This window comes from Pristiophorus japonicus, chromosome 1 (assembly GCF_044704955.1).
Source record: "Pristiophorus japonicus isolate sPriJap1 chromosome 1, sPriJap1.hap1, whole genome shotgun sequence".
NCBI lineage: Eukaryota > Metazoa > Chordata > Chondrichthyes > Pristiophoridae > Pristiophorus > Pristiophorus japonicus.
The window spans coordinates 22,108,142-22,252,320 of record NC_091977.1 but is presented as its reverse complement, the minus strand read 5'-3'; the positions used below and the strand labels follow the sequence as shown (position 1 = coordinate 22,252,320).

At 47.7% G+C, this 144,179-nt stretch overlaps 1 long non-coding RNA gene across 1 annotated transcript; it reads right to left on the bottom strand.

Annotated features, from left to right (window-relative positions):
* Positions 1 to 85,824: 85,824 nt before the first annotated feature.
* On the bottom strand, positions 85,825 to 131,598 carry LOC139277265 (uncharacterized). The gene is made up of 3 exons (XR_011596066.1): positions 131,120 to 131,598; positions 86,166 to 86,329; positions 85,825 to 85,933 (listed from the first exon to the last, which is right to left on the bottom strand). It is a non-coding gene; the product is annotated as an uncharacterized lncRNA (long non-coding RNA).
* Positions 131,599 to 144,179: the final 12,581 nt, after the last annotated feature.

Below are 144,179 nucleotides of genomic sequence, written 5' to 3'. Positions count from 1 at the left end.
TCCAGGTTCGACTTGTGTCCCGACTTGTAACCGAGATGTCATCCTGGAAGACCACGGTGCGCGGAACCGACTTCAGCAAGCTTTCCATGTTCCTCTGGAATATCTCCGTGGCTGATCGAATCCCAAATGGGCATCTGCTGTAAATGAAGAGAACTTTGTGCATGTTGATGCAGTTGAGGCCTTTCGATGACTCCTCCAGCTCCTGCGTCATGTAGGCCGAGGTCAAGTCCAGCTTCGTTTTCCCTCCCGCAAATAGGTCGTCTGCCTTTGGTAGCGGGTATTGACCCTGCAGTGAGAAATAATTGTTAATTACTATGTAATCACCACAGATTCTAACAGTGCCGTCTCCCTTGAGGACTGGAACAATCGGACTAGCCCACTCATTGAATTCGATCGGCGAAATGATGCCCTCTCGTTGCAGTCTGTCCAGCTCGATCTCCACCCTCTCTCTCATCATGTAAGGTACCGCTCTCGCCTTGTGATGGATGGGTCACGCCCCGGAATCAAATGGATCTGCACTTTTGCTCCTTGGAACATCCCGATGCCTGGTTCGAACAGCGAGGGGAACTTGATTAGGACCTTGGCACATGAGGTGTCGTCGACGGACGAAAGCGCTCAGACATCGTCCCAGTTTCAGCATGTCTTTCCCAGCCAGCTCCTGCCGAACAGCATGGGGTCATCGCCCGGTACCACCCAGAGTGGTAATTCATGCACCGATTCATCGTAGGAGACCTTTACGGTAGCACTGCCAATTACAGGAATCGGTTCCTTTGTGTACGTTCTTAGTTTAGTACGAATGGGAGCCAGGACTGGCCTTAAGGCCTTGCTGCACCATAATTTATCGAAAGTTTTTTCGTTCATTATGGACTGGCTTGCGCCCGTGTCCAACTCCATGAACACTGGGAGTCCATTTAATTCAACCTTCAGTATTATCGGGGTGAATGTGTGCACCCCATGTACCTCTGCCTCCTCGGTCTGAAGCTCTGGTTCATCGCGATCCACCATGAATCTGTCCTCTGCAACATGGTGGTTTGCAGGATTAGCAGGGTTTGCAGCTCGTCTGCACATGCATTGGAGGTGTCCCATTGTTTCACAGCCCTTGCAAACGTATCCTTTGAAGCGGCATGAATGGAAATGATGATCACCCCCGCATCACCAACAAGGTGTTAATGGCTTTGTGTTCAGCACCCTTGATGGTGGACTCTGAGTCATCTGCGGACGTGCAGCTGAAGGTGTGCAAGTCTTGCCCTGTATATTTCGATTCGAAAACAACTTTACTTTGTTCACAGTACTTGCAGCAGCACTCGTGTGCTGAGAAATTTGTTTTCTTATTGTCACTGGTGGTGATAAACTATCGCTATGGCTTTACTCAAGGTTGGGGTCTCTACAGTCAAAAGTTTGCGAAGTATTACTTCATGGCTAATGCCAAGTACAAAGAAGTCCCTGAGCATGTGCTCCAAGTGTCCTTCAAATTCGCAATGTCCTGCAAGGTGCCTTAGCTCGGCGACGTAGCTCGCCACTTCCTGGCCTTCAAACCACTTGTACAGTGTAGAACCGATACCTCGCCATCAGAATGCTTTCCTTCGGGTTTAGATGCTCCCGGACCAGTGTGCACAACTCATCGTATGACTTGTCTGTGGGTTTCGCTGGAGCGAGCAGATTTTTCACGAGGCCATACGTTGGTGCCCCGCAAACGGTGAGGAGGATTGCCCTTCGTTTCGCAGCGTTCACTTCTCCTTCCAGCTCGTTGGCCATGAAATATTGGTCGAGTCGTTCCATGAAGGTTTTCCAATCATCTCCTTCCGAAAATTTCTCCAGGATGCCCATGGTTCTCTGCATTGTTGCAGTGGGGTTCGTCATCTGTATCTCGTCGCTAGTTGTTAAGTCTTGAATAAAGAGTCAGACTAGATGCTGCAAACTCAAAGTAATGTGTGACTGCAGTCCATTATTTCAGATCTCAGAGTGCCTCTCCTGCCTATGAGACCTCCTTATGTACAGGTACACCCAAGGGATTGTGGGATCCCTTGGGACTCCAAGGGATAAGCCCTCTGGTGGTTAGACATGGTATTTACAAGTTTAAATACATAACAGTTTTCACCATCAACAAGGCACAAGTCAGGAGTGTGATGGAATACTCTCCACTTGCCTGGATGCGTGCAGCTCCAACAACACTCATGAAGCTCGACACCAACCAGGACAAATCAGCCTGCTTGATTGGCACACATCCATCACCTTAAACATTCACTCCCTCCACCACCGGCGTACCGTGGCTGCAATGTGTACCATCCACAAGATGTACTGCAGCAACTCGCCAAGGCTCCTTCAGCAGCACCTCCAAAACCCACGACCTCTACCATCTAGAAGGACAAGGGAAACAGAGGCATAGGATCACCACCACCTCCAAGGTCTCCTCCAAGTAACACACCGTCCCAATTTGGAAGTTCCTTGATTGTCATTCGGTCAAAATCCTGGAACTCCCTCTGTAACAGCACTGTGGGAGTACATTCACCACACGGACTGCAGCGGTTCAAGAAAGCGCTCACCACCACCTTCTCAAGGGCAATTAGGGATGGGCAATAAATGCTGGCCTTGCCAGCGACACCCACATCCCAGGAAGAAATTTTAAAAAAGCAAGGTCCCACAAACAGCATTGAGTTAAATGATTTTTTGGTGTTAGTTGATGGATAAATATTGCCCAGGACACAAGGGGAGAACTCCCATGCTCTTCTTCAAATAGTGCAACGGGATCTTTGGACATCCACCTAAGAGAGCAGACAGGGCCTTGGATTAGCATCTCATCCAAAAGATGGCACCTCCAACAGTGCAGCACTCCCTCAGCACAGCAGTGTAGCCTCAACCTAGATTCAAATCTCTGGAGCGGGACTTGAACCCACAACACTCTGACTCAGAAGCAAGAATGCTAGCCGCTGATCCACGGACAGTGCCTACTTTAGCCGTTTTGGTGTTGTCAAGCCATGGCCTTTTGCAAAAGCTCAAGCTGCGAGCCATTTTCTTCGGGTTTGAGTCGTGTGATCTTCAAATGCTCGTGTAGCTTTGCTGCGAGTTAAGGTAAGCTGAGTGATTAACGATGACGCGTCATCTTTATTTCCCTCTGCGGTCACCGAGGTTCCAATGCCTGCTTGAGCGATCTCATCATTTTCTGGTATATCTGAAATGCAGGATTTGAATCCATCACCATTCCCCAACTCGTGCACTTTCAATCTGTGCAAGTACATGGAGAAGCTCAGTCACAGTGCCGTCCCTGCTTTTGGCCATGAACTGGGCACTTGGGTTGCCTGCTGGCTATCAGATGTCAAAGTTCATCACAGGGGCTCTATACTCAGTTGCTTTTCCACAATCCAATTCTCCTTGCAGCAGATTAAACAGAGTCTTTTATTGTTAAGGTTTTTATTTTGCAAATTTGATGACAGTGATGATATAATTTTCATTGTTCACTTTTGCAGGAAATCGGCGCAGTTCCGGCCTGCAAGACCATCAGCAGGCCGGGGCCATTAGAGGGAGCAACATGCGGCGGCCTGGTCACTGCCGGGAGCAAAGCGGGCGACGGCTGCGAAGAGGGCGACTGGATTTGATGTCACCCTAATCCAGGTCACTAATTGCAGTGCAGGCACGTACAGCAGGAGCGGCGAGGTCGGGGCAAAGCAGCGGCGAGAGTTCATAGAGGAATGTGATCGGGGCCCAGGAGAGCCGAGGGCCTAGGGGCAGCACGGGCCAGCCCACACTGCGATATGTGTGCACACTAGGCCCGTGCAGCAGAGCAGGTCTCCAGTCGTCTTGGTTAAACCTTGCCACTGGACCAAGACCTAGCTCTGTTAAGCCCATGTGGTGGCTGGTGTGCAACGGTCACCACACGTTAAAAAAATCCACCCACAGGTATCTTCCACCCTTCAGGATGTCGTTCGGGACCTGGAATATTAGGTCCTTCATTGAAACACCTGTGAACTCATCCCTTTTTGGCGTGGAAGCAAGTCATCCTTGATATGAGGGACTGCCTATGATGATGATGATGATGATGTTCACTTTTTCAACTGTAGCCTCCTGTTGGAACACTTCCAGGAATATGAAAAGATAGAAAGAGCTTGCATTGCATTTATATAGCGCCTTTCACGACCTAAGGATGTCCCAAAGTGCTTTACATCCCATAAAGTACATTCAAAGTGCAGTCACCGTTGTAAAGTAGTGAAACGCGGCAGCCAATTTGCACACAGCAAGCTCCCACAAACAGAAAACATCATAGTCACTGGGAAATCTGCTATTTGATCTGTTGATTGAGGGACAAATATTGGCCCCAGGTCAGCGGGAGGGACCTCCCCTACTCTTCTTCGAAATAGTGCCAGGGGAATCTTTGAACCTTGAGAGGATATCTCAATCCATTGACTGCATGTCTGCATTTGGAGAAAGTGGAGAGACAGAGAGGATAATGTTTGATGGACGGAAACTGAACTTCCGTCGCGCGCAGTAATGAGTGGCCAGCAATACAACATTGTCATTGTTCAAACATTGCAAAGTCGCAGCCAACAAAAAGTCCATTTCAATTTATGCTCCCCGAAGACGCCAGCAAAAAATCTGACAATGTCACTCTGCTCTTGCTGTCTTCAAATCTTTCAGCTCTGTGCTCATCGCGTGCAGCTGGTATGTCTCGGAGGCAAGCACTTCCAAAGCAATCTGGTCTCGTCGCAGTCTTATACCTGATGTCTCCTTCAATCTTCCCTGGCAGTGATTTCTCCAATGTCTTGATGAATGTAGGAACAGGAGTAGGCCATTCAGCCCCTCGAGCCTGTTCTGTCGTTCAATTAGATCAGGGCTGATCTGTATCTCAACTCCATCTACACCGCCTTGGTTCCACATCCATTAGTACCCTTACCTAACGAAATCCACAGGTTGCATAAACTTGGCTTATATTCCCATGAGTGTAAGAGATTGGGAGGTGATCTATCTGAGGTGTTTAAAAGGTTAAAAGAATTTAATATGGTAGATACAGAGAACATAAGAACATAAGAATTAGGAGCAGGAGTAGGCCAATTGGCACCTTGAGCCTCCTCCACTATTCAATAAGATCGTGACAGATCTTCTACCTCAACTCCACTTTCCTGCACTATCCCCATATCCCTTGATTCCCTTGGTATCCAAAAATCTATCGAACTCTGTCTTGAATATATTCATTGATTGAGCTTCCACAGCTCTTTGGAGTAGAGAATTACCCTCTGAGTGAAGAAATTTCTCCTCACCTCAGTCCTAAATGGCTAACCTCTTATTCTAAGACTGTGACCCCTGGTTCTAGATTCCCCAACCAGGGGAAACATTCTCCCTGCATCTACCCTTCAAGCCCCTTAAGAATGTTGTACGTTTCAATGAGATCACCTCTCGTTCTTCTAAACCCTAGAGAATATAGGCCTAGTCTACTCAATCCTCAAAGGACAATCCCCCCCGCCATCCCAGGAATCAGTCTAGTAAAAATTTGTTGCACTCCTTTTAAGGCAAGTATATCATTCCTTCGGTAAGGAGACTGTGATATATTCACAGAGCACAGCACACACAGCTCCTAACATGGCAGGCAGCTCTGTCGGAAGCCTCCGGAACAGCCTGGTTCTGTTTATTATTAACTCTGCAGTTGCAGTACACAATACGTCCACATCCACAGTGTGGAGCTACAAACATTACAAGCTTACAGACATTACACTTCTCCCTCCTTAATGATGAAGAAGTTATTACAACAAACATCATATATAACTTTAATTTTTATACATAACACAGAATATAGACTTTATTTTACAAATTTAACTTTACCACTTGTTTTCTGTTTCGAAGAGGATACCTTTGCTCTCGAACAGAATCTTCCAAACATGGTGTCGATTTCACATTCATTCGAGGCTCATCCTGAGGAACGTTTTCCTCCACGGAATTTCCTTGATTTTCATTTGAACTCACTCTAACTTCAGGCTATCAAAACTATCTGAAAAGTCAGAAATAATTGAATCATTCCCACGTTCAACTCCTTCCATGTCTGTAGGTAAAATATGATCAATATGAACAAACCTAACCTGTCCATTATCAAACATCTTTACCAAATATGTGCGAGGACCACATATCTTCACCACTCTTCCTAGTAATCACTTTAACCATTTATGGTGATGGTTCCTCACTCTCACCTTCTGGTTTAATTTCACATTTCTCTCTTTTACTCTACCTCTATCATCATTCTCTTTCTTTCTTAATTGTGTCTCTTCTACGGATTGTGCCAAAGTTGGTTTTAACAACAAGAATCTGGTTCGTGGCTGTCGTTTGAGAAACAACTCTGCTGGTGTTCTACCAGTAGTTGTATGAGGAGTATTAAAATATGTAATCAAAAATTTAGCCAATTTGTGATCCAATGACAAACTGTCGTTTCCTTGGATTTGGAACTAACATTTATTTTATGAGGGCATGTTTTACAATTTGTACAGTGCGCTCTGCTGCACCATTCGAAGCAGGGTGATATGGTGGAACCTTGGTATGTTTTACATCATTTTTGCTTGTGAATTGTGCAAATTCTTCTGAACGAAATTGTGGTCCATTATCCAAAACAATTTCTTCAGGAGGCCAAATGAAGAAAATAGTCTTCGTAAAATGTCCAATGTTTTACTTGTTGTTATTTTCCACATTGGGAACATCTCAACCCACTTCGAATGGCTATCAATCACAATGAACAATTGTTGTCCTTCTAACTCAGCAAAATTAATATGTAGCCTTTGCCACACCCTGGGAGGCCATTTCCATGGCTGTAATGGTACTGATTGTAGTTGCTTGCTTAACGATTGACATGTCGTACACTGACTCACGATGAACTCTATATCTTTATCAAACCCGACCACCATAAATAATTGCGTGCAAAACTCTTGGTCAAGCACATTCCCAGGTGCTGGTCATGGAGGTCTCTTAATAATTTGGACCTGAATTTATTTGGTATAACCACTCTTGCACCCCACAGGATACAATCTTTATCGACTAATTCATTCCTACAAATGAAGAGTGGATGTGTATCTTTGTCTGTTACCTGGTTTGGCCATCCATTTGCAATATACTCATACACCTTTGACATCACTGGGTCACGTTTGGTTGCTCTACCAATCTCTTCAGCTGTGACTGGCAGTTCATCAATGTATGAAAAATAAAACACTTCTTCCCTATCGGGTGTAACTTGTGATGGGGAAGGCAATCTAGACATTGCATCAGCATTACTGTGATCAGCTGATCATCTGTATTCAATATCATATGTATATGCTGACAAAATCAAAGCCCATAATAAGACCATAAGAATATAAGAATTAGGAACAGGAGTAGGCCATCTAGCCCCTCAAGCCTGCTCCGCCATTCAATAAGATCATGGCTGATCTGGTCGTGGACTCAGCTCCACTTACCTGCCCGCTCCCCATAACCCTTAATTCCCTTATTGGTTAAAAATCTATCTATCTTTGACTTGAAAACATTCAATGAGCTAGCCTCAACTGCTTCCTTGGGCAGAGAATTCCACAGATTCACAACCCTCTGGGAGAAGAAATTCTTTCTCAACTCGGTTTTAAATTGGCTCCTCCGTATTTTGAGGCTGTGCCCCCGAGTTCTAGTCTCCCCCACCAATGGAAACAACCTCTGCCTCTTTCTTGTCTATCCCTTTCATGATTTTAAATGTTTCTATAAGATCACCCCTCATCCTTCTGAACTCCAACGAGTAAAGACCCAGTCTACTCAATCTATCATCATAAGGTAACCCCCTCATTTCTGGAATCAGCCTAGTGAATCGTCTCTGTACCCCAAAGCTAGTATATCCTTCCTTAAGTAAGGTGATCAAAACTGCATGCAGTACTCCAGGTGCAGCCTTACCAATACCTTACACAGTTGCAGCAAGACCTCCCTGCTTTTGTACTCCATCCCTCTCGCAATGCAGGCCAACATTCCATTCGACATCCTGATTACCTGCTGCACCTGCAAACTAACCTTTTTGGATTCATGCACAAGGACCCCCAGGTCCCTCTGCACCACAGCATGTTGTAATTTCTCCCCATTCAAATAATATTCCCTTTTACTGTTTTTTTTCCCCAAGGTGGTTGACCTCACACTTTCCGACATTGTATTCCATCTGCCAAACCTTAGCCCATTCGCTTAACCTATCCAAATCTCCTTGCAGCCTCTCTGAGTCCTCTACACAACCGGCTTTCCCACTAATCTTAGTGTCATCTGCAAATTTTGTTGCACTACACTCTGTCCCCTCTTCTAGGTCATCTATGTATATTGTAAACAGTTGTGGTCCCAACATTGATCCCTGTGGCACACCACTAACCACTGATTTCCAACCGGAAAAGGACCCATTTATCCCGACGCTCTGCTTTCTGTTCGCCAGCCAATTCTCTATCCATGCTAATACATTTCCTCTGATTCCACATACCTTTATCTTCTGCAGTAACCTTTTGTGTGGCACCTTATCGAATGCCTTTTGGAAATCTAAATACACCACATCCATCGGTACACCTCTATCCACCATGCTCGTTATATCCTCAAAGAATTCCAGTAAGTTAGTTAAACATGATTTCCCTTTCATGAATCCATGCTGCGTCTGCTTGATTGCACTATTCCTATCTCGATGTCCCGCTATTTCTTCCTTAATGATAGTTTCAAGCATTTTCCCCACTACAGATGTTAAATTAACCGGCCTATAGTTACCTGCCTTTTGCCTGCCCCCTTTTTTAAACAGAGGCGTTACATTAGCTGCTTTCCAATCCGCTGGTACCTCCCCATAGTCCAGAGAATTTTGGTAGATTATAACGAATGCATCTGCTATAACTTCCGCCATCTCTTTTAATACCCTGGGATGCATTTCATCAGGACCAGGGGACTTGTCTACCTTTAGTCCCATTAGCCTGTCCAGCACTAACTACCTAGTGATCGTGATTGTCTCAAGGTCCTCCCTTCCCACATTCCTGTGGCCTGCAAATTTTGGCATGGTTATTGTGTCCACTGTGAAGACGGAAGCAAAATAATTGTTTAAGGTCTCAGCCATTTCCACATTTCCCATTATTAAATCCACCTTTTCATCTTCTAAGGGACTAACATTTACTTTAGTCACTCTTTTCCATTTTATATATCTGTAAAAGCTTTTACTATCTGTTTTTATGTTTTGCGCAAGTTTACCCTCGTAATCTATCTTCCCTTTCTTTATTGCTTTTTTAGTTATTCTTTGCTGTTGCTTAAAATTTTCCCAATCCTCTAGTTTTCCACTAACCTTGGCCACCTTATATGCATTGGTCTTTGATTTGATACTTTCCTTTATTTCCTTGGTTATCCACAGCTGGTTATCCCTTCTCTTGTCGTCCTTCTTTTTCACTGAAATATATTTTTGTTGCGCACTATGAAAGAGCTCCTTAAAAGCCCTCCACTGTTCCTCAATTGTGCCACCGTTTAGTCCTCGTTTCCAGTCTACTTTAGCCAACTCTGCCCTCATCCCACTGTAGTTCCCTTTGTTTAAGCATGGTACGCTCGTTTCTGACACAACTTCCTCATCCTCAATCTGTATTACAAATTCAACCATATTGTGATCACTCATTCCGAGAGGATCTTTTACTAGGAGATCGTTTATTTTTCCTGTCTCATTACACAGGACCAGATCTAAGATGGCTTGCTCCCTTGTACGTTCTGTTACATACTGTTCTAAGAAACAATCCCGTATGCATTCTATGAATTCCTTCTCCAGGCTACCCCGTGCGATTTGATTTGACCAATCAATATGTAGGTTAAAATCCCCTATGATTACTGCCGTTCCTTTTTCACATACCTCCATTACTCCCTTGATTATTTTCCGCCCCACCGTGAAGTTATTATTTGGGGGCCTATAAACTACGCCGACCAGTGACTTTTTCCCCTTACTATCTCTAATCTCCACCCACAATGATTCAACATTTTGTTCATTGGAGCCAATATCATCCCTCACAACTGCCCTGATATCATCCCTTATTAACAGAGCTACCCCACCTACTTTCCCTTCTTGCCTATCTTTCTGAATCGTCAGATACCCCTGTATGTTTAATTCCCAGTCTTGGCCACCCTGCAACCATGTTTCTGTAATCGCCACCAAATCATACCCATTTGTAATGATTTGTGCCGTCAACTCATTTACTTTATTTCGAATGCTGCGTGCATTTAGGTAGAGTGTTTTCATCCTAGTTTTTAAACCATGATTTTTAGTTTTGACCCCTCCTGCAGCCCTTTTATATTCAGTGGCCCTTTTTGTTTCTTGCCTTTGGTTTCTCTGCCCTCCACTTTTACTCATCTCTTTTCTGTCTTTTGTTTTTGTCTCCTTTTTGTTTCCCTCTGTCTCCCTGTATTGGTTCCCATCCCCCTGCCATATTAGTTTTTAAATAAGTCACACTTACGAGCAGACACTCGTACCCTGTGCTTCTCTAGCCGTTTGAGGACTTCATTCAATATGTTATTATGAATTTGTCTATTAGGTGCTGAAATTAGTATGTCATCCAAATAACATACTACCCCTTCAATACCTTGCAAAATCTGGTTCATCACCCCTTGGAATATGGCAGGGGCGGAAGACACTCCAAATGGTAGCCTATTAAATTGATGTAGGCCTAGATGAGTATTTATAGTCAAACATGACTTGGACTCCTCATCTAGTTCAAGCTGTAAGTAGGCATTCGTAAGATCCAGTTTTGAGAAGATCTGACCACCTGTGAGTGTTGTGAACACATCTTCTATATTTGGCAATGTATTTGGGACATTACCCTCCAGAACCTGGTTTATGGTTACTTTATAATCACCGCACAATCTTACCTTACCATCGGACTTAGGTACAACAACAATGGGTGTAGCCCAATTACATCGAACTATCTTACAAATAATGTTCTCAGTCTCTAGTCTTTTGAGTTCTTGTTCAACTTTCTCCTTGAGTGCATATGGCACGGAATGTTGCTTGTAGTAAACCGATCTAGCATCCTTCTGTACTCTGACTTTCGCCTTGAAGCTTTGGATCGGACTGCCCGTTTCGCAGAACACCTTCGGATACTTCTTGATAACCTCATACATTGATGAAAATCTCGCTTCCACACTGAAAATCTCACTCCAATCCGGCTTCAGTGATCCCAACCAATTTCTTCCGAGTAAGGCAGGCTTGTCTCCTTTCACTACTATTAGAGGCAAGTTCTGAAATTGATCTTTATATTTCACCGGTATGGTGATATGACCTACCACAAGAATTTTCTCTCCCGAGTAGCCTCGCAGCTCTATCTTGGATTTCTCCAGTTGGAAATCACGCAATTTGTTGAGGTACAGTGACTCCGGTACTACACTTACAGATGCACCCATGTCAATTTTCATTGGTATCTTGAATTCCACAACATCAATGTGGATTTTGATGCTTTCCGAATCACTGACCATTAACCTCGTGCTCCTGATGACGTGTAACTCTAACATCTCCTCGTCCTGTTGTTGTTCTTCCATGCTATGTAGTCTCTTGGGATTTCTACTCATAGCTTTGAACGCTGGACTCATAGCTTTGGAAGCTGGTTTACCCTTCAGTCGGCATGCCTTCGCAAGATGCCCAGTTTTTCTGCAGAAGAAACACTCTGCCTTCACGTATGGACAACTTTGAGCTAGGTGTTGTCCCAGGCACCTATAAGCACAACTTCGAGGCTCTGTTAGAATTTCCAGTTTCTGAGACTTTGAGCCCCCACCGTCTTTTACTTTGAACCTGCAGGTGATTTACCTCGGTTGACTGACGACCGTAATTATTATTAAATTCTCAGGAATATTGTTCGGCCATGCCCATCGACCTCGCTGTCTGACAAGCAATCTCAAAAGTCAAGTCATCCGTCATCAATAACTTCCTTCTGATCACATCATTTTTCACCCCACAAACAAAACGATCCTGTAATGCTCAGTTTTGAAAGTTTCCAAAATTACAGTGCATCGATAGCTTTTTTAATGCTACGATGTAATCACTGATACATTCATCAGACTTTTGATTCCGAATCCCGAAATGATAGCTTTCAGCAATTTCTAACAGTTTGGGGTTATAGTGCTGCTCCAGCTTCTTTGAGCATTGTGTCCTTTGGCTCGTCAGGCACAAGCAGATTTACAAGTGTTTTGTACAATGCGGGACCTGCCTCCGATAAGAAGATCACTCTCTTACGTTCCAACACAGACCGGTTCTGGACTGCATTGTCTGGAACTTCGATTATGTTATTTGCAGTGAAATACATTTCTAGCCGGTCCACATACACTTTAAAACGTTCCTGGTCGTGTCTATATTCACCCAAATGTCACATTACACGTGCCATTTTAATCTCTAGCTGTTCACACCATGTGCTGTATTTTACCTCGAATTTTGTAGCTTTTTCCGAAGACAGAGAAGCTCCCAAAGTCTCTCTGTCAGCTGGCTGAATCCAACAAAATTTAAGCTTTAAACCATCCGAAAAATCCCATCTCATCGCCAAATGTGATATATTCACAGAGCACAGCACACACAGCTCCTAACATGGCAGGCAGCTCTGTCGGAAGCCTCCAGAACAGCCTGGTTCTGGTTATTATTAACTCTGTCGTTGCAGTACAAAATACGTCCACATCCACAGTGTGGAGCTACAAACATTACAAGCTTACAGACAAAAGGGGCATAATCTTAAAATTAGAGCTCGGCTGTTCAGGAGCGCAATCGGGAAGCACTTTTTCAGACGAAGGGTGGTAGAAATGTGGAACTCGGTCCTCTGGGTTGGGACACGCTGCCTGTGCGGCATTAAGTCTGGGTTCAAATACGTTTACCCCATAGATCCTTTCAGTAACTGCCAAGACCCTTTAAGAACTTCAGCCAGCCACAACGTCCTCGCCTCCCACTGACAGCGAGTGTCCATCCAATCCAAGTTGGGAGCCGGTAATAAATATTTAATTCAGCCATCTGAGGAAATCACACAAAGCTGAACATGCACGATAAATGGCAGTGCAATATTTTTAAATCTATCCTTGTGAACTAGTGAGAGCTGATACAGTACATGTTCAATACAGTGTTGTTATATTCATCTGCCGTTCTAGCCAAGGGATTTAGGGGGAGAAATTGCGTGGCGCTCCATTTGGGGCATCAACTTTTGTGGAAGTGCAAAAGTATGGACAGGCGCTACGCAAGTGAAGCCTACGCGAACTTCCGGTTTCGTGCTCGAGGAAGGAAGTGGAGTGCTAAATCAAGCGCTACCACTTCCTTTGGAACACTAAAGCCGGCAAGAGGGGCGGTAGCGGTGCAGCACTGCCCAATGTTGAGGGCAGCGCTGCCAGGATAGGAGGCTCCTTCCTTCCCTTAAAGGGAAGGGCCATCGCTGCAGGCTCGGCATGAAGTCGATGTCCCCCCTTGCCGATGGCACCTGCGATCCACGACGAATCAGCCCCAAGCCCTCTAACAAGAGTGTAGGGCTGATCAATCACGGCACATCAAGAGGTTAAAAAAAACAACCAAAGGTGTGAAAGCCAATTTTTTATTGACACAAGCGACCTAACCTTTAAATACCGCTCCCCAAGCGCCCGGCCTCCCTAGCAACGCCTCCTGCACCTGTCGGTGTTGACGCCCGGCGTTGCAGGGGACGGAAACGAAGTTTGGAACCGGTGTGCTACCAGGGCGCTGTGCAGCCGGATGATGTCACGGTCTCCGGGTTGCAAGGGGTTACGGCCATCGCCAACCTCCACGGCAATTTCACGGGCGTCGGTACTCTCGTCGCATCCGGTCGCAGAGCCAGTAACACCCCATTATCGCCCCCCCCCCCCCACCCGTAGATTACTAGAAATTTACAGCACGGAAGGAGGCCATTTCGGCCCATCGTGTCCGCGCTGGCCAACCAAGAGCTATCCAGCCTAATCCCACTTTCCAGCTCTGGGTCCGTAGCCCTGTAGATTACAACTCTTTGGAGGGCTCAAAGGAAGCAAATTTTTAGCCATAATTAGAATTATATTATTGAAAGGTTTCTCTCGCTGTAAAATGTGATGAGTGCCTGCATTCCATTGGTTCAAAACAGTATATTTTTTATTCTATTTGTAGAATGGCCACAGGTCACATACCTTATTCATACCTTTCCATACCCCGGGAGCCTATTATCATCAAGGGCAGACATCAACGATGAGTTTCAACACCGCCTCCAGTGAGCCAGGGCCGCCTTCGGCCGCCTAAGGAAGAGAGTGTTCGAAGATCAAGACCACAAATCTGGCACCAAGCTTATGGTCTACAGGGCTGTAGTGATACCCGCCCTCCTGTATGGCTCAGAGACGTGGACCATATACAGTAGACACCGCAAATCGCTGGAGAAATTGTCCACGCAAGATCCTGCAAATCCCCCGGGAGAAAAGACGCACCAACGTTAGTGTCCTCGATCAGGCCAACATCCCCAGCATCGAAATACTGACCACATTCGACCAGCTCCATTGTGCGGGCCATATTGTTCACATGCCTGGCACAAGACTCCCAAAGCAAACTCTACTCAGAACTCCTACATGGGCAAAGGAAACGGTTCAAGGACACCCTCAAAGCCTGCTTAATAAAATTAAACATCCCCACCAACACCTGGGAGTTCCTGGCCAAAAGCCGGCCTAAGTGGAGGAAGCGCATCCGGGAGGGCGCTGAACACCTCGAGTCTCGGCGCCGAGAACATGCAGAAAACAAGCGCAGGCAGCGGAAGGAGCGTGCGGCAAACCAGACTCCCCACCCACCCTTTCCTTCCACCTGTGACAGAGACTGTAACTTCCATATTAGACTGTTCAGTCAACTGAGAACTCACTTTTAGAATGGAAGCAAGTCTTCCTCGATTTCGAGGGACATAGAAACAGAGACATAGAAAATAGGCGCAGGAGTAGGCCATTTGGCCCTTTGAGCCTGATTCAATAAGATCATGGCTGATCATCACCTCAGTACCCCTTCCTGCTTTCTCTCCATACAGCTTGATCCCTTTAGCTGTAAGGGTCATATCTAACTCCCTCTTGAATATCTCCAACGAACTGGCATCAACAATTCTCTGTGGTAGAGAATTCCACAGGTTAACAACTCTCTGAGTGAAGAAGTTTCTCCTCATCTCGGTCCTAAATGGCTTACCCCTTATCCTTTGACTGTGTCCCCTGAAACTGAACTTCCCCAACATCGGGAGCATTCTTCCTGCATATAACCTGTCCAGTTCCGTCATAGGACTGCCTATGATGATGATGATGATGATGACCTTATTCAATCTTACCTTTTATATGTAAAATAACAAGAGGTCACCAATATCTACAGCCTTTTGGGGGTGAGAGTTCCACATTTACTTGATCCTACGTGTGGAAAAACTGCTTCCTGATATCACTCTTAAATGGTCTGGCTCCAATTTAAAACTGATTTCTCCCACCAGAGGAAACAGTTTGTCTGTGTCTACCCTATCGAATAATGTTCTCATTTTAAAGATCACAGTTACATCACCACTCAACCTTCTAAACTCAAGTGAATACAAACCAACTTTATGCGACATGTCCTCATAGGTTAACCCTTTAAGCCCCGGTATAATTCTGGTGAATCTGCGGCTGTACCCTCTCCATGACCAATATATCCTTCCTGGGATGCGGTGCCTGAAAATGTACGCAGTGCTCCAGACACGGTCTGATCAAGGCTCTATACAACTGAAGCATAACTTCCTCACTGTCATTTTCCAAGCTCCTTGAGATAACATATGTCCATGAGTTTAGAAGTTTGAGGACTGATCTAATTAAAATTTTCTTTCTGACGTTTTATGGTCCCGAAACCAAAAGATTGGCGTTTAGAAAAAGGAAGGCATAGATGGTATTTGTTATGTATGTAAACATTACCAATGTGTTAGACTTGCCACCAGGGGGCGCACTTGTGGGAGGCCCAAGGGTCACCTGCACACCCTGGGCAAGCGGGTATAAAAGGCAGTCTACCATGCTGCTTCCTCACTCTGGAGTTACATTAAAGAGACCAAGGTCACAACAGTTTGACCTTACAATACACAGTCTTGTGGAGTTATTCTGAACATAACAGTATTATTATGATTAGTTGCATCCACATTGTGAAGAATGCTGTATAAATGTACAAAGACTGAAATGAGCCAATGTTCTGTAATTGGTTTGCGCAATATGACTCGGTGAAGCAGGGATTAGCACCCGCCATTCTGTTAGACAAATAGTTAACTGTTGTGATTTACAGACCTGCTGGACTTCAGTGCTGCTGGACTTCAGTAATTGGGAAATCAATTGGAATGTTAGCATTTCTATATCTCGGATTATTTTAAAAGGTGAGTTTGAAGGGGACAGGACCAGATGCAAGGAAAATGGGTATGGAACTTCCTGTGTAGCTGAAATGGAACTTCCTATTTTTACAAAAAACACGTTACAAAACAAGCCAGGGCCGATTCCGCCTGCCCACCACTCTGTTTTCCAGTGTGAAGCATTGCTGTGAGCAATAGTAAAATAGTAAAAGCAAATTGCCAAATGACTGCTGGAGGCTCACTCATTGCAATCTTTGGTCTCAAGTTTGGTAGTTGGCACTCCTGCCCAATACCGTGCCGGGCCCAAATTTGTATACTTAAAAAAAAATTAACTTACAGCGTGTTAGCCTCACTCGCATGGCGAGCATCTATTGCCAACCCCCTAGTTGCACTGAAAAAGTGGTGTTATGTCTTCAACTTGACACAATTGAATGACATACTAGGCCCCTTCAGAGTCAACCATGTTGGTATAGTGTGCACACTAGGTCCGTGCAGCAGAGCAGGTCTCTAGTCGTCTTGGTTAATCCTTGCTACTGGACCAAGACCTAGCTCTGTCAAGCCCGTGTGATGGCTGGTGTGCAACGGTCACCACACGTTAAAAAAATCCAAGCATTGGTATCTTCCACCCTTCAATATTTAGTTCAGACCTGGAATTTTAGGTCCATCATTTAAACATCTGTGAACTTTTTGACGTGGAAGCAAGTCATCCTCGATTCGAGGGACTGCCTATAATGATGATGATGAGGGGACCACAGTCACATATAGGCTAGACCGTGTAAGGACGGCAAGTTTACTGAAGAAGTGCTGCACTGTCAGAGCTGCCGTCTTTCAGATGTTACGTTAAACCAAGGCCCTCTCAGGTGGATGTAAAAGATCCCATGGAACTCTTTGGAAGAAGAGCAAAAGAAAGAAAAAAAGTCTTGGATTTATATAGCGCCTTTCACGACCACCGGACGTCGCAAAGCGCTTTACAGCCAATGAAGTACTTTTGAAATGAAGTCACTGTTGTAATGTAGGAAACGTGGCAGCCAATTTACGCACAGCAAGCTCCCACAAACAGCAATATGATAATGACCAGATAATATGTTTTTTTTTGTTATGTTGATTGAGGGATAAATATTGGCCAGGGCACCGGGGATAACTCTCATGCTCTTATTGAAAATAGTGCCTTGAGATCTTTTATGACCACTTGAGAGAGCAGATGGGAACTCGGTTTAAAGTCTCATTCGAAAGACGGCACCTCCGACAGTGCAGCACTCCCTCAATATTGCACTGGAATGTCAGCTTAAATTTTTTGTGCTACAATTTCCTGGAGTGGGACTTGAACCCAAAACCTTCTGAAATCAGAGGCGAGAGTGCTACCCACTGAGCCACAGCTAGGGAGTTACCCCTGGTATCCTGGCCAATATTTAGCTCTCAACCAACTTCACTTAAAAAAACTAAAAAATGTAGTCACTTTGTAATGTACAACAGTGACTACACTTCCAAAAGTACTTCATTGGCTGTAAAGCGCTTTGAGACGTCTGATAGTCATGAAAGGCGCTATATAAATGCAAGTCTTTCTTTCTGTTCCCCCAAACGACATTAGTGAACTAGTCCGGTTCTTATCGCAATCCAACAGCTTCATGGTCACTTTTTTTGTGGTGGGTTTTGAACTCAAATTCTCTGGATTACTCGTCCAAGGCCTCTTGAGTTATTAGTCCAGTAACATAACCACTACACCAACCTGTTTTCTACATGCTATACCCATCACAAATCATGGGCAGTGTGATAGTTTCTTTACGCCATCATAAACACACAGACGACAGAAGATGGCTCTGCAGAAAACGGAGCAGGCTCGAGGGGCCGAATGGCTTTTTCTGCTCCTAATTCTTATGTTCTTATGGTAGCTCTCTCCCAGTGTTTCAAAGGCAATGTAGCCTGCACCTGCTTTTATTCCACTGCTTTAAAAGGAAGCATTTATAAAACGCCTTGCAAAACCATTTGAATTCTCAAAGCACTTTACAGCCAATGAAATACTTTTGAAATGTAGTCATTGTTTTATATGGGCAAAGGTGACAATCAATATGGACAACACAAGATCCCACAAAAAAACAATGAGACGATGACCAGGTCATCTGTTTTTAGGTGTTGGTTGAGGGATAAATATTAGCCAGGACACCGGGCAGAACTCCCCCTGTTCTTCTTCCGAATAGTGCCGCAGGATCTTTTACGTACACCTGAGAGAGGAGATGGGGCCTCGGTTTAAGAACATAAGAATATAAGAAATAGGAGCAGGAGTAGGCCATTTGGTTCCTCAAGCCTGCTCCGCCATTTAATAAGATCATGGCTGATCTGATCATAGACTCAGCTCCACGGTGGTACAGGCTCGAAGGGCCGAATGGCCTACTCCTGCACCTATTTTCTATGTTTTCCCTGCCCACTTCCCATAACTCTTTATTCCTTTATTGCTCAAAAATCTGTCTATCTCCGCCTTAAATATATTCATTGATCCAGCTTCCACAGCTCTCTGGGGCAGATAATTCCATAGATTTACAACCCTCTGAGAGAATAAATTCCTCTTCATGTCAGTTTTAAATGGGTGGCCCTTTAATCTGAGACTATGTCTCCTAGTTTTAGTATCCCCTATGAGTGGAAATATCCTCTCTGCATCCACCTTGTCGAGCCCCCTCATTATCTTATATAATTATTATCCTTCAGCACTGCACAAATAACATTCGAAGTGTCAAAGTTTAATGGGAAAATTCCGAATGGAACGTCATTAGCCCAAGCAGCGTCCCTAATTAGTGTGGTGTACTCATCATATTCATAAAACGTCCCAGCATTATTGCGGCATAAAAGATTAGGAAGCACCAATTGGGCAGCTTCGGTGCAGGGAAAGGTGAGACAATATTGGCTGTCAAAAATTACGAAGCAAATTAAAATGATAAAGGCACAAATGGTATAGGTAACCTTACACTTAGTGCTAATTCAGGTTTGACATCTCCCACTGTGAATTGACCGCACATTCCCTGGCTACTGTGAGCAATTTCAAAAGTCTCACTTTCGATGTGGCAACACTGCCACCTAATGAAATAAAGCCTTCAGTTGGCATTGTATTCGTGCCGCGTCCATCTTTTAGATATTTATGCAGTAGATATTCTGGAGACGGGCAGGGAGAGGGAGGGGGTGGGGGGAACTAAATTCCCCAGCTCCTCAAACCGGGCCCAATGCCGACGGCGCGGCAGGAACGGAGAGGCGAGCTTCGGCCGTCAATTGGCTCGCCTGTCGGGGCCTTACTCATTTTGCCCACGCTGAGGTCCAGAGGGAAGTCCGAGGGGGCGGGGTGGAGGGAGTGGGGGAAGAGACAATCAGCAGGAGTAAGCAATGGCGGGCAGGCAGAGGATGGCACTTGTTTTTGCGGACCCACGAGGCATACTCCTTGTTGTGTATGTATAACATAAGTATATACCCTGTACACTCAATGTACAGTTACTTAAGACTACTGGATGTATCTTCACACTGTATACACTATGCCTGTACCACCAGAGGGTGCAACTGGTGGAGACCTAGGGGTCACCTGTACACTACAGGTAACCAGGTATAAAAGAGAGCTCACCATCCTGTACCCTCACTCAGGAGCTGTAATAAATGGACTAAGGTCACCACAGTTCAAGTACAATACCTTACCTCGTAGAGTCATTACGAGAGTGCTTACAGACACAATACTCCTGTTCCTTTTGACTCCACAAAATGCCAAAGATTCTCAAGTTTTTTGGGGGGGTCCTTTTGGTAAGGAGCCTCCAGTGGACCCTTTAAAGACCTCTGGTGGGAAAACTCAAGGGTCAGAAATACCATTACTGGGCAACTGCACTTAGGATTCCAGGTCCTTTCATAATCTTAAAGACTTCTATCAGGTCACACCCCTCAGCCTTCTCGTTTCTGGAGAAAAGAGCCCCAGCCCGTTCAGTCTTTCCTGGTGGATATAACCTCTCAGTTCTGAGTTCATTAGAGTAAATCTTTCTTGCAGCCTCTCCAGTGCCTCTATATCCTTTTTATAATATGGAGACCAGAACTGTTCGCAGTACTCTGTGTGTTCTAACCAAGGTGCTATTTGTTCAACATATTGGGCCCAAGTTTCCACATGATTTGCGCCTGATTTTTAGGAGCAACTGGTGGAGAACGGACTATCTTACAAATCGTAATTCTCCACATTTTTTTTTCTGCAGTTCTAGTCAGGTAGAACAGTTCTACTTTGGAACAGAATTTTTTCTTCAAAAGGGGACGTGTCCGGCCACTGACGCCTGATTTGAAAGTTTCCACAGTGAAAACGTACTCCAAACTAAAGTAGAATGGAGCAAGTGAAGATTTTTGTAGAACTGAAAAAACCTGTTCTACACATTAAAAAATCAGGTGCAGGTTACAAATTAGGCGTCCAGAACGAGGTGGGGGGGGAAGGGAAGTAATTCAATTCTATAATAAATCCTTATTTATACTTATACAAATATTATACAAATAAATCCAACCTGAATAAACATTTATAAGCAAAGAAAAGATTAAATAAACCATCTTCCTACCTGTGTGAAAGTGCTTCAGGCAGGCCTTTCGGGACCGAAGGCTAAACGGGCCGGCCCGAGACTTCGGGCAGGGCCCGTCCCCAGCACCAGATTTACAGGTAGGCGGCATTGGGTTGGGTCGGATCGGTTCGGGTCGGGGGGGAGGGAGAGAGAGGGAGAGGGAGAGGGAGAGGGAGACGGAGATGGAGACGGAGAGGGAGAGGGAGAGGGAGAGAGAGAGGGAGAGAGAGAGGGAGAGGGAGAGGGGAAAGGGATGTCAGGTCGGATCCAGTCCGGGAGCGGGAGTCGGGTCGGGTCGGGTCCAGTGGCGGGGGGGTCGGGTCCAGTGGAGGGGGGGTCGGGTCGGGTCGGGGGGGCGGGAGCGCGGGTCGGGTCGGGTCCAGTCGGGGAGGCAGGGAGCGGGAGCAGGAGCGCGGGTCGGGTCGGGTCGGGTCCAGTCGGGGGGGCGGGGAGCGGGAACAGGAGCGCGGGTCGGGTCGGGTCCAGTCGGGGGGGCGGGGAGCGGGAACAGGAGCGCGGGTCGGGTCGCGTCCAGTCGGGGAGGCGGGGAGCGGGAACAGGAGCGCGGGTCGGGTCGGGTCAGTCAGGGGTGAGGGGGGAGTGGGTGTCGGGTCTGGTCCGGAGGCGGGGGGCGGGGAGCGGGTGTCGGGTCTGGTCCGGAGGCAGGGGGCGGGTGGGGAGCGAGTGTCGGGTCTGGTCGGGTCGGGTGGAAGCAGGAGCTGGCCGTGGAAGGAGCCTTATTCACGCAGCCCCAGTGAGGCCATTCGGCCAGGGCTAGGGGCTGCGTGCTTCGGGCCCCTCCCACACAGTTTGGCGCCTGGAGCTACTGCACTTGCGTGCCCACTGTAGCGCGCATGTGCAGAGGTCCCGGCACTGTTTTCAGCGCAGAGACCTGGCTCCGCCCCCCCCCACAGCTCGTGCTGACTGCGCCGAGGGCCAGAGGACCTGCAGGGAGGTGGAGAATGCCAAGGATTTTTTTTAGGCGCACTTTGTGACGTGAAAAACGAGCGTCCAGGTTGGGACTGCGCCGTTCTAGGCGCGTGTGGAAACTTGGGCCCAATGTCTCGGCTTTTCAATTCTATCCCTCCAGAAATGAACCCCATTGCTTGGTTTGCTTGGGTGTCAGCTTCATTGACACGATCATATTTATTGTCCAACCCTAAATGCTGACAAGGTGGCTAGAGGTGTACATGAGAGTAAAGGGAATAGAAAAATCTTCTGAAAGCCGGAGATGAGGTAGATAGAATGGGACGAGACTGGTGAGGAGTATGAACACCAGCAGAGACTAGTTGGGCCGAATTAGTTGTGCTGCAGTACAGAGGGACCTGGAGGTCCTGGTGCAGGAAACACAAAAAGTTAGTATGCAGGTACAGCAAGTAATCAAGAAGGCAAATGGAATGTTGGCCTTCATTGCAAGGGGGATAGAGTATAAAAGCAGGGAAGTCCTGCTACACCTGTACAGGGTATTGGTGAGGCCACACCTGGAGTACTGGGTACAGTTTTGCTCTCCGTATTTAAGAAAGGATATACTTGCATTGGAGGCTGTTCAGAGAAGGTTCACTAGGTTGATTCCGGAGATGAGGGGGTTGACTTATGAGGATAGGTTGAGTAGGTTGGGCTTCTACTCATTGGAATTCAGAAGAATGAGAGGTGATCTTATTGAAACTTAGAAAATAATAAGGGGGCTCGACAAGGTGGATACAGAGAGGATATTTCCACTCATAGAGGAAACTGAAATTAGGGGACATAGGGCTAAATTTTACACTTTTTTTGCATGCATAACGCCCACTTAACGTCCATTTTACCGCTGAAATGACGCATAACGCCCAGATATCGGCCATTTAGCCACAAAATGGAAACTGACGCCCATTTTTCGGACACTTATTGCCGAGTGTTACTTTCCCCATGTGCATAACGCTGGGGAAAAATAATAACGCCCACCCACTTTTTTGGGGCGGAATCATCAGATTGGGCAATACCAACGTCCATAATATCGCCCAGCATTACTTTCCGCACGTAATTAATGTCGAGATTCAATAATACAGACAGCCTAATTTTTTTTGTCATAAAGATCACATTTGCCGAAACTAATGCCCAGGAGATCGCCCAGCATCACTTTCACCAGCTCGCACGTATATCGCCCACAATAACGCTCGCCCAAAACACCGCTCAGAAAAAGTGGAACTGTTCTGAACTAATCACAATGGTGTGGACGCCATTTTTCAAATCGCAGGTCGCTTCATTTAAAAGGCGGCTTCAACTTCAGGGGAGTTTGGATTGACTAGAGTTCTTCTCAGGTGAAGTGACCATCTCAGCAGACATATTTGCAGACTCTGGACTATTGGGGGTTTACTCTAGGTGTATTTTAGTGAGGAAATTATTACTTCTGATCAATCGCTATTATACTTTCATTGCAATGGGGCCAGCCATTTCTCAGCTGCATCGATTAATACGCAGATGCTGCAGAGTGCAGATGGCTCAATGCTGATGAACATTATTATGTGCCCAATTTAAGACGTGCAAGAATGAGGAGGAGGTCCAGACCATACACACCAACGCACTTACAGGGAGAAGAGGTCTTACCTCGACGTGTCCTAGCACACCTGCCTTCAGAGACTGCGCTTCCACAAGGTGGTGATCAATGAAATATGTGAGCTCATCAGGTCACATATAGAGCCTGCAATCAGGACATCAGTGTCGGTCGAGGTCAAGGTCACCGCGGCACTGTCTTTCTGCACGTCCGGTTCCTTTCGGTCCTCCACGGTCGAGATTTCCCCTCTGTCTCATCATGCCATCACTGCATTAGCCAATGTAACCCCACTTTTTAAAAAAGGAGGGAGAGAGAAAACAGGGAATTACAGACCGGTCAGCCTGACATCGGTAGTGGGTAAAATGATGGAATCAATTATTAAGGATGTCATCGCAGTGCATTTGGAAAGAGGTAATATGATAGGTCAAAGTCAGCATGGATTTGTGAAAGGGAAATCATGCTTGACAAATCTTCTGGAATTTTTTGAGGATGTTTCCAGTAGAGTGGACAAGGGAGAACCAGTCGATGTGGTATATTTGGACTTTCAGAAGGCTTTCGACAAGGTCCCACACAAGAGATTAATGTGCAAAGTTAAAGCACATGGGATTGGGGGTAGTGTGCTGACATGGATTGAGAACTGGTTGTCAGACAGGAAGCAAAGAGTAGGAGTAAATGGGGACTTTTCAGAATGGCAGGCAGTGACTAGTGGGGTACCGCAAGGTTCTGTGCTGGGGCCCCAGCTGTTTACACTGTACATTAATGATTTAGACGAGGGGATTAAATGTAGTATCTCCAAATTTGCGGATGACACTAAGTTGGGTGGCAGTGTGAGCTGCAAGGAGGATGCTATGAGGCTGCAGAGTGACTTGGATAGGTTAGGTGAGTGGGCAAATGCATGGCAGATGAAGTATAATGTGGATAAATGTGAGGTTATCCACTTTGGTGGTAAAAACAGAGAGACAGACTATTATCTGAATGGTGACAGATTAGGAAAAGGGGAGGTGCAAAGAGACCTGGGTGTCATGGTACATCAGTCATTGAAGGTTGGCATGCAGGTACAGCAGGCGGTTAAGAAAGCAAATGGCATGTTGGCCTTCATAGCGAGGGGATTTGAGTACAAGGGCAGGGAGGTGTTGCTACAGTTGTACAGGGCCTTGGTGAGGCCACATCTGGAGTATTGTGTATAGTTTTGGTCTCCTAACTTGAGGAAGGACATTCTTGCTATTGAGGGAGTGCAGCGAAGGTTCACCAGACTGATTCCCGGGATTGTGGGACTGACCTATCAAGAAAGACTGGATCAACTGGGCTTGTATTCACTGGAGTTCAGAAGAATGAGAGGGGACCTCATAGAAACGTTTAAAATTCTGACGGGGTTAGACAGGTTAGATGCAGGAAGAATGTTCCCAATGTTGGGGAAGTCCAGAACCAGGGGACACAGTCTAAGGATAAGGGGGAAGCCATTTAGGACCGAGATGAGGAGGAATTTCTTCACCCAGAGAGTGGTGAACCTGTGGAATTCTCTACCACAGAAAGTTGTTGAGGCCAATTCACTAAATATATTCAAAAAGGAGTTAGATGAAGTCCTTACTACTAGGGGAATCAAGGGGTATGGTGAGAAAGCAGGAATGGGGTACTGAAGTTGCATGTTCAGCCATGAACTCATTGAATGGCGGTGCAGGCTAGAAGGGCCGAATGGCCTACTCCTGCACCTATTTTCTATGTTTCTATGTTTCTATAGACAGGTCACAAAGGCCCTGTATGCACATATTGTTGTGCATGCATACTTGATTACTGTGTGATGTCTGTAACACTGTATGCAACATTGAATGTACCCTTGTACTGTACACACCTTACCGGTACACTAGACGGTGCTGTTGCTGGAGACCCAGGGGTTGCCTGCACACGGCAGGTAACCCAGTATAAAAGGGAACACACAGCTTGTTGTTGGCACTCAGGAGCTGCTAATAAAGGACTGCAAGTCTGCAGAGTTTAAGCACCATACCCTGTCTCGTGGAGTCATTACCAAAGGTGCCTGCATACACTACAACTGGCGACGAGCATGGGATCACGAACTACACGCTCAACATGTCTAACCTCAGCAACATCACCCTCTAGTGTACCGGTAAGGTGAGTACAGTTCAATGGTACATTCAATGTTGCATACAGTGTTACAGACATCACACAGTAAACAGGTATGCATACACAACAATACTCCCCCCTGAGCATTTTTCATATCCTAGTTGTCATGACATGGGGAGGTGATCAGTGGTGGGCTATGGGAGGTTGTGGTGAGGGTTGTGTGGTTGCCAGGTGTGACCCCTGTGCTTGAGGCTGGCCCAGTACGTTTCCCCTCCAGCAACTTTCAGCAATTTACAGAGGGGGAGGATTGGGACGTTTTTTTGGAAAGATTGGAACATTTCTTTATAGCCAACGACCCTGGACGGAGACACACCGGCCACACTACCGAACAAACGCAGGGCCATCCTGCTTAGCAGTTGTGGGCCCACCATCTACGGTCTCGTCAGGGACTTACTAGCCCCGGAGAAGGCAACCACCAAGTGCTATGAGGAACTTGCAACAATCATACAGGAACAACTAAAACCGAAAGAAAGCATCCTCACAGCCAGGCACCGGTTCTACACTTACCGGCGACCTGAGGGCCAAGAAATTGCCAAGTATGCTGCACACTTAAGAAGACTAGCTGCACCGTGTGAGTTTGGCGACCACCTCAATGAAGCACTAAGGGACATATTTGTCATCGGAATCGGCCACGAAGGCCTACTACACAAATTGCTCTCGGCCGACATCACGGTCACCCTGCAGAAAGCAATTCAAGTGAGCCAGGCCTACATGGTTTCAGCCAGCGAGTCCAGGCGAATACTGACCCAGGACTCTAAACCGGCGAGCGCAGTGCACCGCATGGACACTTGTAAAGACAGAAATGCTGCCCGACTCCCGCAACCCTGAGTCTGCCACATGAAGCAAACCGGATGGCCCCGTGCTGGCGCTATGGAAGAAACCACAGGGCCCACCAGTGCTGCTACAAAGACTATGCATGCAAAGGCTGCAAAAAAAAAAGGGCACCTTCAGAGAATGTGCAGAAAAGGCTGTACTTACAGTGTCTCTGGTTGGCTAATCACCGGAGCTCCGACACAGATGAAGATGTAGCTGCTCTCACCCTGGGAGAGGAGTATGGAATCTTTACCTGCTCCACTGGAAGTTCTCCGTGGATGATGGAAGTGGACATCGACGGGGTCCCAGTCTCCATGGAGATCGACACAGGGGAGAGCCAGTCTGTGATGAGCCAAAAGACCTTTGAAAAAATTTGGAGGAATCCTGCCCTCGACCAAAACTGTCTCCTGTCCAGGCAAAGCTGCTCACCTACACCAAAGGTAAAATCCAAATCGTTGGCAGTGTAGACGTCCAGGTCTCCCAGGGCGGCGTGTTGCACAAACACCCGCTGTGGATTGTAGCCGGCGACGGTCCCATACTGCTGGGCAGGAATTGGATGAACCGGGTCCACATCAGGCGAAGTGGTGCTGTGGAAGAAAAGACCACCACAGCCTGCCTGCAGCAAGACCACAGAATGGCTGCAGCACCACAAGCATGTGGAAGAAAAGACCACCACAAGAACGTGGAAGAAAGGAGCATCACAAAATGGCTGCTGCTTGGTGAGCAGCAGAACTGCATTCAAAATGCGAGTCAACATGGAGGAGCATCATGTGACATCGAGCGGCCAATCGGATTTGAAAGCTCCTTTAAAGGAGACCGGTAACCAAAAATATTTAAAGGGGAAGTTCCAACTATTTGAGTACACAGACTTTAAAGCTAAAGATGCAATTAAAGGGTGCAAGTATGAAAATGTATGCAATGTAACCATGAATTGTGATGCTGCTTTAACTAATGTGACTAATGAGATGAATGCAGGTGTCAGTAAGGTTAAGAACAAGTTTATTATGCTTAACAATAATGATAGAGATTGTGAAATGCCGAATGTAACCATGTCTGTTGAAACCAGGACACCCAAAAGTGATGCAAGTGCTAGAATGTGTAATGCAGGCTCGACTAAGTGTGATCAGAGCCAAGGTGTCATGTATACTGGTAGGACACTGCCAAAGGACATTGGGTCCTACAGGGACCATGCTAATGCCAATGGAAGCCCCCTGTGGGAGGCCCCCATGTCCAGCAGGCTACCTGACCATGTAGCCTGGACCTTTGGAACAAATGTGATGCCCCTTGCAGGACACACACACAGGCAGTGGGAGCAGACCCACTACAGGGACAATGGTCAATGGGCAGCCCTGCCACCACCAATGGCAACCGGCACCAGACCAGCCCCTGGCCACCAGGGCCAACACCAGGAGCATGAAGCCAATACTGTCCAGCTTCCCTGGCAAAACCTGGGATGACCTGACCCTCATCCCATTGGTGGACAAGGAGCCCACCCAGTCTTGTGGCCCTGCCCACCACCCCACAACTACCCACATCACAGTGTATACACACCACCCACTGCTACCGTGGCTACCTCCCTGTGGGATCCCACAACAGTGACACCCACTTGGTTTGTGTGTGAGGGAGGGGAAACATACTGGGCCAGGCTCAAGCACAGGCATCACACCTGGCAACCACACAACCCTCACCACAACCTCCCATATCCCACCACTGATCACCTCCCCTGGTCATGACAACTAGGATATGAAAAATGCTCAGGGGGGAGTATTGTTGTATAGGCATGTCTGTTCACTGTGTGATGTCTGTAACACTGTATGCAACATTGAATGTACCCTTGTACTGTACACACCTTACCGGTACACTAGAGGGTGCAATTGCTGGAGACCCAGGGGTTTCCTGCACATGGCAGGTAACCCAGTATAAAAAGGAACACACAGCTTGTTGTTGGCACTCAGGAGCTGCTAATAAAGGACTGCAAGTCTGCAGAGTTTAAGCACCATATCCTGCCTCGTGGAGCCATTGCTAAAGGTGTCTACATACACTACACATAGGATGGACTTTATCAGCTTCTTCATGACCATGAGGCTCAGACTGACAGGGTTGGAGCATTCCACCGCATTGCTAAGTTCCCCAGGGTGCAGGGAGCAATACAGTACACTCACATCGCCATCTTCTCAGGACCCAGAGCTTTTTCATAACAGAAAAGGATTTCACTCCCTGAAGGTCCAACTAGTTGTCAACCATAACCAGGTCATAATGGCAGTGAATGCCAAATGTCCGGGCACCTTCGATGAGGCTCACATCCTGCGTGAGAGCACTGTCTCTGACATGTTTAAGAATCAGTCACAAGGGCAATGCTGAATGCTTGCTGACAACCGATATGCCCGAGCCACCTGGCTGGTGACACCGCTGCGCGACACCCACACTGAGGCCGAGAAGCGATACAACCAGAGCCACAGAGAGACACACGCAATGTGGTCCACAAAACAATAACTGTGCTTAAGCAGCACTTTAGATGCCTGGACCACTCAGGAGGGGAGCTACAATACAACCCTGAGCAAGTAGGTAAATTCATGATCGTGTGCTCCATGCTAAACAATCTGGCAATCAGGAGGGGACAAGAATTGCCAGAAGAGACTGATGCTCCACCTCAGGAGAGAGAGGAAGAGGAGGACAAGGGGCTGGACGCTGACCTAGGGCCAAACTATGCAACCATGCCCACGCCCCCCTCCAGACCGCAGGAAAGGACCCGTGGTGGCTACATAGCTGCAAGACTCTTACGTCAGAAACATAGAAACATAGAAAATAGGTGCAGGAGTCGGCCATTTGGCCCTTCGAGCCTGAACCACCATTCAATAAGATCGTGGCTGATCATTCACCTCAGTACCCCTTTCCTGCTTTTTCTCCATACCCCTTGATCCCTTTAGCCTTAAGGGCCATATCTAACTCCCCCTTGAATATATCCAATGAACTAGCATCAACAACTCTCTGTGGTAGGGAATTCCACAGTTTAAAAACTCTCTGAGTGAAGAAGGTTCTCCTCATCTCAATCCTAAATGGCTTACCCCTTATCCTTAGACTGTGTCCCCTGGTTCTGGACTTCCCCAACATCGGGAACATTCTTCCTACATCCAACCTGTCCAGTCCCGTCAGAATTTGATATGTTTCTATGAGATCCCTTCTCATCCTTCTAAACTCCAGTGAATACGGCCCAGTTGATCCAGTCTCTCCTCATATGTTAGTCCTGCCATCCCGGGAGTCAGTCTGGTGAACCTTCGCTGCACTCACTCAATAGCAAGAATGTCCTTCCTCAGATTAGGAGTTCAAAACTGTACACAATCTTCCAGGTGAAGCCTCACCAAGGCCCTGTACAACTGCAGTAAGACCTCCCTGCTCCTGTACTCAAATCCCCTAGCTATGAAGGCCAACATACCGTTAGCCTTCTTCACCACCTGCTGAACCTGCATGCCAACTTTCAATGACTGATGTACCATGACACAGGTCTCGCTGCACCTCCCCTTTTCCTAATCTGCTGCCATTCAGATAATATTCTGCCTTCGTGTTTTTGCCACCAAAGTGGATAACTTCACATTTATCCAGATTATACTGCATCTGCCATGCGTTTGCCCATTCACCTAACCTGTCCAAGTCATCCTGCAGCCTTTTAGCGACCTCCTCACAGCTCACACTGCTACCCAGCTCTGCAAACTTGGAGATATTACACTCAATTCCCTCATCCAAATCATTGATGTATATTGTAAAGAGCTGGGGTCCCAGCACTGAGCCCTGCAGCACTCCACTAGTCACTGCCTGCCATTCTGAAAAGGACCCATTTATCCCGACTCTCTGCTTCCTGTCTGTCAACCAGTTCTCTATCCACGTCAGTACATTACCCCCAGTACCATGTGCTTTAATTTTGCACACCAATCTCTTGTGTGGGACCTTGTCAAAAGCCTTTTGAAAGTCCAAATACACCACATCCACTGGTTCTCCCTTGTCCACTCTACCAGTTACATCCTCAAAAAATTCTAGAAGATTTGTCAAGCATGATTTCCCTTTTATAAATCCATGCCGACTTGGGCCGATCCCGTCACTGCTTTCTAAATGTGCTGCTATTTCATCTTTAATGATTGATTCCAACATTTTCCCCACTACTTATGTCGGGCTAACCCGTGTATAATTTCTTAAAAGTGGTGCTGCATTAGCTACCCTCCAGTCCATAGGAACCGATCCAGAGTCGATAGTCTGTTGGAAAATGATCACCAATGCATCCACTATTTCTAGGGCTACTTCCTTAAGTACTTCCTGCAGATTATTAGGCCCCGGGGATTTATCGGCCTTCAATCCCATCAATTTCCCTAACACCATTTCCTGCCTAATAAGGATTTCCTTCAGTTCCTCCTTCTCACTAGTCAGGAGCTGATAACTGAATGATTTACCTGAAAGAACGTTGCTGTGAGTGACAACGCTGACACACTGCTGTGTGTGTGAAGCTCAGACATCAATGGTGCCAGTTAAAGTTTAAGTTGATTGAAGTTAAGTTTTATTTAATCCTTTCATGTTAAGGAATCACCAGTGTGTAACGGTCCAGCTATCTGAGACAATGCACAACAAGATTATGTTGAATACATTTTTTTTTATACCAGCATTGGTCTGAAATCATAATTAAAACCACCCCACCCCTTCCCACACCCCACTTTTTCGACCACTGACCTCAATCAAATGGTCAACATGTCCAGCAACACAGAATACAAATGCAAAGCTGGAAGGTGGCCCCCTCCCCCCATACATTACAACAAATTGCATACACCCAGATGGAGATATAATACAGCCATCACCTGCGGACATGCACCTCACTTTCCTTCCTCCCTCCCCTTCTTCTCCCCACCTCTACCCCTTCCACTCCTCACTCCATGGCGCGTGGCCGAAGGGCTCCTCAGGCGGTGCCTCATTGGGGGGGGGGGAATGAAGGCAGAGGCGGTGGTTGGATGGGTACGGCAGTGGCGGGTGCTGAGGGGGAACATTCTCTGATCCAGAAGCAGGATCTTGGTCCTGCCTTTCATCTGTCGTTCACAGTGGTGGTGTGGAATCTAGAGGTGGAGTGCCGCGCTCCGGGACCAATGGAAGGCGTGTGCCAGCAGTGTTCCTGACTATCGCATCCAGGGCCTCCTCTATCCGGGGAACGTACTCAGTCATGGTGGCCAGCTGTCGGGATATGCCCCCCAATGCATCGAGGATCTGGTCACTAATGTCTACAGGCCTCCTGGACAACTGTACCATCTCTCCGCTCTCATCTGGCGCTCGTGGAGCAGACCTGCCATGTCCACGAAACCTCCGTGGGGTCGGCGCCGTCCTGGGGATAAATGGGATGCCCTGTGGTGAGGTGCTAGGGTTCTATACCTCTCGACTGGAGGCGGGAATGACCGGAGGAGCCCTAGATGGTCTTGGGGTGGAATGGCTTCTGGAGCGTGGCGATGCAGCTTCCTCGAAGTCCGCGCTCTCATCCGTAGAGAACAGACCCAGCGGATTGACGGGTGAGAATCGGAGCTCCTCAGCACCAGATGTAGGATCGCCCGGTGAGTCCGGCCCCACGCCCCCACCTTCTGGCCTCTGTGGTCTTGCCTGGGGCCGCGCTGCTGGCTGAGCTGCAAAACACAAATTAGGTTATTAGAGGAGAAGGGATGCTAGGGTAACAAGGTGATTCCAGCATATGCACGACAAAAGCACCACCGCTATCAAAATCATCACAGAAATCACATTTCATGACCATCAACACTTTCTGCATTGCAATGATTTTCATTAGGACAGCATTATTTAAAGGACAATTTTAGAAATCATCTATCATATATGATTATTCGGATATGAGTGGGTCTGATATTTATTGACTTTACATCACACAATGGTGTAAGCTTTACTCATGTGGCATCACTTCAGGGTCTGCAGATGCTTCCATGGCTGTCCGGGGGTGCTTCCCCACGAGTGTGAGCACCCGCTCCTCCATGTCAGTGATGTCGCTGATGACTGGTGGCCACCCACCCGTTCACCTCTGCACGGACCTCATCTGTAAAAGGTAACAGGATGACATGGCATGACTTTATTACATGATATCATTGCTAGGTACTGTCACAGAGACTAACACAACACATAACCGACAGACGTAATCATGATTATTATGATAATTATCATTCTTTACCTAAAGACGTACACCGTGACCATAGGCTTTGACTACAACTTTCCCACTGAAAGTGAAAGACCTCACATCTGCTGATAGTCACTCATGACTGTTACAAATCAAATTATATAAATACATAGGTACATGTAAATCAATGTAATACTTACTCTTGCGGATCCCACAAGGTCATTCCATCGTTTGCGGCATTGGTTGCCCTCACGCATCTCGTTAGTTGCTGACAAGACCACCTCTGCTATCTCAGCCCATATCTTCTGGTAGGCCTTTGGGGTGGGCCTCCCACGCCCTCCCTGGGTCAAGTCACCCCAGCGTGACTCGACCTCCTGCAGGAGGGAGGCATTTTCCTTGTCCGAGAACCTCCTCGCTCTTTTGAACCCTCCAATGTGCTCCTCTCCCACCTCACTGCTCTCGCCAGCATCAGTCTCCACAGCATGCTGTAACGCCTCCTCCTCTCCCTTGCATTATAGGCCAAATTTGGGTAAATACCTGGCTGGTAACAGCTAATATTTGTTTCCCTATTTGCTCTAAAGCTCTAAACTCTCCCTCCTTCCTCCCAAAGCAGCCATTACCACACTCGCACACGCCTTCACCCCTTCTCAGCTCCCTCGCTATCTGTCTCCTCTTCTGCGTATGTCATGATGACACTTGACTTCCTGAATCGTGCGAATCGAGCGTTGCCACGCCGTTGCTAAGGACGGTGATACTCTATGACAGAAGGTCAGAGAGATTTAACGCTACCGCCCATGTCATATCGCTCACGGTAACGCCCAATTTCAAAAATGGAGACTAAGGGCTTTGAGAATGGGTGACAAGCTGGTGATCTGAAAACCCATTTTTACCGCCCATGCCAGAAATAACACCCATTTTTGGGCGATCTGCACAAAAGTGTAAAATCTAGCCCTTTGTCTTAGAATAATGAGGCCACCCATTTAAAACTAAGATGAGAAATTTGTTTTCCCAGAGGGTTGTAAATCTATGGAATTCTCTGCCCCAGAGAGCTGTGGAGGCTGGGCCATTGAATATATTTAAAGCAGAGATCAACAGATTTTTGAGCAATAAGGGAGTAAAGGGTTACAGGGAGCAGGCCTGAGTCCATGATCTTATTGAATGGCAGAGCAGGCTCGAGGGGCCAAATGGCCTACTTCTGCTCTTATGGTGGGATTTGAACTTTTATCACCAGATCAATAGCACAGGCCTTTGGCTTACTAATCCAGTAACATAACCACTATGCTACCGTTCCCTTTACTGTTGATGTAGTGAAATGCCCCAAGGTGCTTCACATGAGTGTTATCAAACAAAATTTGACACCGAGCCACATAAGGAGATATTAGGACAGGTGACCAAAAGCTTGGTCAAAGAGCGAGATTTAAAGGAGAGAAAGGTGGAGAGGTGGAGAGGTTTAGGGAGGGAATTCCAGATTTTAGGGCCCAGGCAACTGAAAACACGGCCACTAATGGCGGAACAAAGGAAATTGGTGTTGTGCAGGTGTGCCAGAATTGGAGGAACGTAGAGCTGTTTCAGGGTTGTAGGGTTGGGGGAGGTTACAGAGATAGGGAAATGCGAGGCATAGAGGGAATTGAACAGAAGGATTAGAATTTTAAAATCAAGGTATTGCCAGACTGGGAGCCAATGTAAGTCAGTGATTGGGTGAACGGGACTTGGTGCAAGTTAGGATCTGAGCATCAGAGTTTCAGATAAGTTCATATTTACATAAGTTGGACGATGGGAGGCTGGCCAGGAGAGCATTAGAATAGTCGAGCCTGGAGGTAATCGAGGGTTTCAGCAGCAGCTTGAGACTTTGAGGGATTGGGAACCAATGTAGGTCAGCAAAGAAAGGAGTATTAGGTGAGCAGGACCTGGGGTGGAACAGTTTACGGTCATCAGAGTTTTAGGTGAACTGAAGTTTACAGAGGGTGAAAAATGGGAACCCGGTTGGGAGAGTGTTGGAATAGTCAAGTCTGGAGGTGTGAATGGCATGGGTGAGAGTTTCAGCACCAGATGGGCTGAGGCAGGGGCAGAGTCAGGCGATGTTACAGAGGTGGAAGTAGGTGTTTCTTGTGATGGAGAGGCTATTTGGTTGGAAGCTCAGTTCAGGGTCAAGCAGGAGTTACCGAACTGTTTCTCAAATAAAATGTTGCTTTTTATTCGTTCTGGGATGTGGGTGTCATTGGTAAGGTCGGCATTTATTGCTCATCCCTAACTGCCTCTGAGAAGGTGGTGGTGAGCCGCCTTCTTGAACCACTGCAGTTTTTTTGTTAAAGTACTCCCATAATGCTGTTAGGGAGGGAGTTCCAGGATTTTGACCCAGTGGCGATGAAGGAACGGCGATATACTTCCAAGTCAGGATGGTGTGTAACTTGGAGGGAACTTGGAGGTGGTGGTGTTCCCATGCGCCGGTTGCCCTTGCCCTTCTAGGTGGTAGAGGTCGTGGATTTGGCAGGATATGGAGAAAGAGTAGGTGAATCATCGTAGGCAGTCAATAAGTGGATACCATCACCATAGGCAGCGCCTCAAATTGAGGATGACTTGCTTCCACACCAAAAAGGGATGAGTTCACAGGTGTTTCAATGAAGGACCTAATATTCTGGATCCCGAACAACATCTTGAAGGGTGGAAGATGCCTGTGCGTGGATTTCTTTAATGTGTGGTGGCCGTTGCACACCAGCCACTACACGGGCTTGACAGAGCTAGGTCTTGGTCCAGTAGCAGGGATTAACCAAGATGACTGGAGACCAGCTCCGCTGCACGGGCCGAGTGCGCACACATATCACAGTGTGGGCTGGCCCGTGCTGCCCCTGGGCCCTCGCCTCTTCTGGGCTCCAAACTCATGCCTCTCCTGGGCCCCGATCACGTGGTTCTACGAACTCTCGTCACACCTTTGCCCCGACCTCACTGCTCTTCCGCCCCGACCGCACACTCCTGCTGTGTCAGCCACAACACGGGTTTGACAGAGCTAGGTCTTGGTCCAGTGGCATCAACGACCTGGATTTGGGTGATGTCATATCCAATCGCCCCTGTCACAGCCATCGCCCTCCTGCAGCAGCACGTCCTGTATCTTGTAGTGGCACGCCTTCACACTCTTTTAAGGCCTCGACCTGCCTCTGGAGTTCCTCACAGGTTGCTGTCAGGGAACTGACACAGATGTGATGGGCTGATTGGCCTCCTTCGGCACTACAATGAATCTAAGTTGGAATTAAAGTTACTTCCCTCAGATTCTATAGGTGAAGGTTGTGGAATTCTACTCCCAAAGGATTTCTTGCTGCAGCGAAATGGAAATCTAAAGACACACAGTAACTCAAAGTGGAATAATTGGGGAGGAAAGAGGTGCCAATTAAAAAAAAATGTATTCATTCACGGATTGTGGGCATCGTTGGCAAGGCCAGCATTTATTGCCCATCCCTAATTGCTCTTGAGAAGGTGAAGGCCTTCTTGAACCGCTGCAGTCCATTTGGTGAAGGATTTCACTTTTTGTGTAGCAGTTTAGTACAACTGAGTGTCTTGCGAGGCCTTTTCAGAAGGGCAGTTGAGAGTCAACCACATTGCTGTGGGTCTGGAGTCACATATAGGTCAGACCGGGTAAGGACGGCAGATTTCCTTCCCTAAAGGGCATTAGTGAACCAGATGAGTTTTTACGACAATTTGATAGTTTCATGGTCACCATTTTCATACTAACTTTTTTTAAATTCCAAACTTAAAACATCATCAGGGATGCTAGCAGCTTTCTGTTCTGGTCCTTTTACAATTATCAAATGAGTTATAGATAATTACTACTAAATTTATTCACCCTAACCTATGAAGCAAAGAGCTCCTGAATAGCCTGCAGGAATATAACTTGACTCAAACACTGATTAACTGTCTGAGGTCAAACACCAAAATACATTTCGCATAACTATCCTGTCATTAGTAAAGATTTCCACTATTCTCCAGACTCTAGACTTTAAACGCCTTTTTAACTTTATGCCCCGACACTGAAAACTGCATTTATCTTACAAATATAAATTATCGGAGGGGTGGGAGTGGAGAAGAATTGGTATGGTTGCTTGAGGAATCAAAATTACTTTCATCTGCGGCAGTTTTTTTTAATTAATTTCAATTAGTAAAAAATCTAGAGAAGACTGTGACAGAGTTGTCCTAATCGTTTGCAGTCACTTAGGCAGAAGCTCTGTAGAAACCCTCAGATCAACTATGTACAACACCAGTTGTGTAATGCAGCTGTCAAGCATATAATCATAGAATGATACAGCACAGAACATTGAGAAGTATAGAGGAACAAAGAGACCTTGGAGTGCATGTCCACAGATCCCTGAAGGTAACAGGCCAGGTGAAAAGGTGGTTAAGTAGGCAAAAGGAATGGCTTGACTTTATTAGCCGAGGCATAGAATATAAGAGCATAAGAACATAAGAAATAGGAACAGGAGTAGGCCATACGGCCCCTCGAGCCTGCTCCGCCATTCAACAAGATCATGGCTGAGCTGATCATGGACTCAGCTCCACTTCCCCGCCCGCTCCCCATAACCCCTTATCCCCTTATTGTTTATGAAACTGTCAATTTCTGTCTTAAATATATTCAATGTCCCAGCTTCCACAGCTCTCTGAGGCAGCGGATTCCACAGATTTACAACCCTCTGAGAGAAGAAATTTCTCCTCATCTCAGTTTTAAATGGGCGGCCCCTTATTCTAAGATCGTGCCCTCTAGTTCTAGTCTCCCCCATCAGTGGAAACATCCTCTCTGCATCCACCTTGTCAAGCCCCCTCATAATCTTATACGTTTCGATAAGATCACCTCTCATTCTTCTGAATTCCAATGAGTAGAGGCCCAACCTACTCAACCTTTCCTCATAAATCAACCCCCTCATCCCCGGAATCAACCTAGTGAACCTTCTCTGAAATGCCTCCAAAGCAAGTATATCCTTTCGTAAATATGGAAACCAAAACTGCACGCAGTATTCCAAGTGTGACCTCACCAATATCTTATATAGCTGTAGCAAGACTTCCCTGCTTTTATACTCCATCCCCTTTGCAATAAAGGCCAAGATACCATTGGCCTTCCTGATCACTTGCTGTACCTGCATACTATCCTTTTGTGTTTCATGCACAAGTACCCCCAGGTCCCGCTGTACTGCGGCACTTTGCAATCTTTCTCCATTTAAATAATAACTTGCTCTTTGATTTTTTCTGCCAAAGTGCATGACCTCACACTTTCCAACATTATACTCCATCTGCCAAATTTTTGCCCACTCACTTAGCCTGTCTATGTCCTTTTGCAGATTTTGTGTGTCCTCCTCACACATTGCTTTTCCTCCCATCTTTGTATCGTCAGCAAACTTGGTTACGTTACATTCAGTCCCTTCTTGCAAGTCGTTACTATAGATTGTAAATAGTTGGGGGTCCCAGCACTGATCCCTGCGGCACCCCACTAGTTACTGATTGCCAACCAGAGAATGAACCATTTATCCCGACTCTCTGTTCTCTGTTAGTTAGCCAATCCTCTATCCATGCTAATATATTACCCCCAACCCCGTGAACTTTTATTTTGTGCAATAACCTTTTATGTGGCACCTTGTCAAATGCCTTCTGGAAGTCCAAATACACCACAGCCACTGGTTCCCCTTTATCCACCCTGTTCGTTACATCCTCAAAGATCTCCAGCAAATTTGTCAAACATGACTTCCCCTTCATAAATCCATGCCGACTCTGCCTGAATGAATTATGGTTTTCCAAATGTCCTGCTACGGCTTCTTTAATAATGGACTCCAACATTTTCCCAACCACAGATGTTAGCCTAACTGGTCTATAGTTTCCTGCTTTTTGTCTGCCTCCTTTTTTAAAACAGGTGCGTTATGCTTGAACTGTTTAAAACACTGGTTAGGCCACAGCTGGAGTACTGCGTGCAGTTCTGGTCACCGCATTACAGGAAGGATGTGATTGCACTGGAGAGGGTACAGAGGAGATTTACGAAGATGCTGCCTGGAATGGAGAATTTTAGCTATGAGGACAGATTGGATGGGCTGGGTTTGTTTTCGTTGGAACAGAGCAGGCTGAGGGGAGACCTCATTGAGGTGTATAAAATTATGAGGGGCCAAGATATAGTGGATATAAAGGGCCTATTTCCCTGAGCAGAGGGGTCAACAACCAGGGGCCATAGATTTAAGGTAATTGGTAGAAGGTTTAGAGGGGATTTGAGGGGAAATTTCTTCATCCAGATGGTGGTGGTTGAACTCACTGTCTGAAAGGTTGGTAGAGGCAGAAACCCTCACCACATTTAAAAAGTACTTGGATGTGCACTTGAAGTGCCGTAACCTACAGGGCTACGGACCGAGAGCTGAAAAGTGGGATTAGGCTGGATAGCCTCTTGTTGGCCGACGTGGAAACGATGGGCCAAAATGGCCTCCTTCCGTGCTGTAAACTTCTATGAATCTATGATTCTATGATTCTATGAGAAGGTGGACCAAATGGCCACTTTTCCTTCGCTGTTCGAACCAGGCATCGGGAAATTCCAAAGAGCAAAATTGCAGATCCACCTAATTCCAGGGGCGTGACCCATCCATCACAAGGCGAGAGCAGTACCGTACATGCTGGAGAAAGGGTAGAGATCGAGCTAGACCGGCTGCAAAGAGAGGGCAACATTTGCCTGATCGAGTTCAACGAGTGGGCCAGTCCTCTCGTCCCAGTCCTCAAGGGAGACGGTACTGTCAGAATCTGTGGCGATTACAAAGTAATTATCAATCGTTTCTCCCTGCAGGACCAATACCCACTATCAAAGGCCAACGACCTCTTTGCAACGCTGGCGGGAGGAAAGATGTTCACGAAGCTGGATCTGACTTCAACATACATGATGCAGGAACTGGAGAAATCATCAAAGGCCCTCAGATGCATCAACCCGCACAAAGATCTTTTTGTTTATAACAGATGCCCGTTTTGAATCTGATCAGCGGCGGCGATATTCCAGAGAAACATGGAAAGCTTACTGAAGTCGGTCCCGCACACCGTGGTCTTCCAGGATGACATCTTGGTCACAGGTCGGAACACAGTTGAGCATCTGCAGAACCTGGAGGAGGTTCTTAGTCGACTCAACCGCGTGGGGCTCAGGTTAAAACGCTCGAAGTGCGCTTCCCTGGCGCCTGAAGTGGAATTCCTGGGAAGGAGGATTGCGGCGGACGGCATCAGTCCCACCAACGTGAAGATGGAGGCAATCGAGAATGCACCGAGGCCACAGAACATGACGGAGCTGCGGTCGGTTCTGGGACTCCTGAACTATTTTGGTAACTTCTTACTGGGTCTCAGTACACTGTTAGAACCGTTGCATGTCTTACTACAAAAAGGGGACGAATGGGTTTGGGGCAAAAGCCAAGAAATTGCTTTTGTAAAAGTGAGAAAATTTTTATGCTCAAACAAATTGCTTGTGTTGTATGCTCCATGTAAACGTTTGGTACTAGCATGTGATGCGTCGTCATATGGCGTCGGGTGTGTATTGCAACAAGCTAATGATTTCGGGAAACTGCAACCGGTTGCTTATGCATCCAGGAGTCTGTCTAAGGCTGATAGAGCCTACAGCATGATTGAGAAAGAAGCGTTAGCGTGTGTCTATGGGGTAAAGAAAATGCATCAATACCTAATTGGGCTAAAATTCGAATTGGACACTGACCATAAGCCACTTATATCCCTGTTCTCTGAGAGTATAGGGATAAATACCAATGCATCAGCCCGCATCCAGAGATGGGCGCTCACGTTTTCCGCATACGCCACAGGCCAGGCACAAAAAACTACGTCGATGCTCTCAGTAGGCTGCCATTGCCCATCACGGGGGTGGAAATGGCGCAGCCCACAGATCTAGCCATGGTTATGGAAGCATTTCAGAGTGAGCAATCACCTGTCACTGCCCGGCAGATCAAAACCTGGACAAGCCAGGACCCCTTATTATCTCGAGTCAAAAGCTGTGTGCTTCACTGGAGCTGGTCCAGTGTCCCAGTGGAAATGCAGGAAGAGATAAAGCCGTTCCAGCGGCGCAAAGATGAAATGTCTGTACAGGCAGACTGCCTTCTGTGGGGCAATCGAGTAGTGGTCCCCAAGAAGGGCAGAGACACCTTCATCAATGACCTCCACAGTACCCACCCAGGCATCGTAATGATGAAAGCGATAGCCAGATCCCATGTGTGGTGGCCCGGCATCGATGCGGACTTAGAGTCCTGCGTTCACGGATGTAATACATGTTCGCTGTTAAGCAATGTACTCAGGGAGGCGCCGCTAAGTTTATGGTCTTAGCCCTCCAAACCGTGGTCTAGGGTACACATCGACTAATCAGGCCCGATCTTGGGTAAAATGTTCCTTGTGGTTGTAGACGCGTAGTCCAAGTGGATTGAATGTGAGATAATGTCGGCTAGCACGTCCGCTGCCACTACTGAAAGCCTGCGGGCCATGTTTGCCACACACGGCCTATGCAATCTCCTGGTGAGTGACAATGGGCCATGTTTTACCAGTGCTGAGTTCAAAGAATTCATGACCCGTAACAGGATCAAACATGTCACATCTGCCCCGTTTAAACCAGCATCCAATGGTCAGGCAGAGAGAGCAGTGCAAACCATCAAGCAAGGCTTGAAGAGGGTAACTGAAGGCTCACTGCAGACTCGCCTATCCCGAGTCCTACTTAGCTACCGCACAAGACCCCACTCATTCACTGGGATCCCACCTGCTGAACTGCTCATGAAAAGAGCACTTAAGACAAGGCTCTCATTTGTTCACCCTGATCTACATGAACAGGTAGAGAGCAGGCAGCTTCAACAAAGTACATACCATGATACCGCAAATGTGTCACATGAGATTGAAATCAATGATCCTGTATTTGTATTAAATTATGGACAAGGTCCCACGTGGCTTCCCGGCACTGTTGTAGCCAAAGAGGGGAGCAGGGTGTTTCGGGTCAAACTTTCAAATGGACTCATTCATCGGAATCACTTGGACTAAATCAAACTCAGATTCACGGACTATCCTGAGCAACCCACTTTGGACCCTACCTTTTTTGATCCCCCAACATACACACCAGTGGCAACCGGCACCACGGTTGACCACGAAGTAGAACCCATCATCCACAGCAGCCCAGCAGGGCCCAACACACCAGGCAGCCCAGCAAGGCCAGCTGCACAGCAGCCCAGCAAGGACCCAACAAATGATTCAACACCAGCTTTCACACCGAGACATTCAACCAGGGCAAGAAGGGCCCCAGATCGACTCACATTGTAAATAGTTACACTATTGACTTTAGGGAAGAGTGTTGTTATATATGTATACTTGTATTTACTCTGTACAGCCACCAGAGGGCTCATCCCCTGGAGTCACAAGGGATCCAATAATCCCTTGGGGGCACAGGTATTTAAGGAGGCTTCACAGGTTGGAGAGGCACTCTGGGGACCTGCAATAAAAGACTAAGGTCACACTTTACTTTTAGCTCACTGTGTTCAATCTGACACTTTCTCCATACACAACATCTATTTCCTTCTTGTATATATTCAGTGACTTGGACTCCACAGCCTTCTGTGGTAGAGAATTCCACAGGTTCACCACCCTCTGAGTGAAAAGATTTCTCCTCATCTTGGTCCTAAATTTCGTACCCCGTATCCTGAGACTGTGACCCCTTGTTCTAGACTTCCCAGCCAGGGGAAACATCCTCCCCGCATCCTGTCTGTCCAACTCCGTCAGAATTTTATATATTTCAATGAGATCCCCTCTCATTCTTCTAAACTGTAGTGAATACATATCTGAGGAGCAGTGTGTGAGAAGGCTGCAGTTACGAAAGGAGGGTGTGACAGAGCTATGTCACCTCCTGCAGCCAGACCTGCAGGCTGACATCAGAACCAGGACTGTGCTGCCCGTCGCAGTGAAGGTCACAGAGGCGGTCATCTTCTATGTCTCCGGCTCCTTCCAGGCTCCATCAGGGGATATCTGCAGTGTCTCTCCATTTGTTGCGCATTGCTGCACATCTGCAAGGTTACAGAGACTCTGTACCGCAGGAGAATGGAGTGCATAACGTTCCCCGTGACCAGGGAGAAACAGGAGGGGCGGTCGTGTGTGTTCGCCAGGATAGAGGGCTTTCCGATGGTTCAGGGAGCCACTGACTGCACCCACGTGGCATTGCAAGCAACACACCAGAATGCCCAAGGTGTTCCACAACCAAAAGGGCTCCCGCTCTCTCGATGTACAGTTGGTGAGCGACCACACGCAGCGCATCCTCGCTCTAAATGCCCGCTATCCTGGCTGCGTATTCATCCTGCGGGAAAGCACTGTGCCACGACTCCTCGAGCCACCACATGAAGTTCGCGGCTGGCTGCTCGGTGACAAGGCTAACCACCTGGCTGATAACACCCCTCCGCCACCCGACCACCCGTGCTGAGCACCCGAACAACGACAGCCATGCTGCCACCCGTGACATAATTGAACAGACAATCGGGGTGCTAAATCAGCGTTTCCTATGCCAGGACCGCACTGGAGGCAGCTTTCAGTACTTCCCCTCATCAAGTCTCGCTGTTCACTGTGGTCTGCTGCATGCTGCACAATCTGGCCGTAATGAGGGCCCAGGCATTGCCACTGGGGATCGCAGCTCCACCTCAGGAGGAGGAGGAAGTGGAAGAGGAGCCTGGTGAGGCCCCGCATGGCCGGCCAGTTGAGGAGGAGGACCAGGAGCCATGGAGGAGGCACCGTGCCAATGCTACCGCTGCAAGGTCCACACATCAGCACCTGATCCTGCAATGCACATGAATCAAACAACATGATGACTGCAGCTGATAGACACCTCGCTGTGTGCCAGGCTCATGGTACAGTTCCGTGAAATTCTACATTAATACACATGACAGCAATGCAAACAGTCAAATGAACATTTTATTAACTCCAAAAAAATATGGCCTCAAGCAGCACACCAATAGCCACTCACCAGCAACTAATAACGTAACAAATGCCCCTTGAACAGCATAACACACAATCAACTTCAGCAATGTATATACATGTGCCCCTCCCATCTGAAATCCCACACCAGCTTCCATGAACCATACAAGGTCAAGAGCCTTCCACAATAACAGGCATCAAACAACAGCAACGAGATATGTAGAATTATATTTACAGTATGTGGACATCTGTCAATGGTTAGCAAAGTCCTTATTTCAACTTGCTCTGTGATTTCACACCCCTTCCCTTAACCCCCCCTCCCACACCTACTGCTCCTCCTTAATGTGGCCTCAGTGCCTGCAGCAAGGCTGCTTGAAGGCTGCTGTGCCTGTGAGATAGAGACTGCAGATGGTCTAGAAGGATGCCCTGGATCAACTCTAGGCCTGGAAGGCCCAGCTGCAGACTGCACCACCTCAGCATGGGTGGCAAGAGACTCGGATAGGGGTGTAGACCGCGGCAGGTGCAAAGGCGGAGTGGCAGTGGTGGGAGCCGGAATACTGTCACCTTGAGAGAGGAAAGAACCTTCCATTTCCAGCAGCTCACTGCTACTCCCCCAGGGCAGAGCCTCAGCATCCAGAGCAATTTGTTCCAGCACAGATTGCTGGCCTACTTCGGTACTAGCAGTTCCCGGTTGGACTGTGGGGAACATTATCATCAACATCATCTTAGGCAGTCCCTCGAAATCGAGGAAGACTTGCTTCCACTCTAAAAATGAGTTCTTAGGTGATTGAACAGTCCAATATGGATATTACAACCTGTGTCACAGGTGGGGCAGATAGTGGTTGGAGGAAAGGGTGGGTGGGGAGTCTGGTTTGCCGCACGCTCCTTCTGCTGCCTGCGCTTGTTTCCTGCATGTTCTCGGCGACGAAACTCGAGGTGCTCAGTGCCCTCCCGGATGCTTTTCCTCCACTTAGGGTGGTCTTGGGCCAGGGACTCCCAGGTGCTGGTGGGGAAGTTGCATTTTTCCAAGGAGGCTTTGAGGGTGTCCTTGAAATGTTTCCTCTGCCCACCTGGGGCTCACTTGCTGTATAGGAGTTCCGAGTCGAGCGCTTGCTTTGGGAGTCTTGTGTCAGGCATGAGAACAATGTGGCCCACCCAACGGAACTGGTCGAGTGTGGTCAGTGTTTCAATGCTGGGGATGTTGGCCTGATCGAGAACTCTAACGTTGGTGCGTCTGTCATCGCAGGGGATTTGCAGGATCTTGCGGAGACCTCATTGGTAGTATTTCTCCAGCGATTTGAGGTGTCTATTATATATGGTCCACGTCTCTGAGCCATACAGGAGGGCGGGTATCACTATAGCCTTGTAGACCATGAGCTTGGTGGCAGATTTGAGGGCCTGATCTTTGAACACTCCCTTCCTCAGGCAGCCAAAGGCTGCGCTGGCGCACTGGAGGCGGTGTTGAACCTGGTTGTCGATGTCTGCCCTTGCTGATAACAGGCTCCCGAGTATGGAACGTGGTCCACATTGTCCAGGGCCACGCCGTGGATCTTGATGATTGGGGGGCAGTGCTGTGTGGCGGGGTCATATTGGTGGTGGACCTTTGTCTTACGGATGTTTAGTGTAAGATCCATGCTTTTGTGCACCTCAGTGAATACCTTGACTATGACTTGGAGTTCAGTCTCTGAATGTGCGCAAACGCAAGCGTCGTCCACATACTGTAGTTCGACGACAGAAGTTGGGACAGTCTTGGATCTGGCCTGGAGATGACGCAGGTTGAACAGATCAAGGCCACCAAGGCCCAAGCACCCAAGGCCCCACCCCACTGCTGGCCAAGTATGAGGAGACACTCATTAAGGACACCGAGGCAGTCAGGACCCGCTGGAAGGAGCACTTCAAAGATCTCCTTAACCAAGACTCTGCCTTTGACTCTACCTGCACGAGGTAGAAAAGGCCATCCATCAGCTCAAGAACAACAAGGCAACGGGAGCAGATGGAATCCCCACTGAGGCACTAAAGTATGACGGGGAGGCACTATCGGCACGAATGCATGGCCTTATCTCCCTCACCTGGAGGGAGGAGAGCATGCCGGGAGATGCAGTAATTGTGACCATCTTTAAAAAAGAGGACAAGTGCGACTGCGGCAACTATAGAGGAATCTCCCTGTTATCGCTAGACTCTTTCTCAACCCTCTTTTCCCGGTGGTTGACGAGCTCTTCCCGGAGTCACAGTGCGGATTTCATCCCCTATGGGGCACAACGGACATGATCTTTGCAGCGCAACAGCTGCAGGAAAAATGCAAGGAACAGCACCAGCCCTTGTACATGGCCTTCTTTGACTTTACAAAGGCCTTTGACACTGTCAACCGCGAGGGACTATGGAGCATCCTCCTCCATTTCAGCTGCCCCCAAAAGTTTGTCACCATCCTCCACCTGCTCCATGACGACATGCAGGCCGTGATCCTGACCAACGGATCCATCACAGACCAAATCCACGTCTGGACCGGGGTCAAGCAGGGCTGCATCATCGCGCCAACCCTCTTCTCAATCTTCTTCGCTGCAATGCTCCACCTCACACTCAACAAGCTCCCCGCCGGAGTGGAACTAAACTAATTAGTTTAATGCCCTCTCTACAGCTCTAGTTATTTGATTCGCTAGGATCCTAGTCCCAGCATGGTGTAAGTGGAGCCCATCCCAACGGAACAGCTCCCTCTTATCCCAGTGCTGGTGCCATTGTCCCACGAGCCAAAACCCATTTCTCCCACACCAGTCTTTGAGCCATGTGTTTAACTCTCTGATCTTATTTACCCTATGCAAATTTTCTCGTGGCTCAGGTAGTAATCCAGAGATTATTACCTTTGTGGTTCTGCTTTTTAATTTGGATCCTAGCTGCTCATAATCCCTCAGCAGAATCTCTTGCTTTGTCCTATCTATGTCATTGGTACCCATGTGGACCACGACAACTGGATCTTTCCCCTCCCACTCCGTTCCTGTCCAGCCCTGAGGAGATGTCCTTAACCCTGATACCAGGCAGGCAATACAGCCTTTGGGACTCACACTCTCAGCTGCAGAGAACAGTATCTATTCCCCCTAATGATACTGTCCCCTACCACAATCACATTGCTTTTTGTTCCCTCCACTTGAATGGCCCCCTGTACCATGGTGCTGTGGTCAGTTTGCTCATCCTCTCTGCAGTCCCTGCTCTCATCCACACAAGGAGTAAAAGCCTCAAACCTGTTGGACAAAAACAAGGTCCGAGGCTCCTCCATCACTCCATCCTGAGTCCCCATACCTTCCTCACTCATAGTCACACCTTCCTGTTCCAGACCATGGATCGCATTTGAATTTATTACTCTAATTGGTGTGACTAGCTCCTGGATTGCGGAGTCCAGGAAACTCCCCCCCTCCCTGATGTGTCGTGGTGTCTGCAGCTCGGATTCCAGCTCTTCAACACGGAGCCGAAGTTCCTCGAGCTACAGACACTTGCTGCAGATGTGGTCGCGATGGACCTCAATGGGGTCAACCAGCTCCCACATGCAACAGCATGGTGGTAAATGGGTGGTAAATGGGTGGTAAACGGGTGGTAAATGATCGAAAAAAATGATAAAAATCCACCCCATATGTACCTCTTCCTGAAGTCTGTTACTATCCTTTTCACTGTTTACTGCATTTCCAAGTTTCGCGTCATCTGCAAACTTTGAAAATATGCCCTGTATACCCAAGACCAGCTCATTAATATACATCAAAAAGAGCTGCTCTTGGGTATACAGGGCCCCAACACCAACCCCTGGGGTCTGCTACTGACCAATGCACACTCCCCTCCAGTCTGGAAAATGACCGCTCACTGATAGTCTCTGTTTTCTGTCCCTTAACTAATTATGTATCCACACAGCCACTTTAATCCCATGGGCTTCCATTTCACTAACAAGTCTATTATGTGGTACTTTATCAAATGCCTTTGAAAGTTCATGTACACAACATCATCTGCGTGACCCTCTTTGTTCCCTCGTCGAAGAGCTGACAGAAGTTAGTCAACATGATTTACCTTTAACAAATCCATGCTGGCTTTCATTTATTAACGTGCGTTCATCGCAATTCCTCATTCCGCTCGTTTATCAGAGGGGGCCAGCCCAGTTATTTTGAACAGGTTAATGCCCCTGTTTAAATAGCAGAAAGAGGAATTTGATACGAGTGCACTCAGCATTCACATGATAAAGTCACCAACTGCGATTTGTACCCTCATGTATAGCGACAGTGTAAGTGCTTCCTCTGGTCGGTACATTCAGTGACATCGCAAGCGTGTACTAAAAGCAGGTGTTTACAATTCCGCTACATATAAAGTCATTGTGAACTCATGTCTAATGTCACCGTTCATAGCAGCCAAAGCAAGTCTTCCCCCTGGAAAGGGAATTGTGGTCCCTCCCTGATTATCAGTCTCTATGTAGGACAAGCCGATATAAACAGACACAAACAGACAGAGATCAGGGGCAGCAAGTAATTCTCACTAACCGCAGTGAATTTGGTCACCTCCCCCCCTCCTCTCCCCACCTCCCCTCCTCCCCCCATCCACATTCTCAGTGTTAATTAAACAACTTTGGCTCAATGTTTTTACGTAGCCTAACAGTGAACAAAAATACTTGTTCAACTATTGGTTTTCTAGTAGTTGAGTTCATTCAGTAAATTGAAAAATTGAACACAGCAAGTTTTTTACTTCATACAATGATGTGCTTCTCCACTAGATGTCCAACAACTTGCACTTGTATACTGCCTTCAACACAGCAAAGTGTCCCAAGTGTTGTGCATAGAAGAACTCTGCGAGGTTGAGTACTGTGAGCTAAACTTAGTGTGACCTTAGTCTTCTTTATTACAACTCCAGAGTGCCTAAACAACATGGCAGCCAACCTTTTATACTGGCCCTACACGTGTGTGCAGGTGACCATTAAGACTCCAACAGTCGTGCCCTCTGATGGCAAGTATTACATAGTTACATACATAACATCACACCCCTCCCCCCGCCCCCGCCCAAGTCTTCGGTACAAGTTATTTACAAGTTGAGGCAATCCGGAGACCTTCGCTCCCTGGTTGATCGTCTAAGTTCAAACCCTGGCGTGTGTGAGTTGATCTGACCATTGCTGCACTGCACCGCGGCTGGTCTGACCGGACTGTCAGGAATGGTGGGTTCATCCTCGTGATTGACTGCGAGGTCGATTGCTGGTTGGGTGTGTGTTGGTGGATCGTCGATGGTGATGTCCTCTTCAAGTCATTACTGGTTGTCAGTAAATTGCAATTTGGTCTCATCTAAATGTTTTCTGCATGTTTGACCATTTGGCAGTTTGATTATAAACACCCTATTCCCTTCCTTGCCCAAAACGGTGCCAGCAACCCACTTTGGACCATGACCGTAATTCAGAACAAACACAGGGTCGTTAACATCAATGTCACGTGAAACAGCCTCGCGATCGTGGTACATGTTCTGCCGGTGTCGCCTGGTTTCCACGTGATCATTAAGATCCGGGTGGACTAGGTTTTGATTACCCTATAAGAGACAATCCGAATGGATGGACATTTCATCTTTGCATCAGTGAAACGGCTTCATTTTGTTGTGTATGGATAAAGAGTCAGACTGAACACTGTAAGCTCAAAGTAAAGTGTGACCTTAGTATTTTATTGCAGGTCTCCAGAGTGCCTCTCCAAACTGTGAAGCCTCCTTAAATACCTGTGCTCCCAAGGAATTATGGGATCCCTTGGTAGAGCCCTCTGGTGGCTGTACAGAGTAAATACAAGTCCACATAGATAACAACATTCCACCCCAAAGTCAATAGTGTAACTATTTACAATGTGAGTCGATCTCGGGCCCTTCTTGCCCTGGTTGATCGTCTCGGTGTGAAAGCTGATGTTGTTGAATCATTTGTTGGGCCCTCGCTGGGCTGCTGTGCAGCTGGCCTTGCTGGGCTGCCTGGTGTGTTGGGCCCTGCTGGGCTGCTGTGGACGATGGGTTCTGCTTCGTGGTCAATCGTGGTGCTGGTTGGTAATGGTATGTTTGTTGGGATAATCAAAAAAGGTCGGGTCCAAGGTGAGGTGCTCAGAATAGTCCGTGAATCTAAGTTTGATTTGGTCCAATTGTTTCCGGTGAATGAGTCCATTTGAAAGTTTGACCCGAAACACCCTGCTCCCCTCTTTGGCCATGACAGTGACGGGAAGCCACTTAGGACCTTGTCCATAATTTAATACAAATACAAGATTTCAATCTTGTGTGACACATTTCCGCTCTCATGGTATGCACTTTGTTGAAGCCGCCTGCTCTCTACCTGTTCATGTAGATCAGGGTGAACTAACAAGTGCTCTTTGCATGAGCAGTTCAGCAGGGGATGGGATCCCAGTGAGTGAGTGGCAAACATGGCCCGCAGGCTTTCAGTAGTGGCAGCGGACGTGCTAGCCGACATTATCTCACATTCAATCCACTTGGAGTACGCGTCTACAACCACAAGGAACATTTTACCCAAGAATGGGCCTGCATAGTCGACGTGTACCCGAGACCACGGTTTGGAGGGCCAAGACCATAAACTTAGCGGCGCCTCCCTGGGTACATTGCTTAACTGCAAGCATGTATTACATCTGTGAATGCAGGACTCTAAGTCCGCATCGATACCGGGCCACCACACATGGGATCTGGCTATCGCTTTCATCATTACGATGCCTAGGTGGGTACTGTGGAGGTCATTGATGAAGGTGTCTCTGCCCTTCTTGGGACCACTACTCGATTGCCCCACAGAAGGCAGTCTGCCTGTATAGACATTTCATCTTTGAGTCGCTGGAACGGCTTTATCTCTTCCTGCATTTCCACTGGGACACTGGACCAGCTCCCGTGAAGCACACAGCTTTTGATTAGAGATAATAAGGGGCCCTGGCTTGTCCAGGTTTTGACCTGCCAGGCAGTGACAGGTGATTGCTCACTCTCAACTGCTTCCATAACCATGGCTAGATCTGCGGGCTGCGCCATTTCAACCCCTGTGGTGGGCAATGGCAGCCTACTGAGAGCATCGGCGCAGTTTTCTGTGCCTGGCCTGTGGCGGATGGCGTAGTTGGATGCGGACAACGTGAGCGCCCATCTCTGGATGCGAGCCGATGCATTGGTATTCATGCCTTTACTCTCAGAAAACAGGGAAATAAATGGCTTATGGTCAGTTTCCAGTTCGAATTTTAGCCCAAACAGATATTGATGCATTTTCTTTACCCCATAGACACACGCTAATGTTTCTTTTTCAATCATGCTGTAGGCTCTCTCAGCCTTAGACAGATGCATAAGCAACTGGTTGCAGTTTCCCGAAATCATTAGCTTGTTGTAATACACACCAGACGCCATATGGCTACGCATCACATGCTAGTACCAAACGCTTACATGGATCATACAACACAAGCAATTTGTTTGAGCATAACAATTTTCTCGCTTTTACAAAAGCATTTTCTTGGCTTTTGCCTCAAACCCATTTGCCCCCTTTTTGTAGTAAGCAGTGTGCTGAGACCCGGTAAGAAGTGTCGGCTAGGCGAGCGTGGGGAGGCCTATAAAGGCCCAATGTCAGCAGGAGGTGGGAGTCCAAGCAGCGTTAGAGAGGCAAGCGTGGGGAGGCCTATAAAGGCCCAACGTTGGAGAGGAAGCGGCAGTCTCAGCAGCGTCGGAGAGGCGAGCGTGGGGAGGCCGATGAAGGCCAGTCGGTGCAGCTGCAGCAGGGTGAGAAGGCATAAAAGAAGTAGAAAGAAATCGAAAGGTGACGTCACAGCCAAGGGGGTAAGTAATTGGCTGGTGATCGGTGAGTAGATTTTCTTTTTCTTTTCTTTAGCAGTAAGTAACCTTTAGCATTGTTGTTGCCAATTTAAGTTTATCTAAGGGTTAACATAGAAAATAGGTGCCGGAGTAGGCCATTCGGCCCTTCTAGCCTGCATCGCCATTCAATGAGTTCATGGCTGAACATTCAACTTCAGTACCCCATTCCTGCTTTCTCGCCATACCCCTTGATCCCCCTAGTAGTAAGGACCTCATCTAACTCCTTTTTGAATATATTGAGTGAATTGGCCTCAACAACTTTCTGTGGTAGAGAATTCCACAGGTTCACCACTCTCTGGGTGAAGAAGTTCCTCCGCATCTCGGTCCTAAATGGCTCACCCCTTATCCTTAGACTGTGACCTCTGGTTCTGGACTTCCCCAACATTGGGAACATTCTTCCTGCATCTAACCTGTCTAACCCCGTCACAATTTTAAATGTTTCTATGAGGTCCCCTCTCATTCTTCTGAACTCCAGTGAATACAAGCCCAGTTGATCCAGTCTTTCTTGATAGGTCAGTCCCGCCATCCCGGGAATCAGTCTGGTGAACCTTCGCTGCACTCCCTCAATAGCAAGAATGTCCTTCCTCAGGTTAGGAGACCAAAACTGTACACAATACTCCAGGTGTGGCCTCACCAATGCCCTGTACAACTGTAGCAACACCTCCCTGCCCCTGTACTCAAATCCCCTTGCTATGAAGGCCAACATGCCATTTGCTTTCTTAACCGCCTGCTGCACCTGCATGCCAACCTTCAATGACTGATGTACCATGACACCCAGGTCTCTTTGCACCTCCCCTTTTCCTAATCTGTCACCATTCAGATAATAGTCTGTCTCTCTGTTTTTACCACCAAAGTGGATAACCTCACATTTATCCACATTACACTTCATCTGCCATGCATTTGCCCACTCACCTAACCTATCCAAGTCGCTCTGCAGCCTCACAGCATCCTCCTCGCAGCTCACACTGCCACCCAACTTAGTGTCATCCGCAAATTTGGAGATACTACATTTAATCCCCTCATCTAAATCATTAATGTACAGTGTAAACAGCTGGGGCCCCAGCACAGAACCTTGCGGTACCCCACTAGTCACTGCCTGCCATTCTGAAAAGTACCCATTTACTCCTACTCTTTGCTTCCTGTCTGACAACCAGTTCTCAATCCATGTCAGTACACTACCCCCAATCCCATGTGCTCTAACTTTGCACATCAATCTCTTGTGTGGGACCTTGTCGAACGCCTTCTGAAAGTCCAAATATACCACATCAACTGGTTCTCCCTTGTTCACTTTATTGGAAACATCCTCAAAAAATTCCAGAAGATTTGTCAAGCATGATTTCCCTTTCACAAATCCATGCTGACTTGGACCTATCATGTCACCTCTTTCCAAATGCACTGCTATGACATCCTTAATAATTGATTCCATCATTTTACCCACTACCGATGTCAGGCTGACCGGTCTATAATTCCCTGTTTTCTCTCTCCCTCCTTTTTTAAAAAGTGGGGTTACATTGGCTACCCTCCACTCCATAGGAACTGATCCAGAGTCAATGGAATGTTGGAAAATGACTGTCAACGCATCCACTATTTCCAAGGCCACCTCCTTAAGTACTCTGGGATGCAGTCCATCAGGCCCTGGGGATTTATCGGCCTTCAATCCCATCAATTTCCCCAACACAATTTCCCGGCTAATAAGGATTTCCCTCAGTTCCTCCTCCTTGCTAGACCCCCCGACCCCTTTTATAACCGGAAGGTTGTTTGTGTCCTCCTTCGTGAATACCGAACCAAAGTACTTGTTCAAATTGGTCCGCCATTTCTTTGTTCCCCGTTATGACTTCCCCTGATTCTGACTGCAGGGGACCTACGTTTGTCTTTACTAACCTTTTTCTCTTTACATATCTATAGAAACTTTTGCAATCTGCCTTACTGTTCCCTGCAAGCTTCTTCTCATACTCCATTTTCCCTGCCCTAATCAAACCCTTTGTCCTCCTCTGCTGAGTTCTAAATGTCTCCCAGTCCCCAGGTCCGCTGCTATTTCTGGCCAATTTGTATGCCACTTCCATGGCTTTAATACTATCCCTGATTTCCCTTGATAGCCACGGTTGAGCCACCTTCCCTTTTTTATTTTTATGCCAGACAGGAATGTACAATTGTTGTAGTTCATCCATGCGGTCTCTAAATGTCTGCCATTGCCCATCCACAGTCAACCCCTTAAGTATCATTCGCCAATCCATCCCAGCCAATTCACGCCTCATACCTTCAAAGTTAGCCTTCTTTAAGTTCTGGACCATGGTCTCTGAATTAACTGTTTCATTCTCCATCCCAATGCAGAATTCCACCATATTATGGTCACTCTTCCCCAAGGGGCCTCGCACAACAAGATTGCTAATTAATCCTCTCTCATTACATAACACCCAGTCTAAGATGGCCTCCCCCCTAGTTGGTTCCTCGACATATTGGTCTAAAAAACCATCCCTTATGCACTCCAGGAAATCCTCCTCCACCGTATTGCTTCCAGTTTGGTTAGTCCAATCTATGTGCATATTAAAGTCACCCATTATAACTGCTGCACCTTTATTGCACGCACCCCTAATTTCATGTTTGATGCCCTCCCCAACATCACTACTACTGTTTGGAGGTCTGTACACAACTCCCACTAACGTTTTTTGCCCTTTGGTGTTCTGCAGCTCTACCCATATAGATTCTACATCATCCAAGCTAATGTCCTTCCTAACTATTGCCTTAATCTCCTCCTTAACCAGCAATGCTACCCCACCTCCTTTTCCTTTTATTCTATCCTTCCTGAATGTTGAATACCCCTGGATGTTGAGTTCCCAGCCCTGATCATCCTGGAGCCACGTCTCCGTAATCCCAATCACATCATATTTGTTAACATCTATTTGCACAGTTAATTCATCCACCTTATTGCGGATACTCCTTGCATTAAGACACAAAGCCTTTAGGCTTGTTTTTTTAACACCCTCTGTCCTTTTAGAATTTTGCTGTACAATGGCCCTTTTTGTTCTTTGCCTTGGGTTTCTCTGCCCTCCACTTTTCCTCATCTCCTTTCTGTCTTTTGCTTTTGCCTCATTTTTGTTTCCCTCTATCTCCCTGCATTGGTTCCCATCCCCCTGCCATATTAGTTTAACTCCTCCCCAACAGCACTAGCAAACACTCCCCTGAGGACATTGGTTCCGATTCTGCCCAGGTGCAGACCGTCCGGATTGTGCTGGTCCCACCTCCCCCAGAACCGGTTCCAATGCCCCAGGAATTTGAATCCCTCCCTGCTGCACCATTGCTCAAGCCACGTATTCATCTGAGCTATCCTGCGATTCCTACTCTGACTAGCACGTGGTACTGGTAGCAATCCCGAGATTACTACTTTTGAGGTCCTACTTTTTAATTTAGCTCCTAGCTCCTTAAATTCATTTTGTAGGACCTCATCCCTTTTTTTACCTATGTCGTTGGTACCAACGTGCACCACAACAACTGGCTGTTCTCCCTCCCTTTTTAGAATGTCCTGCACCCGCTCCGAGACATCCTTGACCCTTGCACCAGGGAGGCAACATACCATCCTGGAGTCTCGGTTGCGGCCGCAGAAACGCCTATCTATTCCCCTTACAATTGAATCCCCTATCACTATCGCTCGCCCACTCTTTTTCCTGCCCTCCTGTGCAACAGAGCCAGCCACGGTGCCATGAACTTGGCTGCTGCTGCCCTCTCCTGATGAGTCATCCCCCTCAACAGCACTCAAAGCAGTATATCTGTTTTGCAGTGGGATGACCACAGGGGACCCCTGCACTACCTTCCTTGCACTACTCTTCCTGCTGGTCTTCCATTCCCTTGCTGGCTGCGGACCCTTCTCCTGCGGTAAGACCAACTTGCTACACGTGATACTCACGTCATTCTCAGCATCGTGGATGCTCCAGAGTGAATCCACCCTCAGCTCCAACTCCGCAACGCGGAACGTCAGGAGCCGGAGGTGGACACACTTCCCGCACATGTAGTCGTCAGGGACACTGGTGTTGCCCCCATGTTCCCACATGGTACAGGAGGAGCATATCACGTGACCGAGCTGTCCTGCCATGACTTAACCCTTAGATACACTTAAATTGGCAACAACAATGTTAAAAGTTACTGACTAATAAAGAAAAAGAAAAACTACTCACCAATCAGCAGCCAATCACTTACCACGTTGGCTGTGAAGTCACCTTTTGATTTCTTTCTACTTCTTATTTGCCTTCTCTCTCAGCTGGAGCTGCACCGGTCCCCGGACTGCTGAGCCTTTTATAGGCCGCTGCCTCTCTCGACTCCCGCCTCTCTCGACGCTCCCCGGACTGCTGAGCCTTTTATAGGCCGCTGTCTCTCTCGACTCCCGCCTCTCTCGACGCTCCCCAGACTGCTGAGCCTTTTATAGGCCGCTGCCTCTCTCGACTCCCGCCTCTCTCGACGCTCCCCGGACTGCTGAGCCTTTTATAGGCCGCTGCCTCTCTCGACTCCCGCCTCTCTCGACGCTCCCCGGACTGCTGAGCCTTTTATAGGCCGCTGCCTCTCTCGACTCCCGCCTCTCTCGACGCTCCCCGGACTGCTGAGCCTTTTATAGGCCGCTGCCTCTCTCGACGCTCCCCGGGTTAAGTCATGGCAGGACAGCCCGGACACGTGTTATGCTCCTCCTGTACTATGTTGGAAGTCAGGGACGCTTTCGGTGTCCCTGACGACTACGTGTGCGGGAAGTGTATCCGACTGCAGCTCTTGACGGACCGCATTGCGGCACTAGAGCTGCAGGTGGATGAACCCTGGAGCATGCACGATGCTGAGAATGACGTGAGTAGCACGTTTAGTGAGTTGGTCTTACCGCAGATAAAGGGTACACAGCCAGATAGTAAATGGGTGACCAACAGGAAGAGCAGTGCAAGGAAGGTAGTGCGGGGGTCCCCTGCGGTCATCCCCCTGCAAAGCAGATACACCGCTTTGGGTACTGTTGAGGGGGATGACACATCATGGGAGGGCAGCAGCAGCCAAGTTAATGGCACCGTGGGTGGCTCTGCTGCACAGGTGGGCAGGAAAAAGAGTGGGATAGCTATAGTGATAGGGGATTCCATTATAAGGGGAATAGATAGACGTTTCAGCGGCCGCAACCAAGACTCCAGGATGGTATGTTGCCTCCCTGGTGCAAGGGTCAAGGATGTCTTGGAGCGGGTGCAGGACATTCTGAAAAGGGAGGGTGAACAGCCAGTTGTCGTGGTACATATAGGTATCAACAATATAGGTAAAAAACGGGATGAGGTCCGACAAGACGAATTTAGGGAGCTAGGAGCTAAATTAAAAAGTAGGATCTCAAAAGTAGTAATCTCAGGATTTCTACCAGTGCCATGTGCTAGTCAGAGTAGGAATCGCAGGATAGCTCAGATGAATACGTGGCTTGAGGAGTGGTGAACAAGGGGGGGATTCAAATTCCTGGGACATTGGAATCGGTTCTGGGGGAGTTGGGACCAGTACAAACCAGATAGTCTGCACCTGGGCAGGACCGGAACTAATGTCCTAGGGGCAGTGTTTGCTAGTGCTGTTGGGGAGGAGTTAAACTAATATGCAGGGGGATGGGAACCTATGCAGGGAGACAGAAGGAGACATGGCTCCAGGGTGACCAAGGCTGGGAACTCAACATCCAGGGGTATTCAACATTCAGGAAGGATAGACAGAAAGGGAAAGGAGGCGGGGTAGCGTTGCTGGTTAAAGAGGAAATTAATGCAATAGTAAGACAGGACATTAGCTTGGATGATGTGGAATTGATATGGGTGGAGCTACAGAATACCAAAGGGCAGAAAACGCTAGTGGGAGTTGTGTACAGACCATCAAACAGTAGTAGTAAGGTTGGGGACAGCATCAAACAAGAAATTAGGGATGCATGCAATAAAGGTACAGCAGTTATCATGGGTGACTTTAATCTACATATTGATTGGGCTAACCAAACTTGTAGCAATGCGGTGGAGGATGATTTCTTGGAGTGTATTAGGGATGGTTTTCCAGACCAATATGTCGAGGAACCAACTAGGGAGCAGGCCATCCTAGACTGGGTGATGTGTAATGAGAAAGGACTAATTAGCAATCTTGTTGTGCGAGGCCCCTTGGGGAAGAGTGACCATAATATGGTAGAATTCTTTATGAAGATGGAGAGTGACACAGTTAATTCAGAAACTAGGGTCCTGAACTTAAGGAAAGGTAACTTCGATGGTTTGAGGCATGAATTGGCTAGAATAGACTGGCAAATGATATTAAAGGGTTGACGGTGGATAGGCAATGGCAAACATTTAAAGATCACATGGATGAACTTCAGCAATTGTACATCCCTGTCTGGAGTAAAAATAAAACGGGGAAGGTGGCTCAACCGTGGCTAACAAGGGAAATTAAGGAAAACGTTAAATCCAAGGAAGAGGCATATAAATTGGCCAGAAAAGGCAACAAACCTGAGGACTGGGAGAAATTTAGAATTCAGCAGAGGAGGACAAAGGGTTTAATTAAGAGGAGGAAAATAGCATACGAGAAGAAGCTTGCCGGGAACATAAAAACTGACTGCAAAAGCTTCTATTGATATGTGAAGAGAAAAAGATTAGTGAAAACAAACATAGGTCCCTTGCAGTCGGATTCAGGTGAATTTATAATGGGGAACAAAGAAGTGGCAGACCAATTGAACAAATACTTTGGTTCTGTCTTCACGAAGGAAGACACAAATAACCTTCCAGAAGTACTATGGGACCGAGTGTCAAGTGAGAAGGAGAAACTGAAGGATTTCCTTATTAGGCGGGAAATTGTGTTAGGGAAATTGATGGGATTGAAGGCCGATAAATCCCTGGGGCCTGATAGTCTGCATCCCAGAGTACTTAAGGAAGTGGCCCTGGAAATAGTGGATGCACTGGTGATCATTTTCCAACAGTCTATCGACTCGGGATCAGTTCCTATGGACTGTAGGGTAGCAAATGTAACATCACTTTTTAAAAAGAGACGGAGAGAGAAAGTGGGTAATTATAGACCAGTTAGCCTGACATCAGTCGTGGGGAAAATGTTGGAATCAATTATTAAGGATGAAATAGCAGCGCATTTGGAAAGCAGTGACAGGATCGGTCCAAGTCAGCATGGATTTATGAAGGGGAAATCATGCTTGTCAAATCTTCTGGAATTTTTTGAGGATGTAACTAGTAGAGTGGACAAGGGAGAACCAGTGGATGTGGTGTATTTGGACTTTCAAAAGGCTTTTGACAACGGCCCACACAAGTGATAAGTGTGCAAAATCAAAGCACATGGTATTAACATAGAAACATAGAAACTTGCAGCCCAAGTTTCCACACGCGACAAAACAGGCGCCCCTCCGAGCTGGGCGCCCGTTTTTCGCGCCGAAAACGGCGGCTGAAAAAAAACGCGCTATTCTCGAGCGCTTTGCAGCTCTGGGGGGGCGGAGCCTACCACTCGCGCCGATTTTGTAAGTAGGAGGGGGCGGGTACCATTTAAATGATTTTTTTTCGTGCCGGCAACCCTGCGCATTCGCGTTGGAGCGTTCGCACATGCGCAGTGTGAAGGAAACATTGGCACTCGGCCATTTTAAAAAGTGCTGCAGAAAAAGTGAAAATTTGTTTATTGAACCCTTGCAAAGGCTTGTATTTTAATTTTCTTGATATTTCTGTGTGTGAGGGTGAGGGAGTGCATTCTGTAATTAAAGATAGACTGTGATAAACATGCACTTGTTTGAGACTATTCAAATTCTTTGTAGCTGTTCAATTTTTAACATTTTTTAATAAAACCACATTGCCCTTCCATGATCAGCACTGAGGCTTCTTGCAGCTTTCTCCCCCTGCTGTCGGTCGGGCCAGTCGGGAATGGCTGCCTCAACTTCTGAGGCTTCCTGCAGCCTTCTCACTGCCTCCCCCCCTGCCGTCGGGAAACCGCTGCCTGAAAGGCCTGCCTGAAGCACTTTCACACAGGTAGGAAGATGGTTTATTTAATCTTTTCTTTGCTTGTAAATTTTTATTCAGGTTGGATTTATTTGTATAATATTTGTATAAGTATAACTAAGGATTTATTGTAGAATTTAATGACTTCCCTCCCCTCCCCCCGCACCTCGTTCCCGACGCCTAATTTGTAACCTGCGCCTGATTTTTTAATGTGTAGACAAGGTTTTTTTAAGCCTACAAAAATCTTCACTTGCTCCATTCTAAGTTAGTTTGGAGTACGTTTTCACTGTGGAAACTTTCAAATCAGGCGTCAGTGGCCGGACACGCCCCCTTTTGAAAAAAAAATTCTGTTCAAAAGTGAAACTGTTCTACCTGACTAGAACTGCAGAAAACTTAAATGTGGAGAATTCCGATTTCTAAGATACTCCGTTCTCCACCAGTTGCTCCTAAAAATCAGGAGCAAATCATGTGGGAACTTGGGGCCATAGTGTGATGTATGTAGCACTCAAATCACTGACTCCACACGGTCTCGTGTTGTAGTAACTGCTATGACCTTAGTCCTTTATTGTGTAACTCCAGAGTGCCTCTCAGGTGTGGTGGGCAGCCTTTCATACTCTCTCTTGCAGGTACTTTCAGGTCTCCCACCACAGCGCCCTCTGTGGCGCACCATTGTACTTATACATTTAATGTACCTGGACAATACATAACATCTCACTGCCCCCGCAGTTCCAAAAGCCATTGCCGGTAACCTCGGCTTTGTTCGTCTTGGTTGGTTTGTGAGTGTGAGTCCATGACCATCCACTTCCCCCCCCCCACCCATGTAGAGATTATGTGGTATTTGTAGTCCTTACACGGGTGATGAAGTACACGAGAATAACCTCCAACAGAAAGCAGATATACATCGGCAGTGCATTTGTATGGTACATGTGATATATGGTACAGATGTTTTTAATCTTCCCACCTGCCCAGTTGGGAGTACTTCAGACCTCTTGTAATTTACGTATTCACGTTTTAGGGGCCGAGCATCAAGCTTAACAGCTCGTTCTTGTTCTGTTCACCAGATTCTTCCACCGTACTGGTAGAGCCGGCTGAGGATGGTGTGGAGTAGCCGCCCCTCGCACTCGCCTTCGCTGGGCCCGCTCTCGCTCATCGCACAACGCGCCGCGCCGGCACCGGCAATGTTCCGACGTCACAGGCGCACGTCCTGCAGTTGGCTGCCTCCGTAGCCTCCTCTGCCTCCGTAGCCTCCTCTGCCTCCATAGCCTCCGTAGCCGCTGTTGTCCCAGTAACTGCCGCCTCTCCTGCGGCCGCCGTAGCCGCCGCCACCGCCGCCCGACTTTTTCTCCGCACGGCCCCTCCCCGACTTGTCGGCCGTCGATGGGTTTGCCGTTCAATGCCTGCTCTTCCAGGGTCTGCTCGTCTGTGTGTGGCTTCGTTCTCCTCCAGCTCGATCAGTGCTGCTCTTTGGGAACCCGGGGGACAGCGGTCTGTGGAGGGTTGAAGTCTTCCCAGCTCCCACGGACCTTCTCCATCCATCTCCTGCCGAGTAGTGTCGGCCCATCGCCTGCAATGACCCACAAAGGTAAACCGTGCATCTCGCCCCCGTGAGATACCTGCACATCCACTCTGCCAAGAACAGGTATTAGTTCCCTGGTGTAGGTACGCAGCTTTGCCGTGACAGGGACCAGCTTGGGTCGTGCAGCTGGGTTAATCCACAGTTTATCAAAAGTTCTCTGACTCATCAACGATGGACCTGATCCAGTGTCCACTTCCATACTCACTGGGTTCCGTTAATCTTGACCTCCATAATCACTGGAGCCGAATCGTCGGTACACATATATAGTCCAAGCATCTCATCTTCTTCTGCCTGCTCCTCGCTGGATAGTAGATCATCCCCCATCTCTTCAGCCACACGGTGAGTCAGGTTTCTTTTGCACATACGCTGAAGGCGGCCTTTCGTGTGGCAGGTAGAGCACGTATACTCCGCAAACCTGCACCGGTGAGTCCCATGGCTTCCTCCGCAGCGCCAGCATGGTGCTACTCGATTAGCCCCCCTCGGCGGACTCTGAGTTCCAGGACCCCGAGATCCGTGCTTTCTGCCCTGGGCAGAGCCACGTTCTGCAGTTTTGTCCGTGGCGGACGCTATCCTGTTGACAGTGCCTGCCGGGTTCGAGATTGTGTGGATCATCTGCTTGGTGCTGTAAGTCGAGGTCATAAATGCCCGGCTGATGGCGATGGCTTGCTTCAGGGTGACTGTAGGTTCAGTGGATAGCAGCTTGTGAAGGAGGCCCTCGTGGCCGATCCCCATAACAAAAACGTCCCGCAACGCCTCGTCAAGGTGTGTGCCAAAATCACACGGCGCCGCGAGTCTCCTGAGGTCCGCAGCATATTTGGTGGCATCCTGGCCCTCAGGTCTGCAGTGATGGTAGAATTTGTGCCGGGCTGTGAGGATGCTCTCCTTCGGTTTCAGTTGGTCATGCATGAGTGCGATCAGCTCCTCATATGACTTGTCCCTGGCGCTCGCAGGTGCCAGCAAATCCCTGACGAGACAGTAAACCTCATCGCCACAACTGGAGAGCAATATCACCTTACGCTTCTCTCTCAGTGCGTCCGTGTTCCCCATCAGGTCGTTAGCTGTGAAGTAGTACTCGAGCCTTTCCATAAAGGCCTCCCAATCATTGCCCACCGTTAGCAAGCCCAGAGTAGCCATGGTTGTGTGAAGTTCGTCCGTGTCCTTGTCGTAAATGTGATGAATGTAGCACTCAAATCACTGACTCCACACAGTCTGGTGTTGTAGTAACTGCTGTGACCTTAGTCCTTTATTGTGTAACTCCTGAGTGCCTCTCAGGTGTGGTGGGCAGCCTTTTATACTCTGTCTTACAGTTACTTTCAGGTCTCCCACCACAGCGCCCTCTGTGGGGCACCATTGTACTTATACATTTAATATACCTCGACAATACATAGCACATAGAAAATAGGTGCAGGAGTAGGCCATTCGGCCCTTCGAGCCTGCACCGCCATTCAATAAGATCATGGCTGATCATTCCCTCAGTACCCCTTTCCTGCTTTCTCTCCATACCCCTTGATCTCTTTAGCTGTAAGGGCCATATCTAACTCCCTCTTGAATATATCCAATGAACTGGCATCAACAACTCTCAGTGGCAGGGAATTCCACAGGTTAACAACTTTATTCTGAGTGAAGAAGTTTCTCCTCATCTCAGTCCTAAATGGCCTACCCCTTATTCTAAGACTATGTCCCCTGGTTCTGGACTTCCCCAACAAAGGGAACATTCTTCCCACATCTAACCTGTCCAGTCCCATCAAAATCTTATACGTTTCTGTGAGATCCCTTCTCATCCTTCTAAACTCCAGTGAATAAAGACCCAGTTGATCCAGTCTCTCCTCATATGTCAGTCCAGCCATCCCTGGAATCAGTCTGGTGAACCTTCGCTGCACTCCCTCAATAGCAAGAACGTCCTTCCTCAGAATAGGAGACCAAAACTGAACTCAATATTCCAAGTGAGGCCTCACCAAGGCCCTGTACAACTGCAGTAAGACCTCCCTGCTCCTGTACTCAAATCCCCTAGCTATGAAGGCCAACATACCATTTGCCTTCTTCAACACCTGCTGTACCTGCATGCCAACTTTCAATGACTGATGTACCATGACACCCAGGTCTCATTGCACCTCCCGTTTTCCTAATCTGCCGCCATTCAAATAATATTCTGCCTTCGTGTTTTTGCCCCCAAAATGGATAACCTCACATTTATCCACATTATACTTCAGCTGCCATGCATTTGCCCACTCACCTAACCTGTCCAAGTCACCCCGCAGCCTCTTAGCATCCTCCTCACAGCTCACACCGCCACCCAGTTTAGCGTCATCTGCAAACTTGGAGATATTACACTCAATTCCTTCATCTAAATCGTTAATGTATATTGTAAAGAGCTGGGGTCCCAGCACTGAGCCCTGCGGCACTCCACTAGTCACTGCCTGCCATTCTGAAAAGGACCCGTTTATCCCAACTCTCTGCTTCCTGTCTGCCAACAGTTCTCTATCCACGTCAGTACATTACCCCCAGTACCATGTGCTTTAATTTTGCACACACAAATAGATGGAGTCCTTACTACTAGGGGATCAAGGGGTATGGTGAGAAAGCAGGAATGGGGTACTGAAGTTGCATGTTCAGCCATGAACTCATTGAATGGCGGTGCAGGCTAGAAGGGCCGAATGGCCTACTCCTGCACCTATTTTCTATGTTTCTATGTTTCTAATCTCTTGTGCGGGATCTTGACAAAAGCCTTTGAAAGTCCAAATACACCACATCCATTGGTTCTCCCTTGTCCACTCTGCTAGTTACATCCTCAAAAAATTCCAGAAGATTCGGCAAACATGATTTCCCTTTCATAAATCCTTGCTGACTTGGACCGATCCTGTCACTGCTTTCCAAATGCGCTGCTAGTTCATCCTTAATGATTGATTGCAACATTTTCCCCACTACTGATGTCAGGCTAACCAGTCTATAATTACCCACTTTCTCTCTCCCTCCTTTTTAAAAAAGTGGTATTACATTAGTCCATAGGAACTGATGCAGATTCGATAGACTGTTGGCAAATGATCACCAATGCATCCACTATTTCTAGCGCCACTTCCTTAAATACTCTGGGATGCAGACTATCAGGCCCCGGGGATTTATCGGCCTTAAATCCCATCAATTTCCCGAACACAATTTCCGGCCTAATAAGGATATCCTTCAGTTCTTCCTTCTCACTAGACCCACTGTCCCCTCGTACATTCGGAAGGTTATTTGTGTCTTCCTTCATGAAGACAGAATCGAAGTATTTGTTCAATTGGTCTGCCATTTCTTTGTTTCCCATTATAAATTCACCTGAATCCGACTGCAAGGGACCTACGTTTGTCTTCACTAATCTTTTTCTCTTCACATATTTATAGAAGCTTTTGCAGTCAGTTTTTATGTTCCCTGCAAGCTTCCTCTCGTACTCTATTTTCCCCCTCCTAATTAAATCCTTTATCCTCCTCTGTTGAATTCTAAATTTCTCCCAATCCTCCGGTTTGTTGCTTTTTCTAGCCAATTTATATGCCTCTTCCTTGGTTTTAACACTATCTTTAATTTCCCTTGTTAGCCACGGTTGAGCCACCTTCCCCATTTTATTTTTATTCCAGACAGGGATGTACAATTGCTTAAGTTCATCCTTGTGATCTTTAAATGTTTGCCATTGCCTATCCACCGTCAACCCTTTAAGTATCATTCGCCAGTCTATTTTAGCCAATTCACGCCTCATACCATCGAAGTTACCTTTCCTTAAGTTCAGGGCCCTAGTTTCGAAGTAACTGCGTCACTCTCCATCTTAATAAAGAATTCTACCATATTATGGTCACTCTTCCCCAAGGGTCCTCGCACAACAAGATTGCTAATTAGTCTCTTCTCATTACACATCACCTAGTCGAGGATGGCCAGCTCCCTAGGTGGTTCCTCGACATATTGGTCTGGAAAACCATCCCTAACACACTCCAGGAAATCCTCCTCCACCGCATTGCTACCAGTTTGGTTAGCCCAGTCAATATGTAGATTAAAGTCGCCCATGATAACTGCTGTACCTTTATTGCACAAGTCCCTTATTTCTTGTTTGATGCTGTCCCCAACCTCACTACTACTGTTTGGTGGTCTGTACACAATTCCCATTAGCGTTTTCTGCCCTTTGGTATTCCGCACCTCCACGAATACTGATTCCACATCATCCAGGCTAATGTCCCTCCTTACTATTGCATTAATTTCCTCTTTAACCAGCAACGCCACCCCACCTCCTTTTTCTCTCTGTCTATCCTTCCTAAATGTTGAATACCCCTGGATGTTGAGTTCCCAACCTTGGTCACCCTGGAGCCATGTCTCCGTGATGTCAATTACATCATACCCGTTAACTGCTATCTGCGCAGATAATTCGTCCACCTTATTCCGAATACTTCTCGCATTGAGGCACAGAGCTTTCAGGCTTGTCTTTTTAACACACTTTGCCCTTTTAGAATTTTGCTGTGATGTGGCCCTTTTTGTTTTTTGCCTTGGGTTTCTCTGCCCTCCACTTTTACTATTCTCCTTTCTATCTTTTACTTCTGCCTCCATTTTATTTCCCTCTGTCTCCCTGCATAGGTTCCCATCCCCCTGCCATGTTAGTTTAACTCCTCCCCAACAGCACTAGCAAACAGTCCCCCGAGGATATTGGTTCCGGTCCTGCCCAGGTGCATCGCCTGGTACCACCCAGAGTGGTAGCTTGTGCACCGTTCCATCATAGGAGACCTTTATGGTAGCACTGCTGATTACAGGAATCAGTTCTTTTGTGCAAGTTCTTAGTTTCGTGCGAACTGGAGTTAAGACTGTCCTTGAGGCCTTGTTGCACCACAACCTTTCGAAAGTCTTTTTGCCCATGATGGACTGGCTCGCGCCCGTGTCCAGCTCCATTGACACTGGGAGTCCATTTAGATTAACATTCAGCATTATCGGGGGACAACTTGTGGTGAATGTGTGCACCCCATGTACCTCTGCCTCCTCGATCCGAGGCTCTGGTTCGTCGTGATCCTCCGTGGATCTTATGTGCTGAGAGATTCACCCCCCGAGTCATCACAGGTCTTGCAGCCACAGACATATAGGCCCTGCCATATGCTGTTCGGCCTGCTAGCATCGTTATTTTATGCACAGTACTCGCCTGTGAGCTTCGATGCTGAGAAGATATCTGTTTGGTGTTATCGCTCGTGGCCATGCATGCCTGGGCAATCGCGACGGCCCTGCTCAGGTCTAGGCTTTCGGCAGCCAGCAGCTTTCAAAGAATGACCTCGTGGCTGATGCCCAGCATGAAAAGTCCCGCAGCCTTTGCCCCAACGCAGCTCCAAAATCTCAAGGTCCCGCAAGGCGTCTCAGGTCGGCGACATAATCCACCACGTCCTGGCCCCCGGAGCGATGGTGCGTGTAAAAAGGATACCTGGCCATGAGGATACTCTCCTTTGGTTTGAGGTGGGCCCGAACCAACGTGCACAACTCTCTATATTCCTTCTTTGTTGGTTTTGTCGTTGTGAGCAGATTTTTGATGAGGCCGTATATTTTAGGCCCACAGACGGTGAGGAGAACCTACCTGCGCTTGTCCGCGTTAGTGTCTCCTTCCAGCTCGTTGGCCACGAAGTACTGGTCGAGATGCTCGACAAAGGCTTCCCAATCATCACCCTCTATGAGTCTCTCTAATATTCCAACGGCAGCCATGGTTGCGTGAAGGTTCGTATTCTGTTACTCAAAAAGGAGTTAGATATAGTCCTTACTACTAGGGGGATCAAGGGGTATGGCGAGAAAGCAGGAATGGGGTACTGAGGTTGCATGTTCAGCCATGAACTCATTGAATGGCGGTGCAGGCTCAAAGGGCCGAATGGCCTACTCCTGCACCTATTTTCTATGTTTCTATGTTTCTATGTACTCGTCACCAGTTGTTGTGTATAGATGAACTCCACGAGGCTGAGTACTGTGAGCTAAACTTAGTGTGACCTTAGTCTTCTTTTTTACAACTCCAGAGTGCCTAAACAACATGGCAGCCAACCTTTTCTACTGGCCCTGCACGTGTGTGCAGGTGACCATTAGGACTCCAACAGCTGGTGGCAAGTATTACATGGTTACATACATAACACCAGGGAGCTTTACAAATAGAGAGAATTAGACCCCGAGCAGGGAGAGGACTTCAGGCAGACAACTCAAGGCTAATCGAACAGGTGGATTTTGAGGAGGCTTTTGAAAGTGGGGAAGAGATGGGACAAGGGGGAGACCCTGCCTCAGCTCATCTACTGCTGAAAACCACATCCAGCCCTTTGTTATGCCTGGTCTCAATTATTCCAATACTCTCCAGGCCGAAGTCCCATCTTCCACTCTACATAAACTTGCGCTCATCCAAATTTCTGCTGACTGTATACTAACTCACATCGAACTTGCAGTCCGTGTGGTGAAGGTACTCCCTCAGTGCTGTTGGGTGGGGAGTGCCAGAATCTTGACCCAGCGACGATGAAGGAACGTCGATTATATATTTTGTTATTCATTCATGAAATGCGGGTGTCGCTGGCAAGACCAGCATTTATTGCCCATCCCTAATTGCCCTCGAGAAAGTGATGGTGAGCAGCCTCCTTGAACCGCTGCAGTCCGTGTGGTGAAGGTACTCCCACAGTGCTGTTAGGGAGGGAGTTCCAGGATTTTGACCCAGCGACGATGAAGGAACGACGATATATTTCCAAGTCAGTATGGTGTATGATTTGGAGGGGAACTTGCAGGTGTTCCCATGTGCCTGCTGCCCTTATCCTTTTAGGTGGTAGAGGACGCAGGGTTAGGAGGTGCTGCCGAAGAAGGCATGGTGAGTTGCTGCATCTTGTCGATGTTACACACCACAACCACGGTACATCGATGATGGAGGAAGTGAATGTTTAAGGTGGTGGTTGGGCTACCTGTCATGTATGCACTAGATGGCGTCACTGTTGGAGGTCATTGGGCTACACGCACGTGTGCGTAGCCCAAGTATAAAAGGCCAGCCATTTTGTATATTAGTCACTTTGGGCCTTAACAAAGCAGAGCCAAGGTCATACCTCTCAGTCCTCAGTCTAACAGTTATTGCATACACAACATTTGGTGACGAGGTAACAAGAAGCTTTGCATGTAAAAATGAGCACAATTGGATTGTTGGAGCGATTTGTGGAAGGAGAAGATTGGACAGACTTTGTGAGCCGTTTGAGCCAGTTCTTCGTGTCCATCAAATGGAGTAATTTGGCAACGCAGATCGGCGCTGGGCGGTGTTCCTCACGGTTTACAGTTCAAAAATTTATGGTCTGATAAAAGAATCTACTCCTGCCTGTGAGTCCAACAGAGAAGACATATGAAGAATTGTGTACACTGGTACAGGACCACCTTCAGCCAGGTGACACAGGTTTTATACGCACATTCGCTCAGAGGGCCAGAATGTGGCGGAATTCGTTGCTGACCTGAGACATCTAGCGGGGCCGTGTAAGTTCGGGGCTGTGTTGGCAGACATGCTGCGGGACTTCTTTGTAATCGCCATCAACAACGAGGTGGTCCTGCATAAACTACTGGTGGTGGAGACGTTGGACTTGAACAGGGCCATCACGATCGCTCAGTCATGCATGATAACGGATAGAAGTATAAAGCAGGTATCAGTGAAAAATCAAAACTCGGCAAGTACTGTAAATTGATTCGCCGTTCATCAGAGCGGTACATGGCAGGGCCTACCCGACAGTGTACGCGAAACCTGTGGCTCCCCAAAGTCTGCCAGCGGGAATGCATCCAAATTCTCCTTGTTGGCATTGTGGGGGAAATCAACAGAAACGGCAGTGCCGATTTAAGCAACATAGTTGCAAAGGCTGTCTGAGAGTGGGACATCTCCAGCGCAAGTGTCCGCAGATGAGCAAGTATGCAGCGACACATAGAAACATAGAAACATAGAAAATAGATGCAGGAGTAGGCCATTCAGCCCTTCGAACCTGCACCGCCATTCAATAAGATCATGGCTGATCATTCCCTCAGTACACCTTTCCTGCTTTCTCTCTATACCCCTTGATCCCTTTAGCCGTAAGGGCCATATCTAACTCCCTCTTGAATATATCCAATGAACTGGCATCAACAACTCTCTGCGGCAGGGAATGCCACAGGTTAACAACTCTCTGAGTGAAGAAGTTTCTCCTCATCTCAGTCCTAAATGGCTTACCCCTTATCCTAAGACTGTGTCCCCTGGTTCTGGACTTCCCCAACATCGGGAACATTCTTCCCGCATCTAACCTGTCCCATCAGAATCTTATATGTTTCTATGAGATCCCCTCTCACCCTTCTAAACTCCAGTGAATAAAGGCCCAGTTGATCCAGTCTCTCCTCATATGTCAGTCCAGCCATCCCTGGAATCAGTCTGGTGAACCTTCGCTGCACTCCCTCAATAGCAAGAACGTCCTTCTTCAGATTAGGAGACCAAAACTGAACCCAATATTCAAGGTGAGGCCTCACCAAGGCCCTGTACAACTGCAGTAAGACTTCCCTGCTCCTATACTCAAATCCCCTTGCTATGAAGGCCAACATACCATTTGCCTTCTTCACCGCCTGCTGTACCTGCATGCCAACTTTCAATGACACACCACATGGAGGATGATAGTCAGACTAGCGCGGATCTGGATACGTAATCCGAGATACCAGCGGAGGAAGTGTATGGACTGTACTCGTTCCTAACTAAGAGCAAACCGATAATGATCAACATGAAATTTAATAGGGTGCCGGTATCGATGGAACTGGACACTGGGGTGAGTCAATCGATAATGAGCCAGAGGGCATTCGACAAGCTGTGGGATACTAAGGCTGTGAGGCCCAGGCTGAGTCCAGTCAATGCCAAGTTATGCACGTACACCAAAGAATTCATAACAGTGATTGGCAGTGCCACAATTAAAGTGTCGTATGACGGTGCGGTTCACGAGTTGCCGCTATGGATTGTCCTAAGTAAAGGCCCAACGCTGTTCGGCAGGAACTGGCTTAAAAAAATCAGACACGATTGGAATGACATCAAGGCGATGTCGTCGGAGAAAGATACTGTGCCCAAGTACTGTGCAAGTTCCTCTCGTTCGAACCAGGCATCGGCAACTTCACAGGAGCCAAGGTGCAGATCCACGTGGATTCGGATGCAAGACCTGTCCATCATAAAGCTCGGGCAGTTCCGTATATGATGAGTGAGAAGGTCGAAATCGAACTGGACAGACACCAGCATGAAGGCATCATAACACCAGTTGAATTTAATGAATGGGCCAACCCCATTGTTCCTGTGCTGAAAAGTGATGGCACGTTCAGAATCTGTGGAGACTACAAGGCTACGATTAACAGGGTTTGAAAACAGGATCAGTACCCTGTGATGTATTTGCAGCCATGCTCTGTACTATGTACTATGTACTCTGTACATGCAATAGCCAACAGATGGGGAAAGCCCGGGAGGCACACGTTAATGCACCTCGTGCTGCCTCCCTATATAAAGCAGGCTCCCCCTGCAGTGCTCACTTTTGGAGCTTACATTAAACCTAAAGGTCACTAGGTGATCAGCTCCAGTATGGGCCATGTGTGATTTATTATAGTGATAAGCATACATAGCAACTGGCGACGAGGATGGGATACTAACACGCAGCTATGGCCACTGTTAACTACATCGAGCGATATTGCGTCGGGGAAGACTGGAATGACTTCATTGACTGGCTGGATCAATGCTTTGTCGCAAAAGACTTCGAGGGAGACGTGAATGCCAGCAAACGCAGGGCCGTCCTCCTCACAATCTGCGGATCACGGACATACGCATTGATCAAGGACCTACTGGCCCTGATGAAACCCACTGAGAAAAGTTACGAAGAACTGTGCGAGCTAGTTCGAAATCACCTGAAGCTAAAACACAGTGTGCTCATGGCCAGGTACCGTTTCTACACCCACCGGCGTGGGTAGGCCAAGATGTAGCAGCATCCATCGCTGAGCTAAGGCGTCTTGCTGGGCCATGCAAATTCAGGACAGTTGTGGAAGAAATGTTAAGAGACTTCTTTGTTTTGGGAATCGGGCACAAAGGGATTTTCTGCAAAATGCTAGCGGAGGAAGACTTGGACTTAGCCAAAGCCACCCTGATTGCTCAGGCATACATGACCAGAGAGGAAGAAACAAAGCTACTCTACTCACAACTTCGGAATCACCCGGGGCCAAACACCGTGAATAAGCTAAATTTGTCGGCAGACAGGAGAAGTGCCCCCAGCTGGGCTAATGCGACCTCTGCTCGACCTGAGATGACTTACTCACCACAACAATGGACTAATACAAAGAGATCAGTACTTGTGAATGCAAGTCCATCAGCAAGCTGTTGGCGCTGTGGAGGGGCTCATCGCGCAAACCAGTGCAGGTTCAAACAATATGTCTGCAAGAGTTGCTCAATGATGGGGCACCTCCAACGAATGTGTAAACGTGCTACAACTCGATACGTAGCGGAGGATGGGAGGTCAAGTGTAGATCCTGAGGATCGCGCAGAGATGACCGAGGAGGAAGAGGTACATGGGGTGCATGCGCATGAAGTGCACACCTTTACCAACAAGATTCCCCCGATTATGATGAACATTAAACTGAACGGCATACCGGTAGTGATGGAACTGGACACGGGTGCGAGCCAATCGACCATGAGCCAGAAGGCTTTCGAGAAGTTATGGGCAAACAAGGCACACAGGTCCAAGCTGAGCCCAATCGACATGAAGCTGCACACCAAACCAAAGAGATTATCCCGGTCCTCGGAAGTGCAATGGTTCAGGTGCTGTATGATGGTTCAGTGCATAAATTGCCACTATGGATTGTTCCCAGTTACAGGCCCACGCTGCTTGGCAAAAACATAGAAACATAGAAACATAGAAAATAGGTGCAGGAGTAGGCCATTCGACCCTTCGAGCCTACACCACCATTCAATAAGATCATGGCTGATCATTCACCTCAGTACCCCTTTTCAGCTTTCTCTCCATACCCCTTGATCCCTTTAGCCGGAAGGACTATATCTAACTCCCTCTTGAATATATCCAATGAAATGGCATCAACAACTCTCTGCAGCAGGGAATTCCACAGGTTAACAACTCTCTGAGTGAAGCAGTTTCTCCTCGTCTCAATCCTAAATGGTGTACCCCTTATCCTAAGACTGACTATGTCCCCTAGTTCTGGACTTCCTCAACATCGGGAACATTCTTCCTGCATCTAACCTGTCCAGTCCCGTCAGAATCTTATACGTTTCTATGAGATCCGCTCTCATTCTTCTAAACTCCAGTGTATAAAGGCCCAGTTGATCCAGTCTCTCCTCATATGTCAGTCCAGCCGTCCCTGGAATCAATCTGGTGAACCTTCGCTGCACTCCCTCAATAGCAAGAACGTCCTTCCTCAGATTAGGAGACAAAAACTGAACACAATATTCCAGGTGAGTCTCACCAAGGCCCTGTACAACTGCAGTAAAACCTCCCTGCTCCTGTACTCAAATCCCCTAGCTATGAAGGCCAACATACCATTTGCCTTCTTCACCACCTGCTCTACCTGCATACCAACTTTCAATGACTGATGAAACTCTTGCAATCTGTTTTTATCTTTTGTGCTAATTTACTTTCATAGTATATCTTCCCTTAATCATTATTTTAGTCATTCTTTGCTGGCTTTTAAAAGCTTCCCAGTCTTCTGTCCTCCCACTGGTTTTCGCCACTTTGTATGCCCATGTTTTTAATTGGATACCATCCATTATTTCTTTAGTTAGCCACGGATAGCTATCTTTTCTTTTACATCCTTTCCTCCTCATTGGAATATAATTTTCTTGAGAGTTATGAAATATTTCCTTAAATGTACGCCACTGTTCATCAACCGTCCTACACTTTAATCTATTTTCTCAGTCCACTTTAGCCAACTCTGCCCTCATACATTTGCATTCTCCTTTAAGCTGGCTACGGAATTTTAACTGGAAATGGGGCGATGTGAAAACATTATCATCGGTGGAGAAAGCCATGTGTGCACAGGTCCTAGACAAGTTTCCATCACTGTTCCAGCCTGGCATCAGCAACTTCACAGGGGCCAAGGTGAAAATTTAACTCAGCCCAGACGTGAGACCCATTCACCACATGGCCAGAACGGTCCCTTACATGATGCGGGAGAAAGTAGAAGTTGGCTAGATCGGCTTCAGCACGAAGGCATCATATCGCCAGTGGAATTTAATGACTAGGCCAGTCCCATTGTCCCTGTTCTCAAAAGTGATGGGACAATTAGAATCTGTGGGGATTATAAAGGAACCATAAACCGAGTATCGTTACAGGACCAGTACCCGCTACCCAAGGCGGAGGATTTGTTTGCGACCCTTTCGGGTAGAAAGCTGTTTTCGAAATTGGACCTCACCTCGGCGTACATAACCCAGGAGCTGGCAGAATCATCCAAGAAGCTGACATGCATAAACACACACGGGGCTGATCGGATACAACCGGCGCCCCTTCGGGATCATTCAGCGGCTGCGAATTTCCAACAAAACATGGAGAGCCTGCTGAAATCTGTCCCGGGAACGGTCATCTTCCAAGACGCCATCTTGATCATCGGACACGACACCAATGAATACCTCCATAACCTGGAAGAGATGCTAGGCCGACTAAATCGAGTAGGTCTAAGATTGAAACAAACCAAATGCGTCTTCTTGGCACCAGAGGTGGAATTCCTGGGAAGGAGAATCGCAGCAGATGGCATCAGACCCTCAGACTCCAAGACGGAGGTGATCCAGAAGGCCCCAAGACCACGCAACACGACAGAGCTGCGCTCGTTCCTAGGACTACTGAACTACTTTGGTAACTTTCTGCCTGGGCTGAGCACTTTGTTTGAACCATTACATGTACTGCTCTGGAAGGGTGATGACTGGGTCTGGGGTAAAATCAAGAAACTGCCTTCGAGAAGGCCAGAAACTTATTGTGCTCAAACAAACTACTGGCGCTGTATGATCCCTGAAGGCATCTTGTTTTAGTGTGCGATGCGTCATCCTACGGGATCGGGTATGTGCTTCAACAAGCGAACGTGTCGGGTAAGCTCCAACCTGTAGATGAACGCGGGTACAGCATGGTCGAAAAGGAGGCCTTAGCTTGTGTGTACGCAGTAAAAAAGATGCACCAGTACCTATTTGGCCGGCGGTTCAAACTAGAAACCAACCACAAGCCGCTCACGTCGTTATTCTCTGAGAGCAAAGGCATTAATACTAACGCCTCAGCTCGCATTCAGAGGTGGGCATTAACACTGTCCGCTTACGACTACACGATCCGTCACAGACCAGGCAATGATAACGGCGCAGATGCGCTCATCCACAATAGAGAGCCTTTGGACAATGATCGCCACCCATAGCCTGCCCAACGTTCTTTTTAGTGACAATGGACCATGCTTTACGAGTTACGAATTTCGCGAATTTATGGGTTGTAATGGCATAAAGCATCAGGTCGGCCCCGTTAAAACCAGTCTCCAATGGCCAAGCTGAACGGGCAGTAAAGATCATAAAGCAGGGCATGCAGCGAGTGACGGAAGGCCCCTTGCAGACCTGTCTGTCTCGTGTGCCGCTTACATATTGCACTCACAGGGGTTCCGCCTGCCGAACTCCTCAAGAAGAGGACCCTCAAAACAAGGTTGTCCCTCGTGCATCCGGTTTTAAGTGAGATTGTTGAAAACCGGCGTCTTAAGCAATGTACATATCATGACCGCAACTCTGTAACGCGTTGTATCAACGTCGATGACCCTGCTTTCGTGCTGAACTTTGGTACGGGCCCCAAGTGGCTCGCAGGCACTGTCGTAGCTAAAGAGTAGGGTATTCGTGGTAAGACTCACTAATGGCCAAACCTGCAGGAAGCACATCGATCAAACCAAATTGAGGTTCACCGATGATCCAGAACCGCTGGATGACTACAGTGACATCGACTTCCAACCACAAGCAACAGAACCGGCGGTTCACCGAGAGACAGAACCCGTCGCACCGGACAGTCCGACCAGAGCCACAGCACCGCAAGGCAGCGACACTCCGGTCAGGTCGCCCACACTCAGCGTCCAACTCAGGCGCTCAACCAGAGAGTGCAGACCCCCGGTCAGGCTCGACCTGTAAACCACATCTCAGATCTGGGGGGAAGTGTTGTGGTGTATTTGCAGCCATGCTCTGTACCATGTAATAACATGTAACAACCAACAGATGGGGAAAGCCCGGGAGGCACACATTCTGCACCTTGTGCTGCCTCCCTATATAAAGCAAGCGCCCCCTGCAGTGCTCACTTTTGGAGTTTACATTAAACCTAAAGGTCACTAGGTGATCAGCTCCAGTATGGGCCACGTGTGATTTATTATAGTGATAAGCATACGTATCATACCTGTTACCAAAGGCTGATGACTTGTTTGCAACACTAGCCGGGGGGAAGTCGTTCACCAAACGGGATCTGACGTCGGCCTACATGACACAGGAGCTGGTCGGCACGTCGAAGAGACTTACGTGCATTAACACACATAAAGGACTTTGGAATTCGCTCGGCAGCAGTAATATTTCAGAGGAACATGGAGAGTCTACTGAAGTCAGTTCCCAGAACCGTCGTGTTCCAAGATGACATCCTGATTACAGGTCATAATTCCAAGGAACATCTGAACAACCTGGAAGAGGTTCTACATCGTCTGGACAAAGTGGGACTTTTACTGAAACGCTCGAAGTGTGTCTTCATGGCACCAGAGGTCGAATTCCTGGGGAGGAAATTGCTGCTGATGGCATCAGGCCCACGGACGCGAAAACCAAGGCCATCGAGAATGCACCCAAGCCGCAGAATGTGACAGAGCTGCATTTGTTCCTGGGTCTACTCAACTACTTTGGTAACTTCCTACCTAAATTGAACACCTTATTAGAACCACTGCACATGCTGCTAAGAAAAGGAAACAACTGGGTGTGGGGTATGTCTCAAGACAGAGCTTTTAAGAAAGCCACTAATCTGCTTTGCTCGAACAAGCTGCTGGTACATTATGGCCCATGTAAACGTTTAGTATTGGCCTGTGATTCTTCGCCATATGGAATTGGTTGCATACTCCAACAAGCTAATGAGTCAGGTAAACTTCAACCAGTCGCGTATGCTTCAAAAAGTTTGTCTAAAGCGGAAAGAGCCGACAGCATGGTAGAAAAAGAAGCACTAGCCTGTGTGTATGGGGTTAAAAAGATGCATCAGTATCTGTTTGGTCTTTGGTTTGAACTGGAGAAAGATCACAAGCCGCTCATTTCACTGTTCTCTGAAAACAAAGGTATCAATACCAATGCTTCATCCCGCATCCAGAGGTGGGCGCTGACATTATCCGCTTATGAGTATGTCATTCGCCATAGACCTGGCACCGAGAATTGTGCCGATGCTTTGAGCCGTCTGCCATTGCCCACACCGGAGGTGGAAATGCCACAACTGACAGACCTATTGTTAGTTATATGGATGCTTTTGAGAGTGAAGGAACGAACCCCTGTCACAGCTCAACAAGTTAAGACTTGGACCAGCCAGGACCCGATTTAATCGGTGGTGAAGAGTTGCATCCTCAAAGGTGATTGGGCTGCCATTACCAAGCAAATATGTGAGGAGACCAAATCTTACATTCGTCGCAAAGACAAACTGTCTATTCAGTTGGATTGTATACTGTGTGGCAATTGTGTTGTTATGCCCAAGAAAGGGAGAGAGAAACTTGTACGTGAGCCACATAGCACACATCCCGGCATTGTAATGATGAAAGCCATCGCCAGGTCTTATGTATGGTGGCCGGGAATTGACTCTGAGCTGGAATCATGTGTGCATTAGTGCAACACTTGCATGCAGCTCAGCAAAGCACCAGCGGAATCTGTGGTCGTGGCCATCCAAACCATGGTCCAGGATCCACATAGACTTTGCAGGTCCCTTCCTGGGAAAGATGTTTTTAGTTGTGGTGGATGCACATTCGAAGTGGATAGAGTGTATAATCATGTCATCCAGCACATCTACAGCTACCATTGAGAATCTCAGTGTCATGTTTGCGACACATGGTCTGCCTGACATCGTTGTTAGCGACAACGGATCGGGCTTCACCAGTCAGGAGTTTCAAGAGTTCATGAAACTCAATGGTATCAATCATGTAGGGTCAGCACCGTTCAAACCTGCATCCAATAGGCAAGCAGAATGTGCTGTCCAAATCATAAAGCAAAGTATGAAGCAAGTAACCCAAGGGTCACTGCAGACCCGCCTGTCATATATACTGCTGAGTTACAGGACAAGACCACACACACTTACCGGGTCTCACCTGCTGAACTAATGATGAAGAGAGGTCTTAAGACCAAGCTATCTCTTGTACACCCTGACTTGAATAATCTTGTTGAATATAGAAGACAAAGTCAGCAAGGGTATCATGATCGCGCAGCTGTGTCACGCGATATTTTTGTAAATTATCCTGTATATGTTCTGAATTATGGTCAGGGTCCCAAGTGAATTGCTGGTACTGTCATGGCCAAGGAGAGCAACAGAGTATATATTGTCAAGCTCAAAAATGGGCAAACATGCAGGAAACATATGGATCAGACAAAGCTGCGGCACACAGATGAACCGGAACAATCAGAGGAAGAGACAATCAACGACCAACCAACCTACCCCCAGTCATCAGAGGACTCAGTGGTCATCAGTGAATTGGAACTTTCAATCACTGACATGTTGAATGAAAATGGACTTTCCATCCCTGACATGGCCATTGCCACTCCCACCAGTTCAGCCACCCAGCCACCAGTCACAACAGACTCTGAACACTCACCCAAGGCTGAAGTTGAACTGAGATGGTCAACCTGGGAGCATAAAACACCGGACCGTCTCAATTTGTAAAAGAATGTGTTAATATCTCAGAAGTGGGTATTGTCATGTATGAACTTTAGGGATCACTAGCCACTAGATGGCGTCATTGTTGGAGGCCATTGGGCTGCACAGACGTGTGTGCAGCCCAAGTATAAAAGGCCAGCCATTTTGTATATTAGACACTTTGGGCCTTAATAAAGCAAAGCCAAGGTCATACCTCTTGGAGTTAAACAGTACTCAGTCTAACAGTTATTGCAAACACAACACAGACAATCAAGCGGGCTGCTTTGTCCTGGATGGTGTCGTGCTTCTTGAGTGTTGTTGGAGCTGCATTCACCCAGGCAAGTGGAGAGTATTCCATCACACTCCTGACTTGTGCCTTGTAGATAGTGGAAAGGTTTTGTGGAGTCAGGAGGGGAGTCACTTGCCACAGAATACCCAGCCTCTGACCTGCTCTTGTTGCTGCAGTATTTACGTGGCTGGTCCAGTGAATTTTCTGGTCAATACTGACCCCGACGATGTAGATGATGGGAGATTTGGCGATGGTAATGCCGTTGAATGTCAAGTAGCGGTGGTTAGACTCTCGCTTGTTGGAGATAGTGATTGCCTGGCACTTGTGTGACGTGAATGTTACTTGACACTTATCAGCCCAATCCTGAATGTTGTCCAGGTCTTGCTGCATGCGGGCATGGACTGCTCCATTATCTGAGGAGTTGCGAATGGAACTGAACACTGTGCAGTCATCAGCGAACATCCTCACTTCTGACATTATGATGGAGGGAAGGTCATTGATAAGGCAGCTGAAGATGGTTGGGCCTAGGACATTGTCCTGAGGAACTCGTGCAGTGATGTCCTGGGGCTGTGATGATTGAATCCAACCACGACAACCATCTTCCTTTAGAAACATAGAAACATGGAAAATAGGTGCCCTTCGGCCCTTCGAGCCTGCGCCACCATTCAATAAGATCATGGCTGATCATTCCCTCAGTATACCTTTCCTGCTTTCTCTCCATACCCCTTGATCCCTTTAGCTGTAAGGGCCATATCTAACTCCCTCTTGAATATATCCAATGAACTGGCATCAACAACTCTCTGCGGCAGAGAAGTCCACAGGTTAACAACTCTCTGAGTGAAGAAGTTTCTCCTCATCTCAGTCCTAAATGGCCTACCCCTTATTCTAAGACTGTGTCCCCTGGTTCTGGACTTCCCCATCATCGGGAACATTCTTCCCGCACCTAACTTGTCCAGTCCTGTCAGAATTTTGTAAGTTTCTATGAGAGCCCCTCTCATCCTTCGAAACTCCAGTGTGTAAAGGCCCAGTTGATCCAGTCTCTCCTCATATGTCAGTCCCGCCATCCCGGGAATTAGTCTGGTGAACTTTCGCTGCACTCCCTCAATAGCAAGAACGTCCTTCCTCAGATTAGGAGACCAAAACTGAACACAATATTCCAGGTGAGGCCTCAACAAGGACCTGTACTACTGCAGTAAGATCTCCCTGCTCCTATACTCAAATCCCCTAGCTATGAAGGCCAACATACCATTTGCCTTCTTCACCACCTGCTGTACCTGCATGCCAACTTTCAATGACAGATGAGCCATGACACCCACGTCTCGTTGCACCTCCCCCTTTCCTAATCTGCCGCCATTCAGCTAATATTCTGCCTTTTGTGTTTTTGCTCTCAAAGTGGATAACCTCACATTTATCCCCATTATACTGCATCTGCCAGGCATTTGCCCACTCACCTAATGTGTCCAAGTCACCCTGCAGCCTCTTAGCGTCCTCCTCACAACTCACACCACCACACAGTTTAGTGTCATCTGCAAATTTGGAGATATTACACTCAATTCCTTCATCTAAATCATTAATGTATATTGTAAAGAGCTGGGGTCCCAGCACTGAGCCCTGCGGCACCCCACTAGTCACTGCCTGCCATTCTGAAAAGAACCCATTTTTCCCGACTCTCTGCTTCCTGTCTGCCAACCAGTTCTCTATCCACATCAGTACATCATCCCCAATACCATTTGCTTTAATTTTGCACACCAATCTCTTGTGTGGGACCTTGTCAAAAGCCTTTTGACAGTCCAAATACACCACATCCACTGGTTCTCCCTTGTCCACTCTACCAGTTACATCCTCAAAAAATTACAGAAGATTTATCAAGCATGATTTCCCTTTCATAAATTCATGCTGACTTGGACCAATCCTGTCACTGCTTTCCAAATGCGCTGCTATTTCGTCTTTAATAATTGATTCCAACATTTTCCCCACTACTGATGTCGGGCTAACCGGTCTATAATTACCCGTTTTCTCTCTCCCTCCTTTTTAAAAGTGGTGTTACATTAGCTACCCTCCAGTCCATAGGAACTGATCCAGTCCATAGACTGTTGGAAAATGATCACCAATGCATCCACTATTTCTTGGGCCACTTCCTTAAGTACTCTGGGATGCAGACTATCAGGCCCTGGGGATTTATCGGCCTTCAATCCCATCAATTTCCCTAACACAATTTCCCGCTTTATAAGGTTATCCTTCAGTTCCTCCTTCTCACTAGTCCCTCGGTCCACTAGTATTTCCAGAGGTTATTTGTGTCTTCCTTCGTGACAACAGAACCAAAGTATTTGTTCAATTGGTCTGCCGTTTCTTTGTTCCCCATTATAAATTCACCTGAATCTGACTGCAAGGGACCTACATTTGTCTACACTAATCTTTTTCTCTTCACATATCTATAGAAGCTTTTGCAGTCAGTTTTTATTTTCCCAGCAAGCTTCCTCTCATACTCTATTTTTCCCCTCCTAATTAAACGCTTTGTCCTCCTCTGCTGTATTACAAAATTCTCCCAATCCTCAGGTTTGCTGCTTTTTCTGGCCAATTTATATGCCTCTTCCTTGGATTTAACACTATCCTTAATTTCCCTTGTTAGCCATGGTTGAGCCACCTTCCCCGTTTTATTTTTACTCCAGACAGGGATGTACAATTGTTGAAGTTCATCCATGTGTTCTTTAAATGTTTGCCATTGCTTATCCACCGTCAACCCTTTAAGTATCACTCGCCAGTTTATTCTAGCCAATTCACGTCTCATACCATCGAAGTTACCTTTCCCCAAGTTCAGGACCCTAGTCTCTGAATTAACTGTGTCACTCTCCATCTTAATAAAGAATTCTACCATGTTATGGTCACTCTTTCCCAAGGGGCCTCGCACAACAAGATTGTTAATTAGTCCTTTCTCATTACACATCACCCAGTCTAGGATGGCCAGCCCTCTAGTTGGTTCCTCGATATATTGGTCTAGAAAATCATTCCGGAAATCCTCCCCCACCACATTGCTACCAGTTTGGTTAGCCCAGTCAATATGTAGATTAAAGTTGCCCATGATAACTGCTGTACCTTTATTGCATGCATCCCTAATTTCTTGTTTGATGTTGCCCCATCCTGATTACTACTGTTTCGTGGTCTGTACACAACTCCCACTAGCGTTTTCTGCCCTTTGGTATTCCGCAGCTCCACCAATACAGATTCCACATCATCCAGGATAATGTCCCTCCTTACTATTGCATTAATTTCCTCTTTAACCAGCAATGCCACCCCGCCTCCTTTTCCTTTCTGTCTATCCTTCCTAGATGTTGAATACCCCTGGATGTTGAGTTCCCAGCCTTGGTCACCCTGGAGCCATGTCTCCGTGATGCCAATTACGTCATATCCATTAACTGCTATCTGCGCAGTTAATTCGTCCACCTTATTCCAAATACTCCTCGCATTGAGGCACAGAGCCTTCAGGCTTGTCTTTTTAACACACCTTGTCCCTTTAGGATTTTGCTAGGTGTGACTCCAGCCAGTGGAGAGTTTCTCCCCTGATTCTAATTGACTTCAGTTTTACTAAGGCTCCTTGATGCCACACTCGGTCAAATGCTGCCTTGATATCAAGGAACGTCACTCTCACCTCACCTCTGGAATTCAGCTCTTTAGCCCATGTTTGGACCAAGGCTGTAATGAGATCTGGAGCCGAGTGGTCCTGATGGAACCCAAACTGAGCATCGGTGAAAAGAATGAAAGAAAGACTTGAATTTCTATTGTGCCTTTCGCGTCTCAAAGCACTATACAGCCAATGAAGTGCTGCTTTGAAGTAGAATCACTGTTGTAATGTTGGAAACGCGGCAGGCAATTTGAGCTCAGCAACTCCCACAAACAGCAACGTGACAATGTCCAGATAATCTTTTTTGTTATGTTGATTGAGGGATCAATATTCGCCAGGACACCGGGGAGAACTAGCCTTCTCTTCTTCGAAAGAGTGCCATGGGATCTTTTTACTTCTACCTGGTTTAACATCTCATCCGAAAGATGCCATCTCTGACAGTGCAGCACTCCCTCAGCATTCCATTGGAGTGTTAGCCTCAATTTTATGTGCTCAAGTCCCTGGAGTGGGACTTGAACCCACAATCTTACATAAAAAGAAAAAGGAGCAGGAGTGGGCCATTTGGCCCCGCAAGCCTGCTCCGCCATTCAATAAGATCATGGTTTCTGACTCAGAGGCGAGTGTACTACCCAGTGAGTGTACTATCCAGTGAGTGTACTACCCAGTGAGTCACGGCTTACATAGGTGAGCAGGATATTGGTGAATAAGTGTCGCTTGATAGCACTGTCGACACCACCTTCCGTCACTTTGCTGATGATTGAGAGCAGGCAGATGGGGTGGTAATTGGGTGGATTGGATTTGCCCTGCTTTTTATGGACAGGGCATACCTGAGCAATTTTCCACTTTGTCAGGTAGATTCCAGTATTGTAGCTGGAACAGCTTGGCTAGAGGCGCGGCTAGTTCTGGAGCACATGTCTTCAGCAGAGGGGTCGCTTACCTCTGTCTCTAGCATGCTGCTTCTGGTGTTAAGCATGCATGTAGTCCTGTGGCTGTCAGCTGTGGCTCAGTGGGAAGCACATTCGCCTCTGAGTCAGAAGGTTGTGGGTCTGGAGTCACATATAGGCCAGACCGAGTAAGGACGGCAGATTTCCTTCCCGAAAGGACATTAGTGAAACAGGGGATCACATGGCTCCGGTTGGAGTGGAGTGTAGAATGTTTCAGTGTAAGAGGTGTCGCGGTTGTGTGGGGCGGACTGGTTGGGCTGGGTGCTCTTTACCTTTCTGCCATTGTTCATTGTTCGTTGGTTTATATGTAACCTTCAGGGCTGCTGACCGAGGGCCGTGCGGCTCTTTGTCGGCCGGCGCGGACACGATGGGCCAAAATGGCCTCCTTCTGCGCTGTAAATTTCTATGTTTCTATGTTTAGATAGGGTGACCACATTTTCCTGTTTTCCGGGGACAGTCCCCGGATCTGAGACTGTGTCCCAGACAAACAATTCAGGAATCTCATCCCCGATTACGCACGGGTTCAAATCAGGAAGCACGTGAGCCCGAGCTACCCTGTGGTCGCTCAATAAAGTGGGCGGGGCTGTGTGGCAGGGGTGGGTTTTGATTGATGGGAGGGATGTCAAGCTCCTGTTTTCAACCAGCAGAGTTTGCGCGCCGTTACTGCAGTACATATGCTCTGCACCCCCCTCACCCACCCACCCCCAACCCCAGCAAATCCCAGGAGCGCCCTGTGAAATTCAGATGAAGAGAAATCGGCCTCAGAGCCACAACTCCGAGTAACAGGAGCCGCTGGTATCTGGGCTAATGAGCAGCGGCTGGAGCTGGAGCGAGGCCACGTGGGTGTTCCGGGAGTTGGATCAGGGCGCGCTCCGCGGCCTGGGATGGTGTGGGTGAGTGTCGGGGCTGTGAGGGGGGGGAGGAGCCGGTGATTGTGGCCGGGAGGTGGAGTGGCAGCATTATTCAGGCGGGACATTTTGGACATCAGTCATTGAAGGTTGGCATGCAGGTACAGCAGGCGGTTAAGAAAGCAAATGGCATGTTGGCCTTCATAGCAAGGGGATTTGAGTACAGGGGCAGGGAGGTGTTGTTACAGTTGTACAGGGCCTTGGTGAGGCCACACCTGGAGTATTGTGTACAGTTTTGGTCTCCTAACTTGAGGAAGGACATTCTTGCTATTGAGGGAGTGCAGCGAAGGTTCACAAGACTGATTCCCGGGATGGCGGGACTGACATATCAAGAAAGACTGGATCAACTGGGCTTGTATTCACTGGAGTTCAGAAGAATGAGAGGGGATCTCATAGAAACGTTTAAAATTCTGACGGGTTTAGACAGGTTAGATGCAGGAAGAATGTTCCCAATGTTGGGGAAGTCCAGAACCAGGGGTCACAGTCTAAGGATAAGGGGTAAGCCATTTAGGACCGAGATGAGGAGAAACTTCTTCACCCAGAGAGTGGTGAACCTGTGGAATTCTCTACCACAGTAAGTTGTTGAGGCCAATTCACTAAATATATTCAAAAAGGAGTTAGATGTAGTCCTTACTACTAGGGGGATCAAGGGGTATGGCGAGAAAGCAGGAATGGGGTACTGAAGTTGCATGTTCAGCCATGAACTCATTGAATGGCGGTGCAGGCTCGAAGGGCCGAATGGCCTACTCCTGCACCTATTTTCTATGTTTCTATGTGTGCTTTTTGCGGATTCAGTTTGCATCGAAGTAACAAAAAACTTTAGGCCCGATTTTCCCCAATGCCGTTTTTTGGCGTATTTCAAGAGTTACGCCCATTTTTTTTTGGCTCCGACTATTCCAAAAAAATAACTTGAAAGTTTCCCCTTTCTAATTTTTGAAATTTGGTGCCGCGCAGCCTGTCCTTTAGCTTTGCCGGGTGGAGCCTAATGTCTGTGCCGAAAAAAACGATGCTCCCACCACCTCGTCTGCACCTGGGCGGGAAAAAAAATACGTTTTTTACGTGACTGCTATGGCCGCACATGCCCAGTACAGCTCCCGGTCTGCATTTGGCCAATTTTAAAGAGTCAGTTGTGTGCAAGGACCTTTAATCCTCAGTGGAAAAAAATCGGAGCTGCAATATGCAACGTGGCTCAAGGACTAAGAATTTCTCACTGGACGAAGTGGAGGCCCTGGTTACTGTGACTGAGGGCAGGTGGCACGGGCTGGACACCAGCAGAGGTCACATAAAAGTTCCACCAAAAGAAATGAAGAAACGCTGGGACCGACTTGCAGAAGATTACTGTGCAATGCTGAGCACCCCGGGGTCTGGAGGCCAGTGCAAAAAGAAGTGGCGGGACTTTGGTCAAGTAGTTAGTGTAAGTAATATTTTCATTTATTCACTGGAATTGCAATTGTAAATGTGAACAGCTGTATATGGCCCATCAGGAAGAAAGGCACCCTCTCTAAAATGTTATCTATTCATCTTTGCAGAGGAAAGTGGCACACAACAAAAGAGAGAGAATTCGAACAGGAGGAGGCCCAGCAGACCAAGATTACTTACAAACTTTTAAACTTGTAAATTTACCATCACTTACAATTTCTTTTTAATTTGAGAACAGTTACAACAGTAACAACAATAATAACAACAACAACAGCAGCAGCATAGAAAGACTGCACCCATCTCTCCTTCACCTTATTCTAAGACCGCCCGTTGCACTTGGTCTTGTTGACTCCACCCCTGCCCGCAGACTGTGGCGCAGCCTTTCTCGAGTTGGTACCAAACTTATTCTTTCGAGCATCTCGGATATTGCGCACTTCTTGATGGGGGGGGGCCACAGGTCGTAATGTGGAAGGCCTGGCTCGGGCAACTTCTGAGGCTTGTCTGGGGATTGGAGTGGGAGTGGCAGTTGATTCTGTCAATGGGGGCGGGGTCTGGGCGTGTTCCCTTATTGCAGTAACTACCTCCGACATTCCCTCCTTCATATGCCCTGACAGTGTGTCAACTACCTGCAACATTCCTTCACTCATGTTCCCGGACAGTGTTCCCGTTTCTCGTGAGAGTGTTGTTACTTCTCCCAACAGTCCCGCTACCTCATCACCCACCCCACTGATGGTGTCCAGGAGTGATCGGGTAAGGTCAATGCTCTCCCCACTCATTGCCATCATCTGAACCACATCCTGCATTTCAGGAGAGCGCTGTCGAGCTCTCCTTCCCCTCCTCACCCTGGGTGTGGCTCACTGCACCCCATTGGGACCCGCAACCTCAGACGGTGGGGCCCTGAGTCTGCCTTGCTGCATGCACTGGAACCTGCAGCTTCGGACTGTACGAAACCATGGAATGTCCCAACACTCCGTACCACTCAGGAATGGGGCTGGCAGCTCAATGAGCGGCACCTGCACCTCCTCCAGAGTGAGTACAACAGTGGGGGCTTCATCTTCCCTCGCCCCCCTGCCCCTCCCCCTCCCCCTGCCCCTCCCTCTCACCCCCATGCTGTTGGTCTGGAAGGTGGGATTAGAAGATGTTCTCCTCTTCTGGCTCGTCCGCGTCTAAATCTTCTGCATCGGCTTCAGCCTCGTCAGGGTTGGCCTCAAGTTCTGCAAAATATAACAGAACAGACAAATGGTTAGCAGCAGAGGAGGGGGGAAGGTTGGCATCAGTAGCCTCGAACAGTGCAGGCAGCAGGCTGATTTGAAGGACCACGATGAATGGTCAACCACTATCAACCGAAGCGTAGCTGACGGAGACATCCCCATGACCTGAAGCACGGCTAGCCCACGCAGTACTTAACTTTTAGCAAAGCCAGACTGTGGAACTTGCAGGACTTACTCTCTCCCTCGAGTGGGGGCCCAGCTTATGCAGTACTGATTACTTTTCTCCAGGCAGGATCCATCAAAGCAGCGACCCTCTTCTTCCAAGGGTGTCAGTGGGTGCAGATTTTCCAGACCTCCTCCTGTTTGAGTTGTTTCTCTTTTGTTGTGTGCCACCTTCCTCTGCAAAGATGAAAATTTAACTTTTTAGAAAGCCTGCTCCGCCATTCAATAAGATCATGACTGATCTGATCATGGACTCAGATCCACTTCCCTGCCCGCTCCCCATAACCCCTGATCCCCTTATCGGTTAAGAAACTGTCTATTTCTGTCTTAAATTTATTCAATGTCCCAGCTTCCACAGCTCTCTGAGGCAGCGAATTCCACAGATTTATAACCCTCTGAGAGAAGAAATTCCTCCTCATCTCAGTTTTAAATGGGCAGTTTTAAGATTATGCCCTCTCGTTCTAGTCTCCCCTATCAGTGGAAACATCCTCTCTGCATCCACCTTGTCAAGCTCCCGCATAATCTTATACATTTCGATATGATCACCTCTCATTCTTCTGAATTCCAATGAGTAGAGGCCCAACCTTTAAAGTCCTGACCCTGCAGTACAGACTTACACGAGGCACATGCTGAAGTCAAGGTCACTCTGGACATGCACCTTTATTTCACAGCTCTCGAGTGCCACACTTGCCAGAGACCTGCCTTTACATACCTGTGTGGAACAGGTATGCAGCGTCTCCTGCAAGTGCACCCCTGGTGGTAAAGTATGCTTGTGGTTAAAGGTCATATCTAGTTACAGTCATGTATAGTATGGTAAGATACAGTTATATACAGAGGTGTGAGATACATGACATCACCCTCCCCCAAAGTCTTATTGTCTTTATAGATTCAGTCTCTCAGGTGGTCTATGCTTTCGCGTGGAGCATCTTAGTTGTGGTTCAGTTGTTTGCCTTGGTGCCTGATCTTCTTTCGGTGTGATTGCTGGTATCTCGCCTGGGCTGTCTGTTGAGACTGCCCTTTCCGCAGGTTGTTCCCTCTGTCTGTCCACCAGGTGTGGTGTGAGTTCCACATTGTAGTCTGCCTCTGGTTCTGCAGTGGTGTTGGTGAATCTACTTTTTACTTGGTCTACATGCCTCCGGCAGGTTTGGCCATTGTCCATTTGTACAACCAGTAGCCTGTTTCCTTCCTTGCCTGTTACTGTCCCTGCAAGCCATTTGGCCCCTGACATAGTTTAGCACAAACACTTTGTCCCCTATCTCATTCCATCTTCCCCTCGAATTTCGGTCATGGTACTCAGTTAGCTTCCGGTGCTTTGCCTCAACAATTTCATCCATGTCTGGGAGGATTAACGAGAGCCTAATCTTTAAGGTCCGTTTCATCATTAGTTGCGCGGGGGGAACCCCAGTCAACGAATGAGGACAAGGTCTGTATGCCAGCAGCAGTCGCGACAGACTTGGAGCTCTGCGTCCGGCGGTGCACCATTTGTGCCCAACTCAGTAATGCCCTCAGGGAGGCCCCCCCTAAGCCCCTGGCCCTGGCCCACCAAGCCATGGTCGCGGGTGCATGTAGACTATGCGGGCCCATTCATGGGCAAAATGTTCCTTGTAGTCTCGTCGTCGATGCATTTTCAAAGTGGATCGAGTGCACCATTTTAAACTCGAGCACCACCTTCACCACTGTGGAAAGCCTCAGAAACATGTCTGCAATGCACGGAATTCTTGACATATTGGTCAGTGATAATGGTCCGTGCTTCACCAGCGCAGAATTTCAAGATTTTATAGTTGACCACGGCATAAATCACTTTAAGACGGCACCGTTCGAGCCGGCCTCCAATGGCCAGGCGGAGCGAGCAGTGCAAATCGTTAAACAAGGCATGCTAAAAATCCAAAGTCCCACACTGTATGCCAGCAGCAGACGTGGGATCTGGCTATGGCCTTCATAAGGACGATCCCCGGGTGCTCGCGGTGGAGCTCCCGGACAAACGCCTCTCTGCCTCGCAAGGGCATAACTACTCGGCTGCCCCACATCAGGCTGTCTGCCTGTAGTGATAGTTCATGCATGCGCCTATGGAAAGTTTGATCTCCTCGGGACAGGCATCGCGAGCCTCTGCCCAGTCACCAGTTAAAACACATCATTTGACTAAGGATAACGTGGGGTCGCTGGTCGTCCAGGCTCTGATTTGACGAGCCGTCATGGGCGAACCTGTGGATTCAAAGGCATTGATTGCCATAACCATCTCACAGTCCTGTTCGTCGGACCCTTCCATGGTCGCCAGGGGTAGCCTGCCAAGTGCGTCCGCACAGTTGTCTGTGCTTGGTCTGTGCCTTGTTGTGTAGTCGTATGATGCCAGCATGAGTGCCCACCGCTGAATGTGCGCCGAGGCGTTGGCATTTATTACGTTGCACTCGGAGAGCAGGGACGTGAGGGGTTTGTGGTCGGTTTCTAACGTGAACTTGGCCCCGAAAAGGTATTGGTGCATCGTTTTGACACCGTACACGCACGCGAGCGCCTCCTTCTCAACCATACCGTACCCGCTCCGCGAAAGTGACCTGGAGGCATAAGCAATGGGTTGTAATTTACCCGCATCATTCATGTGCTGTAAAATGCACCCGACTCCGTATGCTGAGCATCACATGTAAGAACTAGCTTTTTACCTGGGTCAAAAAAGGCTAAAACACTGTTGGAACATAGAAGGTTGCGTGCCTTATTGAAGACGCGTTCTTGGACGTCCCCCCAAAACCAATCGCACCCCTTTCTGAGTAGCATGTGGAGAGGCTCCAGCAGCATGCTCAAGTTCTGCATAAAGTTCCCAAAGTAGTTGAGTAGCCCGAGAAAGGCGCGCAGTTGCGAGACATTCCGGGGCCTGGGTGCCAGACGAATCGCTTCGGTTTCGGATTCCATCAGCGGCAATCCTTCTGCCAAAAATTCAACCTCGGGCGCGAGAAACAGACACTTGGATTTCTTAACTCTTAGGCCTACCCGATCCAATCGACTTAGTACTTCCTCCAAATTGTGGAGATGGGAGTCGGTGTCCCTGCCCGTGATGAGTATGTCATCTTGAAACACAACCGTCCCCGGGATGGACTTGAGCAGACTCTCCATATTGCGCTGAAACATAGCAGCTGCCGACCTGATGCCGAATGGTCATCGATTGTACATAAAAAGGCCTCGATGTGTGTTGATGGTGGTGAGTAGTTCAGACTCTTCGATCAGTTCTTGCGTCATATACGCAGATGTGAGATCTAGTTTTGAGAAAAGTTTTCCTCCAGCCAATGTGGCAAATAGGTCCTCCGCTCTGGGCAGCGGGTATTGGTCCTGTAGGGAGACTCTATTTATGGTAGACTTGTAATCCCCACAGATTCGTACGGATCCATCAGGCTTCATGACGGGGACGATGGGACTTGCCCAGTCACTAAATTCCACGGGTGAGATAATGCCTTCCCGCAGAAGCCGGTCCAGTTCGTGTTCAATCTTTTCCCTCATCACAGAAGGCACAGCTCTAGCCTTGTGATGGACCGGTCTGGCATTCTGTGTAATGTAGATTTTAACTTTAGCCCCTTTGAAGGTGCCCACACCTGGCTGAAAGAGATGTTCAAAACGACTTAGAACTGTTGAGCAGGAGGTCCTCTGACAATATGGCGTGAACATCATCCCATTTCCAATTTAGTTTTGCCAGCCAGCTTCTCCCCAACAGTGCTGGGAGATCTCCGGGGACAATCCACAGGGGAAGTCGGTTCACCGTCCCTTTGTGTGTGACTGAGAGCATGGCGTTGCCAAGGACTGGGACAATTTATTTGGTATAGGTCCTTAGTTTGGTGTCAACCCTTGTGAGTTTTGGTCTGTTGCTTTTGTGCGGCCACAGCTGTTCAAATTGTTGGACGCTCATGAGAGATTGATTAGCTTCCGTGTCCAGTTCCATGTTGATGGGTATCCCATTGAGTAGGACCCTCATCATTATTGGAGGAATCTTGTTGTAAGAACAGTGGACATTGATCATGTTGACCCGCTGTACCTCGGCGTCCCGGGCACTGTCCCCACAGTCTTCTGGTCCACTTTCTGACCCTTCCGATTCGTATACCAGCTGAGCTGCTGTTTTTCTGCACATGCGAGCCAGATGCCCTGTATAGTTGCAGTTTCTGCAAACAGCATATTGAAATCGACATCCCCTTGTTGAGTGCCTTCCCCCACATCTTCAGCACAGACCGCTTCCATTGTTTCCGAAGGATGAGCTGCATCTGGCTGATCTCTCTTGGGCTTCTCTCAGTATGTAGTTGATTGTTCGCATTGTGGGTTAATGAGGTGTGAATGGCCGTTCATGTGGCCCTTAATGGCTTCTGGCGCCACTGCCTGCTGTTGAAGGCCTGCTCTCCTTCCTTTGTCTGTGTGTGGGGGTGGCGGCTTGTTTCACGCTGTGAACACCTTGTTCCAATGTTTCGTTAGTTGTCGTACCCGCAGTATAGATCAACCTCATTTCTTTTTCTCCTGCCAAGAAGGTCTGTGCGACCAGTGCTGCTGCCTCTAGGGTCAAGTTCTTGATCTCTATAAGCTTTCGGAATATGCCTGCGTGGCCTATTCCTTCAATGAAAAAGTTTCTCAGTACTTCTTTCCTTAGTTCATCGGAGAACTCACATAAACTAGCCAGCCTCCAAAGTTCCGCCACAAAGTCGGGTATGCTCTGGCCCACACAGTGTCTGTAATTGTAGAACCTGTGTCTGGCCATGTGTAGGCTGCTCGCTGGCTTCAGGTGGTCTCTCACCAGTGTGCTCAACTCCTCAAACGACTTGCTTACTGGTTTCTCGGGTGCCAGCAGGTCCTTCATTAAGGTATATGTTTTCGAGCCACAGCTGGTCAAGAGATGGGCTCTTTTCTTGTCTGCCTTATCATCGCCCAACCAGTCGTTGGTTACAAAGCTTTGCTGGAGCCTTTCTATAAAGTCCTCCCAATTGTCTCCAGCATTGTATTTCTCATCTGAGCCATTGGTAGCCATTCTGTGGATTCTGTAATCCCGTAACTCGTCGCCACTGTAAAGTCCTGACCCTGCAGTACAGACGTACATGAGGCACATGCTGAAGCCAAGGTCACTCTGGACCTGCACCTTTATTTCACAGCTCTCAAGTGCCACCCTTGCCTGAGACCTGCCTTTATATACCTGTGTGGAACAGGTATGCAGCGTCTCCTGCAAGTGCACCCCAGGTGGTAAAGTATGCTTGTGGTTACAGGTTATATCTAGTTACAGTCATGTATAGCATGGTAAGATACAGTTATATACAGTAGTGTGAGATACATGACACAACCTACTCAACCTTTCCTCATAAGTATAATATGGATAAATGAAGTATAATGTGGATAAATGTGAGGTTATCCACTTTGGTGGTAAAAACAGAGAGACAGACTATTGTCTGAATGGTGACAGATTAGGAAAAGGAGAAGTGCAACGAGACCTGGGTGTCATGGTACATCAGTCATTGAAGGTTGGCATGCAGGTACATCAGGCGGTTAAGAAAGCAAATAGCATGTTGGCCTTCATAGCGAGGGGATTTGAGTACAGGGGCAGGGAGGTGTTGCTACAGTTGTACAGGGCCTTGGTGAGGCCACATCTGGAGTATTGTGTATAGTTTTGGTCTCCTAACTTGAGGAAGGACATTCTTGCTATTGAGGGAGTGCAGCGAAGGTTCACCAGACTGATTCCCGGGATTGTGGGACTGACCTATCAAGAAAGACTGGATCAACTGGGCTTGTATTCACTGGAGTTCAGAAGAATGAGAGGGGACCTCATAGAAACGTTTAAAATTCTGACGGGTTTAGACAGGTTAGATGCAGGAAGAATGTTCCCAATGTTGGGAAAGTCCAGAACCAGGGGTCACAGTCTAAGGATAAGGGGTAAGCCATTTAGGACCGAGATGAGGAGAAACTTCTTCACCCAGAGAGTGGTGAACCTGTGGAATTCTCTACCACAGAAAGTTGTTGAGGCCAATTCACTAAATATATTCAAAAGGGAGTTAGATGAAGTCCTTACTACTAGGGGGATCAAGGGGTATGGCGAGAAAGCAGGAAGGGGGTATTGAAGTTGCATGTTCAGCCATGAACTCATTGAATGGCGGTGCAGGCTAGAAGAGCCGAATGGCCTACTCCTGCACCTATTTTCTATGTTTCTATGTTTCTATGTAATTCAACCCCCTCATCTCCGGAATCAACGTAGTGAACCTTCTCTGAACAGCCTCTAATGCACGTATATCCTTCCTTAAATACGGAGACCAAAACTGCATGCAATACTCTAGGTGTGGCCTCACCAATACCCTGTACAGTTGGACCAGGACTTCTCTACATTTATGCTACATCCCCCTTGCAATCCCCCTTGTCTGCCTGATTACTTGCTGTACCTGAATACTATTAAATGGTGGAGCAGGTTCGAGGGGTCGAATGGCTTACTCCTGCTCCTATTTCTTATGTTCGTAAAGTGAAAAATACATGTATAATTAAACTTTTAACTGGATAAAGAGTTGGGACTACTTTTCTCTCCCATTCAATTTTCGCAGCCACATCAAAAGAAAGAACTTGCATTTATGCAATGCCTTTCACAACCTCAGGATATCCCAATGCTCTTTACAGTCAATGAAGCACTTTTGTAAGTGGAGCTACTGCAATGTGTAAATGCAGCATCCAATTTGAGCACAGCAAGGTGCAACAAACAGCAATGACCCAATGCACAAATATTCTGCTTTAGTGATATTGGTTTGCAGAATAAATATTGATCAGGACACTAGAGAGAGCTCCCTTGCTCTTCGAAATAATGCTATGGTATCTTTTCCATCCATTTGAGAGGGAAGATGGGGCCTTGTTTTAACATATGTGAAAGACGGCACCTCCGACAGTGCAGCACTCCCTCAGCACTGCACTGGAGTGTCAGCCTAGATTATTGTGCTCAAGTCCCTGGAGTGGGACTTAAATCTACAATCTTCTGACTCTGAGGCGAGGGTGCTACCCATTGAGTCACAGCTGACACCTATAGCCTTGTGCGGGTCACATGATCTTACCTGATCCTATGTTGTATAAGAGCTCTGGTCCCAGATTAGTTGATGGTCTTGGAGCAGCAAGCGAGAGATTGTGATTTCAAGTCCCATTACGGAAAGTTATGAAATTGAATTCAATAACTCTGGTCATTTGTAGGCTGGCACCAGGAAATGGCCAAGAAAGCTGCTGGATTGTTAACAATACAACAAATTCATTAATATCCTTCAGGATGCCCACAACGTATCCAATGTATACATGATTCCAGCCTTGCCCATATCCTGAGGACAACGTTTCAAAGTTGATATCAGAACTGAGAGTGGTTATCACTATCAGGAATGAACAGGCTGGGGCTCTTCTCTCTAGCAAAGAGAAAGAAGAGCAGTGATCTGATCTGGGGTAGCAAGTCTTTACAATTATGGAAGGTGTTATGTATTAATCCTTGGGGGTCATCAGACACCAGAGGGCGCCACGGTCAGAGGTCAGCGGGCTGTTCGTATGTGGCATGTGTGCTTGGTCACTTGCATATAAGCTGGGTGTCTTTGTCACACTGGCACTCTTGGGCTGGAATAAAGATGGATCAGGTTGCAGTAGTTTACAGTAAACTGACTCTTGAGTCGTTACAATTGGCGACGAGGTAATTTAAGAACCTTCGCATGCATAATGGGCACTGTTGGAATTCTGGAGAGAGTCGTGGAGGCGAGGATTGGATGGATTTTGTCGACCGCCTGGATCAGTGTTTTGTGGCCAACGGCATGGAGGCAGAGGCCTACACAGTTAAGCGCAGGGCAGTTCTCCTCACTGTTTGTGGTCCGAAAATTTACGGTCTCATGAAGAATCTTCTCTCGCCTGTACGTCCGGCGGAAAAAGGGTACGAGGAATTGTGCACGTTGATGGGTAACCATCTGAAGCCAAAAGAGGAGATCATCATATCACGCTACCGTTTCTACACGCATGTTCAAACTGAGGGTCAGGATGTGTTGGGATTTGTCGCCAACCTGCGGCATCTTGCTGAGCCGTGTAAGTTCGGGAACATGCTGGAAGACATGCTGCGTGATGTCTTCATGATAGGCATCAGCCATGATGTGATCCTCAGGAAGCTGTTGGCTGTAGAGACGCTGGATTTGAAAAAGGCCATCGTGACTGCCCAGGCATGCATGACGATGGATGATAATTTGAGGCAAATATCATCGACGAGTTGAAGTTCCACGGCAAGTACTGTAAACAAGATGGCGTCGTCTTTGGGCAGAGCTGCTTACATGAAACCTGCCGCTGCTCAGAGCCCGCCAAATGGTTCGAGCCAGACTTCACCCTGTTGGTGTTGTGGGGGCAATCAGTGTCGGTTTATACAATACTCATGCAATGGATGTTTAAAAGTGGAGCATCTTCACAGGATGTGTCCACAACAGAACAAGCTTGGTGCGGTTCACCATATGATTTATGAGGGCCAGTCCAGTGATGGCCCGGATACACAACCCGAGGAGGAAGTGAATGGACTGTATTCGTTCCTGAGCAAGAGCCAGCCAATAGTCGTTAATGTGAAGCTGAATGGCGTGCCTGTATCAATGGAGCTGGACACGGGTGTGAGCCAGTCGATAATGAGTCAAAGGACATTCTACAAGCTGTGGGACACTAAAACTGCGAAACCAAAGCTGAGTCCAGTCAATGCCAGGTTGCGTACTTACACGAAGGAACTCATACCTGTGCTCGGCAGTGCAGCAATCAAGGTGTCATATGACGGTGTGGTTCACTAGCTACCATTATGGATCATCCCAGGTAGTGGTCCAACGCTGTTTGGCAGGAATTGGCTCGAGAAAATCAAGCTGAACTGGAATGATGTCAAGATGTTGTCTTCGGTGAATGATACTTCGTGTGCTCAAGTATTGAAAAAGTTTCCTTCTTTGTTTGAACCAGGCATTGGTAATTTTATAGAAGCCAAGGTGCAGATTCACCTGGACTCCAATGCAAGGCCTGTCTATCACAAAGCTCGGTCTGTTCTGAACATGATGAGGGACAAGGTTGAAATTGAGCTTGACAGACTCCAGCGTGAAGGGATCATATCACCAGTCGAGTTTAATGAGTGGGTTAGTCCCATTATTCCTGTGTTGAAGAGTGATGGTACTGTCAGGATTTGTGGAGACTACAAGGTTACGATTAACCGATTTTCAAAACAGGATCAGTATCCGTTATCGAAGGCTGATGACCTGTTCGCCATGCTGGCTGGTGGAAAGTCGTTCACGAAACTGGATCTGACGTCGGCCTATATGACCCAGGAGCTTGTCGACACTTCAAAGAAACTCACCTCCATTAACACCATAAAGGACTGTTTGTCTACAACAGGTATCCTTTTTGGGATTCGTTCAGCTGCAACCATATTTCAGAGGAATATGGAGAGTTTACTGAAGTCCGTTCCTCGAACTGTCATGTCTCAAGATGACATTCTGATCACAGGTCATGACACTGCTGAACATCTGAACAATCTTGAAGAAGTCCTACAGCATCTGGACAAAGTGGGACTCAGGCTGAAACGCTCGAAGTGTGTATTCATGGCACCTGAAGTCGAATTCCTTGGGAGGAAGATTGCTGCTGATGGCATCAGGCCCACTGATTCGAAAACCGAGGCCATCAAAAATGCACCCAGGCCTCAGAATGTGACAGAGCTACATTCGTTCCTTGGGCTACTCAACTATTTTGGTAATTTCTTACCCAGATTGAGCATTTTACAAGAGCCACTGCATGTGTTACTAAGAAAAGGCGACAACTGGGTCTGGGGTGCGTCTCAAGATAGAGCCTTTGAGAAAGCCAAGAATCTGCTATGTTCAAACAAGTTGCTTGTTCATTATGATCTGCGTAAGCGTCTTGTATTGGCCTGTGATACTTCATCATATGGGGTTGGCTGCGTACTCCAACAAGCAAACAAATCGGGCAAGCTACATAAGAACATAAGAATTAGGAACAGAAGTAGGCCATCTAGCCTCTCGAGCCTGCTCCGCCACTCAACAAGGTCATGGCTGATCTGGCCGTGGACTCAGCTCCACTTACCCGCCCGCTCCCCATAACCCTTAATTCCCTTATTGGTTAAAAATCTATCTATCTGTGATTTGAATACATTCAATGAGCTAGCCTCAACTGCTTCCCTGGGCAGAGAAATCCACAGATTCACAACCCTCTGGGAGATGAAATTCCTTCTCAACTCGGTTTTAAATTGGCTCCCCCGTATTTTGAGGCTGTGCCCCCTAGTTCTAGTCTCCCCGACCAGTGGAAACAACCTCTCTGCCTCTATCTTGTCTATCCCTTTCATTATTTCATTCTACAACCTGTTGCGCATGCTTCGAGATGTCTAACGAAAGCGGAAAGAGCATACAGTATGGTAGAGAAAGAAGCTTTGTCCTGTGTGTATGAGGTAAAAAAAATGCACCAGTACCTGTTTGGTCTTCGTTTTGAACTAGCCACTCATTTCATTGTTTGCGGAAAACAAAGGTATTAATACCAATGCATCATCCGCATTCAAAGATGTGTGCTGACATTGTCTGCCTATGAATATGTCATCCGTCATAGACCTGGTACTGAGAATTGTGCCGATACACTGAGTCGTCTGCCCTTACCCACAACTGAGATGGAGACGCCTCAACCTGCAGATCTACTGTTAGTAATGGATGCTTTTGAGAGTGAAGGAACCCCTGTCACTGCTCAACAAGTTAGGATCTGGACTAGCCATGACCCTATTTTATTGGTTGTGAAACGGTGTGTACTCAGTGGTGATTGGTCTGCCATACCTGTAGAGATGCGTGAGGAGACCAAATCTTACAACCGTCGCAAGGATGAGCTGTCCATTCAGTCAGACTGTTTACTGTGGGGTAATCGTGTAATCATGCCTCAGAAAGGTAGAGAAAAATGTGTACATGAACTTCGTAGCACTCATCCTGGTATTGTCATGTTGAAGTCCATTGCTGGGTCTCATGTATGGTGGCCTGGAATTGATTCTGATCTGAATCATGCATGCATCAGTGCAATACTTGCATGCAGCTAAGTAAAGTACCAGCGGAATCTCTGCTGAGTCTTTGGTTGTGGCCATCCAAGCCATGGTCGAGGATCCACATTGATTTTGCGAGCCTGTTCCTAGGAAAGATGTTTTTTGTCATAGTAGATTCATATTCTAAGTGGATAGAGTGTGTTATTATGTCATGCAGCATGTCTACAGCTACAATTGAGAGCCTTCGTATCATGTTTGCTACTCATGGTTTGCCTGACATTGTTGTGAGCGACAACGGATCTTGCTTCACAAGTCTTGAGTTCCAGGAGTTCATGGAACTCAATGGCATCAGACATGTGAGACCAGCTCCTTTCAAGCCTGCTTCTGTGGTCAAGCAGAGCGTGCCATTCAAACGATCAAGCAAAGTATGAAACGTGTAACTCAGGGCTCACTGCAGAGACGGTTGTCATGTATATTGCTCAGTTACAGGTCAAGACCTCATACGCTCACTGGGGTTCCTCCTGCTGAACTACTGATGAAGAGATATCTCAAGACCAGGTTTTCTCTTGTTCATCCTGATTTGAATGATTGTGTTGTAAACAGACGTCAAAGTCAGCAATGGTGTCATGATCGTGTTGCCGTGTCACGTAACATCTCGGTCAATGATCCGGTTTATGTACTGAACTATGGTCAAGGTCCAAAGTGGATCGCCGGCACTGTTACAGCCAAGGAGGGTAACAGAGTGTTTATTGTCACGCTCAAAAATGGGCAAAAATGCAGACAACACCTTGAGCAGGTTAAACTGCGGCATGCGGATGAACTGAAACCGAGTGAGGAAGGTGCAGTCTGTGATCAACTAACCATTGTTCACTCATCAGAGGACTCTGCTGACATTACTAATTCTGAACCTTCAGTCTCTGATGTGGTCATTACCACTACCATCACATCGGCTACTCAGCCCTCAGTCTCAACGGACTCAGAACGCTCGTCCAGAGCCAAAGTTGAACTGAGACAATCAACTCGTGAGAGGAAAGCCCCAGACCATCTTAATTTGTAAAAGGATTGTTGTTAAGATTTTAAAAGGGGGTTGTTGTTATGTATTAATGCTTGGGAGTCACCAGACACCAGAGGGTGCTGCGGTCAGAGGTCATTGGGCTATACGCATGTGGCATGTGTGCTTGGTCACCTGTATATAAGCTGGGTGTCTCTCAGAGGGTTGTAAATCTGTGGAATTCGCTGCCTCAGAGAGCTGTGGAAGCTGGGGCATTGAATAAATTTAAGACACAGATCGACAGTTTCTTAACCAATAATGGAATAAAGGGTTACGATGAGGGGTCAGGGAAGTGGAACTGAGTCCATGATCGGATCAGCCATGATCGTATTAAATGGCGGAGCAGGCTCGAGGGGCCAAATGGCCTACTCCAGTTTTCCCTTGTCCCCAAATCTTTCCAATCTCCTGCTCGCCATCTCCTCTTCCCCATTTGCACTGTGCCCTGAGGCATTTGCCGTGTGAGGGGTATTATAAAGTTCCAGGTGGTTGTATTTTTGTGTTTTTTATTTCCATTCAGCTGATATGACGCATCAAGGTTTCCATTGATCAAAAACACTTGTATTTGTGGACTGACCTTTGTGACACCTTGTGTGTTCAGTACCAGAAAGCCTTACAAAGAAAAGCAAAGAGTTTTAATCGAGTAGATGGAAAGAAACTGTTTGCACTGGCAGGATGGTCAGTAACCACTCGGCAAAGATTTAAGATAATTGGCAAAAGAACGGGGGTCACGATGAGGAGAATTTTTTTATGCAGCGAGTTGTGGTGATCTGGAATGCACCGCCTCAAAGTATTGTCCACTAATATCAAAAGAGTCACTTCTAGATCAATATCTCAACAATAATCAGATTTGAGATTCACACGTGAATGGAATATCCAATAAGCAAGATGCTGTCATCAGTTATAAGGACATTGGGATCAATTCCCTAATGGTGAACCTTGCAAGGGATCTTCACCAAAGTGCTTCCTCGACGAAACTTTTGCTCTTTCAACTCAACTCCTTATCAAAGAACTGTCAGGAAATTCACCGTCCTCTGTCTAGAGACAGCAGGAATGGGGTACTGAAGTTGCATGATCAGCCATGATCATATTGAATGGTGGTGCAGGCTCGAAGGGCCAAATGGCCGACTCCTGCACCTATTTTCTATGTTTCTATGTACTAAGGGTGAAAAATTGCCCTTTTTTATAGCCCCACTAGCGCCTCTGGGGATGCTAATGGGGCACAACGAGGTTATCGCCCAGGGGAAGGAGTCGATAGCGTCTCTGGGGAATTTGCCCCGGAGGTTTGGGGGGGGAGTGGGGGCGCTGTGCTGGTTGCGCCGCCTCCGCCACTTGCGTCGAGCGCCGATCCCTTTGCGCCCCGCGGGCGGTGAGGATGGTGCCGGCCAATGTCACCGGCAGCTTCACAGATCGGCCGTGGGCCGCCATATTTTTCTGTCAGCCGACTCTTTTGTTGGCCCGACAGTGGTTTCCCTGGCCTCGACTGGGCCGGCGTCCTGCAGCCCCACACTCCATTACACCTCCAATAGCGCTGCGCCTCTGTTGAGGGGCGGAAGGGGCAAATTCTGCACCGAGGCGGAACTTCCAGGTCAGGCGATAAATGTCCAGAAGGTTGCTGCCTCCAAACAGGGCACGGGGCAATTTTGTCCCCTAAATCCTTGAATTTGGCTCTTCAACCAGTCCTGACCACACTACACATTGCAGTTGTACAGGGCTTTGGTGAGGCCTCACCTGGAATATTGTGTGCTCAGTTTCTGTCTCCTAATCTGAGGAAGGACATTCTTGTTATTGAGGGAGTGCAGCGAAGGTTCACCAGACTGATTCCAGGGATGGCTGGATTGACATATGAGAAGAGACTGGATCAACTGGGCCTTTACACACTGGAGTTTAGAAGGATGAGAGGGGATCTCATAGAAACGTATAAGATTCTGACGGGACTCGACAGGTTAGATGTGGGAAGAATGTTCCCGGTGTTGGGGAAGTCCAGAACCAGGGGACACAGTCTTAGGATAAGGGGAAGGCTATTTAGGACTGAGATGAGGAGAAACTTCTTCACTCAGAGAGTTGTTAACCTGTGGAATTCCCTGCCGCAGAGAGTTGTTGATGCCAGTTCATTGGATGTATTCAAGAGGGAGTTAGATATGGCTCTTACGGCTAAAGGGATCAAGGGGTATGGAGAGAAAGCAGGAAAGGGGTACTGAGGGAATGATCAGCCATGATCTTATTGAATGGTGGTGCAGGCTTGAAGGACCGAATGGCCTACTCCTGCACCTATTTTCTATGTTTCTATGTTTACAAACCCCTTTTAAGATACATATAAGCTGTTGAGTGAAAAGTTAATCTCTTCTTGTTAAGTAATCAGCAAAGAAGTCAGACCATGAAATCATGAACTAACAATTCTTCACTAACTCATCATGTTAAACAGTAAGAGTGTGCAGGCACTGAGGTAGATATTTGATGGAATTAATGACTGAGATTATAAAGATTGTTCACTCGGGTAACTGACCATCAGATGCCCTTACTTATTACAAGTTTACTTATTACAAGTTTATATTTTACTCAAATTACTTGAATTATCTGCCTAGCTCCAGCTGATGGAGCTCTTGATCCTCTCTCCAACTTTCTCTCTCTATATTCCTTTCCTGACTATGCTGATCTTTTCCCTCCTTCCACATTCCATGCAACTGGATTGACTTCTATGTCAATAATATTGGGCTGAATTTGAAGCTTTTCGGTTTTCGGGGCGAAAAGGGAGACGGGGCGGGGAAGTTACCGGCCTGGGATAGTTTGAGCTTTAGTATTAAGTTTTGGCATCTGGGTCCTGTGTCAGAGGGCACAGCGCGAAGGGAGGCGTTGTACACTTTTCATGGGGTAAGGATGGGAAACTCGTGAACTAAACTGCCGTGCTGTGTGCGCTCCGAGAGGCCGGGGAGGGGCGGGGAGCTTCTAAAATAAAAACACAAAAACATTCCCAAAACATTGCCCCCCGCCACCACAACACAACTCGTTAAAACAATTAAAAGAACAAAGACTCGCACTTACCTTCGGAGTATTTTACCTTACTCTGCACCGCCGGCTATGTTGGACCGCACTGATTTCCCAGGCAGTCATTGCGGGCGTATTTCCAGGCCGACGGGTCGGGCAAAAGTCCAAACTACAGCCGGTGTCACAACCAGAGGTGTAGCACACCCGGGCACGGCTCTTCCCGGCGGTGCTGCTCAGCACCGTCGCTAAACCCGCCCGGAGGTTCGCGACGGGGTGCAGGAGACCTGATCGCCGCCTTTCACACCGCTCCGGGGCAAGACACGGAGCGTCAATATAGAAACATAGAAAATAGGTGCAGGAGTAGGCCATTCGGCCCTTCAAGCCTGCACCACCATTCAATAAGATCATGGCTGATCATTCCCTCAGTACCCCTTTTCCTGCTTTCTCTCCATACCCCTTGATCCCTTTAGCTGTAAGAGCCATATCTAACTCCCTCTTGAATACATCCAATGAACTGGCATCAACAACTCTCTGCGGCAGGGAATTCCACAGGTTAACAACTCTCTGAGTGAAGAAGTTTCTCCTCATCTCAGTCCTAAATAGCCTTCCCCTTATCCTTAGACTATGTCCCGTGGTTCTGGACTTCCCCAACATCGGGAACATTCTTCCCGCATCTAACCTGACCAGACCCGTCAGAATTTTATTTGTTTCTATGAGATCCCCTCTCATCCTTCTAAACTCCAGTAAATACAGGCCCAGACGATCCAGTCTCTCCTCATATGTCAGTCCTGTCATCCCAGGGAATCAGTCTGGTGAACCTTCGCTGCACTCCCTCAATAGCAAGAACGGCCTTACTCAGATTAGGAGACCAAAACTGAACACATTATCCCAGGTGAGGCCTCACCAAGGCCCTGTACAACTGCAGTAAGATCTCCCTGCTCCTATACTCAAATTCGCTAGCTATGAAGGACAACATACCACTTGTCTTCTTCAACGCCTGCTGTATCTGCGTGCCAACTTTCAATGACTGATGTACCATGACACGCAGGTCTCGTTGCACCTCCCTTTTCCTAATCTGTCGCCATTAAGATAATATTCTGCCTTCGTGTTTTTGCCACCAAGTAGATAACCTCACATTTATCCACATTATACTGCATCTGCCATGCATTTGCCCACTCACCTAACCTGTCTAAGTCACCCTGCAGCCTCTTAGCGTCCTCCTCACAGCTCACATCACCACCCAGCTTAGTGTCATCTGCAAACATGGAGATATTACACTCAATGCCTTCATCTAATTCATTAATGTATATTGTAAATTGATGGGGTCCAGCGCTGAGCCCTGCGGCACCCCACTAGTCACTGCCTGCCATTCTGAAAAGGACCCGTTTATCCCGACTCTCTACTTCCTGTCTGCCAACCAGTTCTCTATCCACGTAAGTACATTACCCCCAATACCATGTGCTTTAATTTTGCACACCAATCTCTTGTCAAAAGCCTTTTGAAAGTCCAACTACACCACATCCACTGGTTCTCCCTTGTTCACTCTACCAGTTACATCCTCAAAAAATTCCAGAAGCTTTCTCAACCATGATTTCCCTTTCATAAATCCATGCTGACGTGGACCGATTCTGTCACTGCTTTCCAAATGTGCTGCTATTTCACCTTTAATAATTGATTCCAACATTTTCCCCACTACTGATGTCAGGCTAACAGATCTATCATTACCCTTTTTCTCTCTCCCTCCTTTTTTAAAAAGTGGTGTTGCATTAGCTACCCTCCAGTCCATAGGAACTGATCCAGAGTCAATGGAATGTTGGAAAATGATCAACAATGCATCCACTATTTCTCGGGCCAATTCCTTAAGTACTCTGGGATGCAGACTATCAGGCCCCGGTATTTATCGGCCTTCAATCCCATCAATTTTCCTAACACAATTACCCGCCTAATAAGGATTTCCTTCAGTTCCTCCTTCTCATGAGATCCTTAGTCCCCTAGTATTTCCGAAATGTTATTTGTGTCTTCCTTTGTGAAGACAGAACCAAAGTATTTGTTCAACTGGTCTGCCATTTCTTTGTTCCCCATTATAAATTCACCTGAATCTGACTACAAGGGACCTACATTTGTCTTCACTAATCTTTTTCTCTTCACAGATCTATAGAAGCTTTTGCAGTCAGTTTTTATTTTCCCAGCAAGCTTCTTCTCATACTCTAATTTCCCCCTCCTAATGTCCTCCTTTGCTGAATTATAAATTTCTCCCAGTCCTCAGCTTTGCTGCTACTTCTAGCCAATTTATATGCCTCTTCCTTGGATTTAACACTATCCTTAACTTCCCTTGTTAGCCACGGTTGAGCCACCTTCCCTGTTTTATTTTTACTCCAGACAGGGATGTACAATTGTTGAAGTTCATCCATGTGATCTTCAAATGTTTGCCATTGCCTATCCACTGTCAACCCTTTAAGTAGTCTATTCTAGCCAATTCACATCTTATATACTCGAAGTTACCTTTCCTTAAGTTCAGGATCCTAGTCTCTGAATTAACTGTGTCACTCTCCATCTTAATAAAAGATTTCTACCATATTATGGTCACTCTTCCCCAAGGGGCCTCGCACAACAAGATTGCTTATTAGTCCTTTCTCATTACACATCACCCAGTCTAGGATGGCCAGCCCTCTAGTTGGTTCCTCAACATATTGGTCTAGAAAACCATCCCTGATACACTCCAGGAAATCCTCCTCCACCGTATTGCTACCAGTTTGGTTTGCCCAATCTATATGTAGATTAAAGTCATCCATGTTAACTGCTGTATCTTTATTGCACGCATCCCTAATTTCTTGTTTGATGCTGTCCCCAACCTCACTACTACTGTTTGGTGGTCTGTACACAACTCCCACTAGCGTTTTCTTCCCTTTGGTATTCCGCAGCTCAACCCATACAGATTCCACATCATCCAAGCTAATGTCTTTCCTTACTATTGCGTTAATTTCCTCTTTAACCAGCAATGCTACCCCACATCCTTTTCTTTTCTGTCTATCCTTCCTGAAAGTTGAATACCCCTGGATGTTGAATTCCCAGCCTTGGTCATCCTGGAGCTATGGCTCCGTGATGCCAATTATATCATATTCATTAATTGCTGCCTGTGCAGTTAATTCATCCACCTTATTACGAATACTCCTCGCATTGAAGCACAGAGCCTTCAGGCTTGCCGTTTTAACACACTTTGCCCCTGTAGAATTTTGCTGTAATGTGGCCCTTTTTGATTTTTGCCTTGGGTTTCTCTGCCCTCCACTTTTACTTTTCTTCTTTCTATCTTTTGCTTCTGTCCCCATTCTACTTCCCTCTGTCTCCCTGCCATATTAGTTTAACTCCTCCCCAACAGCACTAGCAAACATTCCCCCAGGACATTGGTTCCGGTCCTGCCCAGGTGCAGACCATCTGGTTTGTACTGGTCCCACCTCCCCCAGAACCGGTTCCAATGTCCCAGGAATTTGAATCCCTCCCTTGTTCACCACTCCTCAAGCCACGTATTCATCTGAGCTATCCTGCGATTCCTACTCTGACTAGCACGTGGCACTGGTAGAAATCCTGAGATTATTACTTTTGAGATCCTACTTTTTAATTTAGCTCCTAGCTCCCTAAATTCATCTTGTAGGACCTCATCCCGTTTTTTACCTATAGCATTGGTACCTATATGCACCACGACAACTGGCTGTTCACCCTTCCGGCTGTTCATCCTGGAGCCGCTACGAGACATCCTTGACCCTTGCACCAGGGAGGCAACATACCATCCTGGAGTCTCGATTGTGGCCGCAGAAACATCTATCTATTCCCCTTACAATAGAATCCCCTACCACTATAGCTCTCCCACTCTTTTCTCCTGCCCTCCTGTGCAGCAGAACCACCCACTGTGCCATGAACTTGGCTGCTGCTGTCTTCCCCTGATGAGTCATCCCCCTCAACAGTACTCAACGTGGTGTATCTGTTTTGGAGGTGGATGACCGCAGGGGACACCTGCACTAGCTTTCTTCCGCTGCTCTTCCTGTTGGTCACCCATTCCCTGTGTAACCTTTCCCTGCGGTCTAAACATGCTATTCACGGCATCCTCAGCATCGCGGATGCTCCAGAGTCAATCCACCCACGGCTCCAGTGCCGCAATGCGGTTTGTCAGGAGCTGCAGCAAGATACACTTCCTGCACATGTAGTCGTCAGGGACACTGGAAGCGGCCCTGAGTTCCCACATAGTACAGGAGGAGCATGACATGTGTCCGAGCTCTCCTGCCATGACTTAACCCCTAGATTAACTTAATTTGGCAACAACAATGATAAAGGTTACCTAATGATAAAGGAAAAGAAAAAGAAAAACTACTCACCAATTACCAGCCAATCACTTACCCCCTTGGCTGTGACGTCACCCTTCGATTTCTTTCTACTTCTTTTCTGCCTTCTCTCCCTGCAGCTGCACCAGCTGGCCTCCCGACTCACCATGCTGCTCCCTGACTGTTGGGCCTTTTATAGGCCTCCTCCTCCGACTCCCACCGCGCCTCCTGACTCACCAGCGGAAAGGACCAGAAAATCCAGCCCAATCTTTTATACGTTGTATTAACAAAACAAATTCAACAACTTGCATTGATATGCACCTTTTTAAGGTAGAACAACATTCCAACGCACTTCAGCGGCCAAATCGGACAAAAATTGACAGCAAGACAAAAGATGGAATGGGCTTTAAGGAGGTCTTGAAGGAGGGTTTTAGAATGAAATTCCAGAGTGCGGGGCCTAGCTGGCTGAAGGCCTAGCCTCCAGTGATGGGGCGAAGGGAGAGAAATGTGCACAAAAGGACTGAGTCAGGAACAGTGAGCTTGGGGGAGGGGTTCTGGACTGGAGGCGATTGCAGAGATCGGGCGGGTGATGCCATGAAGTGTTTTAAACACCAGGATGTGAATTTTACATTTTGAGACGTTATGAGGCCAGGAGCCAATGTAGACCAGCAAGGACAATGAGAGATTGGTGAGCAGGGATAGGATGTGGGCAGCCGAGCTTTGGATGAGCTGAGGTTTATGGAGGATGGGAGCCAACCGAGGAGAGCATTGCACTCGTCGAGGGTACGGAGGAGGTTTTCAGCGGTAGGTGGGCTGAGGCTGGGGGGGGGGCAATGTTACGGAGGTGGAAGTAGACGACTCCAGGGTTGCAAAGCCTGGTTCATCCTGAGACAATAGGCAGGAAGGGGGAAATCGGTGGTGAGAGTACAGAGTTTGTGGCGGGCACCAAAGCCAAAATTCCTTCGATTTTCAATTCAGCCACTTCCTATGTTTGTGGCAGGGATTCCCTTATTTGGCGATACCTTGGGGTTAGGGTTTAATGTAGTTGCACATGTGAAGCACTTAGCAATAAATTCTTCATTTCTGAAGAAACGGGTCAAATTCGTCGGGCTATAAATACGACAGTAAGACAATCTCGGTAAGAATCAGGCCATTTGGACTATTTTTGAGGATTCCTTTCACTTTGGCCACAGTAACAGTAAGGTTACAGGATAAGATAATGGCCCTGAAATCCCGGTCAAGGCTTCTTTCGGACGACTGCCTCTGACCGGATTCCGGTGGGGAAGCCTTCTCTTCCCGCGCTGCGAATCGCGCTCCCATCCTCCCGTCCTCCAAGTTCCCACGCAGAAGGTGCAGTCACGTGTGACTGCTCAGCCAATCAGGTAAAGTATTCCACAGCATTCTCTTTAATAGCAATGAGAACTCCGTATCTACGAGTTCTCAGTGTTATTAATGAGGGGAAAAAACACACTAAACACCACAAATAAAAAATAAAAAACACACCTTACATAATTAAAATTAATTGAAAGTAAAGTTAATAAATGTCTTAGAAAAAAAATATTTTTGTGACTTTTTAAGAAGTTTTGTAATTAGGGTTAAAAAGAAACTTACCTTAGTGGGCAGGGTCTTAACATAAAAATTTGTCTTTAAATTTCATTTTTATATGTTTTTATTATGTTTTAAAACTCTTACGCAGATAAAAGTAAGCTATGTGCCTGCTTTTACCAGGCGCAATAGTTTTCTGGACATTTGCTGAGCAAGAGATGGGTAAATACCGCAATCTTTCCCATGCCAATGTCCTGGCTGTGGGGATACGGAGAGCTTGACAGATCGGAAAAGCCAGTTTTAGGTGCATGCGCATTGTGCGGCGAAAACCGGCTTTTGCGATGCCTTCCCGGGTACGTACACACTCTGTACGGACCCGGGTAGAATGAGATTTCTGCCCCAGTAGAGTAATTCCTCTGGGTACTGCCTCTTGTGGTCATCAAACATCAATCCTTCACTCACCCTCGATACCCCTCGGTGTTTTGAGTTCCATTGACCAATGGGAACCAAGATGCTAACTGAGCGATCCCTTTGCTCATGGGGCTACCTTGACGTACCTATGGTTAGCATTATCCCTTTCAGTTTTCCCCGAGTTCTGCAGGAATGCTTCAAACTCCATGTTGAAGACACCTTGATGCCTTTTTAGGCCACTTTGGCCGCTCGCTCCAGTGTGAAACTCACTCCTTTGCTGTTGGCATTTCCACACAAGAAACTGTCACTGCTGTAAACTGAAACTGTCGCAAAATAGAGGAATGATTCACACCTGGAAATGAAGACACTAGGAAAAACATCCAACTGTATAAATTCAATGTGTACTTGTTGACCCCTTTGCCAAAGGAAAAAGGTCCTCCGATCCACTCTGTCCAGGACCCTCATAATTTTATACACCTCAATCAGGTCTCCCCTCAGCCTCCTCTGATCCAAAGAAAACAGACCCAGCATCTCCAATCTTTCCCCATAGCCAAAATTCTGCAGCCCAGGCAACATTCTTGTAAATCTCCTCTGCACCTTTTCCAGTGCAATCACATCTTTCCTGTAAGGGTGGTGACCAGAACTGCACATAGTACTCCAGCTGCGGCCTAACCAGTGTTTTATACAGTTCAAGCATAACCTCCTTGCCTCGACTAATAAAGGCAAGTATTCCATATGCCTTCTTTATCACCTTCTCTACCTTGCCTTCAGGGATTTATGGACCTGCACTCCAAGGTTCCTTTGTTTCTCTACACTTTTCAGTGTCATATCATTTAACGTGTATTCCCTTGCCTTGATAGACCTCCCCAAATGCATTACCTCACACTTATTGAATTCCATTTGCCACTGTTTGGCCCACCTGACCAGTACATTGATATCTTCCTGCCGTCTGAAGCTTTCTTCATTATCAACCACACAGCCTATTTTAGTGTCACCTGCGAACTTCTTAATCATACCCCCAACATTCAAGACCAAGTCATAGATATATACCACAAAAAGCAAGGGACCCAGCACTGAGCCCTGTGGAACCCCACTGGATACAGCCTTCCAGTCACAAAAACATCCATCACCCATTACTCTTTGCTTCCTGCCACTGAGCCAATTTTGGATCCAACTTGCCACTTTGCCCTGGCATTTACTTTCATGGCCAATCTATCATGTGGGACTTTATCAAACGCTTTGCTAAAATCCATATACATTACATCATACGCATTACCCACATCGACCCTCCGGGTTACTTCCTCGAAAAATTCAATCAAGTTAGTCGGACACGACCTTCCCTTAACAAACCCATGCTGACTGTCGTTGATTAATCCATGTCTTACCAAATGAAGATTTATCCTGTCCCTTCAGGATTTTTTCCAATAATTTTCCCACCACTGAGGTTAGGTTGACTGGCCTGTAATTACTCGATCTCCCCTTTCTCCCTTTTTAAACAAAGGTACGTTATTAGCAGTCCTAATGCAGCTACAATGGCAAGTGGTGAAGTATTAACTAAGTGACTGTGAATATTAATTTAGCTCCTTCGAGCTGTTGGGTTAAATAACCCTGATGAGCTCTGATGAAAATTATGATCAGAGCCTCTGCTATTTCCTCTTTTACTTCTCTTAACAGCCTGGGATACATTTCATCCGGGCCTGGGGATTTATCCACTTTCAAAGCTGTTAAGCCCCTTAATACTTCCTCTCTCACTATGTTTATCTTATCTAATATTTCACACTCCTCCTCACTCATTGCAAAGTCTGCATCGCCCCTCTCTTTTATGAAAACAGGGGCATGGTATTGCTGCCCACTGAGTGTACGCACTGTTCCTGAAATGCTGGATCTTGCAGTTGGTCACACAGAAGCCTAAATGTTGAATTATCTGCTTTAAAAATGCTAGCCATTATTGGTACAAACCCTTGTGCTGGGAGAACAAACACAAATGAAGTATTGTGGTTATGTTACCAGTGATTTAGACAACGTGAATTAAAATACTACCATGGCAGTTTGAGAATTTGAATTCAGTTTTAAAAATCTGGAAAGAAAAATTCAGTAAAAGTGACCGTGAATTGTCGTAGAAACTGAGCTGGTTCACTAATGACCTTTTAGGGAAGGAAACTTGCCGCCCTTACCCGGTCTGGCCTATATGTGACTCCAGTCCCACACAAAGCTGGTTGACTCTTAACTGCCCTCTGAAATGGCCGAGCCAGCCAGCCAATCAGTTCAGGGCAGCTAGGGAAGGGCACTAAATGCCGGCCTCGCTGGAGACATCCACACCCCGAGAATGAATCTTAAAAATCAAAGCCAGAAAAGTCTCCCTTTTTGATCCTCACCGCTCACCGTCATCGTCTATATTTGAAACAACTGATGAGCTCATCGGAGTTATTTAAACCAACAGCTTGAAGGAGCTGAATGAATATATGCACAGTCACTTAGTCAACACTTCCCCAGTTGCCATTTTAGCTGCGTGTTGATACGTTCTCCCAGATACCGTTAGGCTGAGTGGTTCCACATTTTGAGCAGAAAGATTCAGGAATGCCGGAGCGAGGCTGTTAATGTTGATCCTGATACACTCGTAATAAAGGATGAAACTGAGTACTGTGAACAATGAGCAAGTGTGACCTTAGCTTCTTTAATAAGACTCCAGAGTGCAGGTACCGCATGGGTGGCCTGCTTATATACCGTGCTCCCAAGGGATGCTGGGAAACCTTGGGACTCCAACAGGTGGGCCCTCTGGTGGTGGTGTGATACAGGTTGCAAGGGGTTAAATAAATAACAGATCCTGCAGGAACTCGTTGTGATTTGTTTCGGAAACTAACAGAACTCGCTCTTTCGGCATTTAGAAACACAGTGGTTGCCACGGTAACAAAAGCATAAGTGCATTGATATGAAATTCTTTCTGCTATTTTATGAAAGTCACAAACCCGTTTTAAAAGAGAAAACTCAAAAGCAAAAATATTGCGGGTGCTGGAGATCTGGAATAAAAACAGAAAATGCTGGGCAATACTCAGCGGTCAGGCAGCATCTGTGGAGAGAGAGAGAAACAGAGTTAACGTTTCAGATCGATGACTTTGCATCAAAACAACTGTCATTGGCCCGGAACGTCAACGCTCTTCCTCACCATTTAAAAGAAACTAGTAAAATATCAGGCGGAGGGCTTTCCCGCAGTGCGCTGTGCTGTTTACCAATATTAAACGGTGAAGTTTACATCCCAAAGTGGTTGCTTTATTTTAAAGGAAGATGTAAGGGGATAAAATACGGTCACTAGAGTGGAGACAGACCGATGGTCATGAAAGTGGATACTAAATGTAGTGAATTGATCTGACACGTGAAATGGTCCCGATTAAGAAGGCTTGTCCGTATTAGAAGGTTATGAGGAATCAGGAGTTCCTCTGTATTCCAGTAGGGATTGTGATTGACCGATTATATGTAAAACTTGCTTATGTATATAAAGCACGCTTATACACTCGCTTACATTGGGTTAAGAAGAGAGAAGCAGCAATGCCTGATGGGTAATGAACCATCCATTGTAGTAACCTTAGTACATGGAAGCGCACATATTCAGTGCAGAACAAGGACAGTAAAATGTTTGCGAACATAGATTTATAGCAGCATGGGAACAGGATGGTATTGACTGGTAGTTTTGTCTAGAGTTCTTGGGAGAGGGACAAGGAGGCACCACCCTGGAAAACAAAGTTAATCCACACATCATGAGGAACTGAGGCAAAGTTGACACCATTGGATAACACATTCCAGAGGGTGTCATGTGATGGGAGATGGACAGGTGAGGAAGAACCACTCAGAGTCAGTCTGATAAAAGTCAACGAATCAGTGTAACTTCGCTGATAGCAGTTGGCCAATCGATGGTTTTGTAGGAGGGTCGCACACCTTGAAAAACTGGATAATTGTAATTGTAAAACCTCTGATCGGAGAACTGTTCTTTGGAACCTTTGCCCTGCATTCTTGAATAAAAACCGGTTAACCGAGGTTTCGTCTGAGTGATTCCATGATCGCTATATGGACAGGCGGGTGTCGATTCCTTATATCAGGGAGACCACCATGAAGAAGAGAAATCTTCTTTTTACCCCAACAAAAGACTTGCATTTCTTTAGCATCTTTCATGACCTCAGGACGTCCCAAAGCGCTTTACAGCCAATGAAGTACTTTTTGAAGTGCAGTCACTGTTGTAATGTAGGAAATGCGGCAGCCAATATGCGCACAGCAAGCTCCCACAAACAGCATTTTGATCATGACCAGATAATGTGATGACGAATCGGCAGCAGCGGAGCGGGGGGCAGAGGGGATGGTAACGGGTCACCACCGGGTTAACTCGGGAGCGGAATTTTGATAATGGCGGCCGTTGCACTCCGCAGCATGGCCGCCGATTTACGGTGCTAACAGGCTTAAGAAAAGGGGCAATTCCGACCCCTATATGTGGTGTTACATGAGGGATGAATATTGGCCAGGACACTGGGGGGAAACTCCCCAGCTCTTCTTCGAAATAGTATCTTTTGCGTTCACCTGAGAGGGCAGACCGGGTCTCGGTTTAACGTCTCATTTGAAGACGGCACCTCCGACAGTGAGTCGCTCCCTCAGTACCGGCACTGGGAGTGTCTGCCTGGATCATGTGCTCACAGCCCACAGCCTTCTGACTCGGTATCGAGAGTGCTACCCACGGAGCCACAGCTAAAGCCTACTGCAGACTGTCTCGGCTGCCAACGTGCAATGCACAGTGTGGAGCTGCCTGATGGGAGCTCGGTGGCCTGCTCCGGCACTGCGTTCTGCCCAGCTTAACACTCTTAACCCTGGCTGTGCCTGGGGCTGGAGCTGCGCGACACTGAACGGGCGAAGTGGAAATCTTCGCTCACTGGCTTCTCTGCGATGGAGAGTCAGGCCGACAATCCGTGTTCAGAGACGCGCTGCCCCGTGACGCACGTTCCCAACGGTCGGCTCAGTGTAAGGGCAGTCAGAGACGCAGGATCCTGAGGAGGTTTCTGTCTCTGCCGACCTGCCGCGTGATTTCATGGAACTTTTGGAGATCCACGGTCCAGTGGTTTTATTCCAGGGCAGACAGGGATTTATTTAAAACTCGGTTGGTATGCAAAAGAAATGGAGACTGGAGGAAAACTGAGATTCTTTTTGAAAGGGTGCCTTTGATATTTTCGAAATTTGGTAGAATTTGCATCGGGCCAATTGTCAGACACAACAACTACTGCCATTTAACCAGCGACGCTGACATAGTGAAATATCCCAAGGTACTTCACAGGAATGATTATCAAACAGAATTTGACACCGAGCCACATAAGGAGATATTAGGGCAGCTTGGTCAAAGAGGTAGGTTTTAAGGAGCGTCCTAAAGGAGGCGAGAGAGGCGGAGAGGTTTAGGGAGGAAAATCCAGAGATTTGGGACTAGGCGGCTGAAGGCACGGCCGCCAATGGTGGAGCGATTAAAGTCAGCTACAGGCAAGAGGCCAGAATTGGAGGGGCGCAGAGATCTCAGCGGTGGGGGGCAGTGTAGGGCTGGAGGAGGTTACCGAGGTAGGGAGGGGACAAGGCCATGGAGGGATTTGAAAGCAAGAATGAGAATTATAAAATCAACCCGAGTGTATAGTTTTTTTCTTTCATTTGGTTTCAGGATATGGAGCAGCGGCACATTAAGCTATTCCCTTGCTGCCTTTTGGATTGGGTGAAAAGCGTCCCTTTCTATCTGATTGCACTTCTATGAAACCCCTCGGGAATATTTCTCCAACTCTGAGGGACCATAAAAATGAAAGTTATTGTTGAAATTGATTCTTTAATGAAGGACATTAAAGAAGAAAGAATTTGTATTTCTATAGCGCCTTTCACAACCTCAACATCCCAAAGCGCTTTACAGCCAATGAAGTACTGTTGGAGTGCAGTCACTGTTGTAATGTAGGAAATGCGGCAGCCAATATGCGCACAGCAAGCTCCCACAAACAGCATTTTGATCATGACCAGATAATGTGTTTTAGTGATGTTAGTTGAGGGATAAATATTAGCCAGGACACTCGTGTCATTAACCAGTGTTCATAATCTCATTAAAATAATGTTTTAAAAATCCTCCGACCAATGTTAACTAAGATTGGATACGATGAAAAGAACTCTGTAGGATCGGGCTAAACGTTACTCATTACTATGGCAACCACAGTTACATGGGAAAGAGAGAATGCCTCGAGAGTTGGAATCAATCGAGTGGGGCTTTTCACCTTGGAATATTTCAGAGAGAGAGAGCTAAAGATAATTATGTTCAAAATGATGAGGGGTTTTGAAAGAGCAGATGGGGAGAAACTGCTTCCAGTGGCAGGAGGGTCGGTAACCAGAGGTCAAGGATTTAAGGTCATTGGCAAAAGAACCAAAGGGCAGATGAAGAGAATTGTTACGATCTGGAACGCACGCCTGAAAGGGCGGAGGAAGCAGATTCAATCGTAACTTTCAGAAGAGAATTGGATAAATACTTGGAAAAGGAAAAATTTGCAGGGCTGTGGGGAAAGAGCAGGGGGAGTGGGACTAATTGGACAGCTCTTTCAAAGCGGCAGAACAGGCACGATGGGCCGAATGGCCTCCTTCTGTGCTGTCTGATTCTATGAGTAGCCTGCTGGTGAATACTGAATGTGTAAAGCTTCTGCTTCATAATAACAGTCAGTAGTTTACCTAAATTTTTCGAGGCTGTGTCAGCTTCCCCTTTTACGTTTTCAAGTCAGTACGATACTAAGAGTGTTGGTGTAACAAGGGAAGATTATATTTAGCTGGGACAGAGTAAGGGAAAGGAACCACAGCTACAGATTTATGAGAAGGGCGGCGTGTTGGGTGATGCAGGGGTACGGAAACTGAGCTCATTTACATGGAGTCGTGAAGCAGAGCAATGTAGGCTAGAGTGCACAACAACAACTTGCATTTATATAGCACCTTTTCACAGAGTAAAATGTCCCAAGACACTTCACAGAAGCATTATGAAACAGAATTTGACACCAAGCCACGTGAGATATTAGGACAAGAGACCGAGAGGCCAAAATTCAAGTTGTGCAACTCCCATTTGCGTCCCCCGGAGGGGAGAATGAGTTTTCGTCCTGGGGCGGGGGGCGGGGGTGCTACCGGCTCCCGTGAAATTGCGCAGGCGTTAGCCAAGGCACAAATCCAGTAGCACCCCAGACCACCGCACCGCTGATGATGACTTCATCGTCGCGTGCGGAGAGCCCTCTTCGTCCTGCGGCGTTAATTGGCGTGTAGTGTCTCTGCACCTTGTTACAAACTCACACGAGGCATGTATATATCAGACGCGGTCACTCTGTGACCTTCACTTTATTCCCAGGACCAAGGAGTGCCGACCCTGGGTGGGACCTTCCCTTTTATATCTGGAAACCCAGGTGAGGAGTGTTTCCCGCAAGCTCACCCCCTGTGGTCAGGGTGTGCATTTCAAGGGTACAGGTACAGTGTGCATGAGTTACAGTTACATAACTATTGTCATTGCAAGATGGTGAAATACATGACATCGCCTCCCCCCTTGAGTCTTTTAGTTTCGGAGGTTAAGTCTATCGGGTGGTCGATGCTCTCTCGTGGAGCGCCGCAGTTGTGGCTCTGGTGGCTGAGCTTCAGCACGCGTCTCTGTCACTTGAGGTGATTCCGGCTTGTCCAGGCTGGCTGCAGGGACTGTGCATGCTGAGGGCTGTCTTTGTTGCTCGTACCCTGGCAGTGGTGTGGGTGCTATCTCATCATGCTCTTCTACCGGTTCCTCCGTGTCTATGCTGAACCTTATCTTTACTTGATCCAAGTGTTTGCGGCATATCTGCCCATTGTTTAGTCTGACCACCATGACCCTGTTTCCTTCTTTGCCAATTACGGTGCCCTCAAGCCATTTGGGTCCCAAAGCATGGTTAAGAACAAATACCGGGTCATCTATTTCTATACACCTCCCCCTTGAGTTTCGATCATGGAGCTCGGTTTGGGACTGGCGCTTGCCCTCAACAGTGTCTGCCAGGTCTGGGTGAATGAGGGACAGTCGCGTCTTGAGCGTGCATTTCATGAGGTGTTCCGCTGGCGGGACTCCCGTGAGCAACTGCGGCCAGGACCTGTAGGCCAGCAGGAGGCGCGATAGGCGGTACTGAAGGGAGGGTCCTTGGATGTATAGCATGCCCTGCTTTATGACTTGGACCGCCCGTTCTGCCTGGCCATTGGAAGCCGGCTTGAACGGCGCTGTCCGGACGTGCTTGATCCCATTGCCCGACATAAACTCCTGGAATTCATGGCTGGTAAAACACGGGCCATTGTCACTGACCAGGATGTCCGGCAAACTGTGGGTCGCGAAAACTGTATGCAGACTCTCCACTGTGATGGATGTCATGCACGAGTTCAATATGATGCACTCGATCCACTTCGAGTATGCATCGATTACGATCAGGAACATTTTCCCCGCAAAGTCTACGTGAATACGTGAATGGCATGGTAGGCCGGGCCACGGGCTGAGTGGGGCCTCCCTGGGGGCATTGCCCAGCTGGGCATACGTCGTGCAACTGCGAACTCAATGTTCCAGGTCTGAGTCAATCCCCGGCTACCATACATGTGAGTTGTGGAGTTCCCTGATGAACGCTTCCTTTCCTTTCTGGGGCATGACTACCCGGCTGCCCCATAACAGGCAGTGGGCTTGGATGGAGAGTTCATCCATCCGTCTCTGAAACGGCCTGATTTCCTCGGGGCACGCCCTGTGTGCGGGCACCCAATTCCCAGTCAGGACACATTTCTTTATCATGGATAGGATGGGGTCCCTGTTGGTCCAGAGTTTGATCTGGCGGGCTGTGATGTGGGAGCCCGCAGTGTCAAAAGCCATAACGGCCATGACCATCTCGGCGTTCTGCTCCGACGCCCCCTCGGCGGTGGCCAGTGGGAGCCTGCTGAGTGCGTCAGCGCAAATTTCGGTGCCAGGCCGGTGCCGTATGGTGTAGTCATACGCAGCCAGTTTGAGGGCCCATCGCTGTATGCGAGCTGACGCGTTAGCGTTGACAGCCTTGCTGTCGGACAACAGGGATGTGAACGGCTTGTGGTCTGTCTCTAACTCGAACTGTCTGCCGAAAAGTTACTGATGCATCTTTTTCACACTGTAGACACATGCAAGTGACTCCTTCTCGACCATGCCGTATCCACGCTCTGCCTGGGAGAGCAACCTGGAGACGTAAGCCACCGGTTGGAGTCGGCCGTCATCGTTACCCTGCTGCAACACACACCTAACCCCGTAGGATGAAGCATCGCATGTTAAAACCAGTTTTTTACAGGGGTCATACAAAGTCAACAGTTTGTTGGAACACAGCAGGTTCCTCGCCTTATTGAAAACCTGTTCTTGACAATCCCCCCAAAACCATTCACAACCTTTACGGAGGAGCATGTGCAACGGCTCCAACAATGTGCTTAAGTTCGGCAGAAAGTTCCCAAAATAGTTCAAAAGTCCCAGGAATGATCGCAGCTCCGACGTGTTGCTGGGGCTGGGCGCCCGGCGAATCACCTCAGTTTTTAAGTCAGTGGGCCGGATCCCGTCTGTGGCAACCCTCCTGCCCAGGAACTCGACCTCTGCGGCCAAAAACACACACTTGGCCTTTTTCAGCCGCAAGCCTACCCGATCCAATCGGCGTAGCACCTCCTCCAGGTTATGGAGGTGTTCTTCGGTGTCTCGTCCTGTTATAAGGATGTTCTCATGTATCTTACATTATTATATATAACTGTATCCCAACATGCTATACATGACTGTAATAAGATATAACCTGTAACCACCAGCATACCTTACCACCAGGGGTGCACTTGCAAGAGACAGGTATATAAGGACAGGTCTCAGGCAAGTGCAGCATTCCAGAGCTGTGAAATAAAGGTGCAGGTCCAGAGTGACCATAAGGACAGGTCTCAGGCAAGTGCAGCATTCCAGAGCTGTGAAATAAAGGTGCAGGTCCAGAGTGACCATAAGGACAGGTCTCAGGCAAGTGCAGCATTCCAGAGCTGTGAAATAAAGGTGCAGGTCCAGAGTGACCTTGACTTCACTACATGCCTCGTGTGAATCTGTACTGAGGGGACAGGACTTTACAGTGGCGACGGGTTACGGGATTACAGAATCCACAGAATGGCAAACAACGGATCAGATGAAAAGTACAATGCGGGAGACAATTGGGAGGACTTTATAGAAAGGCTCCAGCAAAGCTTTGTAACCAAAGACTGGTTAGGCGATGATAAGGCAGACAAGAGAAGAGCCCATCACTTGACCAGCTGTTGCTCGAAAACATACGCTTTAATGAAGGATCTGTTGGCACCCGAGAAACCAGCAAGCAAGTCGTTTGAAGAATTGAGCACACTGGTAAGAGACCACCTGAAGCCAGCGAGCATCCTACACATGGCCAGACAAAGGTTCTACAACTACAGACACTGTGTGGGCCAGAGCATACCCGACTTCGTGGCGGAACTTCGGAGGTTCGCTCGTTTATGTGAGTTCTCCGATGAACTGAGGAGAGAAATGCTGAGAGATTTTTTCATTGAAGGAATAGGCCACGCAGGCATATTCCGAAAGCTCATAGAGGCCAAGAACCTGACCTTAGAGGCAGCAGCACTGGTTGCACAGACATTCTTGGTAGGGGAAGAAGAAACGAGGTTGATTTACAATGCAGGTACGACAACTAACAAAATAATGGAACAAGAAGTTCACAGCACTAAACAAGCTGCTACCCCCACACTTTATAGAAAGGCTCCAGCAAAGCTTTGTTACCAAAGACTGGTTAGGCAACGATAAGGCAGACAAGAGAAGAGCCCATCTCTTGACCAGCTGTTGCTCGAAAACATACACTTTAATGAAGGATCTGTTGGCACCCGAGAAACCAGCAAGCAAGCAGAAGCCATCAAAGGCCACAGGAACGGCCGTTCACACCTCATCAACCCACAATGCGAGCAATCAACTACAAACTGAGAGAAGCTCAAGAGAGATCAGTCAGATGCAGCTCATTCTTTGGGAACACTTTAAACAATGGAACCGGTCTGTGCTGGAGGTGTGGGGGTGGGCACTCGTCAAGGGGATATCGATTTCAACAGGCTGTTTGCAGAAATTGTGAATATACAGGGCATTTGGCCCGCATGTGCAAAAAAACAGCAGCTCGGCTGGTATACAAATCGGATGGGTCGGAAAGCGGACCAGAAGATGGTGGGGACAGTACCCGGGACACCGATGTACAGCGGGTCAACACGATCAATGACCGTTACTCCTACAACAGGATGCCTCCTATAATGATGAGGGTCCTACTCAACGGGATATCTGTCAACATGGAGCTGGATACGGGAGCGAGTCAATCTCTCATGGGCGCTCAACAATTTGAACAACTGTGGCCGCATAAAAGGGACAGACCAAAACTCATTAGAGGAACGGACCTCCTGCTCAACAGTTATAAAGCGATTTGAACATCTCTTTCAGCCAGGTGTGGGCACTTTCAAAGGGGCCAAAGTCAAAATCTACATCACACAGGATGCTAGACCGGTCCATCACAAGGCCAGAGCTGTATCCTATGTGATGAGGGAAAAGATTGAACATGAACGAGACAGGCTTCTGCGGGAAGGCATTATATCACCTGTGGAATTTAGCGACTGGGCAAGTCCCATCGTCCCAGTCATGAAGCCTGATGGATCCGTACGAATCTGTGGGGACTACAAATCTACCATAAACAGAGTCTCCCTAAAGGACCAGTACCCACTGCCCAGAGCGGAGGACTTATTTGCCACATTGGCTGGAGGTAAACTTTTCTCAAAATTAGACCTCACATCTGCGTATATGACACAAGAATTGACCGAGGAATCCAAGCTACTCAACACCATCAACACACATCGAGGCCTTTTCATGTACAATCGATGCCCATTCTGCATCAGGTCAGCAGCTGCCATATTCCAGCGCAACATGGAGAGTCTGCTCAAATCCATCCCGGGGACGGTTGTCTTTCAAGACGACATACTTTTCACGGGTAGGGAAACCGAATCCCATCTCCATAATTTGGAGGAAGTACTAAAGCGATTGGATCGGGTAGAAATCCAAGTACCTGTTTCTCGCACCCGAGGTTGAATTTTTGGGCAGAAGGATTGCCGCTGATGGAATCCGCCCAACAGAGTCCAAAACAGAAGCAATTCGCCTGGCACCCAGGCCCCGGAATGTCTCAGAACTGCACACCTTTCTCGGGCTACTCAACTACTTTGGGAACTTTATGCAGAACTTAAGCACGCTGCTGGAGCCTCTCGACGTGCTACTCAGAAAGGGGTGCGATTGGTTTTGGGGGGACGCCCAGGAACGCGCCTTCAATAAGTGTGTTCCAACAGTGTTTTGACTTTCTTTGACCCAGGTAAAAAGCTATTTCTCACATGCGATGCGTCAGCGTATGGGGTCGGGTGCGTTATGCAACATGTCAATAGTGCGGGAAAATTACAACCCATAGCTTATGCCTCCAGGTCACTTTTGCGGGCGGAGCGCGGGTATGGAATGGTAGAGAAGGAGGCGCTCGCGTGCATGTACGGTGTCAAAAAGATGCACCAATACCTTTTAGGGGCCAAGTTCGCATTAGAAACCGACCACAAAACCCTCATGTCCCTCCTATCCGAGAGCAAGGCAATAAACGCCAACGCCTCGGCGCGAATTCAACGGTGGTCACTCATGCTGGAGTCCTACGACTATACCATAAGGCACAGACCAGGCACAGACAACTGTGCCGACGCGCTCAGCAGGCTACCCCTGGTGACCACGGAAGGGTCTGATGAACAGGACTGTGAGATAGTCATGGCAATCTATGCCTTTGAGTCCACAGGTTCGCCCATGACAGCTCGCCAAATCAGAGCCTGGACGCCCAGCGACCCCACATTATCCTCAGTAAAAAGATGTGTCCTAACCGGTGACTGGGCAGAGGCTCGCGATGCCTGCCCCGAGGAATTAAAACCCTTTCACAGGCGCATGCATGAGCTATCACTACAAGCAGACTGCCTGATGTGGGGCAGCCGAGTAGTCATGCCTCTGAGAGGCAGAGAGGCATTTGTCCGGGAGCTCCACCGCGAGCACCCGGGGATCGTTCTCATGAAGGCCATAGCCAGATCCCACGTCTGGTGGCCTGTTATTGACGCGGACTTGGAGTTCTGCGTCCGAAGGTGCACCATTTGTGCCCAACTCAGCAATGCCCTTAGGGAGGCTCCACTGAGCCCCTGGCCCTGGCCTACCAAACCGTAGTCGCGGGTGCATGTAGACTATGCGGGCCCATTAATGGGCAAAATGTTCCTCGTAGTTGTAGATGCATTTTCAAAGTGGATCGAATGCACCATTTTAAACTCGAGCACAACCTCCACCACTGTGGGGAGCCTCGCAACCATGTTTGCAACGCACGGAATCCCTGACATATTGATCAGTGACAATGGTCCGTGCTTCACCAGCGCAGAATTCCAAGACTTTATAATTGACCACAGCATAAATCACGTCAAGACGGCACCGTTCAAGCCGACCTCCAATGGCCAGGCGGAGAGAGCAGTGCAAATCATTAAACAAGGCATGCTTAAAATCCAAGGTCCCACGCTGCAGGATCGCCTGTCGCGAGCTGCTGCTGGCATATAGATCTCGTCCGCACTCACTGACTGGGATCCCCCCCGCGCAACTTTTGATGAAAAGGACTTTAAAAACAAGGCTTTCATTAATGCACGAAATCGTTGAGGCAAAGCGCCGTAAGCTGACTGAGTACCATGATAGAAATTCGAGGGGGAGATGGAATGAGATAGGGGACAAAGCGTTTGTGCTAAACTATGGCAGGGGTCCCAAATGGCTTGCAGGGACAGTAACAGGCAAGGAAGGAAACAGGCTACTGGTAGTACAAATGGACAATGGCAAAACCTGCCGGAGGCATGTAGACCAAGTCAAAAGCAGATTTACCAACAACACTGCAGAACCAGAGGCAGACTACAATGTGGAACTCGCACCACACCTGGTGGACAGACAGAGGGAACAACCTGAGGAAAGGGCAATCCCAACAGACAGCCCAGGCGAGTCAACAACAATCACACCATTCGAAACAGACAGCCCAGGCGAGATACCAGCAACCACACCCAAAGAAAAACAGACACCAAGGCAAACAACTGAACCACAACTCAGACGCTCCACGCAAGAGCGGAGACCACCTGAGAGACTGCACCTATAAAGACAATAAGATCTTGGGGGAGGGTGATGTCATGTATCTTACATTATTATATATAACTGTATCCTAACATGCTATACATGACTGTAATAAGATATGACCTGTAACCACCAGCATACTTTACCACCAGGGGTGCACTTGCAAGAGGCAGGTATATAAGGACAGGTCTCAGGCAAATGCAGCATTCGAGAGCTGTGAAATAAAGGTGCAGGTCCAGAGTGACCTTGACTTCACTATATGCCTCGTGTGAATCTGTACTGAGGGGACAGGACGTTACAGATATCATCTTGGAATACAACCGTTCCAGGGATGGACTTGAGCAAGCTTTCCATGTTTCGCTGAAAGATAGCTGCTGCCGAACGAATGCCAAACGGACACCTGTTGTAGACAAATAATCCTTTGTGCGTCGTGATGGTGGTAAGAAGCTTGGAATCTTCCGCCAGTTCCTGAGTCATGTAGGCCGAAGTGAGGTCCAGCTTCGTGAACAGCTTTCCACCTGCCTGCGTGGCAAAGAGGTCCTTCGCTCTCCGAAGCGGGTATTGATCTTGCAGCGACACTCAGTTGATGGTGGCTTTCTAGTCGCCACAAATCCTAACCGAGCCATCTGCTTTGAGGACGGGAACAATGGGACTTGCCCAGTCGCTGAATTCAACAGCTGAAATTATGCCCTCTCTGAGCAGCCTGTCCAGTTTACTTTCAATTTTTTCATGCATCACGTACGGCACCGCTCTGGCTTTGTGGTGCACTGGTCTGGCGTCCAGAGTGATGTGTGTCACTACTTTAGTACCCTTGAACATTCCGACACAGGGTTGAAAGAGTGACTCGAATTTTTGCAATACCTGCAAGCATGAACTTCGCTCCACAGATGAAATGGTGTGCACATCCCCCCATTTCCAATTCATCTCAGCTATCCAACTCCTCCCCAAGAGCGCAAGGCCAATTCCCGGAACAATCCAGAGTAGCAGCTGGTTCTATGATCCATTATGTGTTACCACCAAGTTTGCACTGCCCAGCACTGGGATGATCTCTTTGGTGTAAGTATGTAGCTGCGTCTCAATGTGCTCCAGTTTGGGCCTGCTAGCTCTGTGTGGCCATAGTCTCTCAAATTGTTAGGCACCCATGAGTGACTGGCTTGCTCCCGTAAACAGCTCCATGCCATTCAGTAAGACTTTCATCATCATGGGTGGTGTTTTAGTGTATGAGCTGTGGACGTCAGCCACATGAACTCTCTGAACTTCAGCATCCATGGTTGTTCCCCAGGCCTCATCCTGCATTACAGACCACTCGTCTGGTTCCTCTGTCTCGCAGACTAGCCTCGCTACTGCCTTTTTGCACATCCTGGCCAAGTGTCCACTGACATTACAAATCCTACAGGTGTAAATCTGGAACCTGCAGCTTTTGGCAGTGTGTCTAACCCCGCACCTCCAGCATGAGCTGAGATTGCTGTTAAGAAAAAGACTATTCCCAGGCATTCCTCTCTAATGGCCCGTTTGTCTTTTCTAAGCACTCTGATGGAGGGTGTTAATAGTCCCATCACGGGATGCATTGTTCCTCGTGATGGCGTGAATTGCCGATCCCCTTTCCATTGTCCCTGTTGCGGGCCCACCCTGGAGCTTGTTGCTGTCTGGGCGGTTTCGAATTGCCCTTGCCTGCCTGCCTGGGCGGTGTCGAGTTGCCCTTGCCTGCCTGCGGGGTTCTGTATCACTTTTACAACATTTACTCCCTGGTTCATCACAACGTTAAAACCAGGTCTGCGTGCATAAATTAGCTTGGTCTCCTCTTCCCCTGCCATAAAGGTCTGAGCTATCAACGCCGCCCCTTCTAAAGTCAGGTCCCTGGTCTTTATGAGCTTCCTGAAAATGCCGGCATGATTAATGCCCTCGATGAAAAACTCCCTTAACATCTCCCCCTGCAGGCATCGGAGAACTTACAGAGACTGGCCAAACGCCGCAGTTCCGCCACGAAGTCTGAGACGTTTTCACCCTCCCGACACCGGTGAGAGTAGAACCAGTGCCGGGCCATGTGTACGCTACTTGCTAGCTTCAGATGCTCACTGATCAGCTGGCTGAGTTCCTCGAAGGACTTGTCCGCTGGCTTTTGGGGTGCGAGCAGGTCTTTCATCAGCGCATACATCTGTGGACCACAGCTGGTCAGTAGATGCGCCCTCCGCTTGTCAGCCGTTGTCTCTTCCAGCCAGTCCTTTCTAACAAAGCTCTGCTGGAGTCTTTCCACAAAGTCGTCCCAATCCTCACCCACACAGTCGCGTTCCTCTGTGCCACCGGTGGCCATCCTCGTGGTTCAGTGATTCCCGTTGCTCATCGCCAAAGGTAGTGTCTCTGCACCTTGTTACAAACTCACACGAGGCATGTATATATCAGACACGGTCACTCTGTGACCTTCACTTTATTCCCAGAACCAAGGAGTGCTGACCCTGGGTGGGACCTCCCCTTTTATACCTGGAAACCCAGGTGAGGAGTGTCTCCCACAAGCTCACCCCCCTGTGGTCAGGGTGTGCATTTCAAGGGTACAGGTACGGTGTGCATAAGTTACAGTTATATAACTATTGTCATTGCAAGATAGAAACATAGAAACATAGAAACATAGAAAATAGGTGCAGGAATAGGCCATTCGGCCCTTCTAGCCTGCACCGCCATTCAATGAGTTCATGGCTGAACATGCAACTTCAGTACCCCATTCCTGCTTCCTCGCCATACACCTTGATCCCCCTAGTAGTAAGGACTACATCTAACTCCTTTTTGAATATATTTAGTGAATTGGCCTCAACAACTTTCTGTGGTAGAGAATTCCACAGGTTCACCACTCTCTGGGTGAAGAAGTTTCTCCTCATCTCGGTCCTAAATGGCTTACCCCTTATCCTTAGACTGTGACCCCTGGTTCTGGACTTCCCCAACATTGGGAACATTCTTCCTGCATCTAACCTGTCTAAACCCGTCAGAATTTTATATGTTTCTATGAGGTCCCCTCTCATTCTTCTGAACTCCAGTGAATACAAGCCCAGTTGATCCAGTCTTTCTTGATAGGTCAGTCCCGTCATCCCGGGAATCAGTCTGGTGAACCTTCGCTGCACTCCCTCAATAGCAAGAATGTCCTTCCTCAGGTTAGGAGACCAAAACTGTACACAATACTCCAGGTGTGGCCTCACCAAGGCCCTGTACAACTGTAGCAACACCTCCCTGCCCCTGTACTCAAATCCCCTCGCTATGAAGGCCAACATGCCATTTGCTTTCTTAACCGCCTGCTGTACCTGCATGCCAACCTTCAATGACTGATGTACCATGACACCCAGGTCTCGTTGCACCTCCCCTTTTCCTAATCTGTCACCATTCAGATAATAGTCTGTCTCTCTGTTTTTACCACAAAAGTGGATAACCTCACATTTATCCACATTATATTTCATCTGCCATGCATTTGCCCACTCACCTAACCTATCCAAGTCGCTCTGCAGCCTCATAGCATCCTCCTCGCAGCTCACACTGCCATCCAACTTAGTGTAATCCGCAAATTTGGAGATACTACATTTAATCCCCTCGTCTAAATCATTAATGTACAATGTAAACAGCTGGGGCCCCAGCACAGAACCTTGCGGTACCCCACTAGTCACTGCCTGCCATTCTGAAAAGTCCCCATTTACTCCTACTCTTTGCTTCCTGTCTGACAACCAGTTCTCAATCCACGTCAGCACACTACCCCCAATCCCATGTGCTTTAACTTTGCACATTAATCTCTTGTATGGGACCTTGTCGAAAGCCTTCTGAAAGTTCAAATATACCACATCAACTGGTTCTCCCTTGTCCACTCTACTGGAAACATCCTCAAAAAATTCCAGAAGATTTGTCAAGCATGATGGTGAAATACATGACAAGGTGGAGCATGGCGGTGAGGAAGATTGAGAAGAGGGTTGGAGCGATGACGCAGCCATGTTTGACCCTGGTCCGTACATGAATTGGGTCTGTTTTGGATCCATTGGTAAGGATCACGGCCTGCATGTCATTGTGGAGCAGGCGAAGGATGTTGACAAACTTTTTGGGGCACCCAAAACGGAGGAAGACACTCCATAGACCCTCACGGTGACAGTGTCAAAGGCCTTTGTAAGATCGAAAAAGGCCATGTATAATGGCTGGCGCTGTTCCCTGCATTTTTCCTGCAACTCTCGCGCTGAAAAGATCATGTCCGTTGTGCCCCGTAGGGGACGAAATCCAAATTATGATTCCGGGTGGAGCATCTCGATCACAGGGAGAAGATGGTTGAGGAGAACTCTAGCAACAACTTTCCCAGTGGCTGATAGCAGGGAGATTCCTCTGTAGTTGCCGCAGTCGGACTTGTCCCCTTTTATAAAAATAGTCACGATCACTGCATCTCTAAGATCTCCCAGCATGCTCTCCTCCCTCCAGATGAGAGAGATGAGATCATGTAACCGCGCCAACAGCACCTCTCTGCCATATTTTAGCGCCTCAGCAGGGATTCCATCCGCACCCGTAGCCTTGTTATTCTTGAGCTGTTTTATGGCTTTACCTACCTCGTGCAACGTTGGAGTTTCACTGAGTTGGTGGCGGGTCGCATGCTGCGGGATGGAGTCGAGAACACTCGAGTCAAAGGCAGAGTCTCAATTGAGGAGATCTTCAAAATGCTCCTTCCATCAGGCCCTGACAGTCTCGGTGTCCTTGATGAGTGTTTCCCCGTTCTTGGCCAGGAGTGGGGTGGGGCCGTGGGAGTTTGGACCATAGGTGGCCTTGACTGCAGCAAAGAATCCTCGCATATCGTGGCTGTCGGCCAGTTATTGTATCTTCTGTGCTTTCTCCATCCACTACCTGTTCTTTAGGTCCCGGGTTTTTTGTTGGACCTGAGCCTTGAGCCGTCTGTAATGTTGTTTTGCAGCTCCCGAGTTGGGTTGTTGCTTGAGGCTCAGAAATGTTTTGCGCTTGCAATCTATTAGTTCTTCGATTTCCTGATCATTTTCAGCATACCAGTCCTGATGTTTTCTGGTTGAGTGACCAAGTGTCTCTTCACAGGCACTGGTTATAGAGGCCTGGAGGGCAGACCAAGTGCTGTGGGCATTCAGTATCTCAGGGGCATCAAGGCATGCCAGATTGGCTGTGAGGCGCTGGCTCTATAGGGCTCTCTTAGCTGGGTCTCTAAGTACCCTGACATTAACATTTTTGCGGAACTACTTCTGCTTTGGGGCAATATTAATGTTGATGATGGATCGGATTAGGCGGTGGTCCGTCCAGCAGTCGTCAGCTCCTGTCATGGCGAGGGTGATGCGCACATCCTTGCAATCCCTGGCTCGGACGATGACATAGTCAAGCAGATGCCAGTGTTTGGAGCGACGGTGTTGCCACAATGCCTTGTATTTGTCCCTCTGGCGGAGCAGGGTGTTGGTGATGAGGAGTTCATGTTCTAGACATTTTGTCAGGGGTAGAGTTGGCTTTCCCTACTCCCTCTCTGCCAATCACACCTCCCCAGAGGGTTGTGTCTTTGCCGACCCTGGCATTAAAATCACCCAGGAGGATCAATTTGTTGCCCGTGGGGAGGCGGGACAAGGATGTCTCGAGGTTGGAATAAAAACCCTCTTTAGCCTCATCCGTTGCATCGAGTGTAGGAGCTTACGCACTGATGACTGTGGCACATTGGTTCAGGCTAGGGTAATACGAAGAGTCATGAGGCATTCGTTAACCCCACAGGGGGAGCCTTTGAGGCGATCGACCAGCTCATTCTTGATGGCAAAGCCGGCTCCATGAAGGCGGCGTTCTGCCTCTGATTTCCCTTTCCAGAAGAAGATGTAACCTCCACCATGTTCCTTCACCTGGCCTTCCCCGGCCCACCGGTTCTCAGTTAGGGCGGCGATGTCAATGTCAAAACGTCTGAGTTCCTGGGCAACTATGGCAGTGCGGCTTTCCGGCCTGTTGCTGTTGGGATTGTCCGTGAGGGTCCTGACGTTCCAGGTCCCGAACTTCATACTGATGAAGTGGAAGATGCCTGTGCGTGAGTTCTTTTAACGTGGGGTGGCCGCTGCACACCGGCAACCACACGGGCTTAGCTGGTCCAGTGGCAAGGGGGTCCAAGACAACTGGAGACCAGCCACAGCTCTATAAGCCTAATTCCTACGGCGAAGTGTTGGATGATGGCCGAAAGGACTCCGGGACGACCTGCCAGGGGGACTCCGAGGCCGTCGCTGAACCGGCTGAAGGGACCGAGGCGTGGCGTCGTCTTATACCCCCAACCAACTTTTAATTAATTTTTAAATTTTTAACCAACTTTTAAACTTATTAAACAATTTGGGAGAACTTTTAAAACTTACAGTTCAGACTCTCAATCAAAATACTTTTAAATATCTATTATTAATCTACATTTTTGACTTTTAACAACTTTTAGAAACTTTTTAAATGGGGAATCTTTTATAATCTAATATTGATTCATATCTTAGACTTTTAACAACTCTTAGAAACATCATCATCATCATCATAGGCAGTCCCTCGAAATCGAGGAAGACTTGCTTCTTCTTGTTATCCCGCGCCAACCGCTTCTGTCCCGAGCCGAAGAGACCGCGCGCCGGCCCACTTCTATCCCGGGCCGAAAAGATTCCACACCGGTCCCGGGCCCCAGCGGGGCAACACATAGAAACATAGAATCATAGAAAGTAGGTACAGGAGTAGGCCATTCGGCCCTTTGAGCCTGTACCACCATTCAATAAGATCACGGCTGATCATTCACCTCAGTACCCCTTTCCTGCTTTCTCTCCATACCCCTTGATCCCTTTAGCCGTAAGGGCCATATCTAACTCCCTTTTGAATATATCCAATGAACTGGCATCAAAAACTCTCTGCGGCAGGGAATTCCACAGGTTAACAACTCTCTGAGTGAAGAAGTTTCTCCTCATCTCAGCCCTAAATGGCCTACCCTTTATTCTAAGACTGTCCCCTGGTTCTGGACTTCCCCAACATCGGGAACATTCTACCCGCATCTAACCTGTCCCGTCGTCAGAATATTATATGTTTCTATAAGATCCCCTCTCATCCTTCTAAACTCCAATGTATAAAGGCCCAGTTGATCCAGTCTCTCCTCATATGTCAATCCTGCCATCCCGGGAATCAGTCTGGTGAACTTTCGCTGCACTCCCTCAATAGCAAGAAACGTCCGTCCTCAGATTAGGAGACAAAACTGAACACAATATTCCAGGTGAGGCCTCACCAAGGCTGCGTACTGTCATGTTTGTAACTACAATGTAACACCACTGTATTAATGTATACACTCAACTCAGATGCACACCTTGACCACAGGGTGGGAGACACTCCTTACCTGATCACACAGGTATATAAAGGGAGGTCCCACGCAGGGTCATCACTTCTGGAGTCCTGTAATAAAGAGTTAAGGTCACAGAGTGGCCTTGTCCCTGGAATGTGCCTCGTGTGTTTCATGCTGTAGAGTAAGGACTTTACATGTACAACTGCAGTAAGACCTCCGTGCTCCTATACTCAAATCCCCTAGCTATGAAGGCCAATATACCATTTGCCTTCTTCACCGCCTGCTGTACCCATATGCCAACTTTCAAAGACTGATGAACCATGACACCCAGGTCTCGTTGCACCTCCCCTTTTCCTAATCTTCCGCCATTCAGATAATATTCTGTCCTCACGTTTTTGCCCCCAAAGTGGATAACCTCATATTTATCCACATTATACTGCCTCTGCCATGCATTTGCCCACTCCCCTAACCTGTCCAAGTCACCCTGCAGCCTCTTAGCGTCCCCCTCACAACTCACACTGCCACCCAGTTTAGTGTCATCTGCAAACTTGGAGATATTACACTCAATTCCTTCAACCAAATCATTGATGTATATTGTAAAGAGCCGGGGTACCAGCACTGAGCTCTGCGGCACTCCACTAGTCACTGCCTGCCATTCTGAAAAGGACCTGTTTATTCCGACTCTCTACTTCCTGTCTGCCAACCAGTTCTCTATCCACATCAGTATATTACCCCCAATACTATGTGCTTTGATTTTGCACATGAATCTCTTGTGTGGGACCTTGTCAAAAGCCTTTTGAAAGTCCAAATACAACACATCCACTGGTTCTCCCTTGTCAACTCTGCTAGTTACATCCTCAAAAAATTCCAGAAGATTTGTCAAGCATGATTTCCCCTTTCATAAATGCTGACTTGGACCGATCCTGTCACTGCTTTCCAAATGCGCTGTTATTTCATCTTTAATAATTGATTCCAACATTTTCCCCACTACTGATGTCAGGCTAACTGGTCTATAATTACCCGCTTTCTCTCTCCCTCCCTTTTTAAAAAGTGGTGTTACATTAACTACCCTCCAGTCCATAGGAACTGATCCAGAGTCGATAGACTGTTGGAAAATGATCACCAATGCATCCACTATATCTAGGGCCACTTCCTTAGGTACTCTGTGATGCAGACTATCAGGCCCCGGGGATTTATCGACCTTCAATCCCATCAATTTCCCTAACACAATTTCCCGCCTAATAAGGATATCCTTCAGTTCCTCCTTCTCACTAGACCCTCGGTCCCCTAGTATTTCCGGAAGGTTATTTGTGTCTACAGCGGGCCCTGAGCAGCCCCAGCGGGACAACATACAGCGGGCCCGGAGCAGCCCCAGCGGGATAACAAATAAACGTTACCTTGCAGTTGCCAAAGGGACCCCGCGCCGGCCGTTTCTGTCCCGGGTCGAAGGGACCCCACGCCGGCCGTTTCTGTCCCAGGTCGAAGGGATCCCGCGCCGGCCGTTTCTGTCCCGGGTCGAAGGGATCCCACACCGGCCGTTTCTGTCCCGGGTCGAAGGGATCCCACACCGGCCCACTTCTATCCTGGGCCGAAAGGACTCCACACCTGTCTCTGTGGTCGCACAACAGATTGTGCTGACAGATTCGGGGGGACGTCAAACCGGCCGAAGGGACCGCGGCGGCTACGTTTAACCCAACGTCTTAAACTCCTCACCAACTTTTAATCACTAAACAATCAATTGACTTAAACGATCAGCTGGCTTCATGGGGGTCAAGTTTCGGCCTGAGTTGCTCCTATTGTTTTGGAGAAACTGGTTTGGAATGGAGTATTTTACAAATTGCAATTCTCGGCATTTAGTTTGCTCCAGTTCTCGTCAGTTAGAACAGTTTCATTTTGGAACAGATTTTTTTTTTCAAAAGGGGTCTGGTCACTTACACCTGTTTTGCAAGTTTAGGCAGTAAAAACTTACTTCAAACTAACTTAGATTTTTGTACGCTCAGAAAAACCTTGCCTACACTTTTGAAATCAGGAGTAAGGAAGAGAGATGGGGTGGGGTGGGGGGGGGGGGAAGGCGGGGGGGAAGGGAAGTAATTAAATTCTACAAGCATTCAACAGTCTTACTTATACAAATAAAGAGCCATCCTGAATTAAAAATTATAAACAAAGCAAATTCAAAATATTGAATATTCCTACCTGTGTGGTGAAGCAGCAGCCTTTGAGCTGCGGTGCTTCAGGCAGGCCTTCCTTCCATGTAGGAGACAGGGGCGGCGTCAGTGACTCGACAGCTGCTGAAAACACAGCAAGCAGCCTTCGAGCTGCGAAGGAGGCTGAGGCCATTCGGCCAGGGGATAGGGTAGGCATGCAAAGCACCGGGAGGGAGAGCCAGCCAGCTAGCCACTTTAAAACTTACATTTGTAATTCCAGTATGGGTGCTGCATTGTCAACACCACGGATTATGCAATGGTTCGCCAGCAATTCACTGCACAGGAGAGAATTGATTAGAGCTCACTGCACCAGGAACGTCATAGCCCTTAGGCTGATGGGCAGGAGACCTTACCCACATCGCCAATATCGAGCCAGGCGCTCGTACCTGGACATGAGCGAGGCTGATTGTGTCAAAAGGCTGCGTTTCCGCAGAGAAGTTGTCGTTGAGATCTGCGATAATGCTGAGAGCAGATTTGCAGCCCAGAAGCAGAACACCAACTGCCTTGTCTGTTGAAGTGAAGATAACAGCTGTACTTGCCTTCTATGCCTCGGGATCGTTTCAGGCTATAACTGGAGATGTGTGCGCTCTCTCTCAACTTGCAATACATGCCTGCATTTACCAGGTCACGGATGCACTGTATGCGCGGAGGAATGACTTCAGCAAGTTCCCAATGACCGTACAAGCGATCCATGAGAGGGTTGTGGGCTTCTTCAGGATTGCTGGCTTCCCAAAGGTACAGGGCTGCATTGATTATACCCACATTGATTATACCCTTGCGAACACCTGTGGAGGATTCCGAGCAGTGCAGGAATAGAAAAGGTTTCCACTCCATCAATGTGCAGCTCGTGTGTGACGACAAGTATCACATCATGTCAGTCGATGCAAGATACCCTGGCAGCACCCATGATGCATTCATCCTACGCGACAGCGTTATATCTGACATGTTTGAGCAGCAGCCAGAAGGGCAGAGCTGGCTACTGGGAGACAAAGGATACGGCCTGACCACCTGGCTCATGACGCCCCTACGCGTGACACAGACGGAAGCTGACCGTCAATACAACATGGCGCACATTGCGACGCGCAGCATCATCGAGAGGACCATTGGCATATTGAAACAGCGATTCCGATGCCTGGACCATTCCGGAGGCCACTTGCAATTCTCTCCTCAGATTGTTGGTCACTTCACTGTTGTGTGCTGCATGCTGCATAACTTAGCCATCATGATGCAGCAGGAGCTGGTAGTGGAACCAGAAGACCCACATGAGGGGCCAGTGCCTGATGATTGTAATTTGGAAGAGCAGGATGAGGATGATGACGACGATCAGGGAAGCATGCAAGTGCCTGATGCCGGAGCACGAGGTCGGAGGAGGACCGTCCATCGTGCTCCTTTAACGATTGCTCGAGCCTTGCGCCAGCAGCTCATCCATGAACGCTTCAATTACTGATGCCTGAGGGCTCTGTGACAACTGTTCCGCATAGACATGTTTATTTTTTGGAGTTGTTCCTACGTTGTGTTGTGTTAATGGAACATGATTTATTTTTAATGAAAAAATATTTTATTGAAAAGTTAACGTCACTGTCATAAAATATTTGTTGTATCAAACTTTACTTTTTTAATATGGCTCTTGAAGATCACTTAAAAACTTTAAGATCACTTATAAACTTGTAAAGTTACAAAAGTTACAAAACAATTTCAATGTGAAACATCTTACACTCTTAAGATCACTTAAACTTTAGGATCACTTTTTAGGTGCAAAATTAAATAAGATACAAAATGTGACAGCATTTACACTATAAGATCACTTAAAAACCCTAAGATCACTTATAAGTTGTAAAGTTACAAAACTTACAAAACAATTTCAATTTGAAAAACGCCACTACAGCTATATCAAGAACAAGAACAAAAGCAGCAAAGAAAGGCTGCAACCACCTCTCATCCACATCTCAGTGAATGTTCACTTCTTCATGGGGGTGTCATTTGATTGGCGGGGCTGTGTGCCCTTATTGCAGCAGCTACCTCCATGAGGGCCTGTGCCGTCACTTGCATGCCCTCCCTGACGGCCTGTGCCATCGATTGCACTCCCTCGGACATTCCCTCCCTAAGTTCCCGTGTCATTACTGCTATTTCTCCCGTCAGGACTGTCACCTCTTCACCCACTGCACTGACGCTGCCTATGAGTGATCGGGTAAGCTCATTGGTCTCCATATCCAATGCCACAACCTGAGCCGTATCTGTTGCACGCTGCATCTCAGGAGAGCGTGTCTCCAATCTCCTTCTCCTCTGCCTCGCGGCACCACTACACTGGGAGGTACGGGCATGGACGGTGGGACGCTCGATGTTCCAAACGGCACCACTACACAGGGAGGTGCGGGCACGGACGGTGGGACGCTCGGTGTTCCAAACAGCAGTACTAGAGTGAGAGGCGCGGGCTGGGATGGTGGGGCGCTCTGTGTTCCAGACGGCAGTACTAGAGCGAGAGGTGTGGGCTGGGACGGTGGGACGCTTGGTGTTCCAGATGGCAGTTCTAGAGCGAGCTGTCTGGGCTGGGACGGTGGGGCGCTTGGTGTTCCAGACGGCAGTTCTAGAGCGAGAGGTGTGGGCTGGGATGGTGGGATGCTCGGTGTTCCAGATGGCAGCACTACAGTGGGAGGCGGGGGCTGGGATGGTGCGGCTCTGGGTCTTGCATCCAGCAGCACTCGAGTGCGAGCCGTGGGCTGGGATGGTGGGTGAATGGGTGTAAATTGCTCCATCATATCACCAGCACCACTGGGACCCGCAAAGTCGTAATCAAAACCATGGAAGGGGAAACCAGAACCTATGCGAGCGGGAGGCACAGGCTCGGACGGTGGGGCACTGGCTGTAAACTGCTGCATTACACCAGCAGCACCACTGGGACCCGCAACATCGGAATCCAAACCATGGAAGGTGGAACCAGAACCTATTCAAGGAGTTGAAACTCTGATGCTCCTTAATGTGGGCTCATAAACATTAATTTGGAAGGTCTCCCCTATAGACATTTCAGTCACCGTCGCCATCATCCAGTCTGGATCGTCCGCATCTGGTTGTACTGGGTCTTGTTCTGGATCTTCAGGATCCTCAGGGTTGGCATCATCATCATCATCATGTAATGCAAAATACATCAGAACAGTCAAATGTTTAACAGCAAGGGAGGGGGCAGGATGGGTGGCATGAGTACTCTCACACATAGCAGGCCAGGCAGCAGGTTAATTTGAAGGGCCACGATGCATTTTCAGGACTTACCCTCTTCCTCGCGTGCGGGCCCAGCTTGTGCTGTACCGATTGCTTTTCTCCATGTACGACTCATCACAGCAGCTACCCTTTGTTCCAAGGGTGTCAGTGGATGCAGATTGGGCACGCCTCCTCCTGTCCGAGTTGCTTCCCTTTTGTTGTGGGCCAATTTCTTTTGCAAAGAGTAAAATATAACTTTTTACAGAGTGCGACTTTCTGCAGGGTGGTCACATGACAATTATGATTACATTAAAAAATGAAAATATCACTTACACTAACTACTTGACCAAGGTCGTGCCATTTCTTTTTACACTGGCTTCCAGATCTCATGATATGCACCACTGTGCAGTAATCTTCTGTAACTTGGTTCCAGTGTTTCTTCATTTCTTTAGGTGGCACTTTTATGCGATCTCTGTTGCTGGTATCTAGCTCCTGCTATCTCTGCTCAATGACGTTAACTAATATCTCCACTTCCTCATGCAAGGAATTATTTATTCTTGGTGGACGTTGTTCCATTGCTGTATTGAATTGACACTCTTATTTTTCAAAGCATACAGTCGTTATTTTGCATGCACCTATGCAGCACCTGTTCTGGAAGTTTAGCAGCAAAAAGCAGCACTCACTGATTTCAGCAGGTGAGTTCTTCAACCGTGCTGCTAAAAGCACTCCTTCAGGCACCAAAAAAATCACCAAGATTCAATCCCAAGCCTTTCCAGAGTTCCATCAGCACTTTTCTTCAAGTTCCTTTAAAAATGGCCGAGTGCCAATGTTTGTGACCTACTGCGCGTACACGCGCGCTCCAACACGCACGCGCAGGGCTGCTGGCACGACGTCCTCGCATCTAATTTAGCCCCGCCCCCCCTGCACTTCCAGAATCAGCGCAACTCTGTGGCTCCGCCCCCCGCTGATCTCTGCGCGCCGCGCCGAGCTCCGAGGGACCTGCAGGGAGGCCGAGAATTCCAAGGTAAGTTTTTGTCGCGCTTTTGGGCGTGAAATATGGGCATCGATATTGGGGCTGCGCCGTTTTAGGCCCGGCCCGAAACTTGACCCCATGGACTGGGTAGGTGAATAATCTACCCAAGAATACATCATCTCTCTTGACAGACCACTTAACCATGTGCTCAAACAGTTCATCTCTTCTTTGCATTAAATAAATCATTGTTCGAAGTGTTGAATAATTTTCTCAGTCATATCATTTTTACAGCAATTACTGGGGGAGAAATTGCGATCGGAAAATTCATTCGGACAATCGCCTCTGACCCGAAAAAATTGTACGAAAATACCTGGTAGTCTCGGAGACACCTTCGATTACGGTCAGAGGCCTTCATTCATTGCACAGCATACGGGGAGATGTCTTCCCTGTACGTAGGGAAATGCTGTTGTCACGTGGGCCTGGCCCACCAATCACTATGCAGTATTCTCATTGCTAAAATTGGGAACTCCGTTTGTACGAGATCCCATTACAATCAATGAGAAAACCCTCCTAAAACAAGAAACGCAGCATAATAAATTTAAAAAAACACCTCACATATTTAAAATTAATTGAAATTAAATGTTTTAGAGAAAAAAAATATTTTTTGGATTTTTTTGAATGTGTTTTAATAGGGTTAAATAGGGTTAAAAATAAACTTACCTTAATGGACAGGGTTTTTAACATAAAAATACATGATTAAATTTAATTTTTATATGTTTTAAAGCCAAAAGTTTGAAGGACATTCGCTGGGCATGAGTTGGGCAAATAGCCCAATCTCTCCCGCGCGGATGTCCTTTTCCTGGGGATGCGGAGCATCTGTCGAGAGAAATCTTGACGGATCGGAAAAACTGGTTTTTAACGCATGCGCATCTCGCCCCGAAAATCGGCTTTTGCGAGGCCTCGCTGGGTCCATGCGCACTTTGCACCCACCCGGCGAGGCCGGAATTTTCGGCCTATTTTGTGCTGATCCCTGAGCAGCTGGAATAAATACATTTCCAAAAAATACAATTACATAAATTATTAACCCAAATTTAGGAAATGGGACTTTCTTCCATTCTTGTCTTGTCATTGTAAAGGTGCCAAATAAAAGCAAGTCTGCCTCTCCATATCTCACTATACATCGCTCAACTCACGTGCTTTCAATCTCTCTCGTTCACGTAATCTATTGCAACTTTTCCTTTCTCAATCCAGTTGTGATCAGCGCCTGGAATGAATGTGTTCGAGGAGAAGAATTCCTCTGGTCACCTCCCATTGCAACAACGTAAATCTGTCTCTGAAGAACTCCTCTGCCATTTCTAAAAGATCAAAAGACTTTCATTTCTATAGCGCCTTTCACGACCATTTCAGGATGTCTGAAAGAGCTTTACAGCCAATGAAGTACTTACTGTTGCAATGTTGGAAATGCGACAGCCAATTTGATAATGACCAGATAACCGTTTTTTTGTGATGTTAATTGAGGGTTAAATATTGGCCATATTATCCCGGGTGTCCTGGCTAATATTTAACCCTCAATCAACATAACAAAACAGTTTATCTGGTCATTATCACATTGCTGTTTGTGGGAGCTTGCTGTGTGCAAATTGGCTGCCGCATTTCCCACATTACAACAGTGACTACACTCCAAAAGTACTTCATTGGTTGCAATGCACTTTCAGACATTCAGTGATCATGAAAGGCGCTTTATAAATGTAAGTCTTTCTTTCGGAGACCGGGGATAACTTCCCTGCTCTTCTTCAAAATAGTACCATGAGATCTTTTACGTCAACCCGAGAGAGCAGACAGGGCCTCAGTTTGATGTCTCATCCAAAAGACAGCACCTCCAACAGTGCAGCACTCCCTCAGTACTACACTGGAGTGTCAGCCTAAATATTATGTTTAAATCTCTGGAGTAGAATTTGATCCTACAACCTTCTGACTCAGAAGTGAGAGTACTATCCACTGAGCCACAGCTGACAGTTAAGAGTAGGTTACTTGAAGGACGCCTGGGTGAATTATATTGCATTTCTAGATAGAATTTGCAAAACAATAAAGAGCTGAGCATATGTTTTTTAATCGACTTTAACAGCATCACAGCTCTGCGCCTCGCCCTGTTCTGTGATAAATGAATAGGGAGAGAGCGGAAACGGGATTGAAATCGTTCCAGAGTCTGTGCCAAACTCTTAATCGGCTTTCCAAAAAGAAGCCAATGCCAAGGCTGAATGATCGATTTTCACAATCAGATCAGTGAATCGGTCGTGTAAACGGCATTCGCCCCTTTCTCACCATCATCATCATAACAGGCAGTCCCTCGAAATCGAGGAAGACTTGCTTCCACTCCAAAACTGAGTCCTCAGGTGACTGAACAGTCCAATACGGGAATTACAGTCTCTGTCACAGGTGGGACAGACAGTGGTTGAAGGAAAGGATGGGTGGGGAGTCTGGTTTGCCGCACTCTCCTTCCGCCGCCTGCGCTTGTTTTCTGCATGCTCTTGGCGACAACTTCTGGAGTCCTGTAATAAAGAGCTGAGGTCACAGAGTGGCCTTGTCCCTGGAATGTGCTTCGTGTGGTTTCATGCTGTAGAGTAAGGACTTTACACCTGGGTCTCCACTTAGTGGGGAGTGGGGGGGGCTTAAACGGAGTGGCACCCACAACTAGTGAGCTCACTGCATGCACCCCAGGCCCCTCAGATCAGAGAGTCACAGAAGAGGTAGACAGCAAGTTCACTTATAAAAAAAAGTGTCTGTCTGTCTGTGTTTCTGTTTATCTCTATCCTTGAATTTCTGTAGCACCTTTCACAACCTCAGGACATCCCAAAACACTTTACAGCCGAGAAAGTACTTTTGAAGTGGAGTTACTGCTGTAATGTAGGAAATGATGATGATTGGAAGTGAGGCCTTCTCGCTGCTGAAGGCCTGTGGGCTCGGTTTTGGCTGTGTGAGGCAACCTCAAAGGAATTAGGGAGTCATGACCTCCTGACCTCTCTCTTCCTCCTCACCCTTTTACTGGCTTCACCACTCCTGATAAGCATTCCTTTTATAGACTATATAGCTAAAGCTTCTCTAATCTTTCCTCGTGCCCTTTGCACCTTGGAGTGCGTCTTGTTGCACTCTCCTGCCCTCTTTCTAATGTGAAGGATATCTCTTGTGGTGTGGTGACCATACAACACAGTGCCCTAAATATGGCCTGATCAGTGCATTGTAAGACCTCATATAGACTTATAGGGACCAGCTTTCCTCCCCACATCTCCACCGACAGTGCTCTGGCCATGACTTGACCTGAACCCACCAGTATTCACGTGTTGAGGTCATCACCCAAGCCTCACCCATACCTCTCTCGGCAGTGCAGGCATGTCTCTCGGCAAGGCCCTGTGCTAAACACCAAGCCTGAAAGAAGCCTGCGACTGTGGTCAGAGCCACAATGGTAAGAAACACACTGAGGACTGACGGCAGGAAGTCAGCTCTTTGTATATTTTCTGGGACCTACATTATGGACTCGCTTTTTGAACATTTTAAGAAAACGGTATTTAGGACACAAGATTAGAAAAATATCTTTTCACTCCTGACTCCCAGGATCAGTCTCAGCCCAGACTGTCTGCGGGTGAAATTGGGCCTGTGTTACACCCCGTCCGAGTTCTTCTTCATTCAATTTTTCAAACTCTCTTTTTCTGTCTTCCTCTCTCTCTTTCTCTCTATCTCTCTTTCACTTTCTCTGTATTACTCTCTATCTCTTTCTCTCTGTCTTTTCTCTCTCCTTCCATTCTCTCCATTTCATTCTCAACTTTCACTCTTTCTCGCTTTCACTCCCTTTCTTTCACTTTCACTCTTTCACTCTCCTTTCTCTCTTTCACTTTCACTCTTTCACTCTCCTTTCTCTCTTTCACTTCCTCTCTTTCACTCTCTTCCTTTCCTTCACTTTCTCTCTTTCCCTTTCTGTCTTTCACTCTCTCCTTCAGTCTCTCCCTTTCTCTCTTTCACTCTTCCCTTCCCTCTGCTTTCACTCACTCCCTCCCTTTCACTCTCTCCCTCCCTCCATTTCACACTCTCACTCCCTCCCTTTCACTCTCTCCCTCCCTCCCTTTCACTCTCTCACTCCTTTCTTTTCACTCTCCCTCCCTCCCTTTCACTCTCTCCCTCCCTCCATTTCACTCTCTCCCTCCTTCTTTTTCACTCTCTCCCTCCCTCCCTTTCACTCACTCCCTCCCTCCCTCTCACTCTCTCCCCCCTCCCTTTCACTCACTCCCTCCCTCCCTCTCACTCTCTCCCTCCCTTCCTTTCACTCACTCCTTCCCTCTCACTCTCTCCCTCCATCCCTTCCCTCACTCTCTGCCTCCCTTTCACTCTCTCCCTCCCTCCGTCTCACTCTCTCCTTCCCTCCCTTTCACTCTCTCCCTCCCTCCCTTTTACTCACTCCCTCCCTCACTCTCACTCCCTCTCTCCCTCTCTCCCTCTCTCTCACTCCCTCTCTCCCTCTCAATCTCTCCCTCCCTCTCACTCTCTCCCTTCCTCCCTCTCTCTCACTCCCTCCCTTCCTCCCTCTCACTCCCTCCCTTGCTCTCAATCTCTCTCTCCCTCCCTCTCTCTCACTCACTCTCTCTCTCCCTCCCTCTCACTCCCTCCCTTTGCTTTCACTCTCCCTTTTGCCCTCCCCACTTCCCGTTAGGGTCCTGACTAACTTGGGTCTGTCCCCAATCTCACTGGGCTCGGGCCTCTTGCAATTTGCAGTCACTTGGTGCTAATTGTCAATCTCGCTCCAGAGACCCCATCGCGCGCGATTTGTTCAAAGCAATACTGACAGCAGTTATAACTTGTAAAGGCAGTACTAGGTGAGGAGCTGTATGTGTGTTGTAGAAGAAGATAAGAGTTACTCTTGAGAGAACTTAAAAGAATGACTTCATTCTCTGTACAACAGATGCCGCCATATTATTGACATCAGTGACTGACCTGAACTGTTCTATTCCCGTTCTTTTTACGACAGAGTGGTGGAGTTTTACTGAAAGCAGCGGGATGCCATGCAGGCGTCTGCTGAAAGATGGCTGAAAGGTAACGCTTGCAAAGTTAAATTATCACCGCACAAACAAATACCGTGAACATCAACAACTCGTTGCACTGATAGAATCAGAGAAATTTCAGCACAGAATGAGGCCATTCGGCCCATTGTGTCCCTGCCAGCCGACAAAGAGCTATCCAGCCTAATCCCACTTTGCAGCTTTTGGTCCGTAGCCCTGTAGGTTACAGCACTTAAAGTGCACATCCAAGTTCTTTTTAAATGTGGTGAGGGTTTCTGCCTCTACCACCTTTCAGGCAGTGAGTTCCAGACCCTCACCACATTCTGGGGGGAAAAAGTTTGCCTTAACTCCTCGCTAAACCTCCCCCCAATTACTTTAAATCTATGTCCCCTGGTTATTGGCCGCTCTGTCAAGGGAAATAGGTGCTTCCTATCCAGTCTATCTAGGTCCCTCATAATTTTATACACTTCAATTAAATCTCCCCTCAGCCTCCTCCGTTCCAAAGAAAACCACCCCACCCTTTCCAATTTTTCCTCATAGCTAAAATATTCCAGTCCTGGCAACATCCTCGTGAATCTCCTCTGTACCCACTCTAGTGCAATCACACCTTTCCTGTAATGTGGTGACCAGAACTGCACGCAGTACTCTAGTTGTGACCTAACTAGCGTTTTATACAGTTCCTTTAATGAAGAAAAGTGCTTCAAGGTGCTTCCCAGAATTGCAATCAAAAACAAAAATCGGGGATTCTAAGAAGAGAATAAAATTCAGACTTGCATCTGCTGCTGAACAATCTCTCTCATTTTAGCTGGGTCCACCTTCTCCCACTCTAGAGCACTTTCCACTTGCACTTCCACCACCTTCAACATTCACTCCCTCCACCACTGACGCACTGTCAACATTCACTCCCTCCACCACCGGCGCACCGTGGCTGCAGTGTGTACCACTGCAGGATGCACTGCAGCAACTCACCAAGGCTTCTTTGGCAGCATCTCCAAAACCCACGACCTCTACCAACTAGAAGGTCAAGGGCAGCAGGCCCTTGGGAACACCATCATCTCCAAGTTCACCTCCAAGTCAGACACCATCCTGACTTGGAAATATATCGGGCATTCCTTCATCGTCGCTGGGTGAAAATCCTGGAACTCCCTCCCGAATGGCACTGTGGGAGTAACCTTCACCACACGGACTGCAACGGTTCAAGAAGACGGCTCACCACTAACTTCTCAAAGGCAATTAGGAATGAGCAATAAATGCCCACACGAAGTCTTGCTCGCCCATCATCCCTGCCCTCTTGATCTGTGCTGGTTCCCAGCCGTCCAATGACTCTAATTTAAAATTCTATGTTTAAAGATGGCATAGCCGTTCCATCTGTGTAAGTTCCTGCAGCCCTACAATCGCCCCTCCCAACTCTCCAGTCCTCTGCCTCTGGCCTCTTGTGTGTTCACCCTCCTTCCTTCTCCCCACCACTAGTGGCTGTGCCTTCAGCTGCCTCGGTCCTTCCCTAAACCACTCTGCCTGTCCACCTCCCTCTTCTCCTTTTAAGACCCTACTGAAAACCGAACGTTTGGTCGCCCCCTCCAGATACCTCCTCCTTTGGCTTGGTGTCCCATTTTTTTTCCTTTGCACCTCTGTGAAGATACTTTCCTACATTAAAGTTGCTGTGTAAATACAAGTTGTACCAGTGGTGTGTCTTGAAAGTGTGACCTAACCCGAGCTGAGAGGAGCAGCTCTGGCAATATACCAAGCGTCATTGTGTCCTCCGAGAGAGATGTTCACTTTTCCCATAATTATGGAGTTGGGTGCCTGTGCCCTCTGGGGGAAAGGTTAAGATTGTCCAGGACACTTGCAGGCCATCGAGGTCCCATGTGGCCTCAAACAGAGGTCCCAGAGGTTCCTTTAATCCACATGGCTCAGTGGGTAGCATGTCGCTTCTGAGTTAGAAGGTTGTGGGTTCAAGTCTCGCTCCAGAGATTTTCCAATGGAAACACCAATTCAACTTTTAATTTTAGTTTTTTCGGCTCATTTTGGCAGCGCATAAAATGTTAACTTTCTCTTGCGGCTGAGTTCGGCAGCAACAATCTCTTTTTCCCACCCCCTCCCCTCCTTTCTCTCTCACCAATCCTTGCGGGGGGGGGGGTCTGGCGGGAACAACCAAAAAACCACAGCAATTGCACACGGTCAACCACTTAATTTCATTGGCGGCAGTCACGTCCGTTTTTCAATATCTTTTAGATGCCGACAAACCTGATGCATGTTTCCAGCAATTGACTTCAATCCATGTCTGAGCGACGTTCAGCATGTCCACTGTTCACTGCCGGTGTCACGAGAATTTGGCCTATTTCCCAAAACAATTACTGTCATTTCCGTTCATAGAATCATAGAAATTTACAGCACGGAAAGAGGCCATTTCGGCCCGTCGTGTCCGTGCCGGCCGACACAGAGCTATTCAGCTCAATCCACTTTGCAACTCTTGGTCCGTAGCCCTGTAGGTTGCGGCACTTTAAGTGCGCATCCAAGTATTTTTTAAATGTGGTGAGGGTTTCTGTCTCTACCACCCTTTCAGGCAGTGAGTTCCAGAAACCCATCACCCTCTGGGGGAAGAAATTCCCCCTCATATCTCCTCTAAACCTTCCCCCAATTACTTTAAATCTATGCCCTTTGGTTGTTGACCCCCTCTGCCAAGATAACCAGGTCCTTCCTATCCACTCTATCCAGGCCCCTCATAATTTTATGCACCTCAATAATGTCTCCCCTCAGCCTCCTCTGTTCCAAAGAAAACAGACCCAGCATCTCCAATCTTTCCTCATTGCCAAAATTCTCCAGTCTCCTCATCAGTCAGAATAATTGTCAGGTGCCACCACATAGGGAGGGAGGTAAGCAATGGTGCTGCTTGCACTGTGACGGTGCTTTCCGTTTCAGCTCACCAAAGCCAGAAAATAATTCTTCCACATATGCAGAGATTTGAGGAAATTAAAAACAGAAAGTGCTGGAAATAGACCCACGGTCAGCCACCACCTGGAAGAGGAAGGAAGGTCAACTTACTCGGCCTGTCTCTTGATCAGAACCAAATCCTGAGGAAGGCTCACGTCCCGTCCCAACCATTAACATTCTGTTCTCCTTCGCCTCGAGTTAATGAACAAGTGGAATATGTTCGGCCCAGGTTTAGAACGTAAGAATCAGGAGTAGGAGTAGGCCATACGGCCCTTCGAGCCTGCTCCGCCTTTCAATAAAATCCAGGCTGGTCTTCCACCACAACTCTACTTTCCCGCCCGATCTCCATATCCCTCGGTTCCCCGAGAGTACACAAACCTATCTAACGCCGCCCTGAATACACTCAACGACTCAGTATCCCAAAGATTCACAACCCTCTGAGTGAAGAAATTCCTCCTCATCTCAGTCTTAAATGACTGACCCCTTATCCTGAGACTGTGCCCCCCCCCAGCTCTAGATTTTCCAGCCAGGGGAAACAGCCGCTCAGAATTCTGAGGAGGATTGACATGGTATTTTAAAAAAAATGTTGATGCAATATTTACTGAATTTCATGCCACGGTTTAACCCTGAAGATTTCCGTCAAAATTCCTCGCCCTGCTTGTCCTATCTTCTGATTGCGTTGCTCTTTCTCTAATAGTCTGGACTGCCCTCAAACATTAGCTCTGCGAAGATGCCAATGTTTATTTTATTTTTTCCTCCTCCACACCCGCCCTCCCCCTTTATTTCTTTGCCCAAGTTTAAAATGTTATCGCAGTGAGAACAATTCTGGTCGGTCGTATTTGTAATGGTGAAGACCGGCTCGTGCTCAGCAGTGTGTCTGTCTGCCTCTCCTCAGGTGCTGCTGGTTC